The sequence below is a fragment of the Pinus tabuliformis genome, chromosome 8 (assembly GCF_031772625.1).
Source record: "Pinus tabuliformis cultivar Carrire ecotype Pingquan chromosome 8, CPIR1, whole genome shotgun sequence".
Lineage (NCBI taxonomy): Eukaryota > Viridiplantae > Streptophyta > Pinopsida > Pinales > Pinaceae > Pinus > Pinus tabuliformis.
Genome location: NC_142294.1, coordinates 1933763918 through 1933908096, shown reverse-complemented (window position 1 = coordinate 1933908096; position 144179 = coordinate 1933763918).

The window sequence follows — 144179 nt, the reverse complement described above, 5'->3', positions numbered from 1 at the left end:
GGTTAATCCGAGGTTTACCGATTGTAATACGTACTGTCTGGCGTCGTTCCCAACGAGGGGGGAATGATCCCCTCACTGGTTCGGACACGAGCTCGTGCTTCTCCTTTAAGAGGAGCTTTCCCAGAGTGCAATTGAAACAATTGGATTTATTCTACTCAAGATAAACTATCTGTTTGGTTTTGTAGTCTTGGAGAGTTAAGTACTCACCTACTCCAAGACCCTAGCCTAAGCTATGTTGGTGTTTCAGAGCCCTAGAAATGTAAAAATTACTAGATGAATTTTAATTAAGCACTGTGTTATTAAGGCTGTTATTACTCAAATGGGTAAATGGAGATGAAACCAATGGTGTTATGACCTGACTCAACTGAATGCAATCGAATATGATAATGCAATCCTTTCAATTCGATGAATCCTAACTAGCGTAAGGAGAGAGTTTCCATTCACTTCCAACAATGCAAAAAATTGATCATTAAGAGAAAATTTAACAAATTCTCTAATGCACTAATTTCATCAAAAAAAACTAATGCAAATCAATTCCAAACCAATTTTTATTTTTATTTTTGTGTAAATTCAAATCAAAGAAAGCTGATCTAAATCTACGATTGATTTTTCAGAATGTAAACTATGCAATTGTAATCTATGCACAATTCACATGAAAAGTATGCAAATGTAATCTATGCACATTTTTCATTCATATTCTGAAACTGAGAACTCTAATTATGCAAATGTGATCTATGCAAGAGAATTCTCAAACACAAGATGATTCTAATGTAATCTAAGAACCAATCAAGTGCAAGTCGAGAAAATTGGGTGAGAGTTCCAAAGACCAAAACATAAAAACACTCAAAGGCGATTAACACTCATACACAATTTAGCCCCCCCCGGCGAATGAGGGGGAAATTTTTTTGCAAAAACAAAAGCAAAAAGATGCAAAATTGTGAAAAGACTGAGAGAAACCTCCAAGTAATGACCAAAGGAAATCAAATTAAGAATTTCTCAAAAAAGAGACTCAAAACACCCAATTGATGAAAGCTAAAAGCAGCTAATGAAACAAGTTCAGGTGAAAATTTTTGACAGGGTACTAAAGGATCTGGGCAGAAAACACTAAGAAAAACCAAAATCTAAAAGCAATTAAAGCAAAAAATGGCATTTTCCTAAATTTTACAGGAAGACGCAGGCAACCCGTTATAACAGGTGCGGGCCCGCTCTGTGCAAACGGCAACAGCGCGTCCAAAGACGCACTGTGCAGTACTCAGAGGGTGCGTCCTTCTGGAAAAGTTGAGAAAAATCAAATCTAACTAAATCTAAAGCTAAGCCACCCAAATACTAATTCTCACAGTCAAAAACCAGAAAATAAAAATGATTTTCTCAGAGCAAAGTTCACACAAAGGAAAAGACTTTCACATTAATGGATTCCCCAGCGGAGTCGCCAATTTGTCATGGCGGAAAAAGTCGTTTGTGCGGACACAACTGACCTCCCTAGGAGTCTAAACTCTCTAGCGACAAACAAGACAAAATGGAGTGATCTTTCTCTAAATATATCTTTTAACACATGAAAACTACAAGTGTTTAGGCTTACCTTATTCCAAAACGCAGTTGTTGTAGTCCGTCCTTGCCGATCCGGATGAGCTCCTCCTTCAAGTCAATTCTTGCAACCACAAACAATCAAACAATTACCAAGCACTTGCATTTCATATAATAAAACATATATTTAACATGCAGACCAAGGAACACATGAAATAACTCATTAACACAAGCTATTGAGAAAAATAAACCAGTTTGTATTAATAACGAAACAAAGAAACTCTTACAACCTGGCCTTGGTGTTGTGCAAGTTCCTCCCAGGGTCCATCAAGGGTTTTCCTCTACTTTGACAAAGCTCACCCACTTCCAAGTAGAATCAAGCAAAGACAATCTCTCCTCACAAGGTTCTAAATGGGAGTCCTAATTCCTGCAGCATTTACCCAAAGAAAATGTATAGCTCCAACCTCCCCTCCCTCTGGCTCAATGTCTTTATTTATAGTGTTGTAAAGAGGTTATTCAGGTCCACCATCAATGGGATAATCCCCCTCTTTGGGTGGGATAGCTCCCTTATTGATGGGATAAGTTCCTCCTTAATAGAGATACATGAACCAACTGGAGGCGCATCCAATTCATCAAACCGACCTCTAGAAAGTTCTAGAAGTAACCACAAGTAACTTTTTTAAGATGAAACTCGCGCATTTTGCCTTTTACAGAAGGACGCACCTGTCCCTTAACATACAGAGCGTCCAAGGACGCACCTTTTGTGAACATGGTCAGCGTCCCCGCAGGTAAGGCTAGAGAGAACCTGCAACCCCAGAGATAAACATATTTTTTACAAGACTTTCTCTCTTCTTTGAGTTTGAGATGGATAACAGAGGCATAAGACTTGCCTAAGAGGGTAGCGTGACTGTTGATTTGAGCCATACTAACTGTAAGTGGTCATGGTGACATTTTTTAGTGTAACACTCCTGACCTGTCACGATGGGCCCTGTGGAGGTCACTTTGCAGTGAAAAGGACTACCTTCAAAATTCTACAGGCAAGCTACTATTGGCCCACTCTTCATCAAGATGTTAGAAGATACATCAACCAATGTGACCGATGTCAAAGGATGGGGAAACCGACTCCAAGGGATGAAATGCCCCTCCAACCTCAAGTGACCTTCGATCCATTTGAGAAGTGGGGCATGGATTTTGTGGGTCCTATCAACCCTCCTTCAAAGCAAAGGTCTTACATCATTGTGTGCACAAACTACCTGACAAAGTGGGCAGAAACCAAGGCAATCAAGGTAGCGACAGAAGGAAAAGTGGCTGAGTTTTTAAGGGAAAATATCTTCTACAAATTTGGCTACCTAAGAGAGCTAGTCACCGATCAAGGAAGTCAGTTCACCTCTAACCTGATTGAAGACCTACTCGCTCATCACAAGATCAAGCACAAAACTTCCACCCCTTATCATCCGCAAGCTAATGGGTAGGTGGAAGTTACTAATAGATCGTTGGAAGAGATTTTGACTAAAGTGGTGAGCAACAGCAGGAAGGATTGGGCAGATCGCTTGGTTGAGGCCACCTGGGCCTACAACACCACTTGGAAAACTACAACAGGTTTCACACCTTATGAGCTGGTCTACGGGAAGAAGGCTCTGCTATCCATAGAATTCGAATACAACACATTGAGGGTGGCAGCTCAGCTGGACCTAGATCTCAACCATGCACAACAGGAAAGATTATTGTCGCTGAATGGATTAGAGGAATAGAGAATGCAGGCCCTCCTCCACTCAGAAGTAGTTCAACTCCAGAGGAAGATATGGCATGACCGGCACCTTAATGAAAAGCAATTCCATCCAAGAGATTGGGTGCTGCTATATGACTCAAGATACAAGGATTTCAAAGGGAAACTGAGGACAAGGTGGTTAGGACCATATGCAGTGGAGAAATTCAATGACAATGGTTCAGTCCTTATCAGGACCATTGATGAAGAAGCCATCCCCATGCTCGTCAATGGGCATCGATTGAAAATCTATAGGAAACCCCTTTCGAGGTAGGAGTTCATTGAAACTTTGGACAAATCAGTGCTGGTAGTGGAGTAGGGCCCTGTCTCTACTCCACCCACACCTTGAGCATCAAAAAAAAAAAAAAGAGAGAGAGAAAAACAGAGAAATGAAATAAAAAGATCCCTGGGTGAAAACTTCTTAGAGGCGTCTGGGGTAGACAGTGAGGGTGAAAACCTCATGGAGGCGCCCCAGCTGTCTCTCTCTCTCTCAAAAAAAAAAAGAGAGAGAAAAAAGAAAAACAGGCCTAATCTCAATGGAATAATTACAGGTTGTAGGAAATATATTGTAGTTTAGGAAGGTCGCGCAACACAAGGACATAGGTCCGCACCAGGCTACAGGACACCCTCACAGACACTTCCTCCATGACCACTCACCTCTCCTAGGATTTGATCATATTCGGGGGCAGATTTCACCTTCTACAGGAAGTTCTGCCTATTCTACAGGCAGTCTATGTCTTCTACAGGAAACATCCTGTAGAACCTTCGGGCAAGCCAAAATCGATCTTGGAGGGGAATCTGAAGGTTGGAATCTGTTTGTTAGGCCTGCAGCCACCCCTGTTTCCACCCATCACCATATGGCACCCTGTTCCATCTCTTTACACCTCCGTCACCCACCTGGTTATGTGTTCCTGCACAGTCATACAAGAAACCTTGTTTTCCTCAGATTGCCAGCAAGAATTTTTCAATGACAAATCAAGCAATGATGTCTAGCTCACCCTACCTGTCAATCTCCATCTGGACTCTTCATCAACCGAATCCCTCGTCAGCAATATAACCCTACTCATTTAGCTTGCATTCCAGGAGGATAAGCAGCTACAGGACATCCTACAGGAATCCTGTAGCAGCTGATCCCTTTGGGAGACATATTCTGGAAGCAGGAACAACCAAAACCAACAAAGGGAACATGCAAAAGGCTCCTCTTGGACGTGAAAACATCCTCAGTAGCCGAAACCAAACAGAGCCTGTACATGCAGCGTTAACAACTGAAGGATCGGGTTCCAAAACCCGTGCATACAACATCAAAGAATGAAGGAATGGGTTCTAACACCCATGCACGAGGCAGCAGCAAGCGAAGGAATGGTCTCGATACCCAAAGTTTGCATAATGCATCCATGGCCACACAGGTAAGTGTCTAAACCCATTCGTCAGTTACATAAACTATATTTCAAAATCTGCATGCCTATGAAAATGTTTCGGATTGAATGGGATTGGTGGCCAGTCAACTGGCCACCCTCAGCTAGTTACATAGCTTCGTGGGATCCGAACAAGCTCAATTACATTCAAATTTGCCGACGAGACGTGCAGCCAACACGTGTGGAGTGTCCAATCAGGGAAAATTGTCAGGACTGGCAGTGGTGGCGGCAGTTAGTGGCAGAAGGGGAGGTGATGGCGGTCAGAGAGACGCAGAGAAATGATGGCCATGACGTTGGATCAACAGTTCAGCCCGGCCACCTCATCCCCTCGCCACGAATTGTGCCACAGTTAAAAGATGCTCGGCTGAAGACTCTCACCACCCTCTGTTCATTCGCACTTGCAATGTCCTCAGCCGAAGTACGCGTCCTCTGCTTCCAAAATCTGTTAACCCATCGTCCTCCACCGAGTTTTTCGGCCTGTTTCAAAAAATTCTCCCACGTACCGGGCTCGTTCAGAGGTGCAGTGACATCCTACAGAAGCTGGCAAGAGTTCTACAGGAAGAAGCTCTACAAGAAGTACGGCACAACTTTCCGGAGCAGGGAAACCTAGACTTTTCTTCGTTGAATTTGGAGTTCCGAGAGAGGTAGGCTCGAAAACACTCTTCCATGCATGGTATGTTTCGAAAATTTGGTGAATTGAACTGTATCAAATTGGGGAGTCTGAGAAAAATCTGCCCATGAGATGGAAATAGCAGTTTTCCTGTGTGTTGCACTATATTTCTCAGTCGTTTTTGCGTCAAAATTCTCCTCCACAGTTCCTGTTAAAAAAGAAAATTTTCCTGTAGGAAAGATACGCAACTGTGAGGGCTAGCCTGTGTATGAAGAATTTGAATTTGCATGTTTGTATGTATGCTGGGAATAAAAATTGAGCTCTGTACTCCGCCTGTGGAAACCCAATTTCTTCATTCATAAACGGACAGCCGAGTTCTGGGCAGCAATAGCCTTAAAGCTAGGGAATTGGTGCTAATTGATAGTTGAAATCCCTTCTCAAAGTTCAGGGGAGAAATCCATAAACAGCATTCCCTTTTCTGACCAGAGCATAAAACAGGGCACTCTCACCATGCCAGGGGGGGTTTATTAGGAAATAACCTTCAGATCCCAGCAAGCTGCGTGAGCATCTGAAGGTGGTGGACCTCTTCACCCGCGCCAATTGGATGTCCTTTTGTGACAAAATTCAGGGTCATGATGATGAGATAACGGAGGAATTCTTAATGTCCCTAAAACCTGAATCAAAGACACAGGCCACAGTGAATTTTAGGGGTTTGACCCTAGAAGTTACCCCTGAGCTTATCAGTCGTGTTACTGGTCTCCCATTAAGGCCCCCTTGAAGCAAAAAAGAAAGGTCATTGGGCTAGGCAGCCAAGAAAGCATTCTTCCTGCCTGAGGAACATCCTGTAGAAGACAAGAACGGGGTCCGGAGAACCAACTTACCTCCTCTCTGGAGCGAAGTCAGTTTCCAAATCATGAAATACATTACCTCTGAAGGGAGGTTCAGCGTTGTCTGCGGCTATCATTTCAAGTTGTTGAGTGAACTAAGACATGGAATGGATTTACCTCCAGAAAAGAAGTTGAGCATCCCATATTTTCTTCTACAGTCATTAAGTGAATGTGGCACAAAATTGAATGAAGGGACACCGGATCAATTAGCCCATCATGGGCTCATCAAACTTTTAGTGGAAGATTCCCTCCACACCTACACTGTCCCCCTCTCTTGGGAAATTTTCCGAAACATGTCCAGAGATGACGATATTAGAATTCTGGCTGAGGAGCTCACCTCATCCAGTAGTGAAGAAGGGGAACACACTGAAGCAGGAGAGAAAACCAGTGGTAAAGAAACACAAGACAAACAAGCACAAGCAGGACAAAAAGAGAAAGAGGGAAAGGGCCAAATTGTTGAGCCTATAACAGACAAGGAACAACAGCACAAACACCAAGGGAAAAGATATTGCAGAGGATAGAAGAGAAGGCATAAACATCCCAAGTAAAGGCTGGCATAGCCACAATAGTCACAACAAAACAAAAGGTAAAGACATATCCTGAAATGGCCGCAATACAGGCAAAAACAGTTAACATAGAGACTTCTACAGGAAGCATGGAAACAGAACAGCAAAGGGGGAAATCACCAGAAATATTAGCAAGAGAGGCAGCAGTTGTTCTTGCTGCCTTAAAAACACCTCCAAAACAAAAACGAAAGCGAAAGAGGCAAACCCCCATGTACTTTAAAGCAAGAAGGAGCACACGGATCAAAGTAGGCAAACCCCAGCCGCAGCTAAAGGAGCCAATTATCATTGAGGACACAACCCCTAAACAAAAGGAAGGGTCTCCTTTAAAGATATCCATCACCTATGAATGAGGAAGCCCAAAAACTTCCACCTGGAGAGAAAGACTGAAGACAATGGACTCAAAGACAGTTCTACAGGAAGCTGAGAAATCTATACAGGAAACTCGGGCTAAGCTAAAAGAGACCGAGAAATTGGAGGAAAAGGCGGCCAAACAACCACAGGATGAAGAAAGGACAAAGGAAATATTGGAACCAAGCCCTCAGCCCAGTTTGGGCTCATACTATAACCTGATAGAAGCTGGGAAAATAATTCCCCAGAAATTTGCGGTGCCACTATTCTTTGCACTGGAAGAAGAAAAAATTAGGACTCACACTTGGATGAGGATTGCCAAGTCTAAGGATGTGGCAGACATAGGCCCCCTAGAAGAACAACTCAGGGATTCAAGGAAAGAATTGGCCATGGTGAAGCATGTGGAAAGCAGTCAGAGGGCCAAATTACAGGAAGAGAACAAGTTGTTGAAACAGCAGCTACAGCTACACGAAATCCATAAGGAAGACATGCCCTCCATTCTAGGAGAACAGTAGCAATGGGAAAAGCCTCCAACAGACATAGAAACCTTGGATGAACAACAAAGAAAGGATGGGCTGCAAGCTGATATCGAGGCACTAACAAAACAGCTACAGGAGAAGGAGTTGTAGGCAGCAGAGGAGATACAGTCTCTAAGGCAACAGGTACATGAGAAGGAAGCCCAACTGGCCTGCATGGCTAGCTGGACAATAGAGGTCATACAGTGTAGGCAGTCCGCCAAGTCATATGCTTTGTACCTTAAAGATCAATGGTTGTGGTTCTAGATTAACACCTTGGCCCAAAGGGGCACTACTCCATTTCAAAACTACCATCAATTCATGGCTTTATGTGACAATAGCTCATCAGAGGACAAGGCTAAATTATCAGAGTTTTATTTACACAACTTGGCCCTTCCAAACATGAATTCGTGGGATCCCAACGCTGTGGTAGGAGATGTGAAACTTATGGCCATGGCCTCTTGGTTGAATCATGAGGAAAAAAGTGCAGTAGAGGTCTGAGATATTATGAATAGGGAACTTAGTAAGCCACTAATGATCAGAGCAGAGCTAGAGGATTCCTCAGCATTGATAAGTGCCCACCAGCACTTGGCCAACAACCCTCAGGATTTACCAGATTACATTGAATGACAAGCTCAAGCTATTGCCCACTTTGAGGACATGGAGAGACTGTTGGGGGATAACTACCTTCATTCTTACACAAGTAGGTGGAACACACTGCCCCACAGTTTGAAGATAAGAGAATACCACTCTCCAACCAGGATGAGGGAGGCCTTGGCAAGGGTACCCCTCTATAAATAGTCAATGAAAAATCTGTAGGCCAATTGGATCGGCCTAAAGTTCAGTCCTCCCTTGCTTTTGGGATTGCTGGAAGGAGTTAAGGAAGAAGAGGAAAACAGGCAGTGGGAGGAAGTGGAAAGAAAAGTAGGATTTCATGACCGGGAAGAAGACATCACCTCAGAGGCCTGGGACGTGAGAGAGGCAGTCAAAGCTATCAAGGATGATGAGCTAGATTAGTTGCTCAGAGGATGAGCAACCCATTTAGCAGGGGGGTGATGATGAGCCCCAAAAATGGGTAACTTATTGGGCTCATTTTGCCTATTGTTCTCCATTAATCCACCATTCTTCATAGTTTATGCATGCTTTTGAGTATATTTATGTTGATTGAATGAATGAGGATAGTCACTTGACCATGAAGACTAATACGTGTTTATTGCAGATTTTTGGACAGCTTTTGGACCAAGGTCAAGCATTTATGAGCCATTTGACAGCCAAATGCAAGGGGACAAGGCTGAGGATTCGTAGGGGGGGTACCTCCTGCACTAAATGGCCTCTTCCTTGACTTCTCCACCATCAGCTTAGAATTCAGCAACCCACCAACGTTGATTCCCAAGGGCAGCCGAGCAGCTTTTATGAAGTGATTGAGCACTAGCAGTTTGGTCAGCCAAGCCCTTCGAATCAAGGAGGACTGTTGCAGGTCCTCGTGGTGCATAAATAGGAATGCTTCCAGCCTTCGTAGGTTACCTTTTTGAACAGTTGTATTCTGCACTATAGTGCTGCAAGTTTCTCAGCTCACTTTGTAGCTTCTGTTGTACAGCTTCTTTTGTGACATAGTTATTTTTGAGTAATGGAAAGCAGTTTCATTTGGCACCAGTTGTGAGCTTCTTCTTAGGAGCCTGCAGCTCTTGGGGTTGGGCCCAACCCAAGTTCCAAGGCTTCCTTTGTGTAATGTTATGTGTTGTTGATGTCTTTATCAAATAATTTCTACTAAGTAGATTAAAGTCTTGCTCGGTTACCTAAGTCATTGTTGATGATTAAAAAGGATTTTTATGTTTAGATTGGTTTGATAGGTGATAACAAAGAATATCTTCAGAAAAATGCTATCAAGCACCCCTGATCTCACCTCTCCCTCCATGGGACCATGAGCTGGGACTAAGGCGTCCTTGCGGCCACCAAAAACATTGTCTTTGCTTCGTCATGCAATTGTTAGTGTTAGATTCTCATTTGTGGAAGCTGATACCAGTTGCGGTTACATGCTCAGGTCCATGATTGCTTGGTTTTCATAGCTATTTCACATGATTTTGTTGCCAATAAACTTCTGTTCATTTTCTTTGCTGATATTTAGGTTAGACTAGGTTAAAGTAGCTAGGTCTTTGGTTTTCCGAGTCTTTGTTTGAATAGTTTGGGAAATAACTTGTAGAGCACCTGTGATACCTCTTTTCCTACCCCTACTCCATCAATACCGCCTACTCCGTCCTCTAACTCTGATTCTTGCCTCACATTTGCTACGTTCCCTCCCTTTGACCTAATTTCCATATTTTTGTGCAACATTGCTCTACCCCTCCTTGAACAAATCCAACCATCCTTATCACTCACCCGCTTCGTTCGCCAGGTCCTGGACCCCTCCACATCATCATCCAACCTCCGTACCCACTTCTTCACCTTTCTTCCACCATCAACCCTCCAAAATCCCCTTTCAGAACATCCTGTAGAAACATCTTGTAGAAGCCATAGAACATCCTGTAGAACCCCTGCAGATGTCCTGTAGAAGCTCACGAAAGTGATTTCTTGAGATTCGATCACTGTGAACCTCTTTGGAAGGGTGCTAGGGACCCGCTTAGGCCCTCTTCTCACCTTCCCAACCTCCTGCAAGAGTCCACTCCATTTTCTTTCGCCAATCAACCTCTGCACAGTCAAAATAGTCAAAACACCTTCAAAGTGATTCCACAAATATTATTCGAAAATACAAAAAAGATGTTTTCTTCATATTTATCTTCAGAAGTAGCTTAGTGACATGCATTTTAGTTTTCTAGAAGTCAATGCAATCCATTTTCGTAGCTTTCATCCTTTTACTTGCACCAGTAGGGTTAGTCGATAAAACTAGGGTTTGTTAGGGTTTGCATTCCTTTCTAGATTTCAACTTCTTTCTGCAAGTAGATTAGCCTTTGGTTGAGTTATTTTTCATCCATCATAGTTAAAAGCTTCTTGTAAGAGCTCATAGAAGTTGGCTTAAGCTCCTAGCGGACTTGTGCCAGCTGATCAGGTGACAGCCTGCGGCAAGAGCTAGTAATTGTGCATATAGCACCGTCGCTTCCAAGTTTGTTACGAACTACCAGGTTGATAAAAGTAAATAAGGGAGTCCTAGGAGTTGCAGCATTATTGCTGTAATACTGGAGCCCACCAGCGGATAGGACAAAAGTTTTGCTGAGCTTCCATTTCACTGTGCCTTGACTGTAATTTTCGGTTTCCTCCCATAGATGGTGTTTTAATGATGTAAATGATTACTAGGCATGTAAATATGATGGATGATAAGTACTATAAGGTAGATTCATTAGATTAAAAGTCATCTTGAGGACAAATGAATCAGTTTCCTCACTTTTAGAGGCAAGTTGTTAGGATGCCTAGATTCCAGTTTCTTGTTCAATTTTGGTTAGATTAGCTCCTCATCTTAGGGATTCGACCCCTGAGGATGGGAGGAGGTTGAAACAATGTCTATATCTTCTTCTTCTTTCTCATTGTAAAGGGTTGGACTCAGTGGGATGCTTAGGCTTTGATAGACATCATTTTGTATCAGTTACAGTAGGAGATTAATGAAAAATTGCAGCTATTTCTTTGGGATCCATGTGGTATGATGCTCAGTTCAATTTTCCTTATGTTTTCATGTGTTAAAATGTATTGTTGATTCCATTTCATCATTTCATGTTCTTTATGTGAATGTATACAAGTCTAAAAGGCAGAATCCATAACTTTTATGCTCTGTTTTGGGTAGACATTTCACAGTCTATGTTTTCTTCAGTTTAGGAAGAATCCATGTTGCTTACAATCTCTTTATAGCTCCTCACCTATCTTTGAATCACTTCATACATCAAACCCTAGAGCGCTAAGCCTTATGCCTACCTAGCCCCATTGAAACCCTGCAATGTTGACCTAATTTCGTTGCCCTAACTATTTGGTTCCTCCTGATCTAGCAAAACCCTTCAAAATCAAATCAAACCTTATGCTACTATACCCAGCCTAATATCATTTTCTTGATCCAATCATCTTGGCTGAGATCCTTACGGAGAGAGCCCTATCCTGGCCTAGTAGGGCTAACTACTTGGCTAAGCGTGGTTTGTGGTTACCCTGGCATTTCCTTCCTTCAACCTGAGGTTCAATCCAGGTGATAACATAGTGGCGACCATACTGGGGAACAAAATATTAATCACCCCAGTAAGATGTTTCATTTAAATTCTTAAGCTTGTGGATGATGAGTTTTAGAATTTACTAGGCTGAATTGGAAAGTTGTAAAGCAATATATAAAATTTCAAAATTAGACATACTGGCTTCTCGAAAGTACACCAGATCCAATCTAGATCCAAATCCTCCAACCATTGTTAGTGATCCTCATAAAATTGGGCAGAAATCTAAGAAAGCTGCAGAGAAATTCAGTTTAACCGAAGAACAATTGAGTGAGGGTTTCATTCCTCATGTTAATTCACTCTTGGGAAGGTTAGACACTTTGCAAGACATTGAGTTCGATGTTAATTTTGAGTAAAGTTTATTTCATAGTAAATCTTTCAGTTGGATTGATCAGATAGTTGTTGATTCCTCTATATCTTTTGATAACCTCGTTGAAGAATTGTTTCCACAAAGTAAATCAGGGTCACATCTTATTCATACTCTTGATCAGTTGCATAACCTTTCTTCAAACTTAAAACTTGGGTGCAAACTAAGACTCATATGCCATCTTTTGATTTTTGAAATATCTCCTTTGCATCTACAGCCACCCAAACAATCACTCAACCACTTCCTTCTTCTTTAAATATTGTTCACACTACTCAAGATATCGTTAACCCCCCTTTCAGTATACCGAGTACCCCAATCCTTGCTTTAAATCCACCACCTCCCCCACCTCCAGTCATGGCTGCCCAATATGCACCCCTTGTTTTACCTCAAAATCCTGGTGCCATGCCCACTGATTATCAAACCAAAATACTTTTCTTTGAAGGCATCCAAACCATTACAACCCAATAGCACGTAGACAAGATGAATGATTTCTTTGGCCTCCATGAATTTGAACTTGAAGATGTGACGATGAGGCTGTTTATACAAAGTTTTGGAGGAGAAGTTCAAAAATGGTTCAGAGCCCTACCGGTAGGTTCTATCACTACTTTACCCATCCTCCATAGGCAGTTCCTAGATCGGTGGGAGGTGAAGAAAAATCCCCTTCAAATTTTTTCCGAATATGAGAACATCAACAGAAATGTTGGCGAGAGTGTGCAAGACTATTGTTTAAGATTTAATGTAGTGTACAATGTTATCCTTGCAAACATCAAACCACCAGAGGGATTGGCTTTGCTTAAGTTTCTAGATGGATTTGATGCTGATATGGCATATCCATTATGTTAACATGACCCTACAACTCTAAAAGACATGCAAAAGAATGTTGTGAGTGTAGAAGAAAACTTGCTGGCCAAATGAGTGAGGATGAGATTAGAGAAAAGAGTGACCGTAAAAGAAGAAGCATCTACTTCAGATGTAAAAATGGATACATTGATTCAAACAATGGAAAGGATGGTTGACCGGTTTTCCATCATAGGTAGACTTGAACCTCAGATCCGGAATCCAAACTTATGAGGGCAGCAGTAACCCCAATTTCGAATCAAGGAAAGAGAACAAAAAGCACTGGAACAACCAGCACAACAACAACAGCAGATTAGAACTCCCTTACAGTAGAATTATGTTCAAGGTGTAGAAGAAGAAGACGAGGAAGATCCGGTAATTGAAACAAATCACTTTTTCACTGCTGATGATATGCCTATATTTCTGACCGAAGATGAAGATTATGCAAAAATTTACGGCATTCAAAAGGATGAGGACTACATCTTGGAAAATGATGTTGTTTTGGAGGCCGAATCTAATGATTATCAGCGTGGTGACATGAATGCTTTGAGTGTGCAGTAGAGGCAATATCCTTTGAGGAGCAGAGATGTACTGGTCAATCCTATTCAGAAGAGGAAGGATGGTCAATCGAAAAATTATCCCCCAAACAATCAGAAAAAGGGAAAGGAGCTTGTCGATTAGAATTCCAGCAAGGTAAATTAGCCATCAACAATTACGGTTGCAAAAGAGAAAGACAATCATCATAAGGATATTGCAACGAAGGATCAAACAGATAAGAGAGACATCAGTGTCAAAGAGGTAGAAAAGGTCACTTCTTTTAATTTAGAAAGTGAAATTGCTAAATTGAAAGTGTCCATTCCTTTGAGTAAGCTTGTTAAGAATAGTCATTACAAACATCATGTATCTAGAATACTACAAATTGTTCCTTTGTCTGACATGGTGAATGTCGAGAATGATCACCTTAAACTTATTTTTGGTCCAGCTAGAAGATGGTGAAGTCCTGCCCTTTTATCTGAGTCTTAGACTACATGAGTATATTCTTCATGATGCTATGCTTGATTTGGGAGCTTCCCATAATTTGATGCCCAAGGCCATAATGGAAAAGCTAGGCCTGGATATCACCCGAAAATATCACGATTTATATTCATTTGATTCTGGTGGAGTTCACTGCATTGGTCTCAACAAATATTTGGTGGTTTCTATGGATCAAATCCCAGCCAAAAATGTCTTGATGGATGTGGTAGTAGATGATATAACACGTCGATTTGGTATGTTGTTGTCTAGATCGTGGGGAGCAAAACTCAAAGGCACTTTACAACTTGACTTCACTTATGCTACAATCCCTGTTTTCAATCAATTGAGGAAGTTGTACTGGGAAAAGAAGATGAAGTATATGATTACTAGTAAAGAGAAGCCCATAAATCATCCGATAAATGTTGTACATAAAGATTTAGAGTCTTTTGTTTTGTACACTGATAGTGGATTGAATGATGTAGATATTCATCTTGTAGAAGTATATGATGTACCAGAAATTTTCGAGAGTTTTAGAGCAGTTCTTAATCAAGAAAAGGAAAAAATGCAAATTCCTTTTGAGCAGCCTCCACAGGAGCAGAAAGTTAGTGAAGAGCAGAAAAGTGAAGTAACCAGCCAAGGTAAGATCGAAACTAAAGCAAAATTCCAACATCTAGAAGATGAAGCCAGCCTTTGGAGCATGGACTTCGATGGTGCAGGTATTGGAATTTGGATTCGAAGTCCTGTGTTTCAGCTAGAAAAAGTCCCAAGTAATGTTAGAGTATGTTCCTATAAATTAGCTTTTGATTGCTCTAATAATGAAGCGGAGTACAAGGCATTGATTACAGGTCTAAAAATTTTGAAGAAACTGGGTGTGAAAAGGATTTTTGTTTATGGTGATTCAGAGCTGGTGATTAAACAAGTAAAAGGAGAATATCAAGCAAAGCATCCATGGATGAGAGCTTATAGGAACACAGTTCTGGATATCTTGAAAATGTTTCCAGAATACACCTTGACAATAGTGCCGAGAAGTCAAAATATCATTGCTGATTCACTTGCTACAACAGCAAGCAATTTGAAAATTCCAATGAATTCTAGCAATAAATTTGAAATTCATGTCAAACATAGGCCTACTGTTCCTGATAATCTGAGATATTGGCAAGTTTTCTGGGATGACAATGAAATTAATTCCTTTTTGCAGAATGAAGGGAAGTTTAAGAATGCTTTCATTGATGATGTTTGCGATTTTGATGAACAAAACATTGAGGTAAATTAGATGGATGTTTTATAGCTGAAGGATAATGTTATTCCTAGAGGTCTTATACCTTTAGAGGAGTTGTTTGATCAAGATGATGTGGCGAGAAAACCAACCTTGGTTCCTACTAACAAGGGAGTTGAAGATGTAAACCTTGGGACAACAAACCAGCCCAAGCTTGTAAAGTTATCAAAAACATTGTATCTCAAATCAAAGGTGAAGTATGTTAAGTTGCTTTCTGAATTTTCTAATGTTTTTGCATGGGATTACTCATATTTAAAAGTATATGACAAGAACATCATTCAACATACTATTCCAATCAAGTCGGATAAAAAACCTTTTAGACAATAGTTGAGGAGAACAAATCAAAAGCTATTGCCATCCATCGAGAAAGAGGTAAATAGATTGTTTAAAGCTGGTATCATTCTTCCAATTAGATTCTCTGATTGGATTTCAAATTTGGTCCCGGTACGAAAAAAGACCGGAGAGATAAGGTTGTGCATTGATTTTTAGAACCTGAATAAAGTATCCTTGAAAGATAATTACCCTCTTCCTAAGATGGACCATATTCTACAAAGAGTAGTTGGAGCAAGATGGCTACTCAGGTTACAATCAGATCTTGGTGCATGAAAAAGACCAAGACAAAACTGCCTTCACAACACCATGGGGAACTTTTCAGTATGCCAAGATGCCATTTGGGCTAAAGAATGCCAGAGCCACTTTTCAGCGAGCAATGGATATAGCTTTCGCTAATGAGAAGGATGTCTTCTTGGTAGTTTATTTAGATGACTTGACAATATTTTCTAGTTCTGATGATGAGCATTTACACCACCTAAGGATTGTTTTTCAGAAATGTAGGAAGTTCGGGATTTCTTTAAATCCAAAGAAGAGTCTTTTTTCCATGGAGGAAGGTAAACTCCTCGGTCATATAATTTCTAAAGATGGTATTTGCATTAATCCTTCAAGGGTGGAGGCAATCCAACAAATAGACTTTCCACACAACAAAAAGGAGATTCAAGCTTTCAATGGTAAGATGAACTTCTTACGCAGATTTATACCAAATTTAGCTGAGCATTTACGTGAGTTAACTAATATGTTGAAGAAGGATAGCACTGTGAAATGGACTGATGATGCCATGGAACCTTTCAACTTGATAAAGCTTGCTTTGACCACAGCCCTGGTTTTGATCAGTCCCGATTATACTCATGATTTTATTATATTTTCATTTGCATCTGAGCACACTTTGGCTACGGTGTTGATGCAAAATAAGGATCAGGTGGAACAACCCATTGCATTTTTTAGTCGACTATCAGAGATGCTTCTTTGCGCTATAACATCATTGAAAAGCAAGCTTTGGCTCTTATAAAGGCATTGAAGGATTTCCGAGTTTACATTCTGCATTCACATACCATAGCATATGTTCCTAACGTAGCTGTCAAAGATGTCCTCATGCAAACTGATCCGAAGGGAAGAAGAGGTAAGTGGATAGCAGCGATGTTAGAGTATGATCTTGAGATTAAGCCTACCAAACTGATCAAAGGTCAAGGCTTGGAAAAACTCATGGCTGAGTCGAATCTTCATGCTCTAGACATAAATCTCATTGCAAAAATGTCAGATGATGAAGATGGTGGCACACTCATTCAGGTATCAGAGATGTTTCTCAACTCACCTTGGTATTCTGATATAGTATATGTTCTTCAGCATCTTTCTCCTCATCTTGGAATGTCCGGAAGTAAAGGTACACCACTAAAACTAAAGTCTGCAAAATTCTGTATTTTAGATAGTGCTCTCTGTTGGAAAGATCCGGGAGGGGTTCTCCTTAATTGTTTGGTTGAAGATGAAGCTCAGTGGGTAATGAATGATTTACATAGACGAGATTTTGGCGGTCACTTGTTTTTGAAAACAACAGCTAATAAAGTTTTGAGAGCAGGATATTATTGGCGATCTTTGTTTTCAGATTTATATAAGACAGTCATGAGCTACCAAAAATATCAAGTTTTTCAGGGGAAAAGGAAGCTACTTCCTCGTCCTCTGAAGCCGGTTGTAGTAAATGCATCTTTCCAGCAATGGGGGCTTGATTTCATAGGAGAAATTCATCCTACATCATCAGCACAACGCAAATCGATTTTGATGGCTACTGATTACTTCACCAAGTGGATTGAAGCCATTCCAACAAGGCAAGCGACAGACATGGTAATCATTCAGTTTTTAGAGTCTAATATCTTGTCTTGTTTTGGTTGCCCTCACAAGATTATTATAGATAATGTAGCAGAACTTGAGTCAAAGAGAATGGTTGAGTTTTACAACAAATACAATATCACATTGGGTAATTCCATGGCATACTACCTGTAGGGAAATGTACTAGCTGAGTCTTCAAATAAATCCTTGGTAAACATTATTAAGAAGATGTTTGAATCAAACAAAAAGAATCGGCATCGGAAGCATGTCAATTATTTAAGGGCCGACAGAGTAAGCAAGAAGAAATCAATAGGTATGTCACCTTTTGAGTTGGTATATGGTACTGATACAGTGTTTCCCACATCCCTTTCAGTCCCAGTCATGAGATTATTGCAGGAAGCCGGCAATGAAGAAGACAATATTCAGTGCCTGATTAATCAAATGATTCACCTTCAACAAACAAGAGAAGAAGTTTCTCAAAACACTTTCCGAATACAAGAGAAGATAAAGAAGATTTATGACCATAAAACCAAGGAAAAAAAGTTTCAGCTAGAAGATGTAGTGCTACGATGGGATGCATGAAATGAAGAAAAAGGAAAGCATGGTAAGTTTGACAATCTATGGAAAGGACCATATAAAATCTCAGCCTATCGAGGACAGAATGAATTTTTATTAAAGGAAATGGATGGTCAAGAATGCTCAGGAGGACCAGTGAATGGTAGGCTCCTGAAACACTACTATTTTTGATGTAGTTTTCTGAAGTTGCTTCACTGTCATTGTATATACCTGTTTGCTTTCCGTGCAAGAATTGAAGTACAATTTCATTTGAACTTGGGGCCCGAAGTGAAGGCTATAAAGCTTAAATGATTTGTGCTAAGTTTAGTTGGTTTTTGAGTCAGTTTGGAGTCAGTTGTGAGTCAGTTTTCAGTTTGTATCGAGTCATCATTCTTCAAAATTTTCAAAAAAGTTTTCAGTCGTTCATTTGTTTGACCGTATTGGCCCAATCAGCTAGGCACTTGGTCTATGGTGTTCTTGACACCTCCAAGGAGATGTCATCCCCAATAAGGCTAATGTTAGTGTCAGTATATGCATACTTCCATTAGGGATCAAATCTACTCTATGCATTTTCATTTTAGGTGTCTCATACTGAATTTTGGATAATTCCATTAGGTCATGTTAAAATGGTCCACTGATGGTTGTCATTTTCTTAGAAAATCAAATATTCCCTCGTGAGGTACATTTTGTGGCCCATTTCCATTTTGTATTCAGTTGAGGTTTCAAATATATTACTGTAGGTCTCAAGGCAGTTGTCTTTCCATTAAGTTTTAGGGTTCATTTCCAAGGTATTTCCATTAGGTCTTAGGGTTCATTTCCAAGGTCAAAAGCATGATTTCAAGTGTAAATAAAGGGCAGAAAAGGTATGAGGATGACCAATAAACAAAGAGTAATTGTCAATAAGTCATAATGATTGTATAAATATATTTTGTCACTAATGTAATTTTCATCTCAAAAACATGTTTTTGAGATGAAAACATAGTATTTTTAGTTGATTTATATTCTTTTGATGTAATTCAATCCATTTTATGTAATAAGTGTTCCTAGCTACCCCAAACATTTCTCCTTGCTACAAGAAAATGAAACCACTAAAAAAATCAGTTCAATCCAAGCATCATCCACCTGAAAAGAGACAAAGAGAGAAAGGTATTAAACAGAGAATTAGAGGAAAGAAGAAAAGGTTCCAAAACATTAGAAAGTGGGTTTTTCTAATGAAAAATCAAAATCAATCTCTATATAAGATGTCACACTCCTTTTCCAAACTCATCACTCTCATTTGACAAAGAGAAAGAAAAGCATTGAAGGAGAGAAGGGAATTGAGGCCAATTGGTGGCTAAGGACAAGAGCCCTTGCGCATAGGAGACAGGGTGTTGCGCACAGAGAAGTTGGAGGATGCGTTGTGCATAGAGGCTGGAGTGCTACAGATAGGAGTGGAGCGTTACGCATAGGGCAGATTCTCCAATGCAAATTTGAACGGCGTTGCGCATAGAGCCGGAGCGCTGCGCACCTGTAGGTGGTGCTGGAGGTATAAATGGTGTCTTTTTAACTTCTATTTATCCTACATTAATTATCAATCCAGGTACGATTTTCTACTTCAAGAGTGTACTCAGTCTAAAGCGGAAATTTAATCCAAGAGTAATGTTTTCCAATTTGCAATACAGTGCTTCAAATACAAGAGTAAATGGATGCTTGAAATAAAACCTACTTGTAATTAAAAGAAACTCAATGCTCTAAAACTAAATCATTCACTCAAGAAATTAACAGCAATTATCAGTCAAGGATGCAGTATCAATAACTCTTTCCTTTGTCAACTGATGTAAATGAAATCAATCATGAACAAGATTCTTAATATGAGAACTCAGACAGTGATAGCCAATGTTCTTTAGAGTTGTTGATCTTACACTCCACACTAAAGCGATTGATTGGAAATGACAAGGAATTAAATCAACAATGTTGCTAATAAAAATGGAATAAATACACTAACTGTAATAATGCTAAAATCAAAACCAAATACTTGCAGAAAATAAATGAACAACAATGCTATTTAGTAGAAATGAAATGCAATATGTAATGAACAGCAAAGTCAGTTTACTGGAATGAACATCGAATCTTTATAATTGAAATGAACAACATAACAATATAGTTTGCAAAGAGTAATAATATTATTATGATGAAAAGGAACGGCAATGCGATTCAGTTACATCATATACAGTAAAACAATTCATAAACTCTTGAACAAGGAACAATAAAGCAATGCGATTCAAAGAAACAAAAATCAAACAAAACCATCACACGACTGCGACTGTAAAGTAATGGTACAGATAGCAAGTGGATCCACCATGTTAGGGTCCCACCCTAACCCCCTTATTTATGTCATGGGATCACGTCATAGTCAAGAGTCAATAAAGCCCATATTAATATTTGTAAGTGGTTAACCCGCAATTAATGATGGGACCACAGTTAGTTGCAAATGGGCGGTAGTATTAGATAGATGGTAAATGGGCGGTAGTATTAGATAGAAGTTATTAATAAAACCCACGGTATTGGCCTGTGGTATTGCATGTATGAGTCATATATAAAGGATAGAGACTCCCTGCGAGGAGTATCGTGTCTTGTTTTGTAATCGAGCTCTGCTCTATTGGAGGTTGCCCCCTCGAAGAGGCCTGTGAACATTTCTCTCTGAGTAATAAAATCATTGCTATTCTGTGTTCTGGGTATATTTTCTTCGCATATTCTGTGTTCTGGGTATCTTTTCTTCGCATATTCTCTGTTCGGTATTACTTTGCAGGTTAAGAGCATAACAAGTGGTATCAGAGCACTTTCCAGGGCTCGGTGGGATCTCCAAATTTTAGCAATTTTTTTTTTGGCTAGAGACGTGTTCCGGCGTCTTTAAACCACGGGATCTGTCGTTAAGCGCATAAACCTGCGGATTTGGGGAGGCATGCACGCAGGAAATACAAGAGGTGGTCACGTCTGTTGGACTCCCTTGTAACCCCTATGGGTACCCCTTCGAGTAGTAGCCCATTAGACAGAACCGCGCACGGACTGTCTTCCACGTACCCTCTGGGTATATAGGAAGCCCCCTAGCTCCCTTGAAACCTCGCCATAGATAAACCTTCGGTCGTCTTGTGGCTACAGTACACCGAGAACAGCACTCGGAGAGATTACTCACCCGTACGATAGGGTAGTCGAGTTGTACAGCTAAGGGTACAGTCGATCCTCCTTAGTTAGAGCCCTGAAACATTGGGCCGAGTACTACTGTCAGACCCTTATGTATATTGCGATCTGTAGCACCTGAAACTCCTCAAGACCATAGTTCCCTTTCTATCGAGGGATCACACATCATCTATTCCAGATCAGCAAGTGCATCAGTAGCCGACATCAGTCCCGCAGCTCCATCAGATCAGCAGCAGCAGTTGTTCCACCATTCAGATCTCTCAGATCCACCAGATCGGAGTAGTTGTGAAGGGTTCCTATCCCTGGATATAATTTTCGCAGGACTTTGGGCGGCATTGACATTCTGAGGATTTGGCGACTGCAGTATTGATCAGGAAGGAGTAAAACTCCGTTAGGAGTTTTCCAAAAAAAAAAAAAAAAAGAGTCTGAGATCTTCCGGGGCGCTTTTTGGTGACCTAGCCCATCAGAATCAGGACGACGAGCTGAGCAAGGTGGTACCATTCAATTCTTAGTAAAAAATTTTAGGTGGTCCCAATTTTTCATCAGGTTTGTGTATGGTAGAAACTCGCGCTCAAGCGATGGCCAATGAAAGGATAAACAAAATTGAAGACCATGTGAACTCCCTCCACACTGCGGTGGACAAGATGCAACTTGAGCTTAAAGGAATAAGTCTCCAGATACATGATGCACTCTCGAAGGGCAAGGAGCCAGCCCACGAGGAGGTGTATAAGGGCCATGAATACCATGAGGGTGAGTCTAGCCACTCTCCTCACGTATGGCACACCCATCCACCACCCAGTCAGAGACCTCCCAAGTTGGATATGCATAAATTTGACGGTTCTCACACGTCCGCATGGCTCGCACAAATGGAGCAGTATTTCCAATTGAATCATATCATAGATGAGGGGACTAAGCTTATGGTGGGCACCATGTACTTGGACAATGAACGATGGCAATGGAAGGAATGGCATCAGCGTTGCAATGGACAATTTCAGAATTGGGGCCAATTTGCCAAAGCTCTTCGAAATCGCTTTGAACAGGAAGACTCTTTTTTGGGGCGTCTCACTAAGCTCCGACAGACGGGTACAGTGGATGAATATATTACCGCTTTTGAAGCCTTAGCCTTCCGCACTAAGGGTCTCACAGATGAGTTCTACATGGAATGCTTTATCAGCGGTCTGAAAGAAGCCATCAAAGCTCAGGTTCTACTCCACCACCCTCCCACGTGGACAGAGGCTTGCCAGGTAGCTCGTCAGGTGGAACGTGCATTAACAGCCCAATCCAACCACCTCAACTTCCCCGCTAAAGGTTGTCCCCCATAGGCTCCCAACACGACTCAGACACTTAAGATTCAAAAGGTGTCACCTGCGGAAATGGCCGAAAGAAGGAAGCAAGGACTATGCTACTACTGTGATGAAAAATATTCCCCGGGTCATAAATGCAAGGAGCCTAAGTTTTTCAAATAGATGCCACTGACTACAGCTCCACTGAGGAAGATCCACCACTTGAGGAACCGGAGGCGATCGAAGAAGATAACCAAAAGGAGATTGTATCTGACGACCTAATTATTTCGCTAAATGCATTGGCAGGAATTTCTTCCCCTCAAACTCTCAAAATCAGGGGTTTTCTTAAACATCGCCCAGTAGTAGTCTTGATTGATAGTGGAAGTACCCATAATTTCATCCATCAAAAGATCGCTGAAACAGCGCATTGTTTTGTTCAGGCAGTTTCTAACTTCCAAGTACAAATTGTAGATGGGGGCACAATGACATGTGAAGGCCACTGTGAAAATGTCAAACTTCAAATGGGGGATTATCAGTTGAAAACCCACATGTTTGCAATACACATGGGGGGTTACGACATTGTCCTAGGCGCGGAATGGATCCGCACTCTGGGGCCAATCACAATGGATTTCCAGGAGTTATATATGAGTTTTAAGCAGAACAACTCCACACATACCCTCCGTGGACTACAGGCGGGAGCCCCCTCTATCATCAGCTCGCATAGGATGGAAAAATTGTTAAAAAAGGGCCATCATGGAGTGGTAGCTCAATTTAATGCCATCCAGGTAGTTGAAACCATGTCTCTGCCAATTCATCCTGAGATGCAACAGATTTTAAATAAACATCAGACGGTCTTTGACAAGCCTCATGAGCTTCCACCCTCGCGAGGGGAACATGATCATAGCATCACAATGGTACCAGGGGCCCAACCCCCAAATGTGCGGCCATACAGATATCCGTTCACCCAAAAGAATGAAATAGAAAAAATCATCAAGGAATTGTTGGAAGCAGGTGTCATTCGTCCCAGCATTAGTCCTTATTCATCCCCAGTGGTCATGGTCCTCAAGAAAGATGGGGAGTGGCGGATGTGTCCCGACTTCAGGGCCCTCAATAAGTTGACAGTCAAAGATAAATTTCCCATCCCGGTGGTTGACGATTTGCTGGACGAACTCAATGGGGCTCAATTCTTCACTAAGTTGGATCTTCGCTCAGGCTACCACCAAATTCGCATGAAGGAAGTCGACATTCCCAAGACGGCTTTCAGAACTCATGAAGGCCATTATGAGTTCCTGGTCATGCCATTTGGTCTCTGTAATGCCCCCTCTACTTTTCAGAACCTTATGAATCACCTCCTCAAACCATATCTCAAAAAATTTGTCCTTGTCTTCTTCGATGACATCCTCATCTATAGTGGCACTTGGGCGGCACATCTTCAGCATGTAGATCTACTCTTGCAACTGCTCCGCCAGCATAAATTATTTGTCAATATGTCTAAGTGTTCGTTTGGCATGGAAGAAGTTGAGTATTTGGGCCACATTGTGGGGCGTGAAGGTGTCAAGGTGGACCCCAAAAAGATCCAGGCAATGCAAGAATGGCCTCAACCTAAGACCTTGAAAAGCTTGAGAGGATTTTTGGGTCTCACAGGCTATTATCATAAATTTGTCCGCAACTATGGCCACATAGCGAAGCCCCTAATGCAACTCCTAAAGAAAAATTCCTTCTTCTGGAACGAGGAAGCACAACAGGCATTTACCGCTCTCAAAACCGCCATGTGTTCCACTCCCGTCTTAGCACTACCGGACTTCACCAAATCATTTGTCATTGAATGTGATGCTTCAGGAACAGGTATTGGAGTGGTCTTAATGCAGGAAGGGCGACCATTGGCCTTCACCAGCCAACAACTAAGTGGGAAGAATCGGGTCCAATCTACCTACAAGAAGGAAATGATGGCCATCTTACATGCAGTCGAGACCTGGCGACCTTACTTGTTGGGGCGACGTTTCCAAATCCGCACAGATCATCACAGTCTTAAATATTTTTTGGAGCAACGCCTATCTTCCCCATAACAAAACAAATGGTTAGCAAAAATGCTGGGATATGATTATGAGATCATTTAGAAGAAAGGGAAAGACAACCATGTAGCAGATGCATTGTCGTGCCAATTTGAGGAGGAAAGTACTCCGCTCGCAATTTCCCTCCCCATTCCAGACTGGATTGAAGAGGCTCGCAGGGAATGGTTTTCACATCCCGGGCTCTCCCAACTCATTTCTCAATTGCAGGTAGATCCCAATTCCAGCAAGGGCTACTCGTGGCAGAATGATATTCTTCGCTACAAGGACAGAGTCGTAATATCACCAACATCCACCCTCAAAAGTCGCATTTTGGCAGAATTGCACTCATCTCCCATTGAAGGACATTCGGGCTTCCAGAAGACGTATGCTCGCACCAGAAGATCATTTTTTTGGAACGGCATGAAACAGGACATCCTTACTTTCGTAGCAGAATGTGACATCTGTCAACGCCACAAAGGGGAAACCGTCAACACACCAGGCACATTACAACCATTGCCCATTCCGGCGTCAATTTGGACGGAGGTCTCCATGGATTTCATTACAGGTCTTCCTAAGTCTGGGAACAAGTCAGTCATCATGGTGGTTGTGGACCGACTGTCGAAGTATGCTCATTTCTGCGCCCTACCCCAACCATTTACACCAACTTTGGTTGCTCAAACTTTCATGGATCAGATCTTCAAATTGCATGGCATGCCCACTTCTATTGTGTCCAACCGCGACCTAATCTTCACCAGTAATTTTTGGCAGGAGCTCTTCAGAATACAAGGCACGCAACTCAAACTTAGTACTTCATATCATCTGCAAACAGATGGTCAAACCGAAGCCGTCAACAAATGTCTAGAAACCTACCTTAGGTGTTTCACTTTAGAAAAGCAACACCTTTGGGTACAGTGGTTACCTCTGGCGGAATGGTGGTATAACACCAATTATCATGCCACCACCAAAATGACTCCCTATGAAGCAGTCTATGGTCAAATTCTGCCTTCCCCTACTTCTTATCTCACGGGGTGCTCCAAAGTACAAGCCGTGGATCAACTCCTACAACACCGCGCAACCATGCTCGCCCATCTGCGCGAGAATCTTCATCAAGCTCAGAACCGTATGAAGCAACAGGCTGACCAACATCGCTCAGAGCGCCAATTTCAAGAAGGGGATCGGGTCTTTTTGAGGCTGCAACCATATAAGCAAACATCACTCAAAGACAAGGGTTGTCAAAATCTCTCTCCAAAATTCTACGAACCATACCAAGTACTTCAGTGCATTGGAGAAGTGGCTTACAAGTTAGATTTGCCACCTACAGCAAAAATCCACCCAGTTTTCCATGTATCGTGCCTCAAGAAAGTGATTGGGAACAATTGCCGAGTTCAAACCAGTCTACCTGAATTGGACGAAGAAGGGTCAATCTGGCTTCAACCTGAACAGGTTCTAGACACACAAGACAAGCACCTGCGCGGCCGCATGATTAAGGAGGTCCTTGTCAAATGGAAAGACACCTCTCCGGAAGATGCAACTTGGGAACCAGCCACTATTCTTCAGCAGTTTCCGTAGCTTCAGCCTTGAGGACAATGCTAGTCTTAAGGGGGAGGGCATGTTAGGGTCCCACCCTAACCCCCTTATTTATGTCATGGGATCATGTCATAGTCAAGAGTCAATAAAGCCCATATTAATATTTGTAAGTGGTTAACCCGCAATTAATGACGAGACCACAGTTAGTTGCAAATGGGCGGTAGTATTAGATAGATGGTAAATGGGCGGTAGTATTAGATAGACGGTATTAATAAAACCCACGGTATTGGCCCGTGTTATTGCATGTATGAGTCATATATAAAGGATAGAGACTCCCTGCGAGGAGTATCGTGTCTTGTTTTGTAATCGAGCTCTGCTCTATTGGAGGTTGCCCCCTCGAAGAGGCCTGTGAACATTTCTCTCTGAGTAATAAAATCATTGCTATTCTGTGTTCTGGGTATATTTTCTTCGCATATTCTGTGTTCTGGGTATCTTTTCTTCGCATATTCTCTGTTCGGTCTTACTTTGCAGGTTAAGAGCATAACACACCAGGGCCGGGCCCTTAGCCATTAGTGAAGCACCTCTGGCCTACTTCAGTATAAAAGAATGGAACAGCAACCGACTTATGTACTAATCATATGTGAAAATGTTTACAGGCAATCATACTCTGTTTTAATCAATGAGAGTCGATAATCAAAGTGAATATACAATAGTGAGTTATGAATAACGATCATGAATCCCCTTTCTTTACAAGTGTTGTCCCTTTTATAATGGCCAAGCGGATAAAACAAGAAATAACAGATAGACTTTGAAACAGTGATCCCTCAGGATCAAGAGATCCTGAGGGATCTGCTCAATCTTCTAACTCCAGTCAACTCTTTGTCTTTTTGCGCTGATGCTGTTATTTTCTGTTCTTATCCTTAACTGTGTGCTCCAATCTTGATCTTCTTGTCTGGATACGGCTTCTTGGTGAAGGAACAACAGTTACTCTGTTTTGTCTTTTCCTCCAGAATGGTAGTTTTCCATTTCTTCTATTTCCTGCATGGAAAAAGACAATAATTAACTAATTTGCAATAATCAATAACTCCTTAATTTTCACTATAATTCTTTGATATATTACCATCTTAGAATATAAAGGAGTTATGATTAAAGAAAAAGATAAGGAAATAAATGTCAAATTCATACCTTTTCCATAGCTCAACACACCCCCCTGCTTACCCTTTTTCATGCCCTCATGAAAACCATATAATTTGCATGCAAAGAAGTCAAAGAATAGGCTAGAGAGGGATTGTCATGAAGTGGTCTAAAACCATGATTTGTAGCTAAAACTTCAAAGATGGGCCCTGTCTTCCCTTCAGGCAATTCATATATGGCCTTATACCCTTCTGCAGGATACCAGATAATAGGGCTTCGAAACCTACAACCAAGCCAATACAGGCCTTCCCTCAAGATGAGGTTACTATAGGTAACCAGGTGATCTGCAGCTAACTTAAAGTTTTTGTAGTTGAATGGCTCTCTGTCCTGTATATTCCGATTGGAAGTCTTCCATCTGAATTTAGCTGCTGCCAAGGAATTGTCTTTGATAGAGAGGAAATATTCTACCCCTTGCTAGACAATTTCTTTGTGGATGGGTCCCAAGGTCTAGATCACTCCCTCCTTTTTCATTAGGCTTTTATGTTTAGCCAGTAGTTGTAATGGGTTTTTCGGTTCACCCCTAACCCAAAGGTCTAACCCATTTTCTTTTCTCTGAAAAGTTTTATGGGCCTTGAGCCACTTTAGTTGGTTAACAGCAAATGAAATAAATGCTTGAAACTATACATCACGCACAAAAGGACTTGGATTTTTCTCCATTTCCTCCTCCAATATAAAATTATGTAAATAAAACTCACAGAGTAATCGTTCGAATTTTACTCCATGGTGTTTATAGCAGTTTATAAAATCATCAACAGTATTTAATTCTATAGATTTCCCTGCCTTAACAGCTTTAATTTTTAACTGTAAATATCTTTCTAACAAAAATAAAGCATAGTTTTTGGCAGGGGACCTACATGCTAGAACATCTATATATAAAGAACAGAGAGTATCCATTTGACTTGTGACTTTTTTTAGTCTGTTATTTACCTCCTCAACTTTTTCTTCTGCCCTCTGATATTTATCGAAGGCTTATTTCTCTAATGCATTGATGTTCCTTAATGGATGCTGTAATTCTTGGTATTTCTTCTAAGGAACAGTCTCTTCCTCAAGCTTCTCTATAGTCCGCTAAGCCTATGCCAAATCCTCTTGGAGTTTTGCTACACCAGGGTTGTTGTCCATCAAAACATCTTTGGGTTGAAGATCTATCTGGGTACTCTTATTACAATAATGAGTGCCTATAGTCTGTGTCTCTTTATCATGGAATGGAGTGCATGAAGTCTATGCTGCTTGCTGTTCCTTATCGTTTTGAATAAATATGGGCTCGGTTTGAGTCTCTGTGGCCCTTGTATCATGGAGTTCATTTTGGATAGCTGCATCCACTATTTTCGGGGTTCTTCTTGAGATTTTCCCTCTTTTCAGTGTCCTTATCTTTCATCTGAGTTGTTTCACTAAATGTTGTAGCTTTTGCTATTCCTTTCACAACCTCTTAATTTCGCTATTCTTTTTCTTGGGAGGAACAACTGTTTCCTTAACTGTTTCTATTTGTTTTGGGCTTGGCTACTTAGCTGGATTTTGTTCTTCAAGGGTTGTGCCTTTTCCCTGGCTAGTTTCCATATCCTTTGTTTGGAGCATCTCTTCAGTATTTGCATTATCCTAACTAGGTTCCTCTAGAGAGGTAACCCTAGCTTGGTCTGCCACTTCCTGAGTGGCTTCTGCTCCTGCTTCTTCCTCATCATTTATTTCCTCTGATGTATTCTTGCTGTGGGCAGAGTGTTCCTGTGATTGATCTACCCCAGTATTGAGGTTGAGCAGACTTTTGGGCTGAATATACTCACTCATATTGGCCAAAATATGGGTCAATTCATCCTCTTGCAATGGGTTCTGTGGTGGACTTGCGCTGGGAGTTAAGGGAAGCTCCGCTTCCTCCCTCTCTTCTTCACTAGTGTGCTCAATTTCTTCCTCCAATTCTGATTCTTGGTTATCTCTTCCTTCGGGTTATGAGGGTTGCTCGTTTTCAGAACTATGTAATTCTAAGGGTTGGTTGCTACTACCCTAGAGGTTCTCAAACATTTCCCTGCTTGTTCTTAATTTGGAGGAGTGTTTGCTTTTTTTAGGTCTATTTGCTATGCTGGTGGTTCTTTTTTCCTTTTGGGGCTAGTAAGACTAGTCCCCCATCTATAGAAAACACCAATTCTTACCACCTGGTCTGTTGCTGAGCAAGGCTATAACTTACTATCAATCGAACTAAACAATTGTGGCTCACTACAATACCTATATGACGGGATTTCTTTATGCTCTGAGCAGCATCATGCAGCAAAAAATTTAAATATGCCGGCAAATTTACAACACATTTTTGTTTTAGTACTAATAGTAATTTGAGGTGGCGTGGTCTTACCACATCCTTTCTCTCATCACATGTAATGTAGCTCTGCACTACTCTAGCTAGTTTCATCCATGGTTCTCCCAGAGATGAAGGATGGACTCCTTTTCCTTTAATGATCATGTTCTATCCCTCATACCGAAAGGTGGCTATGGCATCTTGAAGTCTCAATTTCTTATGTGTTCATATGGGTCCAACTGCTAGTAGTCTAGATACCTTTGCAATTACTGTATCTGTCACTATTATTCACCTTCCTCTTACTATGGAATGATCATCCTACAAATTCTGCAAAAATTCGATAGCCACAGTTTCATGGGGCTGTTGTAGTCGTGTAAAATAGGCTATCCATCCTGCTCTTACCAAAATTTCTCATGCAGCATCAGAAACTGTTAGTACTTGTGGCTCGTTGTGTATTGATCGACCTCCCATTTCGTCTAAGTTCTACACACTGTTAATTTTACACAGCAATACGTAGAGATAACAATGGAACAAAAAACTGTGCATATCGGATAATATCCCTTTTTTAAAATCAATACCGTTAAAACTTGCTATTAAGGGATCTGATGCAGTCTAGTGCCTCCAAATAAAAAAATGACATGTATGCAGGAGTATTTTGGAAGTTACCTGTGCCCCCCTGAAATATGATAGGTCGTCCTTGACCGGTTAAATGGAAGAGCAACATACTGGATGGCAATTGTACAATATAAAAAGGGAAAGGTGTACATATTCATGACAAGATCACAAAAAGTATTGAGTTGCTGAAATTGAGGCTTATGATGAAAATCATGAATAGATATGGAGATGCTATGGAGTGATGTGAAAAAGGGAAAAGGACAGTTGACATAAGTAAAATGCTTATGCGGTCATTATTCCACTTAAATCGTTATGATTGACTTTTAAACGATATTTCATGCATAAAAGGTTCAAAAGGAATTGGGAACATAATTTATTTTGAAATAAAGATAAAGAAATAAGAAAAGGGTTTATAATTACTATTGGTGTTGAAAAATATGACTCCAATACCATCAGCAGAGCTCTATTGCCCACAGGTGTTTATAACCTTGACAAAGTTGCTTTTTCACCCTTGGAATCATAATCCTCTATGTATGCCTAGGAAAGTGCTTTGTGCTGCCAGAATGGAAGCCACTGTGCTGGCTTGGTAAGTAGTTGAATCACAATGCCATTCACTAGGAAGGAGTGAAAGGTGGGCAGGCTAGCTCGTGATGAGACCTCCTGTTCCAAGGACTTTTATTTTTCTGATGTGCCCCTTGGATCATATCCCTGGTGTGGTGGCCATAGTGGGAATGCCACTTCACTGCTTCCTTATGATCATGGTAGGTTGGCTCTTGATGAGACCCCCTATCCTCCATCTAACAAATCATAGAATTGTTAGTAATCATATAGATATATTTTTTTCTTTCTTTTCCTTTTCTTTTATATAGCACTTCCTATTTATATATAGAGGATGGCTCAACACTCCTTAAGAGTAGGGATGGTGGAAGAAGTCTAAACATCTCAATAGAGGAAAATATGCTCTTATTCTTATTCAATAATAATAATCAAAGAGAATTATGAGAATTAGGGAAGAACCAACATGATAAAAATAATCAATCAAATTAAGTTTTAGTGAAGATAAAGACAATAAAGTGATATAGATAGTTGTGTCCTTTCCTTTTTCTTATCAATACAAGGCAATCTCTTTAAAGATGACATTTTTTTTCTTTGATTTGCTTATTTCAGTAACCTCTAATTTTTGTGTCCTTGCATAAATTTGTATCTTTGGCTCGAAAGGATCATGAAGAGTGAAACATTATTCACAAAAACTCTCAAAAAAATGTTGTTCTTTAAGAGAAATAGCGAAAAATGCACTCAAAAAGTGATGTTCCTTAGATGGAACAGCTGTTGTTCCTTAAGAGAAACAACAAAAATAACATCTTCATGCAAAATTGCGGTTCCTTTAAGAGGAACGACAGAAAAAGAAAAAAAATTACACACGAAAGTGTTGTTCCTTAAGAGGAACAACAGTTGTTCCTTAAGTGGAACAACAAGTAAAGAAAGCGAAAAATAAAGTGCTGACCCTTCGGTGCAACAACCTAACAACACTCCAAATCAAAACTATTGTTCCTTAGAAGGAACAACAGAAAGTAAAAAATATAGTGAAACTATTGTTCCTTTTAAAAGGAATAGCAGCTATTCCTTAAGAGGAACAGCACAAATGTAAGCAGGTGATATTGTCGTTCCTTAAATGGAACGACTGTTGTTCCTTGAGAGGAACAACAACTGTTCCTTAAACGGAACAACTAAAGAATACACACGAATTTTTGTTCCTTAAGAGGAATGACAAATATAAGAGCATGCAAGGTTGTTGTTCCTTAAGAGAATGGTCGTTGTTCCTTAAGAGGAATAGCAGTTGTTCTGTTAACACCCAGGTTGTTCCCTATGACTCCCAAGGGAATACGGCCGGGGTAACCACTAACCAATCTTTGGATCACAGTTTCTAGCCAAACTGTGATCAGAGAGGGCTCTCTCTTTATGATTTGTAACTGTTTATGATAGGGTTTTAGGCTAGCTATTATGCACAGGTTTTGTTTATGTTTTGGTCGAAGAATATCCTTCAGATCTCTTGTGATGTGATTTTCAGAGAGTCAAGTACCATTGGGCAATGGAGTCTGTGGCTGTAGGTGTCTAGAAACTTTGAGATGAACTGGTGAAACTTACAGGGCCATTTGGATGTTTTATAGAACAAATTTTGATTAATAACAGGAAACAGGTAAGACAAACAATGAAAGCATTCAAGAATTTTCACTCGTTGTTAACTGTTTCCACCAAACTGGTTACGAGAAAAGACAGATGTCACAGGGGAAAACTTGAATCCCTGGGAATGTCTATCACAGTGAAAGATATAGATTCAAAGTGCAGCAACTAAGAATTACTCTTCTGTTACTATATCTGAGGAAAACATAGATAATAGCTCAGTTTGAGTTCAGGGTAATCATGGATTAAGTCCTGAACTATTCTTCTACTTTGCTATTAAGTGTAAAATATCTGAACGATAAAAGAGAACAAAAGACTTGAAAACATGTAATACAGAGATTTGAGAAGACTTATTGTTTTATGAAACAACTGGAATCTTGCAACATTCACCATTCACCACAACGCACCAAATACACCATGCTTTGGAAATTCCATTCTCCTTTTCTATTATTTCTCTCTGGGAATTTTTACAACGAGCGAGAGCTCTTCCAAGGAAAATTACAACAACCTTCTCCTCTATCATGCGCCGGGGTTTATATAGAAATAAGCATACAAAATATCTCAGGCATTGAGTCATCTGAGAAGGAGAAAATATCTTCGGTAGTGTTCAGAAAGTACGCAGGGAGTTATTGCAACATTAAATGTGGAGTAAATGCCCATTATGTCTGTCAGATGACTGTTTTTGACTTTAAGGAGTCACTGAGTCGGTTACATTTACTATGTACCGATCTGTAGGTACGCATTTACTTTTGCCTGTGCAATGAATTTCTCGGCTTTGCCAGCTGCGTTAGTCTTTTGCCTGCTTTGTTGGCTGCTCCATCTGCTGAGTTGGCTCAGCTTTGACTTTATGATGCCTGCTGATTTTGCTGACTGTTCTTTCCATCAAAATTTATAGAAAAAACAGAAATTAATGGATGGCTTAATGTTTACAAAATTCTCTGGATGGCATCTGTCCACCATTCTTGTGTAGGGAGCTGATGCTTGAGGATGGCCTGCATTGTTTCTTCAGCTTCTGTATATTTGAAAAAATTGGGGGCTACATCAAATAGGTGATTCATTTCATTCATTATAAAAAGTAGATGTTCTATCTTACCATAGAAAATCTGTCCTGTGATAGGCCCTGTATCTTCTGAGGTGCTGGCTTTCTCATTTACCTGTGATGAGGCAAAAACATTCACTCTCTTGGCATATTCTTCATGGGTGAATAATCTGCCTCCATTGTTCAGCAAGCTAGGGAGTCCTTTGCTTTCCAATACCCGAAACTTCTCAAAGAATCTGTTTACCTCAGTTTGCATATCCTGGGTTCTTCTGTCTAAGGTCTGCATCAGACTCCTAAGAGTAGTAACCCTCTTGATCATTTGGATAGTATCAGTTCTGTTTGCTATTCCCATGGTTGTCAACTGAGAACTGGTCTTATGATTGAGCACATTGATCAATTTTGTTGCAATTTCAGGCATGTTTCCCAACAAGGCCCTTGCTGTTCTGATTTCCCTCTGTGCTTTAGGAATGAGCTCCAGTTGCTCATGGATTGTCTCAATGTATGACCACTGGTTATTGATGGACTTACCAATATTGGACCATATCATTGCTCTGATTTCGGCTATGATTTTATCTAGCTGTAGCTCTTTCTCAAGCTCCTTGATTTTGTCTTTAAGAGCTTTGATTTCTTGGGCCTTCTCTCCTACTTCTCTTTTTGTTTTGTCATGCCTTTCATTCACCTTGGCCAGCTGCTCCTTAGTTTCATTCAGCTGCATCATTTGTGCTTCTAAAGCTTGTATTTCGCTTTTTAGCTTTTGCATGTCTAAGCTCTGATCTGTGCTGGTGGGTGCTGCTGAAATAGATGTGACTGGTTGTTCAACGTGCTGAGGTGGAGGTGCAGTAGTAGGAGCAGTCTCCTCAAGATTAATGACCTGTGGAGGGGGCTGAGATGTTTGCCCCTCTTGTGCTTGTGTTGATAATCCTTTCAGAGGTGCTTGTGAGGCCTCATATTGCCCCAATTTTTCTTGTGCTTGCAAAAGTTCTTTGTAAACAGAAATTAATAGAGCAGTGGAATCCTGCTCATACCTTTGTTTTGCCACTTCATCGGTCTGTGGATGGATAGTGGCTGGAAGTTTAATCTTCTTCCTTAGTGCAGCCATATCAGCATCTCTGATTTTTAAGATCTCTTGTATCCCTTTAATATCATTGGGATTGTGCCCAATCTCTATGATGATTTCTTCCAGGGTTTTGATCCTGTTATCTTTGGCCTGAGAAGAGGCTCTCTCTAGCTCCAGCTGGGAAGCCGTGGCATTCAGACTGCTTGTTAACTTGTAGTTGTCCAAGGTCTTATCGGCCAATGAAGCATACACCATTTCCCCTATTTGTTTATGCAACTCAATTTTGTCCATGGGGTGTATGTCTTTGGCAAGGACCTCTAAATTGGTCCTGAGATAATCAGCAGAAGACTGTGGCTTGAGTGCTGTAGGCATAAAATGACTCAAGGTCAGTTTGCCCTCACCTACATCGAAAGCAGACATGAGTCTCTGCTGATTGGAAGGAGCCATGTTAAGTAGGTGATTGTATAATTGAACTTTGATTGGGTCACTCCTTCTCTTAATGTCTATGAACTGCTGCTTTATGCTCACTCTTTCTTCTTTCTGCTGGCTGGAGGAGGTGACTTCCCCTCCCATTGTCCTGTCTGGTTCCTGCTGGGAGGAACTTGCTGAAATATCTTGACTTGGTGGGCCCATGCCTGATGCTTCTCGGATGGCTATATCCTCTTCTGGAAAATCGTTGAGTCTTTGCCTTTTCTCTCCTTGATTGATAGAGGATGTCAAGGGAGTTTCTCTTTCCCTTTTCCTCAGGATAAATGTGTCCTCCTTTTGAGGGGTTTGTAGGACCGAGGCATCGAATGTAGAGTCTTGCCTTGTAGGCATGACTTGTTCAGTGGTCTGAGGAGTATCCACTGTTTCCTTTTGCTGGGCAGGTGGCTCCTGCCCTTGTTTTTCTTGCTGCTGTTCCTCTTGCTCTTCTGTGTCTTCCTGCTGCTTTTCCTGCTGTTTTTCCTGCTGTTGCTCTTGCTCTGCCTCCATTTCCTTTTCCTTTCCTTTTTCTGAGACTTTTCCAGCAACCTTTGTAGTTTGATGTGGAGTAGTTGAAGAGGAGGCTGCTGCTCCAATTTGTGTGCTTGGCAGTGAGGGGACCTGTGCATAAAACTCAAGGTCAGCCATCTTCTTTTGATTGTTCAGAGCTCTTTGATCAAGCTCTTTTTGAGTTATATCTTCTTCTAGAGTTCCCCTTTTCCACTTGTTCTGATTGGCATATTTTTCAATTTTGGGGAGGCTATGATGACCATAAGCAGACAGTTTATATTTGAGTCTCCTCATTGTGATGAAGTTGTTGGGGTCATAGGGTTTCCATGTAAAACTGTGCTTCAAACCAAAACCCCCCAGTATTCTATCTGCCTCCTTCCACCCTTCATCCCTTTCATTGTAGACTAAATGGCCAAGTTGGCTCTTGATTTTCAGCTGTGCTTTCTTGCCTCTGCCTGAGAAGTGGAACATATCCACATAGCCAAACTGCCTGAAGTATTCTAAGGCAAATAGCCTCATGGGCACAAATTTGGGTAGTCTAAATGGGGGTAACTCACACCCATATATTCTGATAACGGTGTGGTGTTGCTAAAGATACCAGTCCCCAATACTGTATACTTTTGACAAATGTAGGCACCTTTTCATGTCCTCTGTCAGTCTAGGAGGAGGTGTACCAATCAGTAGAGTCAAGGCTGGATGGATGAAGAGATCAATAAACTCACAATAGGTATATGGAGAGTAGCATGATACATGGAAAACAGAAGTCCAATAAACTACTGATCTGAGATTGCCCTGTGCATCTAGTCTCTTTATTGGGAAAGAGAATTTATTATGCTGGAAGTATATGAGCAGATGATATAGGTAGGAGGTGTAACTAAACACTCTTTCTCTTGGCAAATTCATCAACTGTTCATGCATTTTGTCTGATATGTATGTTGCATAATCATAGTGGATTGGTTTCCTTCCTGGGGAGAACATAAGCATCATTTGTATAACTGTTTCATCAATATATTCTATTGAATCATATCCCAGGATGGGACTGATCATGTCAACCAGGTCTTGGCCCAATTGATTGAGGTAAACACAGTTGATGGGAGGAATCTGCAAAGTGTCAGCTTTGATGAAGAGCTGGTTGACCTTAGTGATTTGGGCCTCTGTGGTTCTGGCTCCCTGTATTATCAAATCAGCTAGTGTCAGAGGGACCAACTTATGCTCTGTGTGGAATTGCAACATCTCCCTGATGGCTTCAGGGGTAATGAGGAACAAGATTGAACCTTCAGCATCTAGCACTGCTCTCTGGGATGCATCATAGTGTTCAGCAACTATGTGCACAAGCTCAGGGAATTGATTAACCTGAGGAAGTTTGAATATTGGGAGGAATGATTCCCAAATTCCCACGATGTCTGCCCCCCTCTCATGTTTGATCTTTATTTCATTTAATATCAGCAGATGGAACCTGCTTCTGCTCCTTGTTTCCTCTGTTATCTTGTAGTCCAGGTCTGCCAATGCTCTGGTGTCAAATGTTCTGTTAGGGACATTCAGGGGAGCCACATTGAGGGCTATGGGAGCTACAGGGGGGTCCATGCTTTTCCTTTGCAAATTTTACTCTTACTCAGGGACTGTGTTACTATGCAGAGTAACAACAGCAAAGTTTCTTTGTAGAGGGATGGAAATGCGAGCTGGAGGTAAAGCAGGGTGCGCAGCAGTTGAAATGCTGTTTTTTGTAATTAAGAGCGGAGCTTTAGCCCCTTTGGCACCTTTCAATGTTAAAAAATTGGTTTCAAATGCGCCTGCCACGATTGCGCAGACAGGGCCTGGTTTCTTAGCAAAATGCAACTGGGAAGGCTCAGCTGGTGTTCTTTAGAAGTTATAATTGGAACTCTGAGGCTTTGCTGAGGAATTGAGTGGTGAATTTTGATTTTCGGCTTTCATTAAGCTCTCTAAGGCGTTAAACAGATAATTGCAGGCGCACAGAGGATGAATGATGAGGAATACCTGGTAAAACAATGCGCAAAGGTCGAGACCGCAGGTGAACTGGTGCGCTGGAGGCCTTCTGGTCAATTTAGCAAGCTGGTAGACAATTTGGACGTTGTTTGCATGCAGAGCAGATTAACGACAAATACGCGAAATGACCAAAAAACATGAAATTTTGGGTAAAATAGACCTTTTTATGCTTTTGGCGCGAATATGTGCTGACGTCAGCATGACGTCATAGGGTGGGGTCAAGGTCGGATGACGTCATGCTGATGTCATCGGGTGACGTGGCGCTGTATGGTTGGTACACGGTGGCGGTGACATGGCAGGACAGGTGGACCAATGGCGGGATGAGGGAATCCGGAAACCAGCAGTGGTTTCATATCGCACCGCCTTCTGTACGGGGCGGTATCAGACAGTAGTACCTCCGACGTAAGGTGGTGAGGGCACGTGGCAGAGGCATGACGTCCTCCAAATACGGACGTCGGGAGATATCTATCGGTCATCGAATGGGCTCCGACGTCACGATGATCGTTAGATCTACGGACTTTGATCGGACGGCGGACGCGAGGCAGATGTGACGGGAGGTTAGTACGGATATCGTTCAGACGTCGGAAGGAGTCCAACGCGATCAGGGCCGTCGGATCTGTAGGCCCTTGATCTAATGGTGGTCGGGGAGATGACATATGCGGAGTATACGGATGAGGGCGGAAGCAAATAAACCTGTTTTGTGCGCTTTTCCAATGTATTTTGATAAAAAGAGTTATATGCGCCAACCTTGGCTAATGGGCGGAAAGTGGGTTTTATGCTGCTTTGGCCCCTTTTAAGCGGGTAAGATGGGGTTTAGGGCCCATTTCAAAGGTTTGATGTGCAAAAAAGGGGGTAGAGGTAGAAGAAGTGGCTTATGAGGAGAAGGGGTATTTGGCATAGGTTTATCAACATGACCTGATGTCATTTGATCCCTGACTTGCAACTTTATTGGCTATAATGCCAAGGGGGTGGGTATTTATAAGGGCTTGGGATTTATACACCTTGGTGTTAGTAATATTAGGGGAATGGGAAAAATAGGGGAGCTATATAGTAAAATTAGAGGTTAATATGAATGAAGGGGGCAAATGAAAGGGATTTTACTGAGTTTATCTGAAATTGACTTGGTTTTGAGAGTAGATCAAAATGAAAAGATCTTAGACAAGAAATGTGGATTCTGAATGAACTAGAACCACCATAAAACCATGATCTCTCTCCATAAATCTCAGCTGAAAGAAAGGGAGTGTTAGTAATGGAATAAAGGGGAAGAGGGAAGTTAGTCATGCTCCTGCTGTAGTCTTTTACTTTGCTGCCCATCATCACCATTTCTGCAATGATAGGACTCACTTTCTGCGACCCCAACTACCTACCCAGCTGCTTACCTAGCATTTTTTGTTTCTCCTTGGAGGGTGCACTTGAACTTGCAAACCCTTTTTGCCTTTTCTTTTCTTTGGCTTTTTTCTTTATTCTTTTCTCTATCTATTTCTACCCTTATCTCTTCCAAGGTCCCAGATTAAACTGTTGGGAACCTTTGCTTCTCTACCTAAACTATTTGTCTGCCAAGATTAGGCTGTTTGGACAGACTTCTTTCTCTATTCTAAAACTCAAAATTGAACACATGGCATGATCCAGATTAGACTGTTGAATCATCCACAAAATTGAAATAAGGTCCTCAATACTTGAAACACTTTACCCAGCTCTTGCTTTCTAGGAAATATGGGATCTTTGGGATACCAGAGCAGAGCATATTTGGCTTTTCTCTTGCCAATCATGAAATATGAAACCTATTAGTATAGGTATCCAACAGTGGCTCCACATGGGGATGGTTTTTCTTTTGAAAGACCAAGAACAGCAGGTCAGATTGCCTTGTTCCTTGATTGCCCATCTTTGTCTTTGAAATCTGCTGCATGAATGTGTCAAAATAGTGTGCTTCTTTCTTGGAAGACCTCTGATTCTATCAGCCTCTTGCTGCTTGGTGAATTACTTGGGAAAACTGCTCTTTACAATTTAAAACAGAAAAGAATATGTACAACTGCATATATACAAAGAATCTTTAGGTTCCACTCATGGGGAATAATCAAAGTAGTGCTTCAGCATCCTGCCATTAACAGGACCTTCATCCAAGTCAGTTTCAGTAAGACTTTTGAGGAAATAAGTGTTGTTACCTTGTACTGCTTGGACAGCAAATGGTCCTTTCCATAAAGAGTCAAACTTTCCATGTTTCCCTTTCTCTTCTCTTCTTGCATCCCACTTTAGAACTTTGTCCCCTACATTGAAATCCTCTGCTTTGGTTCTTCTATCAAAGGCCTTTTTCAGTTTCTCTTGTAGTATCTGCACTCTGCTGAAAACTTGTTCTCTGGTCTGCTGTAAACAAATTATCTGGTTAATCCTTCTTTGCATGTCATTTGGCTCTGCTTGGCTTTCTTGTAGAAGTTTCATAACCGGCACTCCTAGTGATGAAGGAAATCTGGCCTCTAGTCCATAGACTAACTCATATGGGCTGGTCCCAATTGATCTTTTAGTCGTTAGTCTGTCTGCCCATAAGGCATTTACTAGTTTCTTATGCCAGTTCTTTTTGTTCTCTTCCAGCACTTTCTTTATGATATTTATCAAACTTTTATTTGAGGATTCAGCAAGGCCATTTCCTTGAGGATAGTAAGCTGTAGAATGGCCCAAAGTAATGTGAAATTTATGGCAGAAGTTCACCATCTTCTTGGATCTGAAGGCAGCAGCATTGTCTGTTATTATCTTGTCTGGGCAGCCAAATCTAGCCAGTATATTGTTCTCCAAAAATTGAATGATTACTGAATCATTTGCTTGTCTGCATGGGGCAGCTTCAATCCACTTGGTGAAGTAGTCTGTTGCTGTTAGAATCCATCTGTGTTGTCCTGAAGATGAGGGGTGAATTTCCCCAATGAAATCCAAACCCCATTGTTGGAAAGGTCTCTCTGTTGCAATGGGCTTCAAAGGAAGTGGCAGTAGCTGTCTTTTGCCTTCGAACAGTTGGCATTTGTGGCATGAGGCTGTAAATTTCTTAACATCAGAGAACATAGTAGGCCAGTAATAACCAGCCCTCAATATCTTGTCCACAGTGGACTTCCAGTACAAGTGTCCACCACAATCTCCAGCATGGAAGTCTTGCATGATTTTGTTAGTTTCATTCTCTATCAGACAGTGCAGCAAAATACCTTCATGGTTTTTCCACAGTAGATTTTCATCCATCACACAAAATCTAGATGTTTTCATTTTTAGGAACCTACACTTAGTTCTGGGCAGTCCTGGGGGAGCACACAGGTTTTGTAACACATAACAGATATCAGAGTACCAAGGAGATTGTTCAAAGGCTACATTGATCTTTGGAGTCGCCAGCTCTGTTTCACTGTCCAGTTGGTTGATGTCTAAGGCTTGGAAATTTGCTTCTGTCATTAATTTGGCCAAACCTTGCCCTTTTATCAGCTTTGTAGGCTTTATTTCAATGTCAAATTCTAGTATATTGGCAATCCATTTTCCTCTCCTACCTTCTAAGTTTTCTTGGGTGAGAATGTCTTTGACAATGGGACTTGGTACATAAGCCACAACATGGGAGTAAAGGATGTAAATCCTAAAGTCTTTAATAGCTTTGATCAAGGCATAGGCTTGTTTTTCCATTATTTGGTACTTTAGGGGGGCATCTCTAAGAGCTCTGCTGAAAAAAGCAATGGGCTTTTCATTCCCTTGGTCATCTTTCTGTAATAAAACAGCAGCAATAGTATGTTGGGAAGCAAAGGAGAAAATGATGAAGTCTCTGTCAAACTGAGGGTTAGTTAACACTGGGGTTTGAGTCAAGGCCAATTTTATACTTTCAAAAGCTTGTTTTGCTTCAACAGTCCATTTGACCTTTGAATCTTTCTTTAGCATATTGTTTAGTAATCTGATTAACTCTGCTAAATTTGGGATAAACCTTCTCAAAAAGTTGATTTTTCCTAAGAATCCTTGCAGCTCCTTGACATTCCTTGGGTGAGGCATTTGTAGGATAGCTTGTATCCTATCTGGATCAATTCTTATGCCATTTTTCGAAATGATATGCCCTAGAAGTTTCCCTTCTTCCAAGCCAAATAATGACTTCTTGGGGTTTAAGGAAATACCATATTTCCTGCATGTTATGAAGATTTGTCTCAAATGTTTCAAGTGTTCTTGGTCAGATTTTGAAAAGGGTGTTAGATCATCTAAGTAAATGACCAAGAAGTCGTGAATCTCTTTTGCAAAAGCAATGTCCATTGCTCTCTGAAATGTTGCCCCTGCGTTTTTCAATCCAAAGGGCATTTTCACATACTTGAAAGTGCCCCATGGGGTAGTAAATGCAGTCTTGTCTTGATCATCAGGGTGTACCAGGATTTGATTGAAACCTGAGAAACCATCCAACAATGATATTCTTGAGGCTCCTACTACTCTTTGAAGAATGTGGTCCATTTTGGGTAAGGGGTAGTTGTCTTTGAGTGACACTAGGTTCAAATTCCTTAAGTCTACACAAAGTCTAATCTCACCAGTTTTCTTTCTTGTAGGGACCAAATTTGAAATCCACTCAGAAAACCTGATTGGTGCTATGATACCAGCTTTGAACATTTTTTGTAATTCCTTTTCAATGGAAGGAAGGAGCACAGGATTGATTCTTCTCAACTTCTGTTTGAATGGTTTTTGATTAGGCTTGAGGGGAATGGTGTGCTGGATAACAGAGGTATCATAAGACTTCAAGTCCTCATAACCCCAAGCAAAGACATCTTGGAACTCTTTAAAGAGATCAATATATTTGGGTTTTTGATCAGGGGGCAAAGCAGCAGATAGCTTTATTATTTTAGGCTTGTCAGTGGTACCAATGTTACATTCTTCAATTGTTGCATCTAATGGCTGCATCTTTGGTTTCCTGGGGACATCATTTGAGTCAAAAATGTCCTCTAGTGGGGTAAGGCCTGCTGGAAGAAGATTGTCTTTGAGTTGTATGATTTCATCTTCAGCGTTGCTCAGCTCTTCACAGTCAATTTGGTGAATTTGCTGAATGTTTTCTTTGTTGAAAATGGTTGGACTGAGTAATTGTTTGGCTGTTCTAGGTGACATTGGGTGGGCTGACTGTTGAAACTGTAATTGTGATTGACTTGCTCCATCAAATATTTGTGATTGACTTGCTGTCTCAAGGTCAATATTTAATCCTGTAAACTCTTGTTGCAAGGTTAAAAAGTTGTTTATTTGCATGTCATTCTCAAATACTTGCCACTCTTTGACATTGTTTGGAATAGAAGGCCTATATTTGACCTCTGCCGTGAAACAATTGTTGGGTTGTAGTGGGAATTTGAAGGTGCTGGCAAATGTTGCCAAGCTGTGTGCATGGAGATTGTGGCCCCTTGGAATCTTTGTGATAACAAACTCGGAGAAAGTCTCTAGTATTTCAATTACAGCAGACCTATAGGACCTCAATCTTTTGTCATTGGTAACAAAATTTCCTTTCACTTGTTGAATTATTAGATCAGAGTCTCCCATGATGGAGAGTTTAGGAGCTTGTAGTGATTTTGCTAGCTTTAGACCCAATAGCAGCGCTTCATATTCTGCTACGTTGTTAGTGCATCTATACTTTAATCTGTAAGCCCTGCCTTCTGCATAGCCTTTCTCTTTGTTGTGTATCCATACTCCAGCTCCTGCCCCTAACTTGTTAAGTGAGCCATCAAACTCTAGGACCCACAGACTATCTTGCTGAATAGGAGATTTAACATTCTTTTCATGGGATGGCAATGTGAGCATGAGTAGAGGTTTCTTTTCCCATTTGTTTCCTAGGATAATTTCATCATTTGTTTGACAATCTTTGACAACTAGAGGGGGGTTGATGTGTATTGTTGGGCTAATTGAAATTTGGCAGGTGCTACTTGTTTGATCAATGTTTTGTTCTTGTATGAGTGTTTCGGTCTTAATGTCATTGTTTGAGAAGCTTGCGCTGTCATTGAAGAGGATGAAGGAGTCTATGTCCGAATGGACAGCATATATTGGAAAATTTTGAGGCTTTTCTTCACTGCTGACCATATACTTCATGAGTGTTTCCCTATAAAGTCTTTTTGGTTGCCCAAATACAGAAATGGTTGCATATGACATATCTAATTGCAGGGAGCCTTGGAGTTTGGCTCCCCATGATCTTGATAAGAGCATCCCATATTTGGGTGGGATATCAGCAACTACAACATCCATTAGTATGGTTTTGTTGGGGAATTGGACCAGGGACACACATAAATCTTTTATTAGGCCCAAACATTTGACTTGACTAGAATCAAAAGAAAACAGGTCTTTGTATGGTCTTGTTATATCCAAGTTTAATCTTTCCATGACAGCTTTTGGCATAAGGTTGTGAGAGGCACCTGAGTCAAACATTGCATTATGCAGTATTTTATCATGAACATGCAAGCTGACATAAAAAGGTAAAACCCCTGTGACTACTGTTTTTCCATCTACCTCTGGGCCAAACAGTAATTCTGGAGTGTCATCTAGCACATTTACATCATCTTTGCTGTTGGTGAGCTGAAGGGATTTTTTGATCTGTTGCTTATATATGTCATGCTTGGCTAGCTCTGAAAGGGGAATTGCTATCTTTAACTTGCCAATCTCTGCTCCTAGGTCAAAGGGTTTGTCAACCTGAATTTTAGAGTTACGGATAGCAGTCCTTTCTCTGTTCATTAAATCTTCTTGTTGGATTTCATCTTGATTTTGGAACCTGCCCCTCATGCCCATGTCTTGAGGGGTAATGTTCGGATTTGGGTGGGAGGATGAGGTTGCCGTGGGCGGTTGTGGTGTGGACAGTAATTCAGTGACTTCCTCAACCACTACTTCTTTTGTAGGTAAGTTTGTTTTGTCATTAGGTTCAGTGACTAAGGTTTCTTTAAATTGCTGTTTCTCCTTTACCTTCTCAGGCTGATTTGCATTTACAGTCTGACTTCTTAGTTTGTATTGTTTATGGACTTCATAGACAGCAGTATCATACCCTTGTTTAAAGTCAAAAGATTCTCCTGATTGTGTTTGGAATGTTTTGCTTTCATCCTCCTCATGGTCTTCTTGTGTTAAGAAAACCTGGCTTTTACCATCCAGACCTATTAAGTTGATTTCAGGATCTTCATTGAGCTGATTAGCTGAGGAAGTTTCTGCATAATTTTCTTGAAAAGGGGGTCTGATATCTTGGTCTGCACTTGTTTTTCCTATATTTGGGTTCTGTGTTCTCCTAAAATTTGGGTTTCTAGGAGGATTGTTTTGTGGTGCCTCCCATGATGACTTTCTTTCAACTGATTCCACTCTTTCACCCAGTCTTTTCATGCTGTTTAGTATTGCATCCAACTTTTGATCAAGGCCTGAGGGCTCTTCTCTCAAACCAGCCTTCTTTTCCAGCTTTGCCCTGTTTCTCTTGGCAATCAGGTTGGCTTCTACAGTGACTGCAACTCTTTGAGCTTCTGCAAGGGTTGGAGGATCTCTTTCTTTCAGCTGATAGGCCATATCAGAGTCAAAACCATCAGGGAAGTTATACAGGGCCAAATCAGGAGGGGGCCTTAAGTTCTGGGGGATAGCATTATATACATTGTTAAACCTAGCACAGTATTCCAAAACTGTTTCTTGGGGACCTCTTTTGATAGTGTTATATTCACCGAGTATGTGTAGAGGATCTTTCTTCTTCTCCCATCTGTTGGTAAACTCTTGGTACAGGAACTCAGGGGTTGCAATGGAATTTGCATTCAGGGATCTAAACCAAGTTCTGACATCCCCGGTTAAGCTTTGAACAAAAATTCTCATCCTGACACTGTCATCATCTATTTCAAAGGTCTCAAAGTGATCTTGCATCTTCTTAGCATGCTGGACAGCTGTCAAAGGGCCATTGGAGTCAAAAAATGAGATTTTGGTTTGGTAGTCTTGAGGTAGAGCCGGTGCATTGGCTGGTATCTGCAGAGGAGCATATCTGTTAGCCATGTTTATGGGATTTATAGGGTTAATAGGAACAAGCGGGACCGCTGGGATCACAGGTATAACAGGGGTAAGAAGCGGGAAACTGGTTGAAAGAGTATATGCAGATGGTGAAGATGGGAGAGGAGGGCTTTGAGGGGTTGATGATGAACTGGGGGAATTAGGTGTGGAACGGAAAAGGACTTTGCAAGGAGTTGGAATAAGGATAGGTTGGTCTGAACTTATATCTGAATCAGCAGGCTTCTCCCGCTTTTGCTGCTTCCTTATGTTCTTTGGAATGATATTTGGGTTATCAACAATGATGGGTTGATCAGGGTCAGGGTTGGCCCTAGTGTGCCTTGGGTTTCTTTTGGGAGCCAGCTTCTAAGTATCTTTTAGAACTTTATACAGAAGGTTTTGTATGTACAAGGACTAGGTAAGGATTCTGGAATGACTATATATGTTTCAAAGCTACGATGAAGATTCCCTAGTTAGCTCTTCCCTAAAGCTGTCCCTGTGTTTACAGAAACAGTCCTAAGGCCTCTTGGCTAGTTTCAGGCTTGATGGTAGCTTTTGAAAATAGATAGTAATTGAAAAAATCTTAAGTCCCCAGTGGAGTCGCCATTTATGTTAACACCCAGGTTGTTCCCTATGACTCCCAAGGGAATACGGCCGGGGTAACCACTAACCAATCTTTGGATCACAGTTTCTAGCCAAACTGTGATCAGAGAGGGCTCTCTCTTTATGATTTGTAACTGTTTATGATAGGGTTTTAGGCTAGCTATTATGCACAGGTTTTGTTTATGTTTTGGTCGAAGAATATCCTTCAGATCTCTTGTGATGTGATTTTCAGAGAGTCAAGTACCATTGGGCAATGGAGTCTGTGGCTGTAGGTGTCTAGAAACTTTGAGATGAACTGGTGAAACTTACAGGGCCATTTGGATGTTTTATAGAACAAATTTTGATTAATAACAGGAAACAGGTAAGACAAACAATGAAAGCATTCAAGAATTTTCACTCGTTGTTAACTGTTTCCACCAAACTGGTTACGAGAAAAGACAGATGTCACAGGGGCAAACTTGAATCCCTGGGAATGTCTATCACAGTGAAAGATATAGATTCAAAGTGCAGCAACTAAGAATTACTCTTCTGTTACTATATCTGAGGAAAACATAGATAATAGCTCAGTTTGAGTTCAGGGTAATCATGGATTAAGTCCTGAACTATTCTTCTACTTTGCTATTAAGTGTAAAATATCTGAACGATAAAAGAGAACAAAAGACTTGAAAACATGTAATACAGAGATTTGAGAAGACTTATTGTTTTATGAAACAACTGGAATCCTGCAACATTCACCATTCACCACAACGCACCAAATACACCATGCTTTGGAAATTCCATTCTCCTTTTCTATTATTTCTCTCTGGGAATTTTTACAACGAGCGAGAGCTCTTCCAAGGAAAATTACAACAACCTTCTCCTCTATCATGCGCCGGGGTTTATATAGAAATAAGCATACAAAATATCTCAGGCATTGAGTCATCTGAGAAGGAGAAAATATCTTCGGTAGTGTTCAGAAAGTACGCAGGGAGTTATTGCAACATTAAATGTGGAGTAAATGCCCATTATGTCTGTCAGATGACTGTTTTTGACTTTAAGGAGTCACTGAGTCGGTTACATTTACTATGTACCGATCTGTAGGTACGCATTTACTTTTGCCTGCGCAATGAATTTCTCGGCTTTGCCAGCTGCGTTAGTCTTTTGCCTGCTTTGTTGGCTGCTCCATCTGCTGAGTTGGCTCAGCTTTGACTTTATGATGCCTGCTGATTTTGCTGACTGTTCTTTCCATCAGAATTTATAGAAAAAACAGAAATTAATGGATGGCTTAATGTTTACAAAATTCTCTGGATGGCATCTATCCACCATTCTTGTGTAGGGAGCTGATGCTTGAGGATGGCCTGCATTGTTTCTTCAGCTTCTGTATATTTGAAAAAATTGGGGGCTACATCAAATAGGTGATTCATTTCATTCATTATAAAAAGTAGATGTTCTATCTTACCATAGAAAATCTGTCCTGTGATAGGCCCTGTATCTTCTGAGGTGCTGGCTTTCTCATTTACCTGTGATGAGGCAAAAACATTCACTCTCTTGGCATATTCTTCATGGGTGAATAATCTGCCTCCATTGTTCAGCAAGCTAGGGAGTCCTTTGCTTTCCAATACCCGAAACTTCTCAAAGAATCTGTTTACCTCAGTTTGCATATCCTGGGTTCTTCTGTCTAAGGTCTGCATCAGACTCCTAAGAGTAGTAACCCTCTTGATCATTTGGATAGTATCAGTTCTGTTTGCTATTCCCATGGTTGTCAACTGAGAACTGGTCTTATGATTGAGCACATTGATCAATTTTGTTGCAATTTCAAGCATGTTTCCCAACAAGGCCCTTGCTGTTCTGATTTCCCTCTGTGCTTTAGGAATGAGCTCCAGTTGCTCATGGATTGTCTCAATGTATGACCACTGGTTATTGATGGACTTACCAATATTGGACCATATCATTGCTCTGATTTCGGCTATGATTTTATCTAGCTGTAGCTCTTTCTCAAGCTCCTTGATTTTGTCTTTAAGAGCTTTGATTTCTTGGGCCTTCTCTCCTACTTCTCTTTTTGTTTTGTCATGCCTTTCATTCACCTTGGCCAGCTGCTCCTTAGTTTCATTCAGCTGCATCATTTGTGCTTCTAAAGCTTGTATTTCGCTTTTTAGCTTTTGCATGTCTAAGCTCTGATCTGTGCTGGTGGGTGCTGCTGAAATAGATGTGACTGGTTGTTCAACGTGCTGAGGTGGAGGTGCAGTAGTAGGAGCAGTCTCCTCAAGATTAATGACCTGTGGAGGGGGCTGAGATGTTTGCCCCTCTTGTGCTTGTGTTGATGATCCTTTCAGAGGTGCTTGTGAGGCCTCATATTGCCCCAATTTTTCTTGTGCTTGCAAAAGTTCTTTGTAAACAGAAATTAATAGAGCAGTGGAATCCTGCTCATACCTTTGTTTTGCCACTTCATCGGTCTGTGGATGGATAGTGGCTGGAAGTTTAATCTTCTTCCTTAGTGCAGCCATATCAGCATCTCTGATTTTTAAGATCTCTTGTATCCCTTTAATATCATTGGGATTGTGCCCAATCTCTATGATGATTTCTTCCAGGGTTTTGATCCTGTTATCTTTGGCCTGAGAAGAGGCCCTCTCTAGCTCCAGCTGGGAAGCCGTGGCATTCAGACTGCTTGTTAACTTGTAGTTGTCCAAGGTCTTATCGGCCAATGAAGCATACACCATTTCCCCTGTTTGTTTATGCAACTCAATTTTGTCCATGGGGTGTATGTCTTTGGCAAGGACCTCTAAATTGGTCCTGAGATAATGAGCAGAAGACTGTGGCTTGAGTGCTGTAGGCATAAAATGACTCAAGGTCAGTTTGCCCTCACCTACATCGAAAGCAGACATGAGTCTCTGCTGATTGGAAGGAGCCATGTTAAGTAGGTGATTGTATAATTGAACTTTGATTGGGTCACTCCTTCTCTTAATGTCTATGAACTGCTGCTTTATGCTCACTCTTTCTTCTTTCTGCTGGCTGGAGGAGGTGACTTCCCCTCCCATTGTCCTGTCTGGTTCCTGCTGGGAGGAACTTGCTGAAATATCTTGACTTGGTGGGCCCATGCCTGATGCTTCTCGGATGGCTATATCCTCTTCTGGAAAATCGTTGAGTCTTTGCCTTTTCTCTCCTTGATTGATAGAGGATGTCAAGGGAGTTTCTCTTTCCCTTTTCCTCAGGATAAATGTGTCCTCCTTTTGAGGGGTTTGTAGGACCGAGGCATCGAATGTAGAGTCTTGCCTTGTAGGCATGACTTGTTCAGTGGTCTGAGGAGTATCCACTGTTTCCTTTTGCTGGGCAGGTGGCTCCTGCCCTTGTTTTTCTTGCTGCTGTTCCTCTTGCTCTTCTGTGTCTTCCTGCTGCTTTTCCTGCTGTTTTTCCTGCTGTTGCTCTTGCTCTGCCTCCATTTCCTTTTCCTTTCCTTTTTCTGAGACTTTTCCAGCAACCTTTGTAGTTTGCTGTGGAGTAGTTGAAGAGGAGGCTGCTGCTCCAATTTGTGTGCTTGGCAGTGAGGGGACCTGTGCATAAAACTCAAGGTCAGCCATCTTCTTTTGATTGTTCAGAGCTCTTTGATCAAGCTCTTTTTGAGTTATATCTTCTTCTAGAGTTCCCCTTTTCCACTTGTTCTGATTGGCATATTTTTCAATTTTGGGGAGGCTATGATGACCATAAGCAGACAGTTTATATTTGAGTCTCCTCATTGTGATGAAGTTGTTGGGGTCATAGGGTTTCCATGTAAAACTGTGCTTCAAACCAAAACCCCCCAGTATTCTATCTGCCTCCTTCCACCCTTCATCCCTTTCATTGTAGACTAAATGGCCAAGTTGGCTCTTGATTTTCAGCTGTGCTTTCTTGCCTCTGCCTGAGAAGTGGAACATATCCACATAGCCAAACTGCCTGAAGTATTCTAAGGCAAATAGCCTCATGGGCACAAATTTGGGTAGTCTAAATGGGGGTAACTCACACCCATATATTCTGATAACGGTGTGGTGTTGGTAAAGATACCAGTCCCCAATACTGTATACTTTTGACAAATGTAGGCACCTTTTCATGTCCTCTGTCAGTCTAGGAGGAGGTGTACCAATCAGTAGAGTCAAGGCTGGATGGATGAAGAGATCAATAAACTCACAGTAGGTATATGGAGAGTAGCATGATACATGGAAAACAGAAGTCCAATATACTACTGATCTGAGATTGCCCTGTGCATCTAGTCTCTTTATTGGGAAAGAGAATTTATTATGCTGGAAGTATATGAGCAGATGATATAGGTAGGAGGTGTACCTAAACACTCTTTCTCTTGGCAAATTCATCAACTGTTCATGCATTTTGTCTGATATGTATGTTGCATAATCATAGTGGATTGGTTTCCTTCCTGGGGAGAACATAAGCATCATTTGTATAACTGTTTCATCAATATATTCTATTGAATCATATCCCAGGATGGGACTGATCATGTCAACCAGGTCTTGGCCCAATTGATTGAGGTAAACACAGTTGATGGGAGGAATCTGCAAAGTGTCAGCTTTGATGAAGAGCTGGTTGACCTTAGTGATTTGGGCCTCTGTGGTTCTGGCTCCCTGTATTATCAAATCAGCTAGTGTCAGAGGGACCAACTTATGCTCTGTGTGGAATTGCAACATCTCCCTGATGGCTTCAGGGGTAATGAGGAACAAGATTGAACCTTCAGCATCTAGCACTGCTCTCTGGGATGCATCATAGTGTTCAGCAACTATGTGCACAAGCTCAGGGAATTGATTAACCTGAGGAAGTTTGAATATTGGGAGGAATGATTCCCAAATTCCCAGGATGTCTGTCCCCCTCTCATGTTTGATCTTTATTTCATTTAATATCAGCAGATGGAACCTGCTTCTGCTCCTTGTTTCCTCTGTTATCTTGTAGTCCAGGTCTGCCAATGCTCTGGTGTCAAATGTTCTGTTAGGGACATTCAGGGGAGCCACATTGAGGGCTATGGGAGCTACAGGGGGGTCCATGCTTTTCCTTTGCAAATTTTACTCTTACTCAGGGACTGTGTTACTATGCAGAGTAACAACAGCAAAGTTTCTTTGTAGAGGGATGGAAATGCGAGCTGGAGGTAAAGCAGGGTGCGCAGCAGTTGAAATGCTGTTTTTTGTAATTAAGAGCGGAGCTTTAGCCCCTTTGGCACCTTTCAATGTTAAAAAATTGGTTTCAAATGCGCCTGCCATGATTGCGCAGACAGGGCCTGGTTTCTTAGCAAAATGCAACTGGGAAGGCTCAGCTGGTGTTCTTTAGAAGTTATAATTGGAACTCTGAGGCTTTGCTGAGGAATTGAGTGGTGAATTTTGATTTTCGGCTTTCATTAAGCTCTCTAAGGCGTTAAACAGATAATTGCAGGCGCACAGAGGATGAATGATGAGGAATACCTGGTAAAACAATGCGCAAAGGTCGAGACCGCAGGTGAACTGGTGCGTTGGAGGCCTTCTGGTCAATTTAGCAAGCTGGTAGACAATTTGGACGTTGTTTGCATGCAGAGCAGATTAACGACGAATACGCGAAATGACCAAAAAACATGAAATTTTGGGTAAAATAGACCTTTTTATGCTTTTGGCGCGAATATGTGCTGACGTCAGCATGACGTCATAGGGTGGGGTCAAGGTCGGATGACGTCATGCTGACGTCATCGGGTGACGTGGCGCTGTATGGTTGGTACACGGTGGCGGTGACATGGCAGGACAGGTGGACCAATGGCGGGATGAGGGAATCCGGAAACCAGCAATGGTTTCATATTGCACCGCCTTCTGTACGGGGCGGTATCGGACAGTAGTACCTCCGACGTAAGGTGGTGAGGGCACGTGGTAGAGGCATGACGTCCTCCAAATACGGACGTCGGGAGATATCTATCGGTCATCGGATGGGCTCCGACGTCACGATGATCGTTAGATCTACGGACTTTGATCGGACGGCGGACGCGAGGCAGATGTGACGGGAGGTTAGTACGGATATCGTTCAGACGTCGGAAGGAGTCCAACGCGATCAGGGCCGTCGGATCTGTAGGCCCTTGATCTAATGGTGGTCGGGGAGATGACATATGCGGAGTATACGGATGAGGGCGGAAGCAAATAAACCTGTTTTGTGCGCTTTTCCAATGTATTTTGATAAAAAGAGTTATATGCGCCAACCTTGGCTAACGGGCGGAAAGTGGGTTTTATGCTGCTTTGGCCCCTTTTAAGCGGGTAAGATGGGGTTTAGGGCCCATTTCAAAGGTTTGATGTGCAAAAAAGGGGGTAGAGGTAGAAGAAGTGGCTTATGAGGAGAAGGGGTATTTGGCATAGGTTTATCAACATGACCTGATGTCATTTGATCCCTGACTTGCAACTTTATTGGCTATAATGCCAAGGGGGTGGGTATTTATAAGGGCTTGGGATTTATACACCTTGGTGTTAGTAATATTAGGGGAATGGGAAAAATAGGGGAGCTATATAGTAAAATTAGAGGTTAATATGAATGAAGGGGGCAAATGAAAGGGATTTTACTGAGTTTATCTGAAATTGACTTGGTTTTGAGAGTAGATCAAAATGAAAAGATCTTAGACAAGAAATGTGGATTCTGAATGAACTAGAACCACCATAAAACCATGATCTCTCTCCATAAATCTCAGCTGAAAGAAAGGGAGTGTTAGTAATGGAATAAAGGGGAAGAGGGAAGTTAGTCATGCTCCTGCTGTAGTCTTTTACTTTGCTGCCCATCATCACCATTTCTGCAATGATAGGACTCACTTTCTACGACCCCAACTACCTACCCAGCTGCTTACCTAGCATTTTTTGTTTCTCCTTGGAGGGTGCACTTGAACTTGCAAACCCTTTTTGCCTTTTCTTTTCTTTGGCTTTTTTCTTTATTCTTTTCTCTATCTATTTCTACCCTTATCTCTTCCAAGGTCCCAGATTAAACTGTTGGGAACCTTTGCTTCTCTACCTAAACTATTTGTCTGCCAAGATTAGGCTGTTTGGACAAACTTCTTTCTCTATTCTAAAACTCAAAATTGAACACATGGCATGATCCAGATTAGACTGTTGAATCATCCACAAAATTGAAATAAGGTCCTCAATACTTGAAACACTTTACCCAGCTCTTGCTTTCTAGGAAATATGGGATCTTTGGGATACCAGAGCAGAGCATATTTGGCTTTTCTCTTGCCAATCATGAAATATGAAACCTATTAGTATAGGTATCCAACATGTTCCTTAAATGGAACAGTGAAAAATATGAACACGAAGAGTTGTTGTTCATTAAGAGGGACGGTTTCTGTTCCTTAAGAGGAACATCAGTTATTCCTTAAGAGAAACAACAGTTGTTCCTTAAGAGGAACAACAGAAATAGAAACACACGAAAATGTTGTTCCTTAAGAGGGACGGCTACTGTTCCTTAAGAGGAACAACGAAAATGCAATCACGCAAAAGTGTTGTTCCTTAAGAGGAATGGCTGCTATTCCTTAAGAAGAACAACAACTGTTCCTTAAGAGGAATAGTGAAAATAAAAAGATGCAGAGGTGTTGTTCCTTGAGAGGAACGACTATTGTTCCTTAAGAGGAATAGCAATTGTTCCTTAAGAGGAATAGCAAAAATAAAAACGTCAAATGGGACATGCAAAAATATTGTTCCTTAAGAGGAATGGCTGTTGTTCCTTAAGAGGAACATCATGAAAATATAAGCACACAAGATCATTGTTCCTTAAGAGGAACGACTGTTGTTCCTTAAGAGGAACAACATGAAAATGAAATAAAGAAGCCTTCTGCTGCTCCTTAAATGGAATGGCTACTGTTCCTTAAGAGGAACAACAACTATTCCTTAAATGGAACAACAGTAAAAAACTGTACAAAAAAAGTAGTTTATACAAGAAAAATTAAGAGAAAAGTTTATGTACAAAATTCAGAAAAAAAGGAATTTTTCAGTGAATTAATGCTGAGGAGGGGTTATCTTCCTCAGCAAGAATATGCATAGTGGAATCTTCCCGTAATTGTTGGTAAAAGGATTCCCGAGTAAGTGGTTTGTGATAAAGTCGCACTCGATGACCATTTGCTTTGAAATAATGTCTAGATCCATCGATGGTAGTCAATGTAATGGTGCCTTGTCATACACTTTCTATATCTCATAAAGTCCAAGCCATCGTGTCTGGAGTTTTCCAAGGAAATCCTGAAACCTGGAATCGTATAGGAGTGCCCAATCTCCTTCGTGGAAGATTTTCTTTTTAATAAGGGCGTCATGCCATTTTGCTCTCTGCTGTTGAATTAATGCAATGTGTTGAAGAGTTGAGAGCCTGATTTCATCTAACTCATTGATTTGTTGTAATCGATTAGTCTAGGCCTCATTTAAATGCAAACCCACCTCCTGTGCTTTTCTTAATATTTGAATTTTGAATTCAATTGGGAAGATGAGTTCTTTTCCAAATACTAATTGATATGGTGAATACACGGTGGTGTTTCTCCACGTTGTTCATTATGCCCACAAGGTTTCCAGCAATCTTGAAGCCCAGTCACATTTGTGTGATGCGATTGTTTTTGTAAGTATTGCCTCAATCACCTTATTAGTGCTTTCTACTTGGCCATTCGCCTGTGGGTGGTATGGGGTTGTAATTTTGTGCAGAATGTGGTAATTTTTTAATGTTGCAGCGATTTTATTACCTACAAATTACAGTCCTCCATCTGTAATTATGTCCCTCGAGAGGCCATATCACATAAATAAATGGAAAAGAAAATGTATTATAGAATCCTCTGTAGCTCTTGGGAGTGCCTCTGCTTCAACCAATTTGGTAACATACTATGTTGCAACCAGTATGTATGTTTTCTGATTTGATGATATGTTAATAGGACCAATAAAATTGAGCGCCCATCGCTCAAATGGCTCGATTACTAACTGCAGATTCAAAGGCATTTCATCAGATTGTCTAGGGCATCCTGCCCTCTGGCAACTATCACAGGCTTGAACAAACTTTTTGGCATCTTTAAATATAGTGGGCCAGTAATAGCCTGTTTGTAAAAATTTGTGACCGGTCCTATGGTCTGCAAAATGTCTGCCACATGGCCCATCGTAGCATGCTTTTAGAATGTCAAATATTTCATCTTCTTGGACACATTTTCTGATGTGAATATCTGCCCCTGTATGAAATAAGTAGCCCCCAATCCAAGAGAATCAGGTACTGTGCTACACTATCTGTTCTCCTTCATTAGGTGTTAAATACTTAGGTAATTTTCCTACTGCTAAGTAATTTGCAACATTGGCATACCATGGTGTTCTGACAGTAACAACAAACAAATGTTCATCCAGAAATTGTTCTTCGACTGCTGCTACATCAGTTGGCTTTGGCATTCGTGAGAGAAAATCAGCTACAGGATTCTCTTTTCCAGGTCGATCCTTAATTTTGATGTCAAATTCCTACAAGAGAATCAACCATCTTGTCACTCTTCCATTTGTAACTGGTTTATTTGCTAAATATTTTATTCCAGAGTGATCTGTATATAAAACTACAGGATACCAAGTTATATAATGTCTAAATTTATTTATAGCATATATTACAGCTAAAAATTCTTTTTCAATCACAGTATAGTTTAATTCAGTAGGGGATAGATTCTTGCTAATATAATAAATTGCTTATGGCTTTTTATCTTCTTCCTGCCCAAGAACTGCTCTGATTGTTGTGTCTGAAGCATCAAATGAAATTTGGAATGGCAAATCCCAATTTGGGCCCCTTAGCACTGGGGCTGTCGATACAAACTTTTTCAGATCCTCAAAAGCATGTTCACACTTATTTGTCCAAATGAAATCAACATTCCCTATTAGTGCATATAAAGGTGCAGCAATTTGAGAAAAATGCTCTATAAATATTCTATAATAACCAGAAAATCCCAGAAAACTGCATACCTCTGTTTGTGTGGTAGGAGTAGAATTTTAGCTGGATCTACCTGTATTCCAGCTGTTGAGATATAATGACCTAAGATGAGTCCCTCGGTCATCATAATATGACACTTTTCATGGCTCAAGCAGAGCCTGGTGGCAATGCATCTTTGCAACACCTTTTCCAATGTTTGTAATGCTGGCTCAAAATCATCTCCATAAGGTGTGAAATCATCCATATATACTTCGAGCCCTTCATTTATTAAATCTAAAAAAATGTTGAGGATGGCCCTCTAAAATGTGGCAGGGGCATTGCATAACCCAAAGGGTAATACACTGTAATAAAATGTTCCCCAAGGACAAGTAAAAGTAGTTTTATCCTGATCTTCAGAGGCAATCTGAATTTGATTGTATCCAGTGAAGCCATCTAGGAAAGAAAATAATTTCTTTCTTGCTAATGTGTGTAATACCTGATCAATGAATGGAAGGGGGAAGTGGTCTTTCTGGGTTTCTTTGTTCAATTCTCTATAGTCTACACATACCCACCACTTTCCATTCTTCTTTGGCACCACTACTAGTGGGAAGACCCACTTGCTGTCAGATATTGGGTAAATAAAGTTTACCTCTAAAAGTTTTTGTAATTCAACTTTCACAATATCCTTAATATGAGGGTTTAATCTCCGTTGGGGTTGGCGAATTGGTCTAGCATCCCTTTTTGTATAAATGTGGTGCATACACAACTGGGGATCAATTCCTTTCATGTCCAAGTAATCCCATGCAAAAGCTTCCTTATATTTTCTCAGTAGTTGGACTAGCTTTTCTTCTTGTTCGGCAGTTAGGTTTTTGTTAATGTTCAAAGTTTTTCCTGGCTCAATTTCTATAGTTTTGCTGTTGTAAACAGAGGTGGTAGGTATTGATTGATCATGAGTGGCTTTCAGGGGATCTTCTGCTACATCATTATCAAATGCTGCCTCAATCATGTGATATTGTAAATGGGACATGGTTTCTAGTTGGTTAATGAAGTTGTTAATGATGTCGTCCTCTGTTTGGTCTTTAATTTCGAGGGCATCTTCTATGGTTAATGGTGATCTAATGTTTTCTGTCAGATATGATACAGGTTGTTTTTTTGTTTTGATTATTGTTAAACTTGGCTGGGCTAGAGGGTATAAGGCTAAATTCTTGACATTACTCCCTCTTGCTATAGTCATGCTGCCTTGTCGATAGCCAATGTAAGCGTCAGCAGTTGCTAGCCAAGGTATACCTAGAATTAAAGGGTGTCCATCTAGTCGGTTTTTGGGATTAATAATTAGAAAGCCTGCAAGGCATTCTCAGGAGTCCACAGATACCATTACATCATGTAGTGTGCCTTCTGTTCTGACTACCGATCAGTCAGCCAGCTCCAATAAGGTTGTGGTCGGATCTAATGATGTAATACCAAGTTTTTGACAAGTGGTGGTTGTTAGAATATTGATTGTAGCTCCTAAATCAACTAAGGCATTTGGGAAGGAGCATCCATTGATCTGCACCGTAGCTATAGGATTCCCTAGGTCCTCATATTTTACAGGTGCTTCTCTTTATGATAGTAAGTCAGATAGGGTGCCGACTACTTGGACAGTTGGGTTAGTTGTTATTCTCTTCTTTGGCTTTTTATACATAATTCTTTGATGGTTTTTGCGTAAATTGGGATATCTTAGATAGCTTGGAGGAGTGGAATTTTTATACAAAAATTTTTTAGTTCTCCCAAAAGATCAAAATCAGGATGTTCTATTGGGCGAGGTATGATTAGTCATTCTGGGAATGGAGGAGAAGCGGTGGTTGCTTGTCCATGAGTTTGTTGTCTAACCAAATTCTCTTCTTGTAGTGTTTGTTCTAAAGGTAACAAATTTTCAACTTGAGCATTTTTATCTCCCTCTGTTTCTATTATGCGCCCATATCTTAATTGAATGTTGTTGCACTCCCTTAACTCAGTTTCTAGTTCTGATCCTTCGATTATTTGAACAGATTGAACTGGTCTATTATTGAGGTTTGGGTTGGGTTGGGCTGGGTGTTGTGGTCTTAAGTTGGTCTAGGGATTTCGTTGCAATGTATAAGGTGCTGGAAGTGTAGGTTGAGGGAGAGGAATCTTTCTAGCTGGCTGATTCATAGGTCTTTTCCAATTCGACTGCCAGGTCTGACTCTACGAGGTGGGGGGTGACCATTGTGTTGGATATGCATTGTTTTGCCAAAATGGTGGACAGTAAGAAAAGTTCAGCCAATTGGTTTGATTTTTTTGATTTGGCCATGATGATATGGTAAATGGCTACTGTGACCAGCTGGGGAAAGGTGGCTGATTCTGCCACATTCCATTATATTTCTGAGCATTATACTGAGGAGACTGAAAAGAAGAGGATGGATCAACGGGCACACCTGTTTGTCGTGGCTGCCACTGGTGGCGTGTTAAGACCCTATATTACTAGGGTAACTCCTTGTTGTTATTAGTACAACCCCCTTATTATATTGATTTACCCATGTAGATCCCATATTGTTACTATTGTGCCCCATAGATGCCCACTATTGTTATTATTGTGCCCTTACATTATTATTGTTATGTCGGCTCTGATTATATTATGACCCCTTAGACTCCTATATATATAAAGGAGGTCTTTTCATTTGTATCATCGAATAATTATTCATTTTTGTAATGTAAAGGAGGTCACCCCCTTGAAGAGGCTTATTTCTAAGGCATTCATCTATCTTTTCTATCTTTTTGTGAGTTGGTTCCGTAACATTTGGTATCAGAGCTTTGAATTCTAGGGTTTCGCTGCTCCAAACAGGTCATCGTGGCATTTGCACTATAAATTTTTTTTTGCGATGTTTCAGATGCTAAAAAAGAAAACCATTTGGGCCTAAATTTTTCTGAACTGCAGGTCCGAATTTCAGAGCTTTTCACGCTGTATTTTCGGAGATATGATCTGAGGAAGTTGGCATTTTTGCAGACTCTCGAATTACATTCCAAACAGGTGACCTGGGGAAAATAGTCATAACTTTTGTTTTTAGCATCAAATTGAAATTTCGTAAGAAGTTACAGAAAGAGGACGGACTGTAGTTTCCTTTTTATATTTTTCAGATCCTAAGGTCGAAAGAGTGACACGTGGCACTTCCTACAATTTCGCTCTTCTGAAAAGGTCTATAATCAGGTCATCTTGGGAGATTGTGCATAACTCTGCCTTGGAGAATCTAAATTCGATCAGATTGGTGGCATTGGAAAGAGGACATAGAGGGCTACTACAAGTCACAATTTCAAAACTGGATGATCTGAAATTACAGAGATATAGCAGAGGCAATATCGAGCTCCTACAAAGTGAAAAAAGGTGTGTAGATTTTTTTAAATTTTTTCGTAAGCTTGGTTTGAAAAATTATGTTGAAGGAATTCAAAGGGCATACTAGAGAATTATTATCGGTAACTGATCCCCTGAAGACAGAAAATTCAAACACCTAGTAAGCAACCTGAAAACTCTAGTATCACTTATGAAGAAAAGGAAAGAATGCAACATGATATATCAAAATTACAAGACCAAGTGCAACAAATGTCACTCGCACAAAAAGTAACAGAATCTAAGATGGATGGTTTAAATAAAGATGTAGAAGCTAAGATGAATGACGTGGAAGCTAAGATGGAAGATTTGAAGATAGATTTGAAGACTGGCATGGCAGATTTGAAGACAGATTTGACAAATTTTTTACAAGAAATACTTACTAATGGTGAAAGGGTAGTAAAGGAAACTCATGATGAGAACAAAAGAAATGGTAATCATGATTTCATAGACTCTAATGTTGGATCGAAGGCCCACCATATTCCAAAAATCGATATGAGGAAGTTTGATGGCAAGGATCCCGCAACATGGATATTACAGATGGAGCAATTTTTCAATCTTAATAATGTGCAAAACACACAAAAGGTATGTGTTGCACCTTCATATTTGGAACAAAATCAGTTTGTATGGTATCAATGGCTTTGCTCTCATAAACAAATTATCACTTGGGAAAATTTTACGGAAGAATTGACAGCACATTGTGAGGATACAAAAAGCAACACTTTTTTTAGCCAATTGATAAGTCTCAAACAAAAGGGTTCAATAATGGAGCACATTGAGGAGTTCCAAAAGTTGAAGGAGTTCCAAAAATTGAACATAAGGGTAAAAAATATTCCAGAGGAGCATAGGATTTATGTGTTCATAGGGACTTTAAAGGATAATATCCAACATGATGTTCGCCTTTGGGAACCTGATTCATTAGAGAAGGCATTCAGGTTAGCAAGAAATGTTGGGTGTGGAGCCTGATTATCTTTTGTATTCAAAGGTTTCAGCCAGATGTATACCCCAGGAAGACTATACACCCCTCCACGTGGGGGGGTGCAAGGGGGCTAATCCTCCCCAACTTGGGGGTCTGAGGGCTAGCGATCCCCCGGCAGGGGTTGGGGACAGCGCCCCCGAAGCTAAAAATATATGTAAAATTGCCTTGTAAAAGTCTAGTAATTTCTAGTCAATCTAGGCCGTTCATTAGGCGGATGATCTGATGGTAGAAGTTATGTTTAGTTTAGGGTTTTTTTTTCCCTAGAAGGAAACCCCTCACTATATATGAGGGAATTGTATTGTGTCTATATATATCTGTATTCTGAGTGAGGAAGAGAGAGGAGATTGAGAGCAAAGAGGGAGTTACAGTGGATCTACTATAGATTGCATCTCTTCAGTTTGCTCGATAATATAATAAAAGAAGGACTGGATGTTTCTCCTTGAATGTAGCCCAAACTAGGTGAACCACGTATATCTGTGTCTCTCTTGTTTTATGCATTTTTTGTGTTTATATTTCTGCAATATTTTATGTGTTCCATTGCTCTATAATATATAATTTTCTAACAACTGGTATCAGAGCTGAAGGTCTATTTGGCTGATAAACTTGTAGGAGAGAAGGGTTCCTGGTTCGAGTGGGAGCAATGGCGGAAGATGGTAGGTTTAGGGTCGAAAAATTTAACAGCCAAAACTACCAGCTGTGGAAGATGCAGATGGAAGATTATCTGTATCAGAGAGATCTGTACCTACCATTGAGCGGAAAGACAAAGAAGTCGATGAGTATGACAGACACATAATGGGATATTCTCGACAAAAAGGCACTTGGAACAATACAACTATGCCTAGCAGCGTCGGTAGCGTTTAATATTTCAAAGGAAACGACAACAAAAGGTTTAATGTCGGCATTGGCCAAACTATATGAAAAACCCTTGGCCTCAAATAGGGTATTTCTTATGAAGCATTTATTTAATATGAAGATGTCAAAAGGAGGATCTGTTGTAGACCATTTAAATGATTTTAATACGGTTACAAGTCAGTTAAGTTCTGTAGGGGTAAATTTTGATGATGAAGTTAGGGCTCTGTTATTTTTGTGCTCATTGCCAGAAAGTTGGAATGGCTTAGTTATGGCCATTAGTAACTTTGTCTCTGGATCTAGTAGTTTAAAGTTTGATGATGTTGTCGGTGCAATCCTTAGCGAGAAAATGCGACGGAAAAGCTCCGGTGAGACATCAGGTAATGCTTTGACTACAGAGACTAGGGGAAGAAAAATGGAAAGAAGAAAGAGCCCAAGATATCGCAGTAAGTCAAGAAAAGGCAGATCCAAGTCCAGATCGGGGATAGTGTGCTGGAAATGTGGGAAGAAAGGACACCTGAAGAAAGACTGCAAGTCTCGAAAGGGAAAAGAAGGAGACGCGCAGCAAGAAACTAATCATGAAGCGAATGTAACAGGTGATGTGTTGCAAGATGCTTTGATTCTTTCATTAGAAAATATTATTGATGCCTAGGTGGTAGATTCAGGGGCCTCATTCCATGCCACACCTGATAAGAAACATTTTCATGATTATGTTCAAGGAGATTTTGGACAAGTTCGATTGGGTGATGATAAACCCTGTAAAATCGTTGGAATGGGTACAGTTTTCATAAAACAACAGAATGGAAATCAATGGCTATTGAAGGAGGTAAGGCATGTTCCAGATTTGAAGAAAAATCTGATTTCAACAAGGCAATTGGGAGGTGAAGGTTGTGTAAGTACTTTCACAAATAAAACCTGGAAGGTCACTAAAGGATCCTTGGTAATAGTGAAAGGAGGAAAAGTTGGTACATTGTATTTATGCAATGTTATTTATAATTCTATTAATGATTTAACCTCTACAGGAAAAGATACGACATTGTGGCATCATAGGCTTGGGCACATGAGTGAGAAGGGGATGCAGTTTCTTCACTCAAGAAATTTGTTGCCACATTTGAAGAATGTTGATTTAAAATTCTGTGAAAATTGTGTTTATGGAAAATAGAAGAGTCAGATTCCTTAGAGTTGGGAAAGAAAAGAAGAGAAAAAAATTAGAGCTTGTGCATACAAATGTATGGGGACCTGCTCAAGTATCATCTCTTGGTGGCTGTCATTATTATGTTACTTTTATTGATGATGCAACAAGAAAAACCTAGATTTATTGTATTCAAAATAAATATGATGTATTTGATACTTTCAAGAAATGGAAAGCTTTGGTTGAAAATGAGACAGGGAAAAGGTTGAAGTGTCTTAGATCAGATAATGGAGGTGAATATTGCAGCAAAGAGTTTGATAGATACTGTTCAGAGAATGGAATTCACAAAGAGAAGACAGTTCCAGGAACACCACAAGAAAATGGTGTGTCAGAAATGATGAACAGGACAATCATGGAGCGTGCAAGGTGCATGAGATTGCATGCAAGATTGCCTTTACAATTTTGGACAAATGCTGTAGACACTACTATTTATCTAATAAATAGATGGCCTTCAAGTTCCTTGGATGGTGGTATTCCAGAGGAGGCATGGACAAGTAAAAAGGTAAACGACTCATTTTTAAAGACTTTTGGTTGTGAAGCCTTCGTCCACATTAATAAAGAAAATAGAACAAAGCTTGAGGCAAAATCAAAGAAATGTACTTTTATTGGATATGGTGTTAATGATTTTCGTTATCGATTATATGATTATGAAAATCACAAAATCATTAGTAGCAGAGATGTAATATTCAATGAAAAGGTCTTGTATAAGAATCAGCTGTAGGAAAAGAAACAGGAAAAAGAAAACAGAGACTACACAGTGCTTGACGATATCATAGGAAAAGTGATGGTGCCTATAAATCATAATGATCAACAGCTAGAACAACAACCACAACAGCAACAAGCACCTCAAACACCTGAAAGTGGTGTTAGAAGAGCTACCAGGATAAGTAGACCCCCTGAACGATACTCTCCTTCATTATATTATGTATTGTTTACTGATTCTGGTGAACCAGAATGTTATGAAGAAGCAATGTAGATAGAAACTAGGAAGAAGTGGGAGCAAGCCATGAAAGAAGAGATGGACTCCTTAGCACATAACCAGACTTGGGACTTAATCAGGTTCCCTGCAGGTAAAACAACATTGCAGAATAAATGGGTTTACAAGTTGAAGGAAGAATATGGAGGTAGAAAAAGGTATAAAGCCAAACTTGTGGTGAAAGGGTTTGCATTGAGAAAGGGTATAGATTTTGATGAAATATTTTCTCCTGTTGTTAAAATGACTTCAATCAGAACTATTTTAAGTCTAGTAGCAGCTGAAGATTTGCATCTTGAGCAGTTAGATGTAAAGTAGTCTTTCTCCATGGGGATTTGGAGGAAGAGATATATATGTAGAAACCACAAGGATATGACGTAAAAGGGAAGGAAAAACTAGTGTGCAGGTTGAAGAAGAGCTTGTATGGCTTAAAACAGGCTCCAAGGCAGTGGTATCTAAAATTTGACATGTTTATGTCTGAACAAGGTTATACTAGATGTCACTCTAACCATTGTGTTTATCTCAAAAGGAAAAATGATGGAAGCTATATCATATTGTTATTGTATGTAGATGACATGCTTGTTGCAGGTTCTAACATGTAGGAAATAAATGTGCTCAAAAGGAAATTGGCAAACTCATTTGCAATGAAGGATTTGGGTGCTGTAAAACAAATCCTTGGTATGAGAATAACTAGAGACAGGAAGAATTGCAAATTAACATTGTCTCAAAGTGAGTACATAGAAAAGGTGTTAAAAAGGTTTAATATGCAGAATGAAAAATTGGTTAGTATACGTTTGGCTAGCCATTTCAAACTAAGTAAGGAGGTGTGTCCCAAGACTCAGGAAGAAATGGCTCATATCTCTAAAGTTCCATATGCATCAGCAGTTTGAAGCTTAATGTATGCAATGGTCTGCACAAGGCCTGATATTGCACATGCAGTGGGAGTTGTAAGCAGGTACATGAACAATCTAGGAAAAGAACATTGGATGGTGGTGAAGTGGATTCTCAGGTATTTGAGAGGTACCACAAATCAAGCATTATGCTTTGGCAGTTCAAACATTGCTCTACAGGGATATGTTGATGCAGATATGGCAGGTGACAGAGATAACAAGAGGAGCACTACAGGATATGTGTTTACTGTAGGTGGAACAACTGTCAGTTGGGTCTCAAAACTACAAAGTGTTGTTGCACTCTCAACAATAGAAGTAGAGTATGTTGCTGCTACAGAGGCTAGTAAAGAAATGATTTGGCTACAAAGGTTTCTGGATGAATTGGGTAAGAAGCAGGAGTTGGGCAGGTTATACAGTGACAACCAGAGTGCCATACATCTTGCAAAGAACTCTGCATTTCATTCCAAGACTAAGCATATACATCTCAAGTACCCTTTCATACGGTCAGCGTTGGAAGATGGACAGTTGAAGCTGGAAAAGATACACACTAGCCAGAATCTTGTAGATATGTTAACAAAAGTTGTAACCAGAGAGAAACTGAGAATCTGCTTAGTTTCAATTGGTCTTCATGTATGATGAAGAAGATGAGAAACAACCAGGTCCAAAGTGGAGTCATTATCTAGCAAGTGAAGCATCGGTGGAGTTGCTATAATCAGTCTCCATGTGGGAGATTGTTGGGTGTGGAGCCTGATTATCTTCTGCATTCAAAGGTTTCAACTAGATGTATACCCAAGGAAGACTGTAAACCCCTCCACACAGGGGGGTGCGGGGGGGCTAATCCCCCCTGGCTGGGGGGTCTGGGGGCCAGCGGTCCCCCAGCGGGGGTTCAGGAGCAGTGCCCCCGGAAGCTAAAAATAGATGTGAAATTGCCTTGTAAAAGTCTAGTAATTTCTAGTCAATCTGGGCCATTCATTAGGAGGATGATCTGACGGTAGAAGTTATGTTTAGTTTAGGTTTTTTTTCCCTAGAAGGCAACCCCTCACTATATATGAGGGAATTGTATTGCATCTATATATATCTGTATTCTAAGTGAGGAAGAGAGAGGAGATTGAGAGCGAAGAGGGAGTTACAGCGGATCTATTGTAGGTTGTATCTCTTCAGTTTTCTAGATAATATAATAAAAGAAGGACTGGCTGTTTCTCCGTGGACGTAGCCCAAAATGGGTGAACCATGTATATCTGTGTCTCTCTTGTTTTATGCGTTTTTTGTGTTTATATTTCTACAATATTTTATGTGTTCCATTGCTCTATAATTTTAGTTTTCTAACAAGAAAAATGGAAAGAAAAATTATGGAAACCAGGAAACATACCACTCACAACTATAAAGATGGAAGTGTTGTTGCCCCTAGCCTTCCATAACCTATAAGATTGTAACCACAAAAATTGGAAGAAAAAAGAGCAAAAGGGATTTGTTACAGTTGTGATAGCAAATGCACTAAAGGTCATAAGTGTGCTAAGAAGAAATTATTTTACATAGAGTATGAAGAGGAGGAAGAAAAGGATTAAGAAACGTCAAAAGAAGAGGATATACACTAGGACCCAACCCCAGAGAAATAAGAAATGAATCAGACCATATCTTGTAAAGAATTGGCAAGAATTACCACTCCTCAAACTCTCAAGATAGAAGGACATATCAAGAAGAAAAAGGTGCAAGAAGTGAAAGATCACATCGAGAAAGAAGAAATGAATCCAACCATATCTTGTAATTCATTGGTCAGAATTACCACTCCTCAAACTATCAAGGCAGAAGGACAGATCAAGAAGAAAAATGTTCAAGAAATGAAAGATCACATCGAGCATCAAGAAATGAATCCGACCATATCTTATAAAGGATTGGAAGAAATTACCACTCCTCAAACTCTAAAGATAGAAGGACATATCAAGAAGAAAAAGGTTCAAGCAGTGAAAGATCACATCGAGCATCAACAACAAGTTATCCAACTTTTAAAGGATAACACCACTTTGGTGCAAAATCGAATGAAACAACAGGTAGATCAACATCATAGTGAAAAATATTTTGATGCAGGTGATTGGGTATTTTTACTGCTACATCTCAAGCAAACTATTTATGAGAAGGAAATGTTGGCAATACTACATGCACTTAAGAAATGGCGACCTTACCGAATGGGAAGAAACTTCACGGTAAAAATGGATCATGATAGTCTTAAATACTTTTTAGAACAACTATTATCTTTAGAAGAACAGAAAAAATGTGTCACAAATATGATGGGTTATGACTGTGACATCATCTATAGAAAATGGAAGAAAAATTTTGTTGCAGATGCACTCTCACGAAAGGATGACGATGTGGAAGCATTATTTTGTGCTATTTATATTATTCAACTAGATTGGATAAACAAAGCAAGGGATGAATGGAAGAAGGACGAAAAAGTATGGCCACTTATTCAAAAGTTGCAAAAGATCCCAATTCAAACAATATTGCCAGAAATTGAAGAGGAAGGAAAAATCATATTGGAACCTGGAGCAGTCATAGAAACAAGAAACCGACAGCTACGAAATAGATCAATTTCAGAGTATCTCATCAAGTGGAAGAAATTACCTGCTGAAGATTCCACATGGGAGGACAATAATTTTATACAGAAGCATCAAGAACTACTCAAGCATCAGGACAACACTTTTTGAAGGAGAGGGGCATGTTGGGCCCCTATACTACTAGGGTAACCTCTTATTGTTATTAGTACAACCCCCTTATTATATTGATGTACCCATGTAGTGCCCATATTGTTACTATTGTGCCCCATAGAAGCCCACTATTGTTATTATTGTGCCCTTACATTATTATTTTTATGTCGGCTCTGATTATATTATGACCCCTTAGACTCCTATATATAGAAAGGAGGTCTTTTCATTTGTATCATCAAAGAATTATTCATTTGTGTAATGTAAAGGAGGTTTCCCCTTCGAAGAGGCTTATTTCTAAGGCATTCATCTATCTTTTCTATCTTTTTGTGAGTTGGTTTCATAACACGGCGTTGATTGAGTAGGTAAATCAGTTTTGTTTCTTCTTCTGCTTCCTTTTGGACTGCTTTCAATCCCAAGAGTGAGGGGTAGCTTTCTGTGGAGTGATCTTTTGTGCGGATGGCGCAGACTTGGACTGTATCCAGTGGGCAATCTTTGTGGCTGTGTTTCCTTCTGCATCTAGGGAAGAATATTGCCAAATTTTGCTCTGCTTTTGCTTGCTTTTGTTTAGCTTGCATGATGTCAAAGTGCATTGTCAGAGTCCCTAGAATATTAGTTTTTAAATCTTTTAGTAGATTGCCAATTTTTGCGCAGGTTATACCTCCACCAGGAACCTTGCTATCCCTTGTGATCATTTCTGTTGGCTTTAGTCTTGTGCTGCCTCTCAAACTCCTAATACACAAATCAATGATGTCAGCAAAACTTTCTTGATATATGTCACCTTTGCCCATAATGTTTAATGTTTCAACCCATTGTTCTTTCATTCCCTTTATTAATGTAGTTTTTAACACTTGATCAGGTAAAGGTAAAGTTGCATAGGGAGATCACTGGAGGTTGTATTGAAAGCGTTCTACATATTCTTCTAGTGTTTCACTAGGTCTTGTTGTCATTTGAAATATTTCATCCTTTAATTCTCTGGACCTACAATAATCCTGATATTTCTTTAGAAAAGTAGTTTTCATCTGATCCCAGTCATTTATAACACCTCCACCTAACCCCATAAACCATCTTAAATCTGCTCCTTTTAATGTGGAAGGAAATAGTTTTAGTTTTTGGGGATCGGTGGTATAGTCATACCCCCGGCATAACACATCGAATTCAAATAGAAATGCATCTGGATCTTCTGATGTTAGTACATGGAATGTAGGAATATGCTAGAGAGGAATGGCCTTCATAGGTGCATTAACTGCAGTGTCCACAATGGGATATTGCAGTGTGGATGTTTGAAGTGTTTGCTGGTTCTAGGCCATTTGATCAAATATGTGCCAATATCCTTCTGGGATTTCTAGGGAGTTATTCCTAGGCTAACTAGAAGGAGTAGGAATGACCTTAACAGTACTTCCTTGGTTTGGGATAATGAGTGTTCCTTGTTGAACCACTATCTGGGGGGATCTGGGCTCTCCAAGTTCTTCTGCTTTGTTTTGGATGATCTTGACAGCACTCCCCTTATCTGGGCTGTTGAGCGTTTGAACTATTTCGAGAGGGGATTTTGGCTCTTATATTTCTCCTGTTTCTCCTCCTCCTTCGCGGAGATTACTAGAGTTCCCTTCTTGAAAATAAATTGGGTGAGAATTCTCAATTTCTTGAAAATCTTGCTCAGTCTCTTTTGTTTTGCTGTACACCTCAACAAAGGCTACTGATGGTGAACCTATGGCCCGAAGGGAGCCAGTAGGTTGTCTAGAAGCAACTTTTTTAGGGCCCACTGATGGCTGAGATTTGGCTTGCTTAATGATATTGTCTATGAAGGTTAATCAACCAAGGGTCAACAATCCCTTAGCTTTGTCAGGTTTGGGTAGCGGTTTTGGATTATTTTCAAGTTTTTTCTTATTAGTCATACACACAACTCAAATGTTTATTTCTACCCAAAAAAAATGAACAAATCTACTAGAAAGCGAGCGGGGGAGCAGGGCTATTACATGCTCCATACGCAGGTTCTTACCTTCCATTTTTAATACCAAAGTTCTTCTGCTTTGTTTTGGATGATCTTGACAGCACTCCCCTTATCTGGGCTGTTGAGCGTTTGAACTATTTCGAGAGGGGATTTTGGCTCTTCTATTTCTCCTATTTCTCCTCCTCCTTCGCGGAGATTACTAGAGTTCCCTTCTTGAAAATAAATTGGGTGAGAATTCTCAATTTCTTGAAAATCTTGCTCAATCTCTTTTTTTTTGCTTCACACCTCAACAAAGGCTACTGATGGTGAACCTATGGCCCGAAGGGAGCCAGTAGGTTGTCTAGAAGCAACTTTTTTAGGGCCCACTGATGGTTGAGATTCGGCTTGCTTAATGATATTGTCTATGAAGGTTAATCAACCAAGGGTCAATGATCCCTTAGCTTTGTCAGGTTTGGGTAGCGGTTTTGGATTATTTTCAAGTTTTTTCTTCTTAGTCATACACACAACTCAAATGTTTATTTCTACCCAAAAAAAATGAACAAATCTACTGGAAAGCGGGCGGGGGAGCAGGGCTATTACATGCTCCATACGCAGGTTCTTACCTTCCATTTTTAATACCCAATTCTCTCCTAGCAGGCACTCATCAGATGCACACTACTCTCTAAAAGAAGAAATGGCTACACTCTCCCCGGCAACGGCACCAAAATTTTGAGGTATAAAAGGTGTCTTTTTAACTCCTATTTATCCTACATTAATTATCAATATAGATACGATTTTCTATTTCAAGAGTGTACTCAGTCTGAGGTGGCAATTTAATCCAAGAGTAATTTTTTCAAATTTGCAGTATAGTGCTTCAAATACAAGAGTAAATGGATGCTTGAAATAAAACCTACTTATAATTAAAAGAAACTCAATGCTCTGAAACTAAATCATTCACTCAGTAAATTAACAGCAATTATCAGTCAAGGATGCAGTAGCAATAAATCTTTCCTTTGTCAGCTGATGTAAATGAAATCAATCGTGAACAAGATCCTCAATTTGAGAACTCAGACAGTAATAGCCAATGTTCTTTAGATTTGTTGATCTCACACTCCACACTAAAGCGACTGATTGGAAATGACATGGAATTAAATCAATAATGATGCTAATAGAAATGGAATAGATACACTAACTGTAATAATGCTAAAAGAAAAACCAAATACTTGTAGAAAAGAAATGAACAACAATGTTATTTAGTAGAAATGAACAGAAATCTGTAATGAACAGCAAAGTCAGTTTACTAGAATGAACAATGAAGCTTTATAATTGAAATGAATAGCATAAAAATATAGTTTGCAGAGAGTAATAATCTTATTATGATGAAAAGGAATGGAAACGCGATTCAGTTACAGCATATACAGTAAAACAATTCATAAACTCTTGAACAAGGAACAGTAAAGAAATGTGATTCAAATAAACGAAAATCAAACCAAACCATCACACAACTGCGATTGTAAAGTAATGGTACAGATAGCAAGTGGATCCACCAGGGTCAGGCCCTTAGCCGCTAGTGAAGCACCGCCGGACTACTTCAGTATAAAAGAATGGAATAGTAACCGACTTATGTATTAATCATATGCGAAAATGTTTACAGGCAATCGTACTCTGTTTTAATCAACGAGAGTCGATGATCAAAGTGAATATAAAATAGTGAGTTCTAAATAACGATCATGAATCCCCTTTCTTTACAAGCGTTGTCCCTTTTATAATGGCTAGGTTGATAAAACAAGAAATAACAGATAGACTTTGAAACAACAATCCCTCATGATCAAGAGATCTTGAGGGATCTGCTCAATCTTCTAACTCCAGTCAACTCTTTGTCTTTTTGCGTTGATGCTATGATTTTTTATTCTTATCCTTAACTGTGCACTCCGATATTGATCTACTTGTCTAGATACAGCTTCCTGGTGAAGGAACAACAGTTACTCTGTTTTGTCTTTTCCTCCAGAATGGTAGTTTTCCATTTCTTCTATTTTTTGCATGGAAAAAGACAATAATTAACTAATTTTCAATAATCAATAACTCCTTAATTTTCACTATAATTCTTTGATATATTACCATCTTAGAATATAAAGGAGTTATGATTAAAGAAAAAGATAAGGAAATAAATGTCAAAATCATACCTTTTCCATAGCTCAACAGGCGCTGCACATAGGGCCAACAAGTGCCAAAACACTCTGTCAGCCACTCAAAACGTGTTGTTTTCCTTCTATAGCCTATAAACAAGTAAGTGTAATGTCTGAGCTATCCTCTTGGCATTCAATTCACCAGTTTGAAGTTGGTTTGCTATTTTGAAAATCAAACCCTAGATTGCCTACAAATCCCTCCACCTATTCCTTGAAAACCCTAATCCCTCCTATACATCCCTCCACCTATTCCTTGAAACCCTAATCCTTCCTATACATCCCTCCACCTATTCTTTGAAAACCTAATCCCTCCTACAAATCCCTCCATATCCCTTATTCCCTAAATCCCCAAAGAAAAATCCTAAAACCCTATTTACTAAACAACCCCTATCAAAGAAGAATACCCTCCCTCTCATTTTCATATTATATATATTCCATCCTACACCACATAAGTTCATATCCCCTTCCCCTATCCCTAATCACCAATACTTACTCCTTCATTACCTTCGCTAGGGTTACACAGCTTCAAAATTTGACAAACATGGACAAAGAGGATAGAGATTATGAGGAGGAGGAAAATAGTGGTAATGAGAGTTTGGGAGATGAACCTCAGCATCAGATAAAACCACACAAGGGAGGTAGAATTATTAGGGAGGAACCATCAAACATCAAAGAGTTACAGGTGTTGAGCGATGGAAAAGGTATGTATTCACCATTTATTTCTTTATCTTTTCCTTTGAATCATAACTCCTTTACATTCTAAAATAGTAATATGTTAAAGAATTATGGTAGAATTAAGGAGATTTGTGATTGATACAAAATAACTCATTATTGTCTTTTCCTATACAGAAAATGAAGGAAATGGAAAACCATTATTCGGGAGGAAAAGACAAAGTAGAAGAAACTATTGTCCCTACCCCAGGAAGCTGTATCGAGAAAAGGAGATCAAGATCAGAGCGCATAGTCCAGGAAAAGAAAGGGAAAGCGCGACATCAGCACAAGAAGACAAAACGATAAACTAGAGATCAAACATAGAGTGAATCCCTCAAGATCCTTTGATCCTAAGGGATCACTTCTTCAAAACTTATCTATACTCTTGATATATCCGCCTGACCATTATAAAAAGGGATAGCGCTTGTATCCCGGGGGGCATGTATTATCATTTTGTAGAACTTACTGTTGTGCTGTTACTTTGATCATCGACTCTTGTTGGTTAAAATAGAGTACGATTGCTTGTAAACTTTTTATACATGATTAATACATAAACCAGTTGCCATCCCATTCCTTCCTACTGAATTAGCTCGGCGGTGCTTCACTAGCGGCTAAGGGCCGGGCTTGGTGGATCCACTTGCTACATGTACCATTATTTTACAGTTCCAGTTGTGTGATGGTTTGATTTACTTTTCATTGCTTTCTAATTTCTTGTTCCTTTACATTTTCTTGAAATTGTTTCGTGCATGAAATCATAAATGGATAGCGTTGCTATTTTCTTCCACCATAACAAGATTACTATTCATTACAACTTAAATTGTTATGTTGTTCATTCTGGTTATAAAGCTTTGCTGTTCACTTCGGACTCTGTCGTTCATTACAGATTGCTATTCATTTGTCTTTGTTGTTCATTTACATTAAGATAGCATTGTTGTTCATTTCCATTTAGCGTTGCTATTCATTTCCATTAAGTTAGCACTGTTATTCATTCATAACTAGATAGGTGTTATTTCTTTCTTGCAAGTATTTGGTTTTGCTTTTAAGTATTTTGCAGTGACCGTTTTTACTACCTTTCTGTTAACAGCATTAGTGATCTATCATTTCCTGTTAATTGATTTAGTGTGGAGTGTAAGATCAACAACTGTAAGGACATTGGCTATTGCTGCCTAAGTTCTCAGATTGTGGATGTTGTTTATATTTGATTTCATTTATATCTGTTGACAGAGGAAAGAGTTATCACTACTACATACTTGACTGATAAATTGTTGTAGTTTTCTGAGTGAATGATTTAAGTTTCAGAGCATTAAGTTTCTTTTGATTGCAATTAGATTTCATTTCAAGCATCTATTTACTCTTGTATTTAGCACTGTACTACAAATTAGAAAACATCACCCTTGAAATAAATTGCCCACCTCAAATTGAGTACACTTTTGAAATAAAAAATCATACCTGGATTGATAATTAATGTAGGATAAATATGAGTTCAAAAGACACCTTTTATACCTCAACATTTTGGCACCATTGCTGGGGAGAGTGTAGCCATTTTTTTTTTAAGAAGAGTAGTGTGCATTTGATAAGTGCCTGCTAGGAGAGAATTGGGTATTAAAAATGGAAGGTAAGAACCTGCGTACGGAGCATGTAACAGCCCTGCTCCCCCGCCCGCTTTCCTGCAAATTTGTTGATTACTTTGGGTAGAAATAAGTATTTGAGTTGTGTGCATGACTAAGCAGAAAAAGCCTAAAAAGAATCCAAAACCACTACCCAAACCTGATAAAGCTAAGGGACCGGTGACCCTTGGCTGATCGACCTTTATAGACGATATCATCAAGAAAGCAGAATCTCAGCCATCAGTAGGCCCTAGAAAAGTTGCTTCTAGACAACCTACTAGCTCCCTTCGAGCCACAGAATCACCATCTGTAGCCTTTGCTGAGGTACATAGCCAAACAGAAGAAACTGAGCAAGATTTTCAAGAAATTGAGAATTCTCGCCCAATTTCTTTACAAGAAGGGAACTCTAGTAATCTCTGTGAAGGAGGAGGAGAAACAGGGGAAATAGAAGAACCAAGATCCCCTCTTGGAGTAGTTCAAACACTAAGCAGCCCAGATAAGGGAAGTGCTATCAAGATCATCCAAAACAAACCTGAAGAACCAAAATCCCCCCAGATAATAGTTCAGCAAGGAACACTCATTATCCCAGACCAAGGAAGTGTTGTTAAGGCCATTCCTACTCCTTCTAGTCAGCCTACAAATAACTCCTTAGAAATCCCAGAAGGATATTGGCACATATTTGATCAAATGGCCCAGAACCAAAAAACTCCTCAAGCCTCCACACTGCAATATCCCATTGTAGATACTACAGTTAATGCACCTATGAAGGCCATTCCTCTCCAACATATTCCTACATTCCATGGCCTAACATCGGAAGTTCTGTTGAAAATAATACTGAGAGGGGGGGTGAATCAGTATTATCTAGCAATTAATAAATCTTCCTTATTTGATCTTTGAATTATTTTTGCATGTCAGTACCATAAAATAATGAGCATGAACAAGGAAAACAGATAGTCACACCAAAGAACACAAGATGTAAGGTGGAAACCCAATGTGGGTGAAAACCACCTGCTGCAATATGTCTCTATCTTCTTTCAAATTAGATACTCCTTTTACAATGATTTTGTACTGGTGCAGTCCTTTACCAGTACGCAGGCTGCAACCTGCAGAGAGCTACAACTCTCTCTCGTTTTCCAGTCTTCTCCTGGAAGGGAGCTACAACCCCCTACTTCTTTTCATAAAGCATCAAATGATCATCAAGTACATAACAGTTACAGTCCACTACAGTTATCAGATCAGTAATAACAGAACTAACCCAGAACACCTTATCAACAGAGAAATTCAATCAATAGAACATCTTAAGACAGAGACGCAGTTTTCCCTTCTGTGGCCTGCGACCAGACGCAGTTAACCTTCTGCTCCCCTGCGTCCACACGCAGCGATCCTTCTGCTGCGCTGCGTGCCCACGCACTGTTCCTTCAACTGCACTGCGTCCTATTGCTGCAGGGACGCACCCAAAAACACTATCGCGCCGCGTCCTGTTGCTGCAAGGACGCACCCGAAGACACTATCGCACCGCGTCCTGTTGCTTCAGGGACGCACCTGAACCTTGGTCGCCCTGCGTCCCCACGTAGATATCCAGATACTGAACTGCGTCCTGGACGCACCTGAACTTCGTCTACCATGCGTCCCCACGCAGGTATCCTCCTACTGCACTGCGTCCCGGCGCACTTTCCTTTCACTGTACCTGCGTCCTTTCGGGTATGAATGATTTCAAGACTTTAAGTGTAACCCAAACAGTCAGATCTATAGATCTGATCTTGCACCAAAGAGATCTCGGTCCTTCAGTAGATTCGCCTTTTAGATCTAGACCAGATCTCACCTCATAAGATATTCAACCAAAGACATTGCTAAATCCAAATGATCTCCTTTGCTTTATATAGGCAAGCTCCTCCTCAAAACATGGAACAATACCACGAGCCAACACCATAATAACACAATACCGTCGGCTAGATACCAAGAGTAAAACACAAGAAACCCCCACGTGAGCTTTTCTCTGCCTTGAAATGTGTGCACTGGGTGGACGCACCTCCTGAATGGCTAGCCTGCGTCTCTGGACGCGGCTCCTGCATGGTGTACCTGTGGGTACGCACCTTCTGAACTGATTTCCTGCGTCCTTCTTAATTTTTCAATAAATTGAGAGCCTTGTCATGGGAGTTGCCATCAAGTACAACATCTGTAACATATAGCCATACCAAAAAACATAATGCCAACAATCTCCCCCTTTGGACTTGATGGCAACCTCACAAACTTTGCTTCATTCTCCCCCTTTGACATCAAGGGCAAAGGGTATGCTCCCCCTAAGCTCATGCTCCCCCTGAAAAAGGAACCAGATCTGCAACACAGAACCATAATCCATCATGAAAGAGATAGAGACATATTGCAGCTATTTCCAAGATCTCCTTCTGACCATCCTCCATAATGCCAACAAAGCATTATATGCTCCCCCTGAACCTGTACCATCAATCAGAAAAGGTTCAACAATAATATGATGCATCAACAACCCCCAGCTTTTGCCTGAGGTATTCAAAAGTGTCCCTGGGCAATGGTTTGGTGAGAATATCAGCAACTTGTTCCTTAGAAGGAACATACTCCAACTTGACCTTCTGTTCAAGCACTTGTTCCCGGAGAAAATGATACTTGATTGGTATGTGCTTGGTTTTTGAATGCATAACCGGATTCTTTGAGATGCTGATTGCACTTGTGTTATCACATAAGATGGGGATAGGTGGTGTACAAGTGATTTGAAAATCCTGCAAAGTTTGCATCATCCAAAGGAGTTGGGTGCAACAAGATGCAGCAGCAACATATTCCGCTTTAGCTGTAGACAAGGCAATCGAACTCTGTTTCTTGTTGAACCAAGATACTAGTCTGGAACCCATAAAGAACGCACCACCACTTGTGCTTTTCCTGTCATCCACGCTTCCGGCCCAATCTGCATCTGTATAATCATGAAGTGTAAGATCTGTATCTCTAGGATACCATAAGCCATAATTTTGAGTCCCTTGAAGATATTTGAAAATTCTCTTCACTGCCTGAAGATGAGTCTCCTTCGGATTTGCCTGAAATCTTCCAACTATTCCAACTGCATGCATGATGTCCGGTCAGGTACCTGTCAAATATAGTAAACTTCCAATCATAGATCTGTAGGTTGGTTGATGTACTGCTGCAGATTCATCATTTGCACTGAGACTACATCCTGTGACCATGGGTGTACATACTGGTTTTGCATCTTCCATGCCATATTTCTTCAAAATCTGTTTGAGATACTTGGTTTGAGATAAAAAGATTCCTCCTTCTTTTTTTTGGATTTGCAAACCAAGGAAATATGTCAGTTCTCCTAGCAAGGACATTTCAAATTCTTTCTGCATGACCGAGGCAAAGCTTTGACTCATAGCTTCTTCATTGCTGCCAAAAATAATGTCATCTACATACACAACAAGTATTAGCAATTTGTCATTTTCAACTTTTATATAAAGATTGCTATCTGCTGAACCTTTTGAAAAACCTTGTTGATGAAGATATTTGTCCAAACGGTAGTACCAATCCCTTGGAGCTTGTTTGAGACCATAGAGAGCCTTTTTCAATTTGCATACAAGATTTGGATCATTTCCAAGAATGAACCCATCTGGCTGTTCAATGTACACTTCTTCTTCCAAGTCTCCATTCAGAAAGGCTGATTTCACGTCCATTTGAAATACTTTGAAGTTTTGAAAACTTGAGAGAGCAAGGAACATTCGGATGGCCTCAAGTCTTGCAACAGGAGCAAAGGTTTCTTCAAAGTCTATTCCTTCTTGCTGCGCATACCCTTTACAAACAAGTCTGGCTTTGTTTCTAATTACTTCTCCATTTTCATTCAATTTATTTTTGAAGACCCATTTTGTTCCGATAACATTCTTATCCTTTGGTCTAGGAACCAGCTCCCAAGTGTTGTTCTTTTCGATTTGCTCAAGTTCTTCATTCATTGCTTTCACCCAACATTCATCTTTGCATGCTTCTTTCACATTTTGTGGTTCAGTAGAGGAGAGTAATGCCAAATAGCTTGAGGCTTCTGCAACTGTTCTTCTTGTTTGTACACCTGCTTCTTTCTGCCCCACAATCTGAGATTCTGGATGATTCTTCTGAACATATCTGGATGGAGTCTTTTCTTCTATTCTTGTTTGCTCCTCTGGCTCTTCTTGAGGTTCTTCTTCTTCATCATTCTGTCTTTGAGGGTAGCCTTCATCTTCTTCGATGTCTTCATGATGGACTTGCCTAGGAATGTATCCCTTCTCATCAACTACTACATCAATGTTGTCAACAATTCTGCCAAGTCTTTTATTGTAGCACTTGTATGCTTTGCTATATGGAGAGTAACCAAGAAGAATGCCTTCATCTGCCCTAGGTTCAAGTTTTCCAAGCTGCTCATCAGTATTCTTGATATAGCATTTGCTCCCAAAGATTTTGAAGTGCTTTACCGAAGGAGTCCTGCCACTCCAAAGCTCATGAGGAGTTTGAGTGTTGTTCACCCGGACATTTGTTTTGTTGAGAATAACAACTGCAGCATGTGCAGCTTCACCCCAGAAAGTTGCGGGAGTTCCTGATTCATCAAGCATAGCACGAGCCATTTGTTGGATTGTTCTGTTCATTCTTTCAACAACTCCATTTTGCTGAGGAGTTCTAGTTGTAGAGAATTCTCTCCTTATCCCATGTTCATCACAGAAATCGAAAAATTCATTTGAAGTAAATTCCCCACCTCTATCAGATCTGAGGCACTTAATTTTGTGACCTGATTCATTTTCAACCAAGGCTTTGAAGGATTTGAATTTTTCGAATGCTTCATCTTTGTGCTTCATAAGTCCTAACCAGACAAACCTGGAGAAATCGTCAATGAATAATATCAAGTATTCTTCTCCTCGAGGTGTTCTTTTCCTAAAAGGACCGCATGTATCTGTATGTACTAGCTCAAGAGGCATGCTAGCTGATCCTTCTTTCTCTGGAAAGTTAGTTCTAGTTTGTTTTCCAAACTGACATGATTTGCATATGGTGTTGTCAGGAATTTTGATATCTGGAAGATCGCGAACTGCCTGATATTTGCATGCTTTCCTTATTTGTGAGAAGCTTAGATGTCCCAACCTTCGATGCCATAACCAGTGCTCTTCATCCTTGCTTAGATAGCATTGTTGTTGTCCTTCTTCAAATATGTACAGATTATTTGGAGTTCTTTTGCCTTTGAGCACTGTTTTACCTGTATCAAGATCACGAACAAGACATCCATTCGATCTGAATATAACCTCGGTTCTTTGATCACACATCTGACTGACACTTAGAAGATTATGCTTCAATCCATCAACATACAGAACATTTCTAGCCTTGACCTTTTCTTTTAACTGAGCAATGCCTTTTCCTTTTATAGTTGCAGGAGTATCATTTCCAAAAGAGACTTTCTTTCCCTTTTCTAGAGCAGAATAAGATTCATGTTTTTCTTTATCACCTGTCATATGCTTCGAGCATCCACTATCAATGTACCATAGATTTTCTTGTCCTTCTGCATAAAAGGCTATCCCACATCTTTTTGTTTGAGGTTCCTTTATTCTCCATGTTTTGGTGCTTGAGGCTTGTTCCTTTTTCTGCTGAAACCTGCTCCTGCATTCAGAGTCTTCATGACCAAAGTTATTGCAAATAGAACATTCAACTTCATTTTCAAGAACCGAAAAGTTGTTATAGGTCCTTTTTGTAATCCCTGTCATACTTCTTTGTTTTTGAGCTTCCCTAGTCATGATTGTTTTATATGCAACACATTGAGCTGCTTTGTGACCAAAGTTATGGCAAGAAAAGCATTGTCCATTGAAGAAACTTCTGTGGTTATCAAATCTACCGACCAAATGATTGTAATTTCTATTGTCATCCATTCTTGAACCAAATTGAGAAGATTTTACCTGTGGCTGGTTGTAGCTTTTGTTCACCCTTAAGATGGATTGCCCCTGATAGTTTCTATTTGTAATTCGTCCCTGCTTTACCTGATGATCTTCATTTTGCTTTTGCTCATTTCTTCTTGCTGCATCAAGATAACTTTTTGAGGTGGATGCTTGAGAAGTTTCTCCATTATAGCTCAGACCTGTCTTGTTTAGAGGAGATCGCTGCACATTGATAATCTCATCCAAAGTTTCAGATCCTTTGACAAACTTGAGATTAATAGCTTTTGTTTTCTCAATCTCTTTTCTAAGACCAACAATTTCACCTTCTAATTTTTCAAGATGTTTTTCCTTTTCATCAATTTGAAATTGTAGAGTATCAATGATCATGTTCTTTTCTTCTATACATCTCTTGAGTCTAGTAATTTCATCATAAAGGTTATCCACATCTACAGCATCCATATAATCATCATCTTCAAATGCCATTAACAACTTATATTCATTACCTTGTTCATCTTCATCACTGTTCGATAGACCATCACTATCTTCATGAGTGTAGTAGCTTTTCTTATTTGCGTTCTGTTTCTTGTTCCATCTAGCAGGTTCCTTTCCTTTATCGTTATAAGGGAATTTTGCAACATAATGACCTACTCTTCCACAAGAAAAGCATTTAAAATGTAACTTACCTCTGAACCTTCCAGAACCCCTTTGAAGATTTCTGACAAAGTTTGATTCTTCTTCCTCTTCTTCTGGGATGTGGCTTGCTTCATAATAATCTCCTTTGCCTGATGCCTTGTAAGCAGCTTCTCTTCTGTCTGAAGGACCTCCCTTTCTCATTTCATAAGCAGTTAGAATTCCATGTAGCTGAGACATAGTAAGAATTCGTAGATTTTCCTTTTCTTCTATAGCAGATACTTTAGATTCAAACTTGGGAGACAAAGATCTTAGAACCTTTTCAACCACTATAGCCTCTCTTATTTCTTCACCCAAATTTTTCATACAATTAACAATCTCATCTACCCGAAGAAAATAGTTAGCCACACTTTCATCATTATACATCTTGAGAGTCTCATACTGAATCCTGAGAGTTTGAAGTTTAGCACGCTTTACCTGTTCATCTCCTTCATAGCTTGTGACAATTTTGTCCCATATTTCTTTTGCGGATTTGTAGTGCATTACCTTCATGAATTCCGTTTGGGATATACATCCTAACAGAGTACTGACTGCTTTTGCATTTGTTTCATACTTCGTTTTCTCAGCTGGATCTGTAGGAGTAGCTGAAGGAAAAGTATAGCCTGTTTCTACAATGTCCCAAACTTCTATACCGAGAGATTGAAGATATGCAGTAACTCTTACCTTCCAATAATTGAAGTTTGTCCCATCAAAAACTGGTGGCCTTATTGATGCTTCTCTCTCGTAGTTGCTCATGATGAACGATCTACCTTCAAGCGATCAAGCTTTTCTGAAGGACCTGCTCTGATACCAATTGTTGAAAATAATACTGAGAGGGGGGGTGAATCAGTGTTATCTAGCAATTAATAAATCTTCCTTATTTGATCTTTGAATTATTTTTGCATGTCAGTACCATAAAATAATGAGCATGAACAAAGAAAACAGATAGTCACACCAAAGAACACAAGATGTAAGGTGGAAACCCAATGTGGGTGAAAACCACCTGCTGCAATATGTCTCTATCTTCTTTCAAATTAGATACTCCTTTTACAATGATTTTGTACTGGTGCAGTCCTTTACCAGTACGCAGGCTGCAACCTGCAGAGAGCTACAACTCTCTCTCGTTTTCCAGTCTTCTCCTGGAAGGGAGCTACAACCCCCTACTTCTTTTCATAAAGCATCAAATGATCATCAAGTACATAATAGTTACAGTCCACTACAGTTATCAGATCAGTAATAACAGAACTAACCCAGAACACCTTATCAACAGAGAAATTCAATCAATAGAACATCTTAAGACAGAGACGCAGTTTTCCCTTCTGTGGCCTGCGACCAGACGCAATTAACCTTTTGCTCCCCTGCGTCCACAGGCAGCGATCCTTCTGTTGCGCTGCGTGCCCACGCACTGTTCCTTCAACTACACTGCGTCCTATTGCTGCAGGGATGCACCCAAAAACACTATCGCGCCGCGTCCTGTTGCTGCAAGGACGCACCCGAAGACACTATCGCGCCGCGTCCTGTTGCTTCAGGGACGCACCTGAACCTTGGTCGCCCTGCGTCCCCACGCAGATATCCAGATACTGAACTGCATCCCGGATGCACCTGAACTTCGCCTACCCTGCGTCCCCACGCAGGTATCCTCCTACTGCACTGCGTCCCGGCGCACTTTCCTTTCACTGTACCTGCGTCCTTTCGGGTATGAATGATTTCAAGACTTTAAGTGTAACCCAAACAGTCAGATCTACAGATCTGATCTTGCGCCAAAGAGATCTCGGTCCTTCAGTAGATTCGCCTTTTAGATCTAGACCAGATCTCACCTCATAAGATATTCAACCAAAGACATTGCTAAATCCAAATGATCTCCTTTGCTTTATATAGGCAAGCTCCTCCTCAAAACATGGAACAATACCACGAGCCGACACCATAATAACACAATACCGTCGGCTAGATACCAAGAGTAAAACACAAGAAACCCCCACGTGAGCTTTTCTCTGCCTTGAAATGTGTGCACTGGGTGGACGCACCTCCTGAATGGCTGGCCTGCGTCTCTGGACGCGGCTCCTGCATGGTGTACCTGCGGGTACGCACCTTCTGAACTGATTTCCTGCGTCCTTCTTAATTTTTCAATAAATTGAGAGCCTTGTCATGGGAGTTGCCATCAAGTACAACATCTGTAACATATAGCCATACCAGAAAACATAATGCCAACAAGTTCTAGATGAAATCCTGTTTGAATTCAATGTATTATGCTGGGGATGTGACTATACCACCAATACCCAAAAGCTAAAACTATTTCCCTCCACATTAAAAGGAGTAGCTTTATGATGGTTGGGGTTAGGTGGGGGTGTTATAAAAGACTAGGATGAGATGAAAGGTGCTTTTCTAAGGAAATATCAGGATTTTTGTAAGTCTAGAGAATTAAAGGATGAAATATTTCAAATGACAGCCAGACCCAATGAAATATTGGAGGAATATGTAGAATGCTTTCAATACAATCTTCAGAGATCTCCTTATGCATCTTTACCCTTACCTGACAATGTGCTTAAAATTACATTAATTAAAGGGATGAAGGAACAATGGGTTGAAACATTAAACGTTATGGGAAAAGGTGACATATATCAGGAAAGTTTTGCTGACATTATTGATTTATGTATTAGGAGTTCGAGAGGCAGTACAAGGCTAAAACTGAAAGAACGTGACACAATCACAAGAGACAACAAGATATCTGGTGGACGTGTAACCTGCGGGGAAATTGGGAATCTACTGGAAGACTTTAAAACTGATATTCTAGGGATTCTGACAATGCAGCTCGACATTATGCAGGCGAAACAAAAGCAAGTAGAATCAAAGCAAAATTTGGCAATATTCTGCCCTCGATGCAGAAAGAAACATAGCCATAAAGAGTGCCCACTAGATGCAGTCCAAGTCTACACCATTTGCACAAAAGACAACTCCACAGAAAACTGTCCCTCACTCTCGGGCCTGAAAGTAGTCTACAAGGAGGCGGAAGAAGAATCAGAACCAGTGTACCTACTCAATTAGTGTCGTCAATGGTAGCCACAAAAAACAGGTATACCGAATGATTCATCCTCTTCCTTTCAATCTCCTCAGTATAATGCCTAGCAATATAATGGAACGTGGAAAAATCATCCACCTTTCCCCAGCTGGTCACAGTAGCCATTTCCTACATCACCATGGCCAAATCAAACAAATAAAACCAATTGGCCAAACTTCCCTTACTGTCCACCATTTTGGCAAAATAATGCATATCCGACTCAATGGTCACCCTCCACCTCGTAGAGTCAAACCTGGTAGTTGAACTGGCAAAAACCGATGAATCAGCCAGCCAGAATGATTCCTCTCCCTCAACCTACACTGCCAGCACCATATACATTGCAAAAAAATCCCTAGACTAACTTAAGATAGAAACTTCCAGCCCAACCCAACACGAACCCTAATAATAGACCGGTTTAATCTGTTGAAATAATCAAAGCACCAGAACTAGAAACCGAGTTAAGGGAGTGCAATGACCTTCAATTAAGGTCTAGGCACATAATAGAAACTAAGGGAGATAAAAATGCTCAAGTTGAAAATTTGTTACCTTGAGAACAAACATTACAAGAAGAGGATGTGGTTAGACAACAAACTCACGACCAAGCAACCACTTCTTCTCCCCCATTCCCAGAACGACTAATCATATTGCGCCCAATAGAGCATCCTAACTTTGATCTTCTAGGATAACTAAGAAATTTGTGTATAAATATCCCACTCCTCCAGGCTATCCAAGATATCCCGATCTACACAAAACCCATCAAAGAGTTATGTATAAAAAAGCCAAAGAGGAGAACAACAACTAACCCAACCGTCCAAGTAGTCGGCACCCTATCTGACTTACTATCAGGAAGAGAGGCACCCGTAAAATATGAGGACCCAGGAAATCCAATAGTTACGGTGCAAATCAATGGACACTCATTTCCAAATGCCTTAGTTAATTTAGGAGTTGTAATCAATATCCTAACAACCACCACTTGTCAAAAGCTTGGTATTGCATCATTAGCTCCAACCACAACCTTATTGGAGTTGGCTGACCGATCCGTAGTCAGACCATAAGGCACACTGCATGATGTAATGGTCTTTGTAGACTCTTGGGAATACCCTACAGACTTTCTGATAATTAATCCCAAAAACTGGCTAGATAGACACCCTTTAATCTAAGGTAGACCTTGGCTAGAAACTGTTGATGCTTACATTAGTTGCCGACAAGGCAGTATGACTATAACTAGAGGGAGTAATGTCAAGAATCTAGCCTTATACCCTCCAGCACAGCCAAGCATAACAATAATGAAAACTAACAAACAACCTGTATCATATCTCACAGACAATATTAGATCACCTTTAACCATAGAAAATGCCCTCGAATTTAAAGACCAAATAGAGGATGACATCATTAAAAATTTCATTAACCAACCAGAAACTAGATCCCATGTACAATGTCACATGATAGAGGCAGCATTTGATAATGAACTAGAAGAATATCCCCTGAAAGACACTCATGATCAATCAATACCTACTACCTATGTTTCAAACAGAAAAACTATAGAGATTGAGCCAGGAAAAACCTTGAACATTAACAAAAACCTAACTCCTAAACAAGAAGAAAAACTGATCCAACTACTGAGAAACTACAAGGAAGCTTTTGCATGGGATTACCCGAACATGAAAGGAATTGATCCCCAGCTGTGTACACACCACATTTATACAGAAAAGGATGTTAGGCCCGTTCGCCAACCCTAATGGAGGCTAAACCCTCATCTTAAGGATATTGTGAAAGTTGAATTACAAAAAATTTTAGATGTAAACTTTATTTACCCAATATCTGACAGCAAGTAGGTATCTCCACTAGTAGTGGTGCCAAAGAAGAATGGAAAGTGGAGGATATGTGTAGATTATATAGAATTGAACAAAGCAACCCAGAAAGACCACTTTCCACTTCCATTCGTTCACTAGGTATTAGACACATTAGCAGGAAAGAAATTATTTTCTTTCCTAGATGGCTTCAGTGGATACAATTAGATTCAGATTGCCCCTAAAGATCAGGATAAAACTACTTTTACCTGTCCTTGGGGAACATTTTCTTACAGAGTCCTACCCTTTGGCCTATGCAATTCCCCTGACACATTTCAGAGGGCCATCCTCAGCATCCTTTCAGATTTAATAAATGAAGGGCTTGAAGTATATATGGATGATTTCACACCGTATGGAGATGATTTTGAGCCAACACTAGACACATTGGAAAAGGTGCTGCAAAGATGTATTGCCACCAGGCTTTGCTTGAGCCATGAAAACTGTCATATGATGATGACCAAGGGACTCATCTTAGGTCATTATATCTCAGCAGCTGGAACACAGGTAGATCCAGCTAAAATTTAGATAATTTTGTTAATACCTACTCTTACCACACAAACAGAGATATGCAGTTTTTTGGGTTTTTCTGGTTATTATAGGAGATTCATAGAGCATTTTTCTCAAATAGCTGCACCTCTATACGCACTAACTAGGAATGTTGATTTTATTTGGATAGATAAGTGTGACTGTGCTTTCAAGGATCTGAAAAAGCTTGTATCGACAGCCCCAATGTTAGGGGTGTCAAATTGGGATTTTCCATTCCAAATTTCATCTGATGCTTCAGACATAGCTATTGGAGCAGTCCTTGGGTAGGAAAAAGATAAACAGCCATATGAAATTTATTATATTAGCAAGAATCTATCTCCTACTGAACTAAATTATACTGTAACTGAAAAAGAGTTTCTAGCTGTAATACATGCTGTAAATAAGTTTAGACATTATATAACTAGGTATCCTGTAGTTTTATATACAGATCACTCTGCCATAAAATACTTAGCAAATAAAACTATTACAAATGGTAGAGTAACAAGATGGTTGATTTTATTGCAGGAATTTGACATCACAATAAAGGATTGACCTGGAAAAGAGAATCCTGTAGCTGATTTTCTCTCATGAATGCCAAAACCAGCGGACGCAGCAGCAGTCGAAGATCAATTCCCAGATGAACATTTGTTTGTTGTTACTGTCAGGACACCATGGTATGCTGATGTTGCAAATTATTTAGTAGTAGGTAAATTACCCAAGCATTTAACGCCCAATGAACGGAAATAGATAGTACAGTGTAGTACCTAATTCTCTTGGATTGGGGCTACCTATTTCATACAGGGGCGGATATGCACATCAGAAGATGCGTCTGCAAAGATGAAATATTTGACATTCTGAAAGCTTGCCATGACAGACCGTGTGGTGGACATTTCGCAGACCGCAGGACTGGTCACAAGGTTTTACAAACAGGCTATTACTGGCCTACAATCTTTAAAGATGCTAAGAAATTTGTGCAAGCCTGTGATAGTTGCCAAAGAGCGGGACGCCCTGGACAGTCCGACGAAATGCCTTTAAATCCACAGTTAGTAATCGATCCATTTGAGCATTGGGCACTCAATTTTATTGGTCCAATTAACCCATCATCAAATCAGAAAACATACATTCTAGTAGCAACAGAGTATGTTACCAAATGGGTGGAAGTAGAGGCACTTCCAAGAGCTACAGAGGATTCTGTAATACATTTCCTTTTCCAAATATTTGTGCGATATGGCCTCCCAAGGGACATAATCACAGATGGAGGACCACAATTTGTAGGTAATAAAATCGCTGCAACATTAAAAAATTACCACATTCAGCACAAAATTACCACCCCGTATCACCCACAGGCAAATGGCCAAGTAGAGAGCACGAATAAAGTGATAGAAGCAATACTGACAAAAATAGTTGCATCACACAAGCGTGATTGGGCTTCAAGATTGCCAGAGGCCTTGTGGGCATACCGAACAACGTGGAGAAATACCACCGGCCATTCACCATATCAACTAGTGTTTGGAAAAGAACCCATCTTTCCAATAGAATTCGAAATACAAACACTAAGAACAGCACAGGAGGTGGGTTTGAATTTAAATGAAGCCTAGACTAGCAGATTACAGCAAATCAACGAGCTAGATGAAATTAGGCTCTCGGCTCTTCAACGCACTGCATTAATTCAACAACAAAGAGCAAAATGGCATGACACCCTTATCAAAAAGAAAATATTCCATGAAGGAGATTGGGCACTCCTATATGATTCCAGGTTTCAAGATTTCCCAGGAAAACTTCGGACACGATGGCTTGGACCTTATGAGATACAAAAAGTGCACAACAATGGCACCATTACATTGACTACCATTGATGGATTTGGACATTCGTTCAAAGCAAACGGTCATCGAGTGCGACTTTACCACAAACCGCTCACTCAGGAATCCTTTTACCAGCAATTACAGGAATATTCCACTATGTAGATTCTTGCTAAGGAAGATAACCCCTCCTCAGCAGTAGTTCACTGAATAATTCTTTTGTTTCTGAATTTTGTATATAACTTTTTTTTCCTTTAATTTTGCCTGTATAAAATCTTTTTTTAAATTGTTACTATTGTTCCTCTTAAGGAACAGCTACTGTTCCTCTTAAGGAACAGCTACTGTTCCTCTTACGGAACAGCAATTTTGCGTGCCTGTATTTTTCGTGTTGTTCCTCTTAAGGAACAACTGTTGTTCCTTCGAAGAAACAACAATTGTTCCTCTTAAGGAATAGCAGTTTTTGAGTGCTTACATTTGTTTGTTGTTCCTCTAAAGGAACAACAGCCATTCCTCCTTAGGAACAAGCATTTTTGCATATTTCACAATTTTTGTTATTCCTTTCAAAGGAATAGCTGTTGTTCCTCTAAAGGAACAACATTTCCACACCCGTGTTCATTTTTGTTGTTCCTCTTAAAGGAATAGAAACCGTTCCTCTTAAGGAACAACACATTTGCGTGTTTAATTTTGTTGTTCCTTTTAAAGGAACATCACTTTTGTGTGTTTATTTGTGTTGATCCGTTTGAAGGAACAACACTTCTGCGTGTTTATTTTTGTTGTTCCTTTTAAAGGAACAACACTTCTGTGTGCTTATTTTTCTCGTCCCTTTTGAAGAAATAGTTGTCGTCCCTTTTAAGGAACAGCAGCCGTTCCTCTTAAAGGAACAACACTTCTGCCAAATTGTTTTTGTTGTTCCTCTTAAAGGAACAACACTTCCGCCAGATTGTTTTTGTTGTTCCTCTTAAAGGAATAGTAATTCCGTTAGATTGTTTTTGTTGTTCCTCTTAAATGAACAGCACATATGCTAGATTATTTTTGTTGTTCCTCTTAAAGGAACAAAACTTTTGCCAAATTATTTTTGTTGTTCCTCTTAAAGGAACAGCACTTCCGCCCGATTGTTTTTGCTATTCCTTTTAAAGGAACGGCCCCCTTTGCATTTTTTTATCTTTTTATTTTCTGCCATTCCTTCTGAAGGAACAACAGTTTTGATTTGGAATGTTCTTAGGTTGTTCCACTGAAGGATCAATATTTTATTTCACACTTGCTTTATTTGTTGTTCCGCTTAAGGAACAGTTGTTGTTCCTCTTAAGAAACAGTTGTTTTTCCTCTTAAGGAACAACAAGTTTGAGTGTACTTTTTTTCTTTTGTTTGTTGTTCCTCTTAAAGGAACTGCAGTTTTGCATGCAGATGTTCTTTTTGTTGTTCCTCTTAAGGAACAGCAGCTGTTCCATCTAAGGAACAACACTTTTTGAGTGCATTTTTTGTATGTGTGCTTCTTAAAGAACATCATTTAGAGAATTTTTGTGAATGATGGTTCACTATTCATGATCCCTTCAAGGCATAGATATAAATTTATGAAAGGATACAAAAACTAGAGGATACTGAAATCAACAAACCAAAGAAAAATCGTTATCTTTAGAGAAATTGCTTTGTATTGGTAAGAAAAAAGAGGAAAGGACACAACTATTTATATCACTTTGTTATCTTTATTTTCACTAAAACTAATTTTATTGATTACTTTTATCATGTTCGTTCTTCCCTAATCTTCATAATTCTCTTTGATCATTATTATTGAATAGGAATAAGGGCATATTTTCCTCTATGGAGATGTTCAGACTTCTTCCACCATCCCTACTCTTAAGGAGTGTTGAGCCATCCTCTGTATATAAATAGGAAAGTGCTATATAAAAGAAAAAGAAAAAAAAGAAAACATATATATATATATATATATATATATATATATATATATTTATATTATTACTAACAATTCTATGATTTGTCAGATGAAGGATAGGGGGTCTCATCAAGAGCCGGCCTACCATGATCATAAGGAAGCAGTGAAGTGGCATTCCCACTATAGCCACCACACCAAGGATATGATCCAAGAGGTACATGAGGAAATAGAAAAAGCCCTTGGAACAGGAGGTCTCATCACAAGCCAACCTACCCACCTTTCACTCCTTCCTAGTGAATGGCATTGTGATTCATCTGGTTACCAAGCCAACACAATGACCTCCATTCTGACATCACAAAGCACTTTCCTAGGCATACATAAAGGATTATGGTTACAAGGGTAAAAAAGCAACTTTGTCAAGGTTATGAACACCTGTGGGAAACAGAGCTCTACTGATGGTATTAAAGTCATATTTCTTACATATCAATAGTCATTATAAACCCTTTTCTTATATCTTTATCTTGATTTCAAATGAGATTATGTTTTAAAACCCTTTCGAACCTCTTACACATGAACTATTGTTTGAAAATCAATCATAATGGTTAAAGTCGATAATGACCGCATAAGCATTTTTACGTACGACAATTGTCCTCTTCCCTATTTTTCAGATCATTTCATAGCATTTCCATATCTATTCGCGATTTTCATCATAAGCCTCGATTTCAATAATTCGCTACTTTTTGCAATCATGTCATGGATCTATACGTCGTTCCTTCTTTTTTACTATACGACCACCATCAGTACGATGCTCCTCCATTTTCCGGTCGAGGACGTCCTATCATATTTCTGGGCGCTGCGGGTGACCTCCAAAATACACTAGCATATGTGTCATTTCCCTATTTGGAGGTACTACAATTCCATCAAATCTCGGGAATAGCAAGTTTAACGGTATTGCTATTTTCAAATATGCACAGCTTGGTTGTTCCATTGTCATTTCTGTGCTATGCTCTGTAAAAATTAACAGTGTGCTAAGCTTAGAAGAAATGGGAGGAATACCAGTACGCAGCGAACTGCAGGTGCTAACAATTTCTGACACTACACGAGAAATTCTAGAGAGTGCAGGATGGATTGTCTACCTTACCTGACTATAGAAGTCCCATGAAATGTAGGCCATCAATTTCTGCAGAATTTACAAGAAGATCGTTCCATGGTGAGGGGAAGGCAAATAACAGTAACATATGCGGTAATTGCTGAAGCATCTGGACTACCAGATGTTGGACCAATATGGACCCAAAATAAAGTAAGACTTTAAGACGCCATAGCTATCGTTCGGGACGAAGGACAGAACCTTACTGTCAAAGGAAAAGGAGTCCTGCCTGAAACCCTGGAAGAACCATGGGCAAAATTAGCTAGAATAGTGCAAAGCTACATCACATGTGATGGGAGAAAAGATGTGGTAAGACCACACCATCTCAAATTATTAGCAGTATTAAGACAGAAATGTACTGTAAATTTGCCTACATATTTAAAATTTTTATTACATGATGCTGCTCGGAGCATAAGGAAATCACATCATATAGAAATGGTAGTAATTCATCATGGTTTAATTTGATTAATAGTCAGTTATAGTCTTGCTTAGTAGCAGACTAGTTGGGAAGAATTGGTATTTTCAATAGACGGGGGATTGGCCTTACCAGCCCCGAAAAGAAAAAGAACCACCAGCACATCAACTAGACCACAGAAACACAAACAGCCCTCCAGATTGAGGAGAAGCAGGGGAATGTTGGGAAATCTCCAAGGTAATAGTAGCCAACCCTTAGAAATATAGGGCTCCGAGGATGAGCAACCCCCACAACTCGAAGGAGGGGAAAACATGGAAGAAGAATTGGAAGAAGAATTGGAAGAGGAATTGGAGGAAGAAACTGAGCGCTCTGGTGCAAGTCCACTACAAATTCCATTGCAGGAAGACGAATTGGCCCAAATTTTGGTTAATATGGGTGAGAATATTCAACCCTAGAGCCCACTAAATCTCAATATTGAGGTAGGATAGTCACGGGAACACTCTGCTCATGGTAAGAGTGCATCCGAGGAGATGAATGACAAGGAAGAAGAAGAAGTAGAAGTCACTCAGGAAGTGGTAGATCAAACCAGGGTTACCTCCCCTGAAGGACCTAATCAGGATGACAAGAACACTGAAGAAGTGTTCCAAATAGAAAATATGGAAACAAGCCAGGGCAAGGGCACAGTCCCTGAAGAACAAAACCCAGCTGAGTAGCCAAGTCCAGTCAAGGAAACAGTTGTTCCTCCCAGGAAAAAGAAGAAGAAGATGAATGAAATCAAGAGGCTGCAAAAGGAACAGCAAAGGCTACTAAATGTAATAAAACAACTCAGACAGCAGATAAGGGCCCTAAAAATGGGGAAAATCTCAAAAATAACTCCAAGAACAAGAGATGTAGCCACCCGAACAAAACCCCATAAAATAAAGGCCACGGGGACTCAAGCTGAGCCCATATCCATTCAGGATAGCAAGGAACAACATGCAGCTATTATAGACGCAGTGGCCCAAATAGAAGATACACCAATCTATGATAAGGATGTCTAGAAAAAGGAACTATCCTCTAGCGTCAAGACTGAACAGACAATTTATGATAAAGAGACACAGACTGTAGGAACCAGATGTCGCAATAAGAAGATCCAAGTAGATCTTCAACCCAAAAGTGTTTCGACAGAAAATGACCCTAGGGTAGTAAAACTCCAAGAGGAGCTGACACAGGCTCAGCAGACTATAGAAAAGCTCAAAAAAGAAATCGTTCCTAAGAAGAAATACCAAGAGCTATAGCATCAATTAAAGAACATCAATGCATTGGAGAGCGAGGCCTTCCATAAATGTCAGAGGGCAGAGGGAAAAGTCAAAAAGGTAACAAATAGAATAAACACAATTAGGAGTCAAATGGATATTCTCTGTTCTCTATATACAGATGTCCTAGCATGTAGGGCCCCTACCAAGAATTATGCTTTGTTTTTATTAGAAAGATATTTGCAATTAAAAATTAAAGTTGTTAAGGCAGGAAAGCCTATAGAATTAAAAATTGTAGATGATTTTATAAATTGTTTTAAACATTATGGAGTCAAAGTTCAGTGTTTACTCTGTGAATTTTATTTGCATAATTTTATCTTGGAAGAGGAAATGGATAAGAATCCCAATCCTTTTGTGGGAGATATCCAGTTTAAAGCATTCATTTCATTTGCTACCAACCATTTAAAGTGGCTCAAGGCCCATAACACCTTTCAGAGACAAGAAAACAGGTTAGACCTTTGGGTTATGGGTGAACCAAAAAACCCATTACAATTGTGGACTAAGCATAAAAGCCTAATGAAAAAGGAGGGTGTGATCCAAACATTGGGACCCATCCCCAAGAACATTGTCTAGCAAGGGGTAGAATATTTACTGTCTATCAAAGATCATGTCGTAGTAGCAGCTAAACTCCGATGGAAGACCTCCAATTAGAATATTCAGGACATAGAGCCATTCAATTACAAAAATTTTAAGTTAGTTGCCGACTGCCTAGTCACATATAGTAACCACATCTTGAGGGAAGGACCGTATTGGCTAGGTTGTAGATTTCAAAGCCCCATTATCTGGTATCCTACAACAGAATATAAGGCCATCTATGAATTACTTGAAGGGCAGATAGGATGCATTTCTGAAGTTTTAGCTACACATCATGGTTTTAGACCACTTCATGAAAATCCCTCTCCAGCCTATTCCCTAACTGCCTTGCATGTAAATTACATGGTTTTCATGAGGGCATGAAAAAGGGTAAGTAGGGGGGTGTGTTGAGCGATGGAAAAGGTATGTATTCGCCATTTATTTCTTTATCTTTTCCTTTGAATCATAACTCCTTTACATTCTAAAATGGTAATATGTTAAATAATTATGGTAGAATTAAGGAGATTTGTGATTGATACAAAATAATTGATTATTGTCTTTTTCTATACAGAAAATGAAGGAAATGGAGAACACTATTCGGGAGGAAAAGATAAAGCAGAAGCAACTATTATCCCTTCCCCAGGAAGCCATTTCCAGACAAGGAGATCAAGATCAGAGTGCATAGTCCAGGAGAGGAAAGGGAAAGCGCGGCATTAGCGTAAGAAGACAAAATGATAAACTGGAGATCAAAGATAGAGCGAATCCCTCAAGATCCTTTAATCCTGAGGGATTGCTGCTTCAAAACTTATCTGTACTCTTGATATATCTGCCTAGCCATTATAAAAAGGGACAGCAATTGTAGCTCGGGGGGCATGTATTATCATATTGCAGAACTTACTGTTGTGCTGTTACTTTGATCATCGACTCTTGTTGGTTAAAATAGAGTATGATTGCTTGTAAACCTTTTATACATGATTAATACATAAATCAGTTGCCGTTCCATTCCTTCCTACTGAATTAGCTCAGTGGTGCTTCACTAGCAGCTAAGGGCCCGGCCTTGGTCGATCCACTTGCTACCTGTACCATTATTTTACAGTTCCAGTCGTGTGATGGTTTGATTTACTTTTCATTGCTTTGAATCACATTGCTTTCTAATTTCTTGTTCCTTTACATTTTCTTGAAATCGTTTCGTGCATGAAATCATAATTAGATCACATTGCTATTTTCTTCCACCATAACAAGATTACTATTCATTACAACTTAAATTGTTATGCTGTTCATTCTGGTTATAAAGCTTCGTTGTTCACTTCGGACTCTGTCGTTCATTACAGATTGTTGCTCATTTGGCTTTGCTATTCATTTACATTAATATTACATTGTCGTTCATTACCATTTAGCATTTTTGTTCATTTCCATTAAGTTAGCATTGTTGTTCACTCAAACTAGATAGGTGTTATTTATTTCCTACAAGTATTTGGTTTTGCTTTTAAGTATTTTGCAGTGAGTGTTTTTACTACCTTTCTGTTAACAGCATTAGTGATCTATCATTTCCAGTTAATTGCTTTAGTGTAGAGTGTAAGATCAACAACTGTAAAGGACATTGGCTATTTCTACCTAAGTTCTCAGATTGTGGATCTTGTTTATATTTGATTTCATTTATATTAGTTGACAGAGGAAAGAGTTATCAGTACTGCATCCTTGACTGATAAAGTGTTGTAGTTTTTTGAGTGAATGATTTATGTTTCAGAGCATTAAGTTTCTTTTGATTGCAATTATATTTCATTTCAAGCGTCCATTACTCTTGTATTTAGCACTATACTGCAAATTAGAAAACATTACTCTTGAAATAAATTTCTCGCCTTAGTCTGAGTACACTCTTGAAATAAAAAATCTTACCTGGATTGATAATTAATCTAGGATAAATAGGAGTTCAAAAGACACCTTTTATACCTCAACATTTTGGCACCATTTCCAGGGAGAGTGTAGCCATTTGTTTTTTTTAAGAAGAGTAGTGTGCATTTGATATGTACCTGCTAGGAGAGAATTATGTATTAAAAACGGAAGGTAAGAACCTGCGTACGAAGCATGTAATAGCCCTGCTCCCCCGCCCACTTTCCTGTAGATTTGTTGATTACTTTGGGTAGAAATAAGTATTTGAGTTGTGTGCATGACTAAGCAGAAAAAGCCTGAAAATAATCCAAAACCACTACCCAAACTTGATAAAGCTAAGGGACCGGTGACCCTTGGTCGATCGACCTTTATAGACGATATCATCAAGAAAGCAGAATCTCAACCATTAGTAGGCCCTAGAAAGGTTGCTTCTAGACAACCTACTAGCTCCCTTTGGGCCACAAAATCACCATCTATAGCCTTTGCTGAGGTACATAGCCAAACAGAAGAAACTGAGCAAGATTTTCAAGAAATTGAGAATTCTCACCCAATTTCTTTACAAGAAGGGAACTCTAGTAATCTCTGTGAAGGAGGAGGAGAAACAAGGGAAATAGAAGAACCAAGATCCCTTCTTGGAGTAGTTCAAACACTAAGCAGCCCAGATAAGGGAAGTGTTGTCAAGATCATCCAAAACAAACCTAAAGAACCAAAATCCACCCAGATAATAGTTCAGCAAGGAACACTGATTATCCCAGAGCAAGGAAGTGTTGTTAAGGCCATTCCTACTCCTTCTAGTCAGCTTAGGAATAACTCCCTAGAAATCCTAGAAGGATATTGTCACATATTTGATCAAATGGCCTAGAACTAGCAAACTCCTCATACCTCCACACTGCAATATCCCATTTTAGATACTGCAGTTAATGCACCTATGAAGGCCATTCCTCTCCAACATTTTCCTATATTCCATGGCCTAACATTGGAAGATCCAGATGCATTTCTGTTTGAATTCAATGTATTATGCTGAGGTTATGACTATACCACCGATCCCCAAAAGCTAAAAATATTTCCCTCCACATTGAAAGGAGCAGCTTTATGATGGTTTATGGGGTTAGGTGGAGGTGTTATAAATTACTGGGATCAGATGAAATATTTCAAATGACAACTAGACCTAATGAAACATTGGAGGAATATCTAGAACGCTTTCAATAAAATCTTCAGAGATATCCTTATGCATCTTTACCCTTACCTGACAATGTGCTAAAAACTACATTAATTAAAGGGATGAATGAACAATGGGTTGAAACATTAAACATTATGGGAAAAGGTGACATATATCAGGAAAGTTTTGCTGACATTATTGATTTGTGTATCATGAGTTCGAGAGGAAATACAAGGCTAAAACCGGAAAAATGTGACACAATCACAAGGGACAACAAGATCTCCGGTGGACGTGTAACCCGTGCGGAAATTGGGAATCTATTGGAATATTTTAAAACTGATATTCTAGGGATTCTGACAATGCAGCTCAACATTATGCAGGTGAAACAAAAGCAAGCAGAAGCAGAGAAAAATTTGGCAAGATTCTACCCTCAATGCATAAAGAAACACAGCCATAAAGAGTGCCTACTAGATGCAGTCCAAGTTTGTGCCATTTGCACAAAATACCACTCCACAAAAAATTGTCCCTCACTCCTAGGCCTGAAAGTAGTCTACAAGGAGGTGGAAGAAGAATCAGAACCAGCGTACCTACTCAATTAGTGTCGTCAATGGCAGCCACGAAAAATAGGTATACCTAGTGATCCATCCTCCTCTTTTTAGTCTCCTCAATATAATGCTCAGCAATATAATGGAATGTGGAAAAATCAGCCACCTTTCCCCAGCTGGTCACAGTAGCCATTTCCTACATCACCATGGCCAAATCAAACAAATCAAACCAATTGGCCAAACTTCCCTTACTATCCACCATTTTGGAAAAATAATGCATATCTGACTCAATAGTCACCCTCCACCTTGCAGAGTCAAACCTGGCAGTCGAACTGGAAAAAACCTATTAATCAGCCAGCTGGAACGATTCCTCTCCCTAAACCCACACTGCTAGCACCATATACATTGCAACAAAATCCCCAGACCAACTCAAGACCACAACTCCCAGCCCAACCCAACCTGAACCCTAATAATAGACTGGTTTAATCTGTTCAAATAATCGAAGGACCAGAACTAGAAACCGAGTTAAGGGAGTGCAATGACCTTCAATTAAGTTCTGGGTGCATAATGGAAACTGAGGGAGATAAAAATGCTCAAGTTGAAAATCTGTTACCTTTAGAAAAAACATTACAAGAAGAGGATGTGGTTAGACAACGAACTCACGACCAAGCAACCACTTCTTCTCTCCCATTCCCAGAATGACTAATCATACCACACCACATAGAACATCCTGACTCTGATCTTCTGGGAAAACTAAGAAATTTGTGTATAAAGATCCCACTCCTCCAGGCTATCCAAGATATCCCGATCTACGCAAAAAACATCAAAGTGTTATGTATAAAAAAGCCAAAAAGGAGAATAACAACTAACCCAACTATCCAAGTAGTCGGCACCGTATCTGACTTACTATCAAGAAGAGAGGCACCCATAAAATATGAGGACCCAGGAAATCCTATAGTTACGGTACAAATCAATGGACACTCATTTCCAAATGCCTAAGTTGATTTAGGAGCTGCAATCAATATCCTAACAACCACCACTTGTCAAAAGCTTGGTATTGCATCATTAGATCCAACCACAACCTTATTGGAGCTGGCTAACCGATCCGTAGTCAGACCAGAGGGCACACTACATGATGTAATGGTCTCTATAGACTCCTGGGAATACCTTGCAGACTTTCTTATAATTTATCCCAAAAACCAGCTAGATAGACACCCTTTAATCTTAGGTAGAACTTGGCTAGCAACTGTTGATGCTTACTTTGGCTTCCGACAAGGCAATATGACTATAACTAGAGGGAGTAATGTCAAGAATTTAGCTTTATACCCTCTAGCACAACCAAGCATAACAATAATGAAAACTAACAAACAACCTGTATCATATCTCACAGAAAACATTAGATCTCCTTTAACCATAGAAGATGCCCTCGAATTTAAAGACCAAATAGAGGACGACATCATTAACAATTTCATTAACCAACTAGAAACCAGATCCCATGTACAATGTCACATGATAGAGGCAACATTTGATAATGAACTAGAAGAAGATCCCCTCAAAGACACTCATGATCAATCAATACCTACTACCTCTGTTTCAAACAAAAAAACTATAGAGATTGAGCCAAGAAAAACCTTGAACATTAACAAAAACCTAACTCCTGAACAAGAAGAAAAGTTGATCCAACTACTGAGAAAATATAAGGAAGCTTTTGCATGGGATTACCCGGACATGAAAGGAATTGATCCCCAGCTGTGTACGCACCACATTTATACAGAAAAGGATGCTAGACCCATTCGCCAACCCCAACGGAGACTAAACCCTCATCTTAAGGATATTGTGAAAGTTGAATTACAAAAACTTTTAGATGTAAACTTTATTTACCCAATATCTAACAGAAAGTGGGTCTCTCCACTAGTAGTGGTGCCAAAGAAGAATGGAAAGTGGAGGATATGTGTAGATTATAGAGAATTGAATAAAGCAACTGAGAAAGACCACTTTCCCCATCCATTCATTGACCAGGTATTAGACACATTAGCAGGAAAGAAATTCTTTTCTTTCCTAGATGGCTTCAGTGGATACAATCAGATTCAGATTGCCCCTGAAGCTCAGGATAAAACTACTTGTACTTGTCCTTGGGGAACATTTTCTTACAGAGTCCTACTCTTTGGCCTATGCAATTCCCCTTACACATTTCAGAGGGCCATCCTCAACATCTTCTCATATTTAATAAATGAAGGGCTCGAAGTATATATGGATGATTTCACACCGTATGGAGATGATTTTGAGCTAGCACTAGACACATTGGAAAAGGTGTTGCAAAGATGTATTACCACCAGGCTTTGCTTGAGACATGAAAACTGTCATATGATGATGACAGAGGGACTCATCTTAGGTCATTATATCTTAGTAGCTGGAATACAGGTAGATCTAGCTAAAATTCAGATAAAATTGTTAATACCTACTCCTACCACACAAACAGAGGTATGCAGTTTTTTGTGTTTTTCAGGTTATTATAGGAGATTCATAGAGAATTTTTCTTAAATAGCTGCACCTCTATACGCACTAACTGAGAATGTTGATTTTATTTGGACAAATAAGTGTGACTGTGCTTTCAAGGATCTGAAAAAGCTTGTATCGACAGCCCCAGTGCTAAGGGGGGAAAATTGGGATTTGCCATTCCAAATTTCATTTGATGCTTCAGACATAGCTATTGGAGTAGTCCTTGGGCAGGAAGAAGATAAAAAGCCATATGCAATTTATTATATTAGAAAGAGCCTATCTCCTGCTAAACTAAATTATACTATAACTGAAAAAGAGTTTCTAGCTGTAATACATGTTGTAAATAAGTTTAGACATTATATAATTGGGTATCCTGTAGTTTTATATACAGATCACTTTGCCATAAAATACTTAGCAAATAAACCTGTTACAAATGGTAGAGTAACAAGATGGTTGATTTTATTGCAGGAATTTGACATCACAATAAAGGATCGACTTGGAAAAGAGAATCTTGTAGCTGATTTTCTCTCATGAATACCAAAGCTAGCGAACGAAGCAGCAGTCGAAGATCAATTCCCAGATGAACATTTGTTTGCTGTTACTGTCAGGACACCATGGTATGCTGATGTTGCAAATTATTTAGCAGTAGGTAAATTACCCAAGCATTTAACGCCCAATGAATGGAAACAGATAGTACAACGTAGTACCCGATTCTCTTAGATTGGGGGCTACCTATTTCATATAGGGGTGGATATGCACATCAGAAGATCCATCCGCGAAGATGAAATATTTGACATTCTAAAAGCTTTCCATGATGGACCGTGTGGCAGACATTTCACATATCGCAGTACTAGTCACAAGGTTTTACAAACAGGCTATTACTGGCCTACAATCTTTAAAGATGCTAAGAAATTTGTGCAAGCCTGTGATAGTTGCCAAAGAGCGGGATGCCTTGGACAGTCCGATGAAATGCCTTTAAATCCACAGTTAGTAATCGAGTCATTTGAGTGTTGGGCGCTCGATTTTACTGCTCCAATTAACCCATCATCAAATCATAAAACATACATTCTAGTAGCAACAGAGTATGTTACCAAATGGGTGGAAGCAGAGGCACTTCCAAGAGCTACAGAGGATTCTATAATACATTTCCTTTTCCAAATATTTGTGTGATATGGCCTCTCGAGAGACATAATCATGGATTGAGGGCCCCAATTTGTAGGTAATAAAATTGCTGCAACATTAAAAAATTACCACATTCGGCACAAAATTACCACCCCATATCACCCACAGGAAAATGGCCAAGTAGAGAGCACGAATAAAGTGATAGAAGCAATACTGACAAAAACAGTTGCATCACACAGGCGTGATTGGGCTTCAAGATTGTTGGAGGCCTTATGGGCATACCGAACAACGTGGAGAAATACCACTGGCCATTCACCATATCAACTAGTATTTGGAAAAGAACCCATCTTTCCAATAGAATTCGAAATACAAACATTAAGAACAGCACAGGAGGTGGGTTTGAATTTAAATGAAGCCTAGACTAGCAGATTACAGCAAATCAACGAGCTAGATGAAATTAGGCTCTTGGCTCTTCAACACACTGCATTAATTCAATAGAAAAGAGAAAAATGGCATGACACCCCTATCAAAAAGAAAATATTCCACCAAGGAGATTGGGCACTCCTATACGATTCCAGGTTTCAGGATTTCCCAAGAAAACTCTAGACACAATGGCTTGGACCTTATGAGATATAGAAAGTGCACGACAATGGCACCATTACATTGACTACCATTGATGGATCTGGACATTCATTCAAAGAAAACGGTCATCAAATGTGACTTTACCACAAACCGCTCACTCGGGAATCCTTTTACCAGCAATTATGGGAAGATTCCACTATGCAGATTCTTGCTAAGGGAGATAACCCCTCCTCAACAGTAGTTCACTGAATAATTATTTTATTTCTGAATTCTATATAAACTCTTTTTTTTTTAAATTGTTACTATTGTTCCTCTTAAGGAACAGCTGATATTCCTCTTAAGGAATAGTTACTGTTCCTCTTAAGGAATAGCAATTTTGCATGCCTGTATTTTTCGTGTTGTTCCTCTTAAGGAACAACTATTGTTCCTTCAAAAAAACAGCAGCCGTTCCTCTTAAGGAACAACAGTTTTCAAGTGCTTACATTTGTTTGTTATTCCTCTAAAGGGACAGTAGTCGTTCCTCTTTAGGAACAAGCATTTCTACGTATTTCACAATTTTTGTTGTTCCTTTCAAAGGAACAGCTATTGTTCGTCTAAAGGAACATCATTTCCACACCCGTGTTTATTTTTGTTGTTCCTTTTAAAGGAACAGCAGCCGTTCCTCTTAAGGAACATCACATTTGCATGTTTACTATTGCGTGTTTAATTTTGTTGTTCCTTTTAAAGGAACAACACTTCTTCGTGTTTATTTTTGTTGTTCCTTTTAAAGGAACAACACTTCTGTTTGCTTATTTTTGCTATCCCTTTTAAATAAACAGTTTCTGTCCATTTTAAGAAACAGCAGCTATTCCTCTTAAAGGAACAACACTTCCGCCAGATTGTTTTTGATGTTCCTCTTAAAGGAACAACACCTCCACCAGATTGTTTTTGCTATTCCTCTTAAAGGAACAACACTTCCGCCAGATTGTTTTGACTATTCCTCTTAAAGGAACAGCACTTCCGCCAAATTTTTTTTGCTGTTCCTCTTAAAGGAACGGTACTTCCGGCAGATTATTTTTGTTGTTCCTCTTAAAGGAACAACACTTCCGCCAAATTATTTTTGTTGTTCCTCTTAAAGGAACTATTGGCATTATGAGACAAGTGTTGTCCTTGATGGCAAACCACACTGATGACAAATCATAGTACAGAAGGTCAGCAGCAAGGAATTGATGATCAGACTATCAGAAGAAGAGAAAATTCATATACGCAGGTTCATTAAGCCCAAGTCGCGTGTACACGCAGGTTGGCTTCAGTAAAAGAGCGTGTATGTGCAAAACTTATATTTGGTCCATGGCGGTTATTCCTTGGAAGTTGTGCCTATGGTTTTGGACCATGGTGTCTCGACGGACGTGTCGATCCCTAGTTTTGAAGTTGATGGTTTTGGATTTCTATGGTTTTGGCCCGTGGTATTGAGAAAGGCCTAAGGCTATATAAGGAGAAGAATATCATTAGGCAATGGCATCTAAAATGTCTTGAAACATCTGAGGAAGGATTAGATCCAGTATGCAGGTTATGGGTTGATGATGCATTGCTTGATCTGAGCTAAGGAAAGATCTCACCGCTTGATGAAGAACAAGATCTAAGGAGAGACCGGGATCAAATGGTTTGAAAAAACACTATTATGATATGGTTGATTATGCATATCTCTAGATCTACATACTGACGCAATGTTATGTTCTGGGTCTAACTGATGTCTGGTACAGCTGCAAGTTGAGAAAATTTATTTTTAGATCTGTACGCAAGTTGGCTTCGATAAAAGCGCGTGTATACGTGGGTTGCTCTCATTGAAGTAGCGTATATCTTTTGAAGCTTGATTTTGGGTTTGCAGTTGGGTCTGACTGATATTACAGAGTTCTGTAGTCTGCTCTGTGTTCTGGTGACAGGTGTTGACAGGGTGTCAGTGGTTCAGTGATTCAAAGATTGATGATGCTAGTATTGGTTGTTTTATGCTTCAATGATTTGTGAATAAATCATGGTCTTCAGATTGTAATGTTGTGCTTCAGGAATATCCAATCTAAAAATTGATGAAAAGTGGTACCTGAAGGAAAGAAGATTGTAGGCTAGCACCTACGTACTAGTATCTTAGCTAGTACAAGAGCAAAGGGGGTTGGAGCTCCCTTCCAAGGAAGTTTGGAGAACGAGAGAAGGTTGAAGCCTTCTGTAGGTTGTAGCCTGCGTACTGGTATAAGGCTGCACCATTACAAAAGATTGTAAACTGAAGTTCTTATTAAAGAAAGATAGAGACGACTTGCAGCAGGTGGTTTTCACCCACATTGGGTTTCCACCTTATATCATGGTGTTCATGTGTGTGGCTTTTGTGTGATGATCTGTTCTGTTATACTGCATCTGTTTACTCTTAATATGGTGAATAATGTCCTGATGCACTTAACTGAAGAATAAACTAACTGAATTATAAGTTTTCTGGTTATACGCTGTTTTCTTTAGACACAGTAGCGTGTACACGCTGGTTCACTTAACTGAAGTAGCGTATATGTTTCTGAGCATTGAAAAAGTTTGATTGATCTGATAATACTGATTCACCCCCCCCTCTCAGTATTATTTCCAACAATTGGTATCAGAGTAGGTCCTTCAGAGAAGCTTGATCGCTTGAAGGTAGATCATTCATCATGAGCAACTACGAGAGAGAAGCATCAATCAGGCCACCGGTTTTTGATGGGACAAACTTCAATTATTGGAAGGTAAGAGTTACTGCCTATCTTCAATCTCTTGGTACAGAAGTTTGGGACATCGTAGAAACAGGATACGCTTTTGCTTCAGCTACTCCTACAGATGCAGCTGAGAAAAAGAAGTATGAAACAAATGCGAAAGCAGTCAGTACCCTATTAGGATGTATATCCCAAACGGAATTCATGAAGGTAATGCACTACAAATCCGCAAAAGAGATATGGGACAAAATTGTCACGAGCTATGAAGGAGATGACCAGGTAAAACGTGCTAAACTTCAAACTCTCAGGATTCAGTATGAGACTCTCAAGATGTATAATGATGAAAGTGTGGCTAACTATTTTCTTCGGGTAGATGAAATTGTTAATTGTATGAAAATTTTGGTTGAAGAAATAAAAGAGGCTATAGTAGTTGAAAAGGTTCTAAGATCATTATCCCCCAAGTTTGAATCTAAAGTATCTGCAATAGAAGAAAAGGAAAATCTACGAATTCTTACTATGTCTCAGCTACATGGCATTCTAACTGCTTATGAAATGAGAAAGGGAGGTCCATCAGACAGAAGAGAAGCTGCTTTCAAGGCATCAGGCAAAGAAGATTATTATGAAGCAAGCCACGTCCCAGAAGAAGAGGAAGAAGAATCAAATTTTGTCAGAAATCTTCAAAGGGGTTCTGGAAGGTTCAGAGGTAAGTTACCTTTTAAATGCTTTGCTTGTGGAAGAGTAGGTCATTATGCTGCAAAATGTCCTTATAAGGATAAAGGAAAGGAACCTGCTAGATGGAACAAGAAACAGAGTGCAAATAAGAAAAGCTACTACACCCATGAAGATAGTGATGGTCTATCGAACAGTGATGAAGATGAACGAGGTAATGAATATAAGTTGTTAATGGCATTTGAAGATGATGATTATATGGATGCTATAGATGTGGATAACCTTTATGATGAAATTACTAGACTCAAGAGATGTATAGAAGAAAAGAATATGATCATTGATACTCTACAATTTCAAATTGATGAAAAGGAAAAACATCTTGAAAAACTAGAAGGTGAAATTGTTGGTCTTAGAAAAGAGATTGAGAAAACAAAAGCTATTAATCTTAAGTTTGTCAAAGGATCTGAAACTTTGGATGAGATTATCAATGTGCAACGGTCTCCTCTAAACAAGACAGGTCTGGGCTATAATGGAGAAACTTCTCAAGCCTCTACCTCTAAAAGTTATCTTGATGCAGCAAGGAGAAGCGAGCAAAGGCCAAATAAAAGTCATCAGGTGAATCAGGGACAGTTTACCTCAAGAACAAATAAAGACCATCAAGAAATTTGGGGACAAACTGCTTTAAGGACAAACAGAAGCTACAATCAGCCACAGGTAAAATCTTCCCAATTTGCTCCAAGAATGAATAGAAGCTACAATCGGTTGGATGATAGATCTGATTATCACAGAAGTTTCTTTAATGGCCAATGCTTTTCTTGCCATAACTTCGGTCACAAAGCAGCTCAATGTGTTGCCTACAAGACAATCATGACTAGAGAAGCTCAAAAGCAAGGGAGAATGACTGAAACCATGAAAAGGACTTATAACAACTTTTCGGTTCTTGAAAATGAAGTTGAATGCTCTATTTGTAATAACTTTGGTCATGAAGACTCTGAATGCAGGAGCAGGTTCCGGAAGACAATTCAGAAGGAGCAAACCTCAAATGTCAGAACATGGAGAATAAAGGAACCACAACCAGAAAGATGTGGGATAGACTTTTATGCAGAAGGTCAAGAAAGTCTATGGTACATTGACAGCGGATGTTCGAAGCATATGACAGGGGACAAAGAAAATCTTGAGTCATATACCGCATTAGAAAAGGGGAAGAAAGTTTCTTTTGGAAACGATATCTCTGCAGCCATAAAAGGAAAAAGTGTTGCTCCATTAAAAGAGAAGGTCAAAGCTGGAAATGTTTTGTATGTTGATGGATTGAAGCATAATCTCCTGAGTGTCAGTCAGATGTGCGATCAAGGAACAGAGGTAATATTTAGATCAAATGGATGTTGTGTTCGTGATCTTGATACAGGTAAAACAGTGATCAAAGGAAGAAGGACTCCAAATAATCTATACATATTTGAAGAAAGACCACAACAATGCTATTTGAGCAAGGATGATGAACACTGGCTATGGCATAGGAGGTTGGGGCATCTAAGCTTTTCACAAATAAGGAAAGCATGCAAATATCAGGCAGTTCGCGGTCTTCCAGATATCAAAATTCCAGACAACACTATATGCAAATCTTGTCAGTTTGGAAAGCAAACCAGAACTAATTTTCCAGAGAAGGAAGGATCAGCTAGCATGCCTCTTGAGCTAGTACATACAGATACTTGTGGTCCATTCAGAAAAAGGACACCTCGAGGAGAAGAATATTTGATATTATTCATTGACGATTTCTCCAGGTTTGTCTGGTTAGGACTCATGAAGCACAAAGATGAAGCATTCGAAAAATTCAAATCCTTCAAAGCCTTGGCTGAAAATGAATCAGGACACAAAATTAAGTGCCTCAGATCTGACAGAGGTGTGGAGTTTACCTCGAATGAATTCTTCGATTTCTGTGAAGAACATGGGATAAGAAGAGAATTCTCTACAGCTAGAACTCCTCAACAAAATGGAGTTGTGGAAAGAATGAACAGGACAATCCAACAAATGGCTCGTGCTATGCTTGATGAGTCAGGTACTCCCGCAACTTTCTGGGGTGAAGCTGCACATGCTGTGGTTATTATTCTCAACAAAACAAATGTCCGGGTAAATAGCACTCAAACTCCTCATGAGCTCTGGTGTGGTAAGACTCCTTCGGTGAACCACTTCAAAATATTTGGGAGCAAATGTTATTTTAAGAATACTGATGAGCAACTTGGAAAACTTGAACCAAGAGCAGATGAAGGCATTCTTCTTGGTTATTCTCCACATAGCAAAGCATACAAGTGCTATAATAAAAGACTTGGCAGAATTGTTGACAGCATTGATGTGGTGGTTGATGAGAAGGGATATATTCCTAGGCAAGTTCATCATGAAGACATTGAAGAAGATGAAGGCTATTCTCAAAGGCAGAATGATGAAGAAGAAGAACCTCAAGAAGAAGAAGAACCTCAAGAAGAACCAGAGGAGCAGACAAGAATAGAAGAAAAGACTCCATCCAGATATGTTCAAAAGAATCATCCAGAATCTCAGATTGTGGGGCAGAAAGAAGCAGGAATACAAACAAGAAGAAGAATTGCAGAAGCTTCAAGCTATTTGGCATTACTCTCTTCCACTGAACCACAAAATGTGAAAGAGGTATGCAAAGATGAATGTTGGGTCAAAGCAATGGATGAAGAACTTGACCAAATCGAAAAGAACAATACTTGGGAATTGGTTCCTAGACCAAAAGATAAAAATGTCATAGGGACTAAATGGGTCTTCAAAAATAAATTGAATGAAAATGGAGAAGTAATTAGAAACAAGACCAGACTTGTTTGTAAAGGGTATGCGCAGCAAGAAGGAATAGATTTTGAAGAGACCTTTGCTCCTGTTGCAAGACTTGAGGCCATCCGAATGTTCCTTGCTCTCTCAAGCTTTCAAAACTTCAAGGTATTCCAAATGGACGTAAAATCAACCTTTCTGAATGGAGACTTAGAAGAAGAAGTATATATTGAGCAGCCATATGGTTTCATTCTTGGGAATGATCCAAACCTTGTATGCAGATTGAAAAAGGCTCTCTATGGCCTCAAACAAGCTCCAAGGGCTTGGTACTATCGATTGGACAAATATCTTCACCAACAAGGTTTTTCAAAAGGATCAGCAGATAGCAATCTCTATATGAAAGTTGAAAATAACAAATTGCTAATACTTGTTGTGTATGTAGATGATATTATCTTTGGCAGCAATGAAGAGGCTATGAGTCAGAAATTTTCCTTGGTTATGCAGAAAGAATTTGAAATGTCATTGCTTGGAGAATTGACATACTTTCTTGGATTGCAAATTCAACAAAATGAAGGAGGTATTTTCTTGTCTCAAACCAAGTACCTCAAGCAGATCTTGAAGAAGTATGGCATGGAAGATTCAAAGCCAGTATGTACACCCATGGTTACAGGATGCAGCCTCAGTGCAAATGATGAATCAGCAGTAGTTCATCAACCAACTTATAGATCCATGATTGGGAGTTTGCTTTATTTGACAGGTACCCGACCAGATATTATGCATGCAGTAGGAATTGTTGGAAGATTTCAAGCCAACCCAAAGGAAACTCATCTTCAGGCAGTCAAAAGAATCTTCAAGTATCTTCAAGGGACCCAAAACTATGGCTTATGGTATCCTAGAGATACAGATCTCACTCTTCATGCTTACACAGATGCAGATTGGGCCGGAAGTGTGGATGATAGGAAAAGTACAAGTGGTGGGGCCTTCTTCATGGGTTCCAGATTAGTATCTTGGTTCAGCAAGAAACAGAGTTCGATTGACTTATCTACAGCTGAAGCAGAATATGTGGCTGCGGCATCTTGTTGCACTCAACTTCTTTGGATGATGCAGACCTTGCAAGATTTCCAAATCACTTGCACTCCACCAGTCTCTATCTTATGTGATAATACAAGTGCAATCAGCATTTCAAAGAATCCAGTCATGCACTCAAAGACCAAGCACATACCAATCAAGTACCATTTTCTTCGGGAACAAGTGCTTGAGCAGAAGGTCAAGTTGGAGTATGTTCCTTCTAAGGAACAAGTTGCTGATATTCTCACAAAACCACTGCCCAGGGAAACTTTTGAGTATCTCAGACAAAAGCTGGGAGTAATTGATGCTTCATTCTGCTGTTGAAGCTTGTCTGTTCTACAGAAAATTTGGTACACGCGGGTTGCGTAAGGGATATCCGCGCACATACGCTGATTTATGAGGGGAAAGTCGCGTGTATGGTGTACGCGAGTTGCAGAAATCCTATCCGCGTACATACGCTATTTTATGCAGGAGAAGTCGCGTATATGGAGTTCTGAACAGTAAAGGCAGACTCTGGTTGTAGAAGGTCTGAGATAGGTATGCCAGAATTCTTCAGGCACAGTTTCAGGGAGTACAGCAGGCACAGGTTCAGGGGGAGCAGCTTAAAGTCTCATAAAGCATTGTTGGCATTTAGATGCTTTTGGTCCTAGTTCACAACTATTGATTTCAGGAGAAGGAGCTCAGAAGGAAATCTTGGCTGCTGATATAAAAGATGTTTATCAGATACTGCTGGTGTCTTTCATAAGTCTTGGTCTAGATTTGTTGTCTCTATGTCATATCTCTTTTATGGTGTCAAGGTCATGTAACGGCCTATGATTTCCCCACTATGCCTGGGATGAATGATGTAATGTTATTGGTTATTATATGTAAATTTCTGATGTATCCCCTCTTGGTTGGGAGCATGGATGCATGCATTGAGTCTTTTGGTGATAGGAAAGTCCTTTTATGATGTATAAGTCTTGGTTCGTTTGAAGAACATCTTTTGCAGATCTTGCCTACCATCAGGGGGAGCATGTTCAGCACAGCAGAGTAGAGATGCATGTACTCAGGGGGAGCACAGCCCTTTGCCCTTGATGTCAAAGGGGGAGAATGATTCTAAGGATCTTGGGGTTTCCATCAAGTCCAAAGGGGGAGATTGTTGGCATTATGAGACAAGTGTTGTCTTTGATGGCAAACCACACTGATGACAAATCATAGTACAGAAGGTCAGCAGCAAGGAATTGATGATCAGACTATCAGAAGAAGAGAAAATTCATATACGCAGGTTCATTAAGCCCAAGTCGCGTGTACACGCAGGTTGGCTTCAGTAAAAGAGCGTGTATGTGGAAAACTTATATTTGGTCCATGGCGGTTATTCCTTGGAAGTTGTGCCTATGGTTTTGGACCATGGTGTCTCGACAGACGTGTCGATCCCTAGTTTTGAAGTTGATGGTTTTGGATTTCTATGGTTTTGGCCCATGGTATTGAGCAAGGCCTAAGGCTATATAAGGAGAAGAAGATCATTAGGCAATGGCATCTGAAATGTCTTGAAACATCTGAGGAAGGATTAGATCCAGTATGCAGGTTATGGGTTGATGATGCATTGCTTGATCTGAGCTAAGGAAAGATCTCACCGCTTGATGAAGAACAAGATCTAAGGAGAGATCGGGATCAAATGGTTTGAAAAAACACTATTATGATATGGTTGATTATGCGTATCTCTAGATCTACATACTGACGCAATGTTATGTTCTGGGTCTAACTGATGTCTGGTACAGCTGCAAGTTGAGAAAATTTATTTTTAGATCTGTACGCAGGTTGGCTTCGGTAAAAGCGCATGTATACGCGGGTTGCTCTCATTGAAGTAGCGTATATCTTTTGAAGCTTGATTTTGGGTTTGCAGTTGGGTCTGACTGATATTACAGAGTTCTGTAGTCTGCTCTGTGTTCTGGCGACAGGTGTTGACAGGGTGTCAGTGGTTCAGTGATTCAAAGATTGATGATGCTAGTATTGGTTGTTTTATGCTTCAATGATTTGTGAATAAATCATGGTCTTCAGATTGTAATGTTGTGCTTCAGGAATATCCAGTCTGAAAATTGATGAAAAGTGGTACCTGAAGGAAAGAAGATTGTAGGCCAACACCTACGTACTAGTATCTTAGCTAGTACAAGAGCAAAGGGGGTTGGAGCTGCCTTCCAAGGAAGTTTGGAGAACGAGAGAAGGTTGAAGCCTTCTGCAGGTTGTAGCCTGCGTACTGGTATAAGGCTGCACCAGTACAAAAGATTGTAAACTGAAGTTCTTATTAAAGAAAGATAGAGACGACTTGCAGCAGGTGGTTTTCACCCACATTGGGTTTCCACCTTATATCATGGTGTTCATGTGTGTGGCTTTTGTGTGATGATCTGTTCTGTTATACTGCATCTGTTTACTCTTAATATGGTGAATAATGTCCTGATGCACTTAACTGAAGAATAAACTAACTGAATTATAAATTTTCTGGTTATACGCTGTTTTCTTTAGACACAGTAGCGTGTACACGCTGGTTCACTTAACTGAAGTAGCGTATATGTTTCTGAGCATTGAAAAAGTTTGATTGATCTGATAATACTGATTCACCCCCCCCCCCCCCTCTGAGTATTATTTCCAACAGGAACAACACTTCCGCTAGATTGTTTTTGTTGTTCCTTTTAAAGGAACAACCCCCTTCACATTTTTTTATCTTTTTATTTTCTGTTGTTCCTTTTGAAGGAACAATAGTTTTGATTTGGAATGTTCTTAGGCTATTTCGCTGAAGGATCAATATTTTATTTCATGCTTTCTTTATTTGTTGTTCCGCTTAAGGAACAACTGTTGTTCCTCATAAGGAACAACAGTTTTGAGTGTATTTTTGTTTCTATTGTTTGTTGTTCCTCTTAAAGGAACCACATTTTTGTGTGCAGATGTTCTTTTTTCTATTCCTCTTAAGGAACAATAGTTGTTCCATCTAAGGAATAGCACTTTTAAGTGCATTTTTTTTGTATGTGTGCTTCTTAAAGAACATCATTTAGAGAATTTTTGTAAATGATGGTTCACTATTCATGATCCCTTCAAGGCATAGATATAAATTTATGCAAGGATACAAAAACTAGAGGATACTGAAATCAGCAAGCCAAAGAAAAATCGTTATCTTTAGAGAAATTACTTTGTATCGATAAGAAAAAAGAGGAAAGGACACAACTATTTATATCACTTTGTTGTCTTTATTTTCACTAAAACTAATTTGATTTATTACTTTTATCATGTTGGATCTTCCCTAATCTTCATAATTCTCTTTGATCATTATTATTGAATAGTATAAGGGCATATTTTCCTCTATTGAGATGTTCAGACTTCTTCCACCATCCATACTCTTAAGGAGTTTTGATCCATCCTCTATATATAAATAGGAAAGTTCTATATAAAAAAAAAGAAAAAAGAAGAAAAAATATATATCTATATGATTACTAACAATTCTATGATTTGTGAGATGAAGGATAAGGGGTCTCATCAATAGCCAGCCTACCATGATCATAAGGAAGTAGTGAAGTGGCATTCCCACTATGGCCACCACACCAGGGATATGATCCAAGAGGCACATCAAGAAATAAAAAAGCCCTTGGAACAGGAGGTCTCATCATGAGTCGGCCTACCCACCTTTCACTCCTTCCTGGTGAATGGCATTGTGATTCATCTGTTTACCCAGCCAATACAATGACCTCCATTCTGACATTACAAAGCACTTTCCTAGGCATACATAAAGGATTATGGTTCCAAGGGTGAAAAAGCAACTTTTTCAAGGTTATGAACACCTGTGGGCAACAAAGCTCCGCTGATGGTATTGAAGTCATATTTCTTACACATCAATATTCATTATAAACACTTTTCTTATATCTTTATCTTGATTTAAAATGAGATTATGTTTTAAAACCCTTTCGAACCTCTTAGACATGAACTATTGTTTGAAAATCAATCATAATGGTTAAAGTGGATAATGACCACATAAGCATTTTTACATAAGACAGTTGTCCTCTTCCTTATTTTTTCGCATCATTTCATAGCATTTCCATATCTATTCGTGATTTTCATCATAAGCCTCCATTTCAGTAATTCACTACTTTTTGCAATCATGTCATGGATCTATCCATCGTTCCTTGTTTTTTACTGTACGATCGTTGTCTAGTATGCTGCTCCTCCATTTGCCGGTAGAGGACGAACAACACTTCTGCGTGTTTATTTTTGTTGTTCCTTTTAAAGGAACAACACTTATGTTTGCTTATTTTCGCTGCCCCTTTTAAATAAACAGTTGCCATCCCTTTTAAGAAATAGCAGCTATTCCTCTTAAAGGAACAACACTTCCGCCAGATTGTTTTTGCTATTCCTCTTAAAGGAACAACACCTCCGCCAGATTGTTTTTGCTATTCCTCTTAAAGGAACAACACTTCCGCCAGATTGTTTTTATTGTTCCTCTTAAAGCAACAGCACTTCCGCCAGATTTTTTTTGCTGTTCCTCTTAAAGGAACGGAACTTCCGCTAGATTATTTTTGTTGTTCCTCTTAAAGGAACAACACTTCCGCCAGATTATTTTTGTTGTTCCTCTTAAAGGAACAACACTTCCGCTAGATTGTTTTTGTTGTTCCTTTTAAAGGAATAGCCCCCTTCACATTTTTTTATCTTTTTATTTTCTGTTGTTCCTTTTGAAGGAACAACAGTTTCGATTTGGAATGTTCTTAGGCTATTTCGCTGAAGGATGGGTATTTTATTTCATGCTTCCTTTATTTGTTGTTCCGCTTAAGGAACAGTTGTTGTTCCTCATAAGGAACAATAGTTTTGAGTGTATTTTTGTTTCTATTGTTTGTTGTTCCTCTTAAAGGAACAACATTTTTGTGTGCAGATGTTCTTTCTACTATTCCTCTTAAGGAAAAACAGCTGTTCCATCTAAGGAATAACACTTTTAAGTGCATTTTTGTGTGTGTGTGCTTCTTAAAGAACATCATTTAGAGAATTTTTGTGAATGATGGTTCACTATTCATGATCCCTTCAAGGCACATATATAAATTTATGCAAGGATACAAAAACTAGAGGATACTGAAATCAGCAAACCAAAGAAAAATCGTTATCTTTAGAGAAATTGCTTTGTATCGATAAGAAAAAAGAGGAAAGGACACAACTATTTATATCACTTTGTTGTCTTTATTTTCACTAAAACTAATTTGATTGATTACTTTTATCATGTTGGTTCTTCCCTAATCTTCATAATTCTCTTTGATCATTATTATTGAATAAGAATAAGGGCATATTTTCCTCTATTGAGATGTTTAGACTTCTTCCACCATCCCTACTCTTAAGGAGTGTTGAGCCATCCTCTGTATATAAATAGGAAAGTGCTATATAAAAGAAAAAGAAAAAAGAAGAAAAAATATATATCTATATGATTACTAACAATTCTATGATTTGTCAGATGAAGGATAGGGGGTCTCATCAAGAGCCAGCCTACCATGATCATAAGGAAGCAGTGAAGTGGCATTCCCACTATGGCCACCACACCAGGGATATGATCCAAGAGGCACATCAGGAAATAAAAAAAAAGCCCTTGGAACAGGAGGTCTCATCATGAGTCGGCCTACCCACCTTTCACTCCTTCCTGGTGAATGGCATTGTGATTCATCTGGTTACCAAGACAACACAATGACCTCCATTCTGACATTACAAAGCACTTTCCTAGGCATACATAAAGGATTATGGTTCCAATGGTGAAAAAGCAACTTTGTCAAGGTTATGAACACCTGTGGGCAACAGAGCTCCGCTGATGGTATTGAAGTCATATTTCTTACACATCAATAGTCATTATAAACACTTTTCTTATATCTTTATCTTGATTTCAAATGAGATTATGTTTTAAAACCCTTTCGAACCTCTTAGACATGAACTATTGTTTTAAAATCAATCATAATGGTTAAAGTGGATAATGACCTGTTGTGTTGTACAACAACCCCCCATTTCATAAAAAGTTTCATCAAAAATCATAATATGAAATGGGTCCCTTTTAAACTTAGATGTGTGAATAAATTGGTATTAACTCATCATTTGAAAATCCTCATCAAAAGGTCCAATGGAAATGATATATAATAAACCTTTTGAAGAATAATACAATAGGTCTTTTAAATAATTGCAAAGCTCTTTATTATTACGATAAAGCGATCGCAAGATCGCATATCGTAATAATAAGAAAAACATATATAAAAGACCCATTAACTACTCCGATCCAAAAAAGCAAATCGCTATCGGATATCGGGGAAAGGCAAAACACATCGTATATATAAAACACCTCTCCCATTCCTCTGATGCGATAAAAGGCATCGCCATCGGCAATCGGCCTTAACAACCCTGCATATGAATTGTCACACCTTCAAATCTTCCGATGCGATAAGGCGTATCGTCGTCGGCGATTGGTGATTTCGCAATGGTATAAGTAATATGACCCGAGCTCATTCCCGATTGCGATGCGTTAAATCAGGGCACGTGTTTCGAAACATATTTGAAAAGCTTACATGCATTGTATCAACTTTTGGTGATCAAGGGATATTTTGGACTATTATTAAAACCTTCTCGTTCACATCACCAATCATCAATTGCGTTTATCCGCCAAAAATCTAAGCCACGCTTGAATGAATCATTCACCATATAAACGTTATGATGGGTATTTAAAAACTCCCTTACCATGATTGACAGGTGAAGCGGCCAATTAATGAAGCAGTTATGCCGAGATTTTCCACTTAGATTCTATCTGCGGCAGTTTCACTATAATCTTTGATTATTCGCTAATTGATATAACTCTTTCATATTGGCTCATACTACCTATTTCCCTGTATCACGCTGGTTTCATTCCTTGTGTAGAATTCCATTGAAATAACAAGTTTTAAGAAAATGGAAAAGAAATCCAAGAGATCCACGGCAGCAGCGGCCCCTATAGTAACAGTGCAGCCGACCAATGACCCAGGACCAAGTAAAAAGTGCCTAATCTCAGACACTACATGTCTCGGTCTTGGAAATACAAGCTGGCAAAGCATCTATAATTTAATTGAAGCAGAGGAGCCTGAGGAAGTGTCAGAAGAAGCTACTGCAGACTCAACTAATAAATCAGAAGCCTCCCTGAAAGATTTAGCCGACTCATATTTGCACAGGATAGCAGCTTGAGAGAAAATTCTTCCATACACTAATGTAGTCAGATGGGTGGTTGAAGAAATTCCAGTTTCAAATAGAACATTTTGCACGAGTGACGGAAGAATTTTTGGTTCATTTCAGCCTGATGACTTAAGGAAGATGTACCATTTACCCCAACCCGAGAAGAAATACAACAAATCCTTTCTGGAGAAATTCACAGCAGAGAACGAGACTGAATCAACCCCAATTAAGCAATGGAGATAGAATCCCGCAAAGCACAAGCATGAATCATCGAGTAAGTACTCTGTTGATTCGCTATCATCTCCTTACTATTATGTTGGGGCGATGATGTGTAGGATATGGGGAATGCATGATTCAGCAAAGTTTACGATTGAAATGGTTCCTTTAATGGAAGAAGTTGTTAACAGTTATGTGATGGATTGGGCTAACGTATTGTCCGATAAATTAGCCTCTGCGATTCTTGATTTTAGATCAAATTCACGTAAAACCACCAGGACCATTCCCCATTTCTATTACAGTGCTTATGTTATGGATATGCTTTGCTTTAATTCCGAATACCCGATACTTGGATGGAGATGGACGCCACAAGACCCTAAACCAATCCACATTTATCATCAAATGTTATGGAAGGCGCACTATAAAGACCAATTGTACCAAATCTGTAATGGTTTCATGTTGCCTATCTATTATGCCATTTTTTATAAGACTGCCCCAAAGATTTCCAAGGAGACAGAGATTGACTTGACTGCTGTAGGGAATTGGGTCGGGGAGGACAAGTTCACATATATAAGAGTTTTTGGTAGCCTTGCAAGACCCCATGTCCTTCCTTTGTATGTACCTGATAAGCTATTAGCCCGAGAGTAGGCCTACCAAATAACAACAGCGGGAACATCCAAAACTTTTAGGACTTCTAAAAAGCAGTCATGGCATGTATTTCCTTTGAGATGGGGTGTTTATACTCTACATGATTACAAACATGCGAAAAAGGAGGCAGGAAAAATAAATATGCTCAATCTTCCAACCATTCCTAACAGGAAATTCGATCCAAGGAAAGTTGCCTATAACGTGCATGAACAAGCCAAACTTTCAAAGTTTGACCATGAAAAATATGGATTTGATGACCTGTTTTCTTCAGCAGGATCATTGTTTCAGGTGAAAACATTGGCCAAAATGAAATATAAAGATGAAGGACTAGTAGAATTCAATAGGCTCAGAAAATAGAGGTTGCAAACTCTGCCTCTAGACTTATTAGCTACTACACCAACAATTAAGTCAAGCAAGCTTGAACAGAAAATTATTGACAAATCTCCTGCTACAGAGAAAATTACCGAAAAGGGAAAAGATCCAGAACAACAAACAGAGCAGGAGAAAGAGAAGAAGTAGGACAGTGAATATATTGATCTAGAGACTCAAATTGATCCCAAACTCCTCAAAGAATGGCAACAATTTGACTCTATTATAAGCAATCCTAAGACTTCACAAGGGTTCGGCACACCTCAAGTAACAGTCGATTAAGAGACAACAACAACTACAGTTCCAATTGAAAGAACCAGGGGCCTATCCATCAGCAAAGATGCAGAAATAATTCCTAAAGATCCATCCGATCACATTGTTTTGCAGATAGAATACATACCACCATTAGATGTCTTTTATAGTCCCAAACACAGGGCTATGGTCAAAAGACAGAGGAAAAGGAGGAAACTTGATCAATCTTCCCTCTTACCAGAACAAACAGAGATGGCTAATGTGGTAGGAATTTAACCCTTCCGATGACCTTACAAAACTTTCTCAATATGCTGGAGCTTATTCGGCAGCTATCATGGATAAAGCCTCGGAAGTAAGCAATCTACTTAAGGAAAGAGACCAAACAATTGTTTCATTGCAGTCACAGGTGTCCGAAGCACAGTGAAAAATAGAACAGTTAGAACAACAACTATCAACACAGCAGCAGATAAACAATCAATTAAATGAGCAGTTGCTCAAACCGAAGCAGAGGATAGACTTAAGCGCAGTACAGAAACAAAAGGAATTATCCGAAGCATTGGCCAGATTGAAGGCGATGAATGAACAAATGAATAAGATGAAAGATGAGCAAATTGCTCAACTGTCACAAGAAGTAGAAAAGTTCAAGAGTCTCCCTCAACCAGCAGAGTTCAGAACCGAAGCTCTCCAAATCAATAAAACATTGATTACACAGCTAAAACTACTATGTCATAACATTTCTCTGGTTGAGCCCCTTTGTGAGATTACTGCATCAATAGTTGATAAATCAGTCGATGCCAGGCAGGATCTAGAACAAACCAATGAGACTTTAGCCAACTTTCTTGCTTGGCAGGAAACTAGTGAAGGACAAGTCGCAAATCTGCCCAAAATTCTAGAGTCACGCAAAGACATCATTTTCCTAGAATGGCAGTCACAACTGATGAAAGCAGAGAGAGAAACCTCAAGATGCCAAGTATCTACCAGTAATTTAATTGAGTTAATCAATGACACTCTTTATCTATCTAACATGATTTCACAGTGCACTCCAAGTAAATTGACGTCAGCCAAAGCCTTGGAACAAACATGCAATCAAGAATTGGAAAAGAATGGAAGATTAATTGTCGGCATCCAAAGTTTAACTTGGGATACCTTTTGGTTTTTCTTAATTAAACCATACAATTAGAGGGCCACACTCAAATGTTTAACTGATGCCATCAGTTGCATGATTCCCGAAATCCATGATGCCACATATTCAGCCCAACTGCATTCTCATCTAAGTCACCCTCCAGAATTGCAACCGATGCTTGCTATCTGCCAGCTCAAGCCAAAGGGAGATCATCCGAAACAATGAATCATGCTGCCGACTGCAAACAAGCCGATTTTGAGGAGATACTCATAATGTAGTTGTACCAATTAATAGCATTTTTATTTTGTAATTAGTTAGCCTAATTAGTATTTATAGGCCCTTTCATGCATTTAGAAAGGGTCCTCAGTTTTTGTATAAACTCAAATCAGTAAGTCACACTATTGTGCTTCTGATCTATTTTTATGAAGACTGGGCCAGTATTCTAAATTTTAACGAAGAAAGCTTTGATGACATGTGCACTATTGCCTTATTGTGGAAGTGTTTCTAAGTTAGAAGAAGGAATTTGAATGCGATTGATATCGGGAGTGATTCAAATAACATATGGTACTATTATCTATGCTCTTGCCTCATTCTTGCTAGTGAATCAGCATTTATTTAGTCTTGCTATCATTAGATATATGTATGTGTTTTAACAACAATCCTTGTACTTTTCACTATTGAATGTCTAAAGAGTGTTATTCTTTCAATCATATTTATGTCTATGATATATATGAAGAATAGTGTAATAATGTTTTCTTGATTACTTTGTTCAACTACTTGAACAAAGTAATTATCATATGAATAAATGTCTTTTTTTACCAATAGAGTCATCTATATGCCTGTTTGTGTATAAATATCATCAAAAGTTACACTAAAGCGGAATTTCCCGGGATAGGATAGTTGTTTATAATTTTACTTTTTAGATTAAATCATTCATCCATTATCATTAGATATCAGATAATCAACCATTTATCCATCCTATTTACCAATCATTGGGAAACTAGTCCCATTATTTCCAGTCGGAGCCACCACATCAAACGGAAAAGAAGTTGCCTTTAAGGTCCGGACCGGGTGGTTTTCCCCAATGTTGTTGCAGCGATTTTCGAGGCATCAACATTTTTGGCACTAGAAGGAGGGCATGAACTTTGAATGGCAAGCAAACCCAAACCTATAACCCATTCTGAGAGTAAATCTCCCTCCACCTCACCTTGGACCTCCCATTTGCATATTGGAACACCAATATTCAAACGAGAAGAAGAGGAGTCAACCACAACTACTCAAACCCATAATAATTCAGAACGATTAAGTCCTAAGTCCCCTGAAGTTTAGTCTCTGATCCATAAACTTCAAGGCTTTTCGATATCACCACAGAAATCTGAGGTATCTCAAGGCAGTGAGACTTCACAATTCAATCTACCTCACCCTCTCACCAGACTTCAAAGCGGAAAGCTCGGTATTGAACCTACTGAGTTGCCTTTACCTAAAAGGAAAAGGGCAAAAAAGAACACTGAAGGATCTGACAGTGAAACTTTCTCATCATCATCCTCCATCTCATCTTCTCCAGTGCGAAGTCAGCCATCCACCCACCATTACATATTGTTGTTCAACAGGGATCAGGAACTTCAACATCTCAACCTCAAACCTCAATATCAACTCCTTCCCAAACATCTGGAACTTCACCTGCAATATCATCTGCTATTAGTTTTCCAATGGCTCAAAATCCATGGAGTAGTCCTGGTGCTATCAATATAACTGCACCACTACACCAATTGCCAGATTCTCCTGAAAAATGGTTGCCGAAATTTAATCCAGATACGGGGACGCCAGCCGAGGATCATATTAACAATTTCATGTTATCCGTTAATTTGAAAGGAGTGACAGAGGAAGATGTTGTCGTTAGGCTTTTCCCTTATACCTTACAAGGATCAGCTGGGTCTTGGTATTTTTCCATGCCCTCTGGATCCAGTACTAGTTGGAACATTTTCCAAAAACAGTTTCTGACTAAGTATGGCGATGATAGATCTTTACCAACATTAATTAATGATCTCTTAAATCTTAGGATAGAATGTAAAGAACCTATTAAGGAATTCAACTCATGATTCAATAAACTCTTGAATAAGATTCCAACCGCCTCTAAACCAAGTGAGCAAATCAGAAGTGAATGGTATATAACAGCCCTACCTTCAAATATAGCTATTTTTGTAGACAAAGCTGCTAAACCAACTTTAGCTGAGAACATGAAAGAGGCGCTTGCTATAGAGAAACACATTATTGCTTTAGAAAAGAAAGTTGCTCTCGAAGATAGGAAATCCAAAAAAGTTTCTTTTAAAGATGATTCAAAGAAGAAAACCCCTAAAGATCCATATGATATGGAAGGTTTACAAAAATTCCTCAAGACTATGTCAAATGAAATGGTTGAAATCAAAAAGCAAGTAGCTGAAACTTCAACAAAAAGGCCATTTAGAAATTTTAAGAAACCTGAATCAAAACTGCCAAATGCCATCTCTAACGCAGACTCAGATCCCGAAGAGGAAGAAGAAGATGAAGCAGTCTTGCCATCTCAGGAACCGGAAGAAGAAGAGACTGTTGAATGCCATGGGATGTGGGATTTTATTTTACCCAACTCCGATACAGAAAATGAACAAGAAGATTTTCCTATGACTACCAGAAGTAAAGGTACTCCTGAACCTGTTCAGGCAACTTCGAAGAAAAGGAATGCAGGTACCACTACTACTAAAGAAAATGTTTCCACAAAGAAAGCCACACCAATACCATCCCAAAATCAGCCATCATCTTCAAATTCACCTTCAACATCTAAGACATTAATAGTTACAGATTCTATGGACTACAATATCATCGAAGACATGAAGAAGACTAAGGCAAATATTACTATGTTTGAACTTAGCAAACTCAAGCATCAACAGAAATTACTTCTTAAGGAGCTAAATGTCGTACCTTCTTCACCTCTTCCTAATGCTGTGTTGTCCAAAGCTGCTAATGATTCAGGTCAACCACCTCCTGGTAGGGTAGAAGCTACTGATGCAATTTTAATTGGGGATAGATCAAATTCTCATACTCCTCCTTTCCTCTTGACCTATGAGATCTATAATAGAAATCTACACAACTATTTGATTGACTCAGGGGCTTCCTCTAATATAATGCCAGCTTTAGTTTGTTCCAAACTGAACATTGAACTCCAAAAGTTTGCAATTCATATTGTACAGTTAGATAGAACTAAGGTCCAAGTTTTAGGGGAAATCAACTCAGTAACTATGAGGTTATCAGCTGATCCAAGAGTGGTTCAAAGAATTGATATTTTAATCACTGATATAGCTGAATTCTATGGGTTGATTTTAAGTAGAGATTGGTCTGAAAAACTCCATGGTTATATTTCCATCGATTGGTCGCATATGTGGTTACCTTATAAAGGAAAGCCAAATTAGATCAAAATCGATCCAGAGAAACACATGACCCATATGTTGGGCCGTTATTATGCCATTATTATTATCACTTTTGAGCGCTTATTTCACCCATTTCTACCATTCTTGATCATATCATTTATTATAATTTATTATATAATTCCATTTTACAATGATTTATGCTCTTATGAATGAATATTATTTATTCTCCTTTATTTCTAATAAATTGATGATTACGCATGATTTTATCAATGATAGCTTTAATAAAGTGGTTGTAACATTATTCACCACTTTTTGCCTCCAATACAATTTCCAGATTGAAGATTTGATCATTAAATATTCCAACTCAGAAATTCACTGGAATAAGAAGTGACAGTTTTGCGGTTGAGATTTTGGGCAAATGAAGAAGAATCTGGAAAATCCGGAACATGGCTTTTGTCCAGAATGGACCAAATTAACTTTAGAAAAGAATGGTTTGCCCAAATTCAGCTTGTATTGAGAGAAACGCAGGGTTCTTTGAGCACAATTTTCTCAGATTTGCTCTGTGGCCATTTCCCAAATCTCAGCTGCAAAGCCAAATTCGCCTTGCTCTTGTTGAAAGATAGATGGAAATATATTTTCTTGTTGATCAATTGTTTAGAAACAATCCTTTTTTGTAATAGAAATCATGTTGTAATTATCTCTGTTGTAACTGCTCTCTGATCTCTCTCTATTTAAATGAAAATGGAGATCAGAGATAGGGATGGAAAAATGATGGAGAATTAAGGATTCAGAATTGGAAATTCAAGAATGATGATGGGATAGGATAGAATAGGAGGAAAAGGAGATTGTTGCATGTTGTAATTCTCAAGATTTTGCTGTTGTAATGATTTCACAATTTGATTATTAATATATGATTTGGGAGTTGCTGTTCATTCCTCTCGTCTGAAGTAGCCCAGAAACATCCGCTAGCGGCTAAGGGCCCAGCCTCTGGTGGATTGTGCTGCTGCTGTATATTATCTTTTTGGTTTATGCGTGGTTTTGCTTATTAGCTTTATTCGGTAATCTGGTATGTTCTATTATTTTACATCACGGTTCTGTTATATCTGATTTATGTTCAATTCAGTAATATCGTTCTCTATGACAGAAATGTCGTATTGATTCATCTTGACTTGGTAATACATTGTTGTTCTTTTAATCATTGATATAACGTTGTTGATCCTTACAGAATGTATTGTTGTTCAATTACAGTGTATCCGTATTGTAACACTTATTAATTGGTATTACTGAATTCATCTTAGAGATTATATTTCCTTGCGATTGTTGAATCTATTGACGTTGCTGTTCCATTATAAAATACAATCGTATTCTTTATAACTAAGATTGATAAGTGGATTACCAAGATCAGATTACCATTAAGGTGTGTCGTGTGTTAAGTTATTATGCATTTGTATTTGGCTTTCAAGCGTTGTTCCATATTCTATCATTAATCAGTGTTGTTCTATTTGTCGTGTGCTATTCAATTCATCTTTAAAGATAGCGGATTTCTATCTCATTTCTCTAGAACATGATTGTTGAATTTATTTTTGTAGATTAAGGTGTTGTTGCTTATTGAATTCAGTTGATGTTACATTTCCTAGCTGCTATTCCATTTCCTGTTATTCACATTATCTTTGCTTTGGTGTGCAGAAGGTCTGAGACTATAGTGAACATTGACATATGCTGTCTAGTTCCCAGTTTAATGATCTTTCTTTTGAGTGCCTCTTTAATTGCATCAGTTTACAGAGGGAAGAGTTACTGTTACTGTACCCTCGACTGATAAATTGTTGTAGTTTTGTGAGTGAATGATTTAATTACAGAGCATTTGAGTTTCTTTTAATTATAAGTAGATTTTATTTTCAGCTTTCATTTACTTTTGGATTTTAAGCACTATACTGCAAAACATTACTCTTGAGTAAATAGCCGCCTCAGATTGAGTACACTCTTGAAATAAAAAGTTGTCCCTGGGTTGACGATTAATGTGAAGATAATTAGAAGTTAAAAAGACACCTTTTTATCGCTCGACATTTTGGCGTCGTTGCCGGGGAGAGTGTAGCCATTTTTAAAGAGTAGTGTGCATCTGATGAGTGCCTGTTAGGAAAGAATTGGGTATTAAAAACGGAAGGTAAGAACCTACGTACGGAGCATATAGAAGCCCTGCTCCCCCGCCTGCTTTCCAGCAGACCTGTTAAAGAACTTAGGGTAGAAATAAATTTTTGAATTTTTGTGTGAATGATTAAAATAAAGATAAAAAGAAAATAGAAACTTTGAAAAAAAAATCTCATGATTTGACTTAAGTGGTGATGTAAGCACCACCCATTTCACTAACCAATTGACAGGAACATTTGAAGAAGGAGCCTCAAATAAATACATGAAGACCATCTTCTATTATGGTAAGAAATGGCTCACATTTCTACTTCTGAATTTTCTATCAAAGATCTAGGAGGACTGACACAAATGCAAATAAGTCCCCCATCTTCTCTACCAAATTTTCATGGTTTGACAAATGAGGATCCAGATACATTCTTATTTGAGTTTGAAGTACTTTGTAGAGGATATGATTATTGTACTAATGATCAAAGGTTGAAAGTGTTTCCTCTTACTCTAAAAGGAGCAGCTCTCCGATGGTTCATGAGCCTAGGTGGGAACTGCATCCAAACATGGGAGGACATGAAGAACATATTCTTGAAGAAGTACCAAGACTATTGCAAGGCCAATGAAGATATTTTCAATATGATACAAGGGGAAGATGAAAGCTTGGAGGACTATGTAGATCGATTTCAATACAACCTTCAAAAATCAAAGCATAAGCATTTGGAAAAAGAAATCTTAAAAACACTTCTTCTTAAAGGAATCAAAGATGAATTTTTAGAACTCTTAAATCTGATAGGAAAAGGTGATGTTTTTCAGTTATCATATGATGATGTTTGTGAGTTGCGCATAAGGTATTCAAGAGGAATCTCTAAGGCTGGTAAGAATCCTAGAGTTGTTTGTTCTTTGTTTTTCAAATCTGTTACAAGAATAGGAGATGTAAAAGCTGAAATCAATGCTTTATTTGAAAATTTTAAAGTTGATTTTATTAGCTCTCTAAATGCAAAATTGGATGTTTTGCAAGTTCATAAAAAGCAAGAATTTGATGAAGTGTTTTGCCCTTATGACTGAAAGGAGCATCCCATAGATACTCACTCTTCCTTATCTAGGATGGAAGTAGCATATCAAAGAGATGAGGAAGCTACAACAAGGTCAAAACCATGGAAATCATGGCCTACAGGTATGGTTCAAAACATTTCTTCTCCATTCTCTTACTTGCATAATCCATTATGGAATACTAATGTGTTAGGGCAGCCATGTCAATCTCAATATAACCACCACCAATCTTGTCTACAAGTTTGGCATGGTTCACCTTATGATTGCATGACTACTCTCCCTCATCTTGTAGCACAAACATATTCTCCATATTCTTCACCAGCTCTTCCACAATATCTTACTTGCCAATCAAAACCATTCACACATCGTCAAAATGCTCCATTCCATACACAATTTCCTGCTCAACTAATTCCACACCCTCACCACAATAAACCAGTACAACATGCTTACAGTGTTGAACTGCAAAATTTACCCACCCTTCCCACCCATTCTATCTCACATGCGCCATTTGAAAAAACTTACAATGAGATTCAGAATGTTTCAAATTCAAAAATTGTCGAAGTTATGGAAAAAAATGAAGTTTCTTTTAGTTTGCATCAACAAACCATTTTAAAAGCTCAAGAATTTCATGATATGATGGCTATGGGAAATCAATAAAGTAATGGATACATTGAAGATTGGTTTCACTCCATCATTTGTTTGCAACATCACTCTATGCTTCAACAATTTTTGATACCATTTTTTCAAGGGAAGTTGGCTTCTCATACCCTAATGTTCATTAATATGCATTTTTCAAATTCGGATATGCGCATACATGAAGCCCTATTTCTAAAATGGTTCCACTGGAACTACTCATATACGTAGTCATATTCATTTTTTAAATCAAAATAGGTTAGTGTAGAAAATAAAATAAATAAGGGAATAAATAAATGCATTTTGTTTTTTAATGTAAAACTAGTTGTTTTTTGTTGCAACACGCTATCGAAATCAACATCGGTGATAATTTTTTTAAATAATTTGTGTATGTAGATGAATCATAATGGAAATAATATTTCTACAAACATTCATATTCATTTTTATGACCAATTTGAAAAAAATGCTTGAATATCATTTTTTTGGCTTGCGGGCTTGATGAAATTTCTGGAGAAATAGTCGGGACAGTCATGTTTTGAGGGACCAAAAGTAAATATTTTAAAAACATGTTTCTACCTAATTATCCCTTGATATCTACTTTCTAACCCAATTTGAATCACTCAATTTGGATTTGAAACGAAAAAGTTAGAACCAAAACATTGACGAGGTGTCTAGCGGGCAGCTCAGGAACAGAGTTGGGACAGTCAGTTTTTGGAGGCCTAGATGTTTGAATTTTTAAAACCTGTTACTATGGTAGATTCCCCTATGAATCTAGTTTACAAGGCAATTGGAATCACTCATTTTTTATATTGTATGGGAAAGTTATGATCAAAATATTGATTGTCTATCGTAAATTAGCACCCTTAAAACTATGTCTTTCCGGCTGTTCCTTACAGTATTTGACCTATCAATTCTTCTTTTCTTTAAAATCTATTTTTATTGGAAATAAATAAATGAATCTACTTTCATTTCCAATTTTAATCATTCGAATCTGACATCAAACGAAAAATTTATGCTTGAAATATCAACTATTGGTCTAAGCTGGGTAATCGAAAATGACTCTGTTATGCAAGTTGTTCTAAGTAAAATTGACATATCATGTCATTGAATTTTTAAAACCTGTTGCTATTGGAGATAAACCTTTGAATTAGCTCTTATTTGGCTTTGGAATCACTCAATTTTGATAAAAAACAAAGAAGTTGTGATAAAAACACTGCAGGTTAGCATGATTGGCCACTGCTCTCCCGCAAGTGACAAATAAATCTTACTTTGTTTTTTTCTCCGTGGCTTTATTCTACAGAGTAACTACTTGTTAGTTTTTTTGCATAATTCTTGGATTAGGAGAGCCCGCGCACCTCTCTTTCTCCATGATTTAATGTTTTATTGTAGGTAGATACTCATTTTTCGCAGGTCCTAGGAGAAAAAGAAGGTCAATTTATGGACAAGTGATTCTTGAAAGAAATTGTAATAAAACAAGGGAATTTCATCCAACTCATTACCCAAAAGATTCATAATAGAAGAAATGAAGAATTGATTTCCATTTGAAGATTCATGTCATGTCTTTATTGCTAAAACATTTTTCGAAGAGATTATTTTTTTAACATAACATCATAGCTATTGTAACTTAATTTATTTTTCCACTGGAAAAATCGTAATCTTTCATTAACTTGAAAAATTACATATTGTAGATGCACTATGCATATGCTATAGAGTCTGTCAGCCTTTTGAGGGCTCAGTATATGGTCTATAATATCAGATATATATCCAAAATCATCACGCAAGATGTTCTTTTAGTTGTTCTATTTATATATACATATTTGCCACGCAGGGCTTCTGAAAAGTAGTTCTGTCAACTATATACAAAAAGTTGTTCAAAAAAGTAACAATATCCTGTTTTTGCATCTCATGGGCTAGCTGCCCTATGGTAATGTGGATCTATATAAGGTCGATGATAGTATTGATATGCATTTGATCCTTGCTGCTCCTGTATCATCCACTCTCCTCTGGGTAGTGTCGTGGCCTCCTTGGAAAGTTGGTCGGCACTGTTGTTGTGTTCCCTGTAGATATGATTGCAAGTAATGTCAATAAATTGTGCCTTCAATATATTTATTTCATCCAATATGTTACTGAGTGTATGTGTGTGACAAACAGTAATATTGTTGAACCAATCTATGATGATCTTCGAGTCTCCAAATATATGAATGTGCATGCAATTATGCCCCAATGAGAAATGCATGAGATGACGAAGAGTGATGATTTCTGCAAAATTGTTTGAGCCTATCCCCAAACCCATCCGGACTTTATAGAAATGATGTTCGTTGATGTATAAAATAAAACCACCCCCGCACCCCTGCTGCTGGGCAGCGCCATCAAAAAAAGCCCATGGAGAACGTTTATCAATATGTGGAGGGTCGCGGGGTCTTCGAGTACGAGGTTGCGGAGGCTCAGGCAATTCGTTATAGGCTGATATGATGAGTGCAGTTAGATGAGGCCAGCTCACTGGTTTATCATCAAAAATAGCCCGGTTTCGAGCCAGCCAGAGGTACCAGCTAATAATAATGGGAAGGCTTTGTAATTTGGAGCCTTTGTGTCGATAAAACCATGATTCCCAGGCTCTGTTAATATCGTCGCCTTCCCATTTGCCTGTGAAATGTATAGATGTGGATACGGATTGCCACAGGTTCATCAGCGCTGTGCAATTCAGGAACAGATGGAGACTCGATTCAGAAGTGCATTTACATAGGGTGCACCAGGTAGGCCCGTATACTGCTCTGCGCATGAGATATTCCCCAGTGGGGACAATACCTTTGAGGATACACCAAAAAAAGAGTTTTTGCCTGGGGGGCGCAGTGAGCTTCCATAATGTCTTCCACCAAAATGAGATCATATCCGGTACCTTGTGCGATATCAGCGTTAAATAGCCTGTCTTTGGTGTATATATTCCGTTCTCGGATTGATGCCAAATAAGTTCGTCCGGCCCCTGTTTAATCCTGATGTGTGACTCTGTCAAAGCATTAATATAGTCAGTCCATTCCTGGTGCCAGTGGGGTGGAAGATTGATCTGTAGTGCAGATTTCCAGCGTTGATCTAAAATGGATGAATTGTGAGGATCTGCAATGTCAGCTAGCACTTTGATCTCTTGAGAATGTAGGTGTTGTATGAGGGCCTCGGATAGTATATGTCTACCTCCACATCCATTCCATGGGTTTGTACCAATACGAGCCATAGATCCATCGTTGATTTTCCAAACCAGGTTGTCCCTGATGAGAGGCATGGATTTTAGAAGTGCTTTACATATAGATGAGATGCCAGATTTAGGCCAGTTTGGAAGACGAATCCATTCCATTATGTGAAGAGGCCAGATGTACTTGTGATATGTAATGTTGGTCTAGAGATTGTGACCTGTGAGTAAAGTCCACCCCATTTTTGCAGCAAGGGCTTGTGCAAATGTAGGTAGGTCTTTTAATCCCCAGCCTCCACATTTTTTAGGAATAGCTATCTTCTTCCATCCTACCCATGCAAATATGCGCTTGTCTTGGTTCCCATTCCAAAGATATCTGTTGCATATTTGGTGTAATCTTGCCAAGATACTCCTCGGAATCCAAGCAAGAGCCATCCAAAAGACCGGTGTGGCCTCCAAGATAGATTTAACCAATACATGTCTACCAGCTCTGGATAGATATTGGTGGCTCCATATGTTAAGGAGTTGTTGTAACTTAATTTATTTATTTACATACTGTTTTTAAATAAAATGTTGTTTCTTTTCTCATTTCTCTTATATTTTGTCTTTTAGGTGTTGCTTCCTTCAAATTGTTGCTCATCCTCAGCATCAATACAGTGAACAGCTAATTCATTCTTTGCGTGCTATGCTTGTGCATTTTGCTGTTCCTTTTCTGAAGGGACAGCATTTGTGTGCACTTTTGTTGTTTTTGCTGTTCCTTTTTCAAAAGAACAACACCTTTTGTGTTAGTTGTTCCTTTTCCATGGTTTATTTTGCTGTTCCTTTTCTGAAGGGACAGCATTTGTGTGCACTTTTGTTGTTTCTGCTATTCCTTTTCCAAAGAGACAACATTTTCGTTTTGCTGTTCCTTTTCGAATGGAACAGCACTTCTGCACTTTCACATTTTGCTGTTCCTTTTCAAAATGGAACAACACTTCTGCACTTTCACATTTTGTTGTTCCTTTTCGAAATGGAACAGTGCTTCTGCACTTTCACGTTTTGTTGTTCCTTTTCAAAATGGAACATCACTTCTGCACTTTCACTTTTTGTTGTTCCTTTTCGAATGGGACAACACTTCTACACTTTCACGTTTTGCTGTTCCTTTTTAAGGGAACAACACTTCTACACTTTCAAGTTTTGTTGTTCATTTTTAAAGGAACAACAATTCCGCATTTTCACATTGTTGTTCCTTTTTAAAGGAACAACACTTCTGCACTTTCACGTTTTTTCTATTCCTTTTTAAAGGAACAACACTTCTACACTTTCACGTTTTTGTTGTTCCTTTTTAAAGGAACAACACTTCTGCACTTTCATGTTTTGTTGTTCCTTTTCGAATGGAACAACACTTCTGCACTTTCACGTTTTGATGTTCCTTTTCGAATGGAACAACACTTCTGCACTCTCACGTTTTATTGTTCCTTTTCAAATGGAACAACACTTCTGCACTTTGCTGTTCCTTTTCAAAAAAGGAACAACACTTTCACATTTTTGCTATTCCTTTTCAAAGGAACAACATTTTCACATTTTTTTTGTTCCTCTTAAGGAACAACACTTTTTCACATGCATTTTTTCGCTGTTCCCTACACAGAACAACACTTTTCGTATGTATTTTTGCTTTTTTTGGTGTGCATTTCCTTTGCTGTTCCCTACACGGAACATCACTTTTTGAGTGTTTTTGTTGTTCCTTCAAAGGAGCAACACTTTGGGAGTATTTTCGAGAGCGACCCTTCCTTCCTCTTGTGGGATTATTATTAGTTCATCTCAACCACATTTTACTGATTCTCTTTCATGGCATGAAGTAAACTACTTTTATGAGGACAAGAATTATGGATTCTATTGAAGCGAGTTAATATCTTTCACGTTATGATTTTTAACAGGACAGTTCCTTGATGATAGATTACTTTCAAAAAGACACAATTATTTATATATTATTTTACTGTATTGTTTTCTGCTGTACATGATACTGATTGATCATCTTAATACCATGCTGGTTCCACCCTTCCTGGTTATAATCTTCTCTGTCTGTAATAAATAAGATTATAGGTATATTTTTTCTATTGATATGTTCAACTTCTTCCACCATCCCTACTCTTAAGGAGTATTGAGCCTCCCTCTTTTTATCATAAAAATGTGTAATAACAACAAATTTTGTTCACAAATGGAGGATAGGGGGTCTCATTACGAGCCAGCCTACCATGTTCATAAGGCTGTAACAAAGTGACATTCCCATTATGGCCACCACATTAGGGTTATGATCCATTGGATAGCCAAATTATCCTTGGAACAAGAGGTCTCATCACGAGCCGACCTGATCACTTTTGCTACATCCCAGTGAATGCAAGTGTGGTTATCTGGTTACCACGCCAGCACACTGATATCTTCTGTAGAACAGCATTGTAACTCTCCATTTATAAATTGAGGATCCTGGCTCATATGGGTTAAAAAGCAACCCTGCTGAGGCTATGGACGCCTGTTGGCAGCAGAGGCTCTACTTATGGTATTGAAGTGATATTTTATCGCCAATTTTACTATAATACCCTTTTCTTATTTTTTCTTTTTATCAGAGAAGTTATTTGCTTCATTTTCCCTGTTTTGAACCTTTATGCATGAAAAAATATTTTTTGATCAATCACATCATTTTTCAGCTAGAATACCGTCAGTAAGGCATCTTTTTGACATATTGTCGTTCTTTTTCTTTTTCATAACCTATCATCAATCCAGAGCGTCCTATCTCTTATTCATAACTATCTTTACACACTCTGCTCTTATTATAACCATAACTCTCATTGATATGTGTACTTTACTTCATTTACTGTCGTTTTGTTCATTCCCTTGCCTTGTCATCACCACAACACCTTTCATAGGCTTTATGGTCATGGAGTCCCTTTTCCAATTAAAGGGCGGAATGTATGCATTATGGGATTGCATGCGATATGATTACTGCACTCTGCCATAACTTGTTGATTTGATAAAATATTAGTATTGCATGTATACAAAAAGTTTTTCTGATAGAAATTTTTGCATGCATCTTATTTGTTGCTATTCAAACCTAACACTATGGATTCAAGAACATTGTATGCAAAATAGTGATTTGTTTACAGGAGAAAAACAATTATGGGCTAGAATTCTATTCACAGCATGACCACACTATTGCAACTAACAGAAGAGGCTCGAGCAATGCGCGAACATGAACAATTCTTCAGATAGATGTGCTTGCCTGGATTCCACCTTTTGCATCACTTTCACCACCAACTCTGCCTACATCAGCTTCAACAAATGCCAGTACATATACGTCATTCCACATTTTTCTTTTTGGAGGTAAAACTTGAGGTAACATAGCATAATTTTCTGATTTATTACGAATTTAGGAGAATTTCATAAAAATCCATTTTGAGCATTATTTATCATCCTTCATTCCACATCTTTACCACTTCCCCTTTTTCAGTGGCATCTCATCGTTCAGTTTGGGGGAGTGTTCCTTTCATTCATTTCTTTCTTATGACCATGTCATTCATATTCTTTATCATCCATTGCTATTCTTATTCATTCTCAACACTTCCCTTATTCCATGTTGTTTTACACCAAGCATACCATTCCACAGATGGTAGCAACCACCTCAATTTTTTTCTAGCATTGCATGAGGGCATGCTAATTCTTTAGAGAGGGGGAGGAATTGCTACTCATAATGGATGTTTTCTACTTTCTTCCTCATTTAAGGCATACAATTTCTTTTTTATATAGTGCAGAAATTGATTTCCATAATATTTTTAAAACTATGAACTCAATTCTTATGATCCCTGGAAAACACAAATGTATCATTAAAATACACAAACTCAGATAATTTCAAGTTAAATTGGTTCAAAAAATTTCGGAAATCATGCACTCTCACCTACAACCATTTTTCTTATCTTTCATAATTCATGCATCAAAACGATCTAATTTTTGGATCATAGAAGCATTAATATAGTAGAAATCTACTTGCACAATTTCAACAAAATCTGGTTTGTAGTTTTTGGGAAAATGGTTAATGAAGGTTGCTGTCACTTATATCATATTTTGCTGCAACTTCATATGCACATAACTTGAACGTCAATGTAAAAATTGTTATGCCTTCATCAAGATTGCTAAAAATTGAATATTCATTAATTAAGGAAGAATTCATTTGTTCTATCCATTTCATGAGCTGGGATGAATAAACTTTTATTGCTTGGTTAACACATGGGTTTTGTCTTTGGGTTGCATGAAGACATGCAATATATTCAGTTTTTGTTGCATGAGGACATGCAACATATTGAATGTGGGGGTATATTGGGTCGTTATTATACCATTATTATTATCACTTTTGAGCGCTTATTTCACCCATTTCTACCATTCTTGATGATATCATTTATTATAATTTATTATATAATTCCATTTTACAATGATTTATGCTCTTATGAATGAATATTATTTATTCTCCTTTATTTCTAATAAATTGATGATTGTGCACGATTTTATCAATGATAGTTTTAATAAAGTGGTTGTAACATTATTCACCATTTTTTGCCTCCAATACAATTTCTAGATTGAAGATTTGATCATTAAATATTCCAACTCAGAAATTCGTTGGAATAAGAAGTGACAGTTTTGCGGTTGAGATTTTGGGTAAATGAAGAAGAATCTGGAAAATCTGGAACATGGGTTTTGTCCAGAATGGACCAAATTAACTTCATTAAGAAACGGTTTGCCCAAATTCCACTTGTATTGAGAGAAACGCAGGGTTCTTTGAGCACAATTTTCTCAGATTTGATGTGTGGCCGTTTCTCAAATCTCAGCTGCAAAGCCAAATTCACCTTGCTCTTGTTGAAATATAGATGGAAATATATTTTCTTGTTGATCAATTGGTTAGAAACAATCCAATTTTGTAATAGAAATCATGTTGTAATTATCTCTGTTGTAACTGCTCTCTGATCTCTCTCTATTTAAATGAAAACGGAGATCAAAGATAGGGATGGAAAAATGATGGAGAATTGAGGATTCAGAATTGGAAATTCAAAAATGATGATGGGATAGGATAGAATAGGAGGAAAAGGAGATTTTTGCATGTTGTAATTCTCAAGCTTTTGCTGTTGTAATGATTTCACAATTTGATGATTAATATATGATTTGGGAGTTGTTGTTCATTCCTCTCGTCTGAAGTAGCCCAGCAGCATCCGCTAGCAACTAAGGGCCTAGCCTCTGGTGGATTGTGCTGCTACTGTATATTATCTTTTTGGTTTATGCGTGGTTTTTCTTATCAGCTTTATTCGGTAATCTGGTATGTTCTATTATTTTACATCACGGTTCTGTTATATCTGATTTATTTTCAATTGAGTAATATCGTTCTCTATGACAGGAATGTCATATTGATTCATCTTGACTTGGTAACACATTGCTATTCTTTTAATCATTGATATAACGTTGTTGATCCTTACAGAATGTATTGTTGTTCAATTACAGCGTATCCGTATTGTAACACTTATTAATTGGTATTACTGAATTCATCTTAGAGATTATATTTCCTTGCGATTGTTGAATCTATTGACGTTGTTGTTCCATTATAAAATAAAATCGTATTCTTTATAAATAAGATTGATAAGTGGATTACCAAGATCAGATTACCATTAATATGTGCCATGTGTTAAGTTATTATGCATTTGTATTTGGATTTCAAGCGATGTTCCATATTCTATCATTAATCAGTGATGTTCTATTTACCATGTGTTATTCGATTCATCTTTAAAGATAGGGGATTGCTATCTCATTTCTGTAGAACATGATTGTTGCATTTATTTTTGTAGATTAATGTGTTGTTTCTTATTGAATTCAGTTGCTATTACATTTCCTAGCTATTGTTCCATTTCCTGTTATTCGCATTATCTTTGCTTTGGTGTGTAGAAGGTCTGAGACTATAGTGAACATTGACATATGTTGTCTAGTTCCCAGTTTGATGATCTTTCTTTTAAGTGCCTCTTTAATTGCATCAGTTTACAGAGGGAAGAGTTACTATTACTGTACCCTCGACTGATAAATTGCTATAGTTTTGTGAGTGAATGATTTAATTACAGAGCATTTGAGTTTCTTTTAATTATAAGTAGATTTTATTTCCAGTTTTCATTTACTTTTGGATTTTAAGCACTATATTGCAAAACATTACTCTTGAGTAAATAGCTGCCTCAGACTGAGTACACTCTTGAAATAAAAATTAGTCCCTGGGTTGACAATTAATGTGAAGATAATTAGGAGTTAAAAAGACACATTTTTATCTCTCAACACCATACTGTTACCGAATTCGAATAGGAAAATCAACCAATAGCATTCAATAACAATATTTTGGGGAATTATTCATTTGAATCATTTTTTGGCAATTTCACTGCCCAACCATCTCCTTTCCCAGTTAATAATTTCACATCTCAAATTGAAAACTTCTCACAAAAAGATAGGTCAAGATGTGTTAATATTGTTAAGGAAACTGTAAATAAAATTGTTGATAATTCTTTATTTTGGTCACTATACTTTGATGGGTCTAAATCTAGTGAAGGTGCAGGAGCAGGATGTATTTTAGTTAGTCCTGAGGGAGAAAAAATTATGTTATCATGCAGATTGGAATTTGAATGCACAAACAATACAGCTGAGTATGAGGCCTTAGTTCAAGGACTTTACAAAGCAATTGGTCTTAAAGTTCAATATTTGAAAGTGTTTGGTGATTCAGAAATTGTTATAAAACAAGTTAGAAATACAATTCATTGCCTTTCTGGTCATCTCAAACACTATCAGTCTTTGGTACAGGAACTCATATCTCAATTTTTAGCATTCAACATTTCTCCCATCCCTAGGTCCCAAAACGCAGCAGCCGACTTGCTAGCTAACGTGGCCTCCAAACTCCTACCATCTGAAGATTATAGCCCAGACAGATTTTCAGTAGAATTAATTTTTAGACCATCAATTCCTGACAATGTCACCAATTGGTGAGTGTTCAATCACGATGAAGACATTTTAAATTTCTTGACTTCCGATAAGTCCTATGATGATCAAATCGTTGATGAAAGTGATCATGACTTTCAAATGAAAGAAAAGCAAGAAGAAAACTCAATACCAAAACTAGTGGTCAAGCTTGAAGATCTTTATGATATTAAAGACATGTTTAAACAGGTGACCAATTCAAAACTCCAAAGTTCTACTTTAAGATTTGAATTTATAAACCTAGGTACTGAGGAAAACTCTCAAAACATCAATTTGGGATTAGGATTTTCTGTAGAAGAAATATCAGCATTCATTAGATTGTTGCGAAAAAACAAATATATCTTCGCTTGGAAACATGATGATTTGAAAACATACGATGCATCGATCATTCAACATACTATTCCAATGCTTTCTGAACAAAAACCAGTGCAACAGAAGTTAAGGAAAATTCATCCTAACCTAGAGAGTCAAATAAAGGCTGAGCTAAATAAACTCTTGAAGGCTAAGATAATTTTTCCTGTCAGACATTCAAACTGGGTGTCCAATATGGTGCCTGTTAGAAAGAAGAATGGCAATATCAGAATTTACATCAATTTCAGAAATCTTAATAAGGCAAGCCAAAAAGATAACTTCCCTTTACCTACCATGGAGCAGACACTCCATGCAGTAGCTGGTTCTGAGTTAATGTCTTTTTTAGACGGTTTTTCAAGATATAACCAAATTTTGGTCCATCCTGATGACAGGCTTAAAACTACCTTCCGAACTAAGTGGGGGACTTATGCTTACCAAAAAATGCCTTTTGGACTTATTAATGCAAGAGCTTCATTCTAGAGAGCAATGGACATAGCATTCAAAAGATTGTTCAATAAATCAGTAGTTGTCTATTTAGATGATATTACTGTATTTTCCAAGAAAGGTCTAATAATTTACATGATTTAAAGCAAATCTTTGAACACTGTAGAAGGTATGGTATCTCTCTTAACCCAAAGAAGTCCTTTTTTGCTCTTAATCAAGGAAAAATTTTAGGCTTCATTGTTTCAAAGAATGGTATCTATATTGATCCAGACAGAATTAAAGAGATTTCTGAAATTCCATTCCCTCATAATAAAAAATCCATGCAGTCATTTTTGGGTCAAATTAACTTTGTCAAAAGATTTGTTCCAGATTTTTCCCAGATTATTTTACCATTGCAAATGATGATTAAGAAAAATTCGGTGTTTAAATGGGGACCTGCAGAAAAAGAGGCATTTGATTCTATCAAACAATCAATCATAAATGCCCCTGCTTTAAGCACTCCCAATTTTTCGAATTATTTCATACTATATACCCTCGCATATGCTTCGTCTTACACAGCAGTATTGACTCAAATTAATGATCAAAACTTGGAAGCACCAATCTCATTTTACAGCTCAAATCTCCAAGGTGATGAACTAAACTATTCGGAAGTTGAAAAACAAGTCTTTCCTGTGTACAAAGCCATTAAACACTACAAGCCCTTCCTTTTGAAAGCTCACACAAAAGTTATAGTTCCTTTTTCAACAGTAAGACAATTACTAGTTCAAAGGGAATTAGGAGAAAAGAGAGAAAATTGGGTCACAACATTACAAGAATATGACTTAGAAATAAAACCAGCAAAGATTGTCAAAGGCCAAGGTTTTTGCAGGTTGTTAGCAGGAGCATCCAACATTCAAGAACCTGAAGGTACAGAAGATACTGAAGAAATCAATCAGATAAGTATCACAGATTCTAAATCACAATATGCAGATCTGATTTTCTATTTAAAAAATGGATACGCTCCTTCTAATCTTTCCTATAAAAACAAACGTGCCATTAGATTAAAAGAAAAAAAATTCATAATTATAGATGATGTATTGTTTAGGCGAAATTATGACTCAATTTTATTAAGATGCTTAGAAAAACCTGAAGCACAAAAAGTTTTGCAGGAACTACATGATGGACCAGCAGGAGGACATTTTGGAGTTGATACAACAGCTCACAAAATCATTCACGTTGGATATTATTGGCCCACCCTGTTCAGAGATACTCATGAATATGTAAGGAAATGCCAAAATTGTCAAACATCTAGTGGGAGACAAAGAAAGTCAGCTTTCCCTTTGCAACCAGTCAACATTGAACAACCTTTTGAGCAATGGGGATTGGATATCACTGGGGAAATCACTCCACATTCTTCCAAACAACATAACTATATCCTTACTGCCACTGATTACTTTACTAAGTGGGTTGAAGCAATTCCTTTGAAGACAACCAACTCTGGGGAAATCATGGAATTCATAGATCAATTCATTATTACTAGGTTTGGTGTCCCAAACGCTCTTGTTTTTGATAATGCATCTTATTTCTCTGGAAATTCTATATTTGAGTTTGCAATCAAAAGGGGATTTAAATTGAAGTATTCTGCAAATTACTACCCCAAGGGTAATGGCTTGGCAGAATCCACCAATAAAAACCTTATTAAGATTATTAAGAGAACTATTGAGTAGAATCATAAAAACTGGCATAAATCTTTGATATTTGCACTATGGGCTGACAGAATAACACAAAAGGCCTCCATAGGCACTTCACCATTTAACCTAGTGTATGGAAAGTAAGATATCATACCAGCAAATTTAGTACTTCCATCTCTAGCTTTAGTGTAGTTTATTGAAAAAAGACCCTCATCTTCTATTCAACTAAGACATGATCAAATTTTAAAACTAGAAGAAGAAAGGGAAAAAGACAGGATTATACATGAAAAACATCAGCAAATTATCAAAACATCTTTTGATACAACTTCAACCAGTTCAAAGCAATTACAAGTTGGTGATCTAGTTTTGAAATGGGACAAAGCCCATGAGGATAAAGGAAAACACACTAAGTTCCAGAAAATGTGGCTCGGACCATTTCAAATCAATGAGAAGATAGGCCCTTCTACTTTCATATTACAAGATCTATCAGGGAAGAGAGATGCTCTTCCTGTTAACGACCTTATCTTGAAAAAATTCTTCAATTGAGGCGGTAACCCCTTCTCCCTTTGTAAATATTCAATTTTCAGCAAAATTTCTGTACATAGCTTATACTTTTTAGTATTTTGGAAAAAAAAATTATAAGAAGCTTTCCATTGGTCTTTTCTATATTGAAAAAGTTTCTCAAAATAAATAGTTCTGATATTTTCTTTTAAAGATGGAAGCCTTAAACAAAAGGAAACTTTCTAAGAAATCAAGTAGATTTAAATTCTGAAACCCCATTTTATTTTTGTGAAATCTTCTCAAGATTTAGAACTACTGTAAATCATTTTAATGTTTTTAAGCAGCCTAAAAATGGTTATCAATACAAAATAGAAATTGATTCAATATTATCATCTTCAACTCTTATCCTGTCATCCATCTTCTCTTAAGGAGAAAATTGTTCATCCCATTCATCAAAGTTTATAATTACTCAGAGTGTAATTCTAAAATATGTACGATATAAAAGATAAGAGGTCTTTTTACAAGCTTGCTTACCATGATCATTAGGGGAATAGTTTAACTGACATTACCAATATTGCATATCAAAACAGGGTAATGGCTTATAATTATAAGACAAGGGGTCTCATCACGAGCCAGCTTGTTTAGTTAAATTACAACCAATGAATGGCATTGTCAAACAGCTGGCCACCAAACCAGGACAATGGCTTTTTATCTTACAAAATAAGGAAAAAGGAAAAAGTAATACAAAATATGGAGACATATTTATGAATTCATTCTTTTTAATTATACTCTAAAATGGATGGGATAATGAACGATCAATTGGTTAAAAGGTATCCCTGTCGAGACTATAGATGTTTGCTGGCAGCAGAGGCTCTACCCATGACAGAGGAGTCATTATAAAGCTAAGTTGGAAAAGTTTTGTGTTTTATCATTATTAACCAAGTAAGGCTAATTTAAAACATAGAATGTATGTAATTTTAGCACGAGAAGAAAATAGCAGAAAGAGTAACCATTATTTTTAGAATTTATGATTGCCTAGTTATATTAGAAGTTTTCGCTAGTCAAGATTTCCGGATTCAAAAAGTTTAAATATTTTAACATTTCTCAGAGATCACTGTTTCTCCCAGTGAATTGCCAATTGTTGTGCTGTATAACAACCCCCCATTTCATAAAAATTTTCATCAAAAATCATAATATGAAATGGGTCCCTTTTAAACTTAGATGTGTGAATAAATTGGTATTAACTCATTATTTGAAAATCCTTATCAAAAGGTCCAATGGAAATGATATATAATAAACCTTTTGAAGAATAATATAATAGGTCTTTTACATAATTGCAAAGCTCCTTATTATTACGATAAAGCGATCGCAAGATCACATATCCTAATAATAAGAAAAACATATATAAAAGACCCATTAACTGCTCCGATCCAAAAAAGAAAATTGTTATCGGATATTGGGGAAAGGCAAAACACATCGTATATATAAAACACATCTCCCATTCCTCCGATGTGATAAAAGGCATCGCCATCGGCAATCGGCCTTAACAACCCTGCATATGAATTGTCACACCTTCAAATCTTTCGATGCGATAAGGCGTATCGCCGTCGGCGATCGGCGATTTCGCAATGGTATAAGTAATATGACCCGAGCTCATTCCCGATTGCGATGCGTTAAATCAGGGCGCGTGTTTCGAAACATATTTGAAAAGCTTACATGCATTGTATCACCTTTTGGTGATCAAGGGATATTTTGGACTATTATTAAAACCTTACCGTTCACATCACCAATCATCAATTGCGTTTATCCGCCAAAAATCTAAGCCATGCTTGAATGAATCATTCACCATATAAAAATTATGATGGATATTTAAAAGCTCCCTTACCATGATTGACAGGTGAAACGACCAATTAATGAAGCAGTTATGCCGAGATTTTTCACTTAGATTCTATCTGCGGAAGTTTCACTATAATCTTTGATTATTCGCTAATTGATATAACTCTTTCATATTGGCTCATACTACCTATTTCCCTGTATCACGCTGGTTTCATTCCTTGTGCAGAATTCCGTCGAAATAACAAGTTTTAAGCAAATGGGAAAGAAATCCAAGAGATCTGTGGTAGCAGCGGCACCTACAGTAACAGTGCAGCCAACCAGTGATCCAGGACCAAGTAAAAAAGGCCTAATCTCATACACTACATGTCTCGGTCTTGGAAATACAAGCTTGCAAAGCATCTATAATTTAATTGAAGCAGAGGAGCCTGAGGAAGTGTCGGAAGAAGCTACTGCAGAGTCAACTAATAAATCAGAAGCCTCCCTGAAAGATTTATCCAACTCATATTTGCACAGGATAGCAGCTCAGGAGAAAATTCTTCCATACACTAATGTAGTCAGATGGGTGGTTGAAGAAATTCCAGTTTCAAATAGAACGTTTTGCACGAGTGACAGAATAATTTTTGGTTCATTTTAGCTTGATGACTTAAGGAAGATGTAACATTTACCCCAACCCGAGAAGAAATACAACAAAGCCTTTCTGGACAAATTCACAATAGAGAACGAGACTGAATCAGCCCCAATTAAGCAATGGAGACAGAATCCCGCAAAGCACAAGCATGAATCATCGGGTAAGTACTCTGTCAATTCGCTATCATCTCCTTACTGTTATGCTGGGGCGATGATGTCTAGGATATGGGGAATGCATGATTCAGCAAAGTTTACTATTGAAATGTTCCTTTAATGGAAGCGGCTTTTAACAGTTATGTGATGGATTGGGCTAACATATTGTCCGATAAATTAGCCTCTGCAATTCTTGATTTTAGATCAAATTCACGTAAAACCACCAGGACCATTCCCCCTTTCTATTATAGTGCTTATGTTATGGATATGCTTTGCTTTAATTCCGAATACTTGATACTTGGGTGGAGATGGACGCCACAAGACCCTAAACCAATCCACACTTATCATCAAATGTTATGGAAGGCGCACTATTAAGACCACTTGTACCAAATCTGTAACGGTTTCATGTTGCCTATCTATTATGTCATTTTTGATAAGCCTGCCCCAAAGATTTCTGAAGAGGCAGAGATTGACTTGACTGCTGTAGGGAATTGGTTCGGGGAGGACAAGTTCACATATATAAGAGTTTTTGGTAGCCTTGCAAGACCCCATGTCCTTCCTTTGTATATACCTGATAAGCTATTAGCCCGAGAGTTGGCCTACCAAATAACAACAGCGGGAACATCCAAAACTCTTAGGACTTCTAAAAAGCAGTCATGGCCTGTATTTCCTTTGAGATGCGGTGTTTATACTCTACATGATTACAAACATGTGGAAAAGGAGGCAAGAAAAATAAATATGCTCAATCTTCCAACCATTCCTAACAGGAAATTCGATCCAAGGAAAGTTTCCTATAACGTGCTTGAATAAGCCAAACTTTCAAAGTTTGACCATGAAAAAGATGGATTTGATGACCTGTTTTCTTCAGCAGAATCATTGTTTCAGGTGAAAACATTGGCCAAAATGAAATATAAAGATGAAGGACTGGTAGAATTTAATAGGCTCAGAGAACAGAGGTTGCAAACTCTGCCTCTGGACTTATTAGCTACTACACCAACAATTAAGTCAAGCGAGCCTGAACAGAGAATTATTGACAAATCTCCTGCTACGGAGAAAATTACCGAAAAGGGAAAAGAGACAGAACAACAAATAGAGCAGGAGAAAGAGAAGAAGCAGGACAGTGAATATATTGATCTAGAGACTCAAATTGATCTCAAACTCCTTAAAGAATGGCAACAATTTGACTCTATTATAAGCAATCCTGAGACTTCACAAGGGTTTGGCACACCTCAAGTAACAGTCAGTCAAGAGACAACAACAACTACGGTTCCAATTGAAGGAACCAGCGGCCTATCCATCAGCAAAGATGCAAAAATAATTCCTAAAGATCCATCCAATCACATTGTTTTGCAGATAGAAGGCATACCACCATTAGATGTCTTTTACAGTCCCAAACACAGGGCTGTGGTGAAAAGATAGAGGAAAAGGAGGAGACTTGATCAATCTTCCCTCTTACCAAAACAAACAAAGATGGCTAATGTGGTGTGAAAGGAGGAATTTAACCCTTCCAATGACCTTACAAAACCTTCTCAATTTGCCGGAGATTATTCGGCAGCCACCATGGATAAAGCCTCAGAAGTAAGCAATCTACTTAAGGAAAGAGACCAAACAATTGTTTCATTGCAGTCACAGGTGTTCGAAGCACATTGAAAAATAGAACAGTTAGAACAGCAACTATCAACACAGAAGCAAATAAACAATCAATTAAACGAGCAGTTGCTCAAAGAGAAGCAGAGGATAGACTTAAGCGCAGTACAGAAACAAAAGGAATTATCCGAAGCATTGGCCAGATTGAAGACGATGAATGAACAAATGAATAAGACGAAAGATGAGAAAATCGCTCAACTGTCACAAGAAGTAGAAAAGTTCAAGAGTCTTCCTCAACCAGCAGAGTTCAGAACCGAAGCTCTCCAAATCAATAAAGCATTGATTACACAGCTAAAACTGTTATGTCATAACATTTCTCTGGTTGAGCCCCTTTGTGAGATTACTGCATCAATAGTTGATAAATCAGTCGATGCCAGGAAGGATTTAGAACAAACCGATGAGACTTTAACCAACTTTCTTGCTTGGCAAGACACCAGTGAAGGAAAAGTCGCGAATCTGCCCAAAATTCTAGAGTCACACAAAGACATCCTTTTCCTAGAATGGCAGTCACAACTGATGAAAGCAGAGAGAGAAACCTCAAGATGCCAAGTATTTACCAGTAACTTAATTGAGTTAATCAATGACACTCTTGATCTATCTAACATGATTTCACAGTGCACTCTAGGTAAATTGACGTCAACCAAAGCCTTGGAACAAACATGCAATTAAGAATTAGAAAAGAATGGAAGATTAATTGCCGGCATCCAAAGTTTAACTTGGGATACCTTTTGGTTTTTCTTAATTAAACCATACAGTCAGAGGGCCGCACTCAAATGTTTAACTGATGCCATCAGTTGCATGATTCCCGAAATCCATGATGCCACATATTCAACCCAACTGCATTCTCGTCTAAGTCACCCTCCAGAATTGCAACCGATGCTTGCTATCTGCCAGCTCAAGCCAAAGGGAGATCATCCGAAACAATGAATCATGTTGCCGACTGCAAACAAGCTGATTTTGAGGAGATACTCATAATGTAGTTGTACCAATTAATAGCATTTTTATTTTGTAATTAGTTAGCCTAATTAGTATTTATAGGCCCTTTCATGTATTTAGAAAGGATCCTCAGTTTTTGTATAAACTCATATCAGTAAGTCACACTATTGTGCTTCTGATCTATTTTTATGAAGGTTGGGCCAGTATTCTGAATTTTAACGAAGAAAGCTTTGATGACATGTGCACTATTGCTTTATTGTGGAAGTGTTTCTAAGTTAGAAGAAGGAATTTGAATGCGATTGATATCGGGTGTGATTCAAATAACATATGGTACTATTATCTATGCTCTTGCCTCATTCTTTCTTGTGAATCAGCATTTATTTAATCTTGCTATCATTGGATATATGTATGTGTTTTAACAGCAATCCTTGTACTTTTCACTATTGAATGTCTAAGTAGTGTTATTCTTTCAATCATATTTATGTCTATGATATATATGAAGAATAGTGTAATAATGTTTTCTTGATTACTTTGTTCAACTACTTGAACAAAGTAATTATCATATGAATAAATATCTTTGTTTACCAATAGAGTCATCTATATGCCTGTTTGTGTATAAAGCTCATCAAAAGTTACACTAAAGCAGAATTTCCCGGGATAGGATAGTTGTTTATAATTTTACTTTTTAGATTAAATCATTCATCCATTATCATTAGATATCAGATAATCAACCATTTATCCATCCTATTTACCAATCATTGGGAAACTAGTCCCATTATTTCCAGTTGAAGCCACCACACCAAACGGAAAAGGAGCTGCCTTTAAGGTCCGGACCAGGTGGTTTTCCCCGATGTTGTTGCAGCGATTTTCGAGGCATCAACATGACCGCATAAGCATTTTTACATAAGACAACTGTCCTCTTCCCTATTTTTCGCATCATTTCATAGCATTTCCATATCTATTCGTGATTTTCATCATAAGCCTCAATTTCAGTAATTCACTACTTTTTGCAATCATGTCATGAATCTATATGTCGTTCCTTCTTTTCTATTGTACAATCGTCGTCTAGTACGCTGCTCCTCCATTTTCTGGTAGAGGACGAACAACACTTCTGCGTGTTTATTTTTGCTATTCCTTTTAAAGGAACAACACTTCTGTTTGCTTATTTTCGTTGTCCCTTTTAAATAAACAGTTGTCGTCCCGTTTAAGAAACAGCAGCTATTCCTCTTAAAGGAACAACACTTCCGCCATATTGTTTTTGTTGTTCCTCTTAAAGGAACAACACCTCCGCCAGATTGTTTTTGATATTCCTCTTAAAGGAACAACACTTCCGCCAGATTGTTTTTACTTTTCCTCTTAAAGGAACAGCACTTCCGCAAAAAAAAATTGTTGTTCCTCTTAAAGGAACGTCCCTTCCACCAGATTATTTTTGTTGTTCCTCTTAAAGGAACAACACTTCCGCTAGATTATTTTTGTTGTTC